Source organism: Calidris pugnax, unplaced genomic scaffold, assembly GCF_001431845.1.
Source record: "Calidris pugnax isolate Ruff unplaced genomic scaffold, ASM143184v1 scaffold34, whole genome shotgun sequence".
Classification (NCBI taxonomy): domain Eukaryota; kingdom Metazoa; phylum Chordata; class Aves; order Charadriiformes; family Scolopacidae; genus Calidris; species Calidris pugnax.
Window position 1 is genome coordinate 1,583,905 of NW_015090771.1, and position 144,179 is coordinate 1,728,083.

The following is a 144,179-nucleotide window of genomic DNA, read 5'->3' on the forward strand; positions in this document are numbered from 1 at the left end:
TTGTGATTTATTGGGCACATGCAAGGAAAAGAGTCTATAAGAGAGAAATAAAATCTGGGCATTCTCTCCAATAACAATAGCTTCTTTCCACAGTTTGCAAAAACTGCTGTGCAGGTAAAGGTCTTACCTGTGCATTTTCTTCTTCCGCAGATTGTGGTAACCCCTGTTTTTTATATATATATAGTAGATTCAGTCCTCTTGCTAGAAATGGTTGCTACAGTTTCAAAGCTGTGTGATTGATACATACAGGGAGACGAGATGCCTGTAGAATGGAAGAGAATTAGTCCTATGTTAGCAAAAAAAATGAAGAGAGGAATATGAGATGGAGGTGGGTGAGGAAAGTATAAGAGAAAGTGGAGTGCACAATGTTAAACTGTAGTACTGGGTCTGGCCATTGGGTACCCTGCACCTGCGTCTTTTGACAAATTCCACTGATATTTCCTGAGTAATTTATTTAAGCAATGAGATTTTACAGTGCATGTTCAGCTCTACTGTTGGCTAAGTGTCATTCAATAAATGTGCTTCAGTAAGCCTGCTAGACAGTAACCTAAGTCAGTACAAGGGAAAATTATAAATCTGGTTTGTGTTTTTTTTTCCACGGTAGCTTGATCAGGTGGTGTCAGTTCAACCTAGCAAGGAGAGGTGGTAGGGGGGCAGGTCTGAGATCTCCAGGGACACAACCAAGTAGAGCTGCCCCAAAGGCTTTAACAGAGTTGCCTGCATGCCGCTGGCTCTCTGCATTTAGGGGTAATGGGCTTCCCAGCTATAGTGTACCTGAGAGCATGTACTTTACTGAATAGACAAACTAACTGCCTGATAAACTATTTCATGACAAGTTTCTTACCTAGATACTGAGCACTTCAAAAACGAAGCATCTTACCTCTGTCTGTGTAGGATATTGAGCTACAAAAGCATATGCTAATAAAAAAATGGAGGTGGGGCAAAAGCCACAGCTTTGTCTGAGAAGCAGAGCATCTCCAGGAGGAATGAGATTCCACCTTCTTCGTGGGATGCCTGCTGTGTCTCCACTGTGCTGCCAGTGCCTTAAGGACAAATAAATGTAGCATAAAGAGCAGTTCTTGCCATGCCTTCTTTCCTTTGCACCATCCCATATGTGGGCAAGTGAAGAGGAGGCAAAGCACGGCAGTTGCCAACTCGCCTAGGAAGGGGGCTTCCTACACCGTTGTGAAGCTTTAAGGCAGCACTGGCTGCCTTTCAGACCCAGAAGATGCCAGTGATGCATTGCAAAGGAGCTGTACCTACGGTTCTGTAGGGCTTGGGTCAAGGCTTTTTGATTAGTCACTGGAGAACAGGAGACAGCTAGACATTATTTAATATTATTTGTTTTGAGTAACTCTTTCTGCTTACTGACAGAGTTGGCATGGAAACTGAATCAGCACTCATTTTTTAAAAGGGTAGTCCATTCAGAGTGAGGTTAGTCATCAGTGGGCAAACCAAAGAGACTCAGGCTGCTGCTGCTAATGCTTACACCTTGCTCATGAATAGACAGAATACTCAAAATAGTATAATTCATATTAACCCAACCTTTATGGGAATAAACGTGCATCTATTGAGAATTATGTTAAGAGGTTTGGATGGTGGTTTGGGGTTTTTTTTGTTGTTTTTTTTAAAGAGCAAAGGGTTAGTATCCAAAATCCACAAGAGAACTTCCTTATTTCTAGAAGATGCCTTATGTTTTTGCAGATCAGTTGAATTTAAGGAGTTAACACAGTTCATATAAACGGTGGTGCTTGTGGTGGTAAATGGCATAATACTTAAAAGGCTATAAGCTTAGCACTAGGGATCTGTGAATGTATAGCCAAAATGGAAGCCTACACAGCATGAAGAAAATGGCATTTTCAATTACTTTCCCTTTATTGACGAAAAAAGTTCAAGATTTCCTTATTTCCATCATATTTTTTTCCCCACATGCAAGGACAGAAGCAAAGAAACGGCTGCTGGTTTTCTGTACCACCTAGGCTGAGAAAATATTGATGGCTAAATTGCTGTTCAGTGGCATTTCATAAAGTGCCTGCTGGCATTCTATTCTCAGAGGCAGAATGATAAATGTATATTTAAATTTGAAAAGTTTAAGTTCATCTATAACCTTGACTCCTGGCTTTTTGTATACTCAGAATACAGACCATACATGCCTTTTCATTGACACAGGATCTTGTTTACTTTACAGTAACTATTTACATTCAAGACTATAATGCTGTTACTACATTGATGAGGACACTGATTTCTCTTTTCTTTGTGTTTACCAAGCAGATAATTTAAGTGACGCCCTGAAAAAGCTGAAGATAACAACAACTGACAGCACAGCAGATAGCTTGGAGGGATGCTTGGACTGTCTGCTTCAAGCTCTGGCACAAAACAGTAAGTTGTATGGACCTTTCAAATTTTAAATCATATAATGAGATCAGTGAATTAAAATGGAGGTAGGAAAATGTGGCAGAAAGACTGACTCAAGCAAGTAGGCTGCTGGATTGGCTGTTTTTTTAACCCATGTATCTGTAGCATTCAGGTAGCAGTGAAGACAGTGACAGGTAACTATCTGGATATTTGGAACAGCTGTAGTCCAGTCCTTTTTCCAGTTTGAAGTAGCACAATTATTTTTCCAATTGATCACTCAAGAAACAAAGAACAGGGATGGACAAGTAAGCCTGATAGGATGGGGAGAGAGATATGGAAGCTGTTTGCTTATTCTGATAAAAAGAGCATAGTTTCCTATTTGTAATGCATTTTTCCTTATTCTTCTGTTCACATATTTCTTATTTCCAGTAGTTTCAATTATCAGAAATAGGCTGGGTATCCAAAGATAATCCAAATTTAACATGTGGTATGGTGATAAAAATATCTTAAGAATGGAACAAGATGTCTTTTTTACCAAAAGCTGTAGAGAATGTGTGTCCTCACTTGCAGTAGGCAAAAAGGTATGGTAAATGAAGATGACAGCTTACAAGACTTTTCCAAGTTTAACTTTCCTAGCGCTTCAGATGGTGGCAGAAGAAAAATCTGTGTACAATTTCAGGTTGAAAAACTTGTCAAGATAGATACAAGCCATGGTTAGAAATTATTTAAAAGAAAATGTTAGTCATTTCTAATATCAATACACTCAAAAGTACATACTATTAATAAGTCTTGTTTCTTTCCCATTATGGTATTCTATAGATCACAGCCTTTGGGCTTGGTTGGTGTAAAATACTTCATGAGGTTTTTCACAAAAGAACATAAGCACCACCCATATCAAATCAAATAAGGGTTATAACAGTTTGTGTTTAATGGTAGTGGGTTTTTGATTCTGATTATTTTGCAAGATGTCAGCCAGGAAATAACAAAATACTTGTTTTTTAGATCAACCTATTTTTTGAAGGGGCTGAATCATTGTTCTTATGGGCTTATTTATAAGGTATATCCAATCATTTAATCCAATTTCCAGTTGGAACTGGAACTTCCAGCTTCCAGTTGGATTTGGTATTTCCAGTACTTTTAAGTTTAATACTTAAATGATAAGTACTAAAAAGAAGATGGTATGAAAAGTGACAAAGTACTTAGTGTAAACAACAGAGTTTACCATTTTGCCTATGAAGGTCACATATCTGTGTCACAGAACAGGTTTGGCAGATGCAAAATAATTTTGACTAATTTACAGCAAACTCACCAATGCTTCCTTGCAACCATCTGACTCTCTTCCATCTCAGTATAGGTCTTTGCTCTTCCCTTCCAAAATCTTTTCTAGTCTTATAGCTGCCAGATGAGATAAGAAGATTATTAGGATTTTGACATCTCTCTTTCGGGTGGTTTTACAAAATTTAGCTAAAATCCCTTCACCATTTACCATGTTCTTTGCATGTAAGTCAGTAACATGAATGAGCTTCCATACGATGTACATCTCCACATATTTTCAGTTTCCCAAGATTGAAGGCAACTAAAATAACTCTGCTGAAAATTAGATGGGTTAAATGGGACTTTTTTTTTTTAACAGCAAGTTGGTGATTTAGGAGCCTGTATATCAAATCCCTTTCAAGTGAATTAGACATTTCAATACCTAGATTTTGCTGAGTCTCTTTGGACAACAAGTTTTAGTTCTCAAGACAGTCTGATGATTTTGAGAAAAAAATCCTCATAGAAGACATTTCTGTTTGGAGTAAATTTGTGAGAACAGCAGTAGATTCAAAAGACTTCCAAGATTATGAGGTAAATTGCATATAATAGATGCATTCATTTGCACTCAACAAATAGATATAGAATCAGCTTTCTAAACGCTACAGTCTCTGAGTTATTATTGGGCTACCAATATATTATGACTGCCCTTCCTTTGACTAAACAACCAACGAATGGCCTTTCTCATAGTTCTCATCCATCCAGTTAATATTTAATATGGATTTGATTGATTGATTTGTTTTAGTTACAGTGTGAAATCATATAGATTATGTATATATGATATCATATAGATATGGGATACACGCTGCACCTCAGTATGCAAATTATATAATAATTATCATATAAAAATAATCAGATTGTTTATATAAACCAGCATGTTTATTGTAATACAGAAATAATTTAAATAAGATTTCTCAAATAATTACTCTGTTCTCCTTTAGCATATTCCCATGTGTATGATTATCTTAATGAAGTATGCATTATGATTATAGTTTGGTAAATCATAAAATTCGAGTAACACTAGAAAAAATAAGCCATGCAAGGAATAGAGTTTAAGGAAATTTGATAGAACTATGATTTCAGTGGGAGTTCATGCTGGTATTTTAAGTCACAGGACTTTGTTTTATTCACTTCATTAAGACTTGGAGATAAAAATTATTTCATTTTATATAAAATTTAGTCTATTAGTAATATACTAATGCAACCCACTCCTATTTACTGCCAGCCAAAAAAGGCAGTTAAACCCAGTGTTAACACAACACGGAGATTTTTAACAAAGGAAATAATCATTTCCACAACTTCAATTTGGGCATATTACATGTACATATGAATGTTTCAGAGATCATTACACTGCTTTTAATTGATAACTGCATGCATGCAGCATAGGGTTGTGGTTACTGCAGAACCATAAGTTAAATTCCTCAGTCTCTAACAGTACACTGACAATTATAGTTCCATTTACTTTGCATACAATCTTTTACTTTGCATACAATCTTTTTAATTTTTATTATGTTAAAATATGACAAGCTATTTTCTTCCTGTATTGTCTGCAATATAGAAGGGGATAGCAAAGTTATGATTGATATTGTAGCTTTTAATTTCTTTTCAGTAATCCACGGGTTTTTCTTTTTTTTTCCACCCTCTTTCTGACAGCTGATCTTTTGATAATCCCAGACAGGCTGTAGTGCCCTGGAACATGATACCTCCTGTCTGGCTTTATGAGCTACTCAGCCATTTGTCACACCAATCAAATTAAGGTGTGTGCACTACACAGGGGTGAATCAAATAGTTTGCTGAATGTGATAACTGCTGGTAAATATTTGGCAAGTCAAATACAAATGGTTTTAGCTACTTATCTAGGGAGACAGTTGTATAGCCCTTCACATCTGAGACCCAGGTCTGAAAATCCTGCACAGATGGTTTCTTTAAGAGACATTGTTTGGAGAGGCATGTATTCCTATTTAGGCTCATATTTTTTTTCTTATCTGTCACCAGCACTTCTGGCTGAGGCCAGTCATATGTGGACTAGCTTGAGGCACTAGATAAAACTGAGGACTTTAGGATGACAGACAGCAATGACAGTGGAATAAGAGATAAACATGTATTAGAAATGTTTTAGAATATTAAGCACATACCTCATTTTGTTTGGACTTTCTTCAGCATTCCCAGTGAAGTCAACTGGCATAGCTGGGGACCTTTGCATCAGGCCTGCTGTAATGAAGACATGCAATAAAATTAGTTTAGAGTCCCAGCTAATATAAGTCGGCACAGCTCCTTTTACCTCTGTGCATCTACCTCACCCACAGAAGCTGAGACTCTCTCCACCTTACTTCCGAAAGGAAAACATGAATGCTTGATCTCTCCCCAGCTGCCAGCATTCATTATCTCTAGATCACTAAGTTTTCCATACCATAGTCTTCTAAAGCAAGACTGTGGTGCATGATCCATAAGCAATGTTAGCAGCGAAGAATAGTCCGCTGTGCACTGAATTAAATACTGGCTTCTACTGAATCAGGAGGTGAAATTCATATAACACGTTTACTTTTAAAAACTGTATATTAAACAAATGCCTCCATTGTCTGCTCTGTAGAATTTGGATCATTCTATGTAGACGTGGTTTGGTATGTTACTGTCAAGACAGAATTTTGCTGATCTGGAAGCAGACTTTTTACGGTAATATGGAGTGTAGAATGATCTTAAAAATCAGAAAAGGCAAAACCCAAGAAATTTCTTTGTCAGAGAATATGATTCTGAGTTTCTGTAGCTTTTTTTATTATTATTATTCAGCTTTAAAAAAAGGCCTCTGAGATTAACTGTGCGTTGCAAAATGAAATTTAATTCTGTGTTTAATATGTCAGAAGTCCATACATTATAATTTGAGACTTTGTACAAACAGGGGTCATTTTCTTCCCCCCTGAAATGGACTAGAGTAATAAACAGCTTATCTTGTACCTGCTTTATAATAATGTGTGTAAAGAAGAAAAGCATTGAAGTTTGTAGAAAAATCCACGGGGCGAAATTGGGGGAAGGAGAGCTCTGGTAGGTGAATCTGGATGCATTTTTCTCGGAGAAGTGCAGTTGTGTCACTTCCCCGTACTCACTGGAGAAGGATGAGTGAGTATCTCCCCCCTGGGCTTCAGGCTGCTCTCTGAGGAAGATACAAATGTCACATACTTGTCTGCAGCCCACAGCTGTCTATCACGAGGTCTTAGCCATAGTTATGAAAGCTGAATATTTGCTGTCATATTTTTGCTTAGTTTCTGTCATATTTAGCAATTTTGAAATTCAAGAGTATTCTGTGGTTTGGGTATTTTTTTAATTACAACTTATAAGGGAACATTCCCTGAAATCTCATTCTTCCCCTACATGCAAATGGTACTAAAAGTGACACTGAAGATGCAAGGGGGATATATTTGCTTTCCTGACTAACAGAAATTATCAGTGCAAATACTGTAGAAAATTGATGGTATTAAACACCAGCTCCAGTGGCATCATTAGACTTGGTATAGTACTGAATTTTATTATTTTTTTGAATAATGAGAAACAGCTGATTGTCTCAAGCTCAAGTTATTTTCTATTTTGGAACCAAAACCTATCTTGCAAAAAAGAAAACAATTATTAGTTTCAAGAGTTTGGTTCTAAAGGCACAATGTTATGTGTTTTACTGCAATAATTCAAAGAACATGGTAGTTAGAACCGAACTGGTTATATGTAGAAAAAGATCTGTGAGACAATAGATATATACATCAATTTATTGACTCAGATATTTTCAATTTAAGCCTTAATCAATGGCAGGCTAAACTAAAAGAGAAAAATAGGATAGCTTAACATATACTTTGCAGCTTGGAATCTATTTTGTCAAAAAAAACCCCAAAACCTTATCAAAAGAACAGGTAAAGCAGTTATACTCTGGAAAAAAGTATTTGAAAGATTGTACACTTGCATTTCTGGAAAGAGATAGTAAATGCTGTATCTTTTATCTCAAATCCAAAGAAAAACAGTGATATATACTATTGGATTTTGGGAACAACAGGTTAATGAAATTGTATAGGGAAATACGTCAGAGAACAATATTGGCCATCATTTTATATCAACATATACAGATTTATACCTATTAAGAGTAATCTCATAAATATTGTACCTATCAAAAAGTGCAGTTATCCTTGAATCCTCAAATGCAGGTCCACAAGAAAGGACTGCCTGACAAAAAGAAAACAAGAAGGAAATAGTTTTTCTTTTAAACCACGGGCCTTCTGGGACATAATTATTGCAGTAACAACAACAAAAAAAATGTTATTGCTAGTCCGGACATGCTGCATTTCAGATACAAGAGGTTATAGCAGACATAAATAACCCAGTTTTGACATATGAGAAATCTGAAAATCTACTGAGAATGTTATTTTTGGCTCCGCTATAGTCAATGTAAGAGGCTGAAGAAGCCCACTAATCCCAGCTTTCAACACCAGGCACTAAAAAATGTCTGACGTAATTGAAGTGGAAAGGCTAGTACATGCATCTGAAACATTTTTTTACATATACTTTTGGGGAGATTAAGCGTATGAGTTTACAAGTTTGTGTTAAAATTGTTAAGCAAAATCATACCCATAAAGATAAGCTGCAGCAAGAGGGCAGGGCCCCAGTTTTGAAAGGAGTTTAGAAATTTTGGAAAGCTCTTAAGTTCAAAGAAGAAAGTTTAAAATAATGCACTTCACCCTGAAGATGCGGTTGTTTTCTATTTGTTGAGCTATGCTGATACCTGGTAACTCAGGGAGCCATCAAATGACATGAAAATTTTAAATTCATGCTTGAAACTGGAAGTTTCAGCATTATTCTGAGGCTTCTCTGACATGTCATTTTTCTCCCCATAATGAAGTCAGTTTCTTTATGCTATTTTGGTTTGTCTCAAAACATATTTTGTCTACATACTGCTTTGATTTGTTTTGTTTTGAATATACTTACTGTGCCATATCAGAGAAAATCACATTGTTACAAACTTCTGGGTAACTGCTGCCAAGCCTTTGCCATCACGTCCTGCTGTTTCAGCTTTATGGTGTTGAGATCATGAGCTCAGCCCTCCTACTTAAAGCTTCTGTTCAGGTTTTTTCTTGAAAGTCACCAGTAGGTTTTTGGAAGCACGTTGGTTCTTACTTGGTGGCATCACAGAGGAGGATGTGTTAGCATCTGGAGTTCTAAAAAAAATGTTGAATTTCTGCAAAGACTGCAGATTTCTCACATTCCTTCATCAGTGATGAAATTTTCCATCCAATGCCCTGAATCTTCTGTAGGCACTTGCTTTCAAAGGCATCTAGTCTCCCATCTTTAATGTTTTGGTGGATTTCCAGTTCTCACAACCATATGTTAACACAGAGGTTATATTTGAGTTGGAAATTCTTCATTTTATTCTGTTCTTTATAGTTGTTACTTCCATATGTTGTTGAATTTAGTTAGTAGGCATGCTCTTCCTATACTTGATGTTCCTTTTTCTGATCTTCATTGGCCACAAAAGATGGAACAGTTCCCCTAATGGAGGAGAAAAATCATGAAGGATTTAGAGATAATGTTTTGTAATTGTTAAATTTAGGGCTCAACTAAAAAAAAATCTGCTTCTCTCAAATTTTTAAATGTATTATTGCCCCTATTAATGCCTTTGATTTATGGGGGAAAAAATGAGTGCTTTACCTATTTTTATTTATTTCCTTTTGGGACAATTTTGACAGTTCAGTGTACATACCCTTATATATTAATTTCAGAATCAGGTAAGCAGCTATCAGCCTAACTTTTAGCACGAGTGCCATCTGATTTCAGTAAAATCTTGTACCTTTGTAGTGCACACAGAATTAAACAATAGTAATTTCATCTTTTGTTTCTATGATCTTCTCACATATTATTGTGGAAGTAAACGGTGTGCTACCCTCCCATCCCAAACAGAAAAAAATAAGTTGCAGAACCTTTTGTCCTAGCAGAGTTATTCTAAGGTATAAACATTACCTGAAATCACTTTCATTTTTTCCCATTGGCTAAGTGTTTTATGATTACTCCTTTCCCCTTCTGAAGCATGGAGAAAAGAGGTCATTTTCACAGTTTGCTCAAGAAAACTTGTCCTTAAACATCACCAAACTAACTTTTCTCTGTTTTGAAGAGACTGTTTGAGCAGAGTAAAACGAGGTGACAGTCATTTAATGCGGATTGTGACCACATAACAATGCTTTCATGACTGTGAATGCTTGCACAGCATCATGGCTTAAAACAAAACAATAACCGTCTGTAGGCACTATTGTGACCCTCACATGTAGGATTAATTTTTAGCTACTGTTGTTTCATACAAATAAAAAAGAGCACTCAGCATTCCCACAGATTTAACACACATAACTAACAAGTGAGCTGTAACAACACAAGCCAGTGCACAAGCACATCAGGATAGCATAGCACAAGCAAGTGGGTAGACAATGGTACCAGTTGGATCGGTGGCCTTTTAAGCCAACTGATAACTAGTAGAATTAAGTCCAATGACAAATAGCATTTCCCTGCTCTCTTATTCCTCTTCTATCTTCAGCATCTCCCTTTCTTCTTAGCAGCAGTGTCTCTTCCAGGTGGATTTCTGATCCTTCTCAGGTCTACCTTCCAATGATCCCTTGTATATGTCACCCACCTGTGATCTTGGAAGGAGAAGGAGGCCACCTGTGGATGCATACTCAGAAACAGCAGACACGTGCCTGCATGTTAGTCCTGATATGTTGGTGTCCCAGCCTGAACATTCCAACAAGCAACAGAATTTATGGTGTATATCCACGAAAAGGAAATATGCAGCTGAAAGCTAGAATATCCTCCTCCAAAAAGACAAAACCAAACTTTTATTATTTTTGTAGCTTTTGGCAGTATAGCTGCATCAGCAGTAAGGGTTTGCTGGTGGGAAGCTGTCAAACCAAAACCCCGTATCTTAGACCAGTGTACTCATACAGGCAAGAATTTCTAGTCTGTCTCTGACGCAATCTCTTGTAGTAGAACCAGAGGTTCAAATTGGATTGGGCCGGCTCAGCCAATTAAGCTCCTCACAGTCCATAAATTTGCCTGGGAAGATTTCTAGTCAAATGCCTTTCTGAAAGGTGGGGATCCTGATGGATATTTTGTAAGAGGGAGTTTTGGCTCAAATACTGTGTTATAAAGCATTCCTTCTTTTTGCTGAAGAAGGATGTTTTTTGCATCTTAGCTCATGAAGCTGATGCCTTTTCATAGCACTGTATACACATGATCCAGAAATGTTTCATCGTAAGTGCTGTATATAATATATTATTACAGTATACCTATTTAATTGGAACATAGTAAATCAAGGTGACTGCTTTTTATTGGACTGTCTCCCAGTAAACTGGCATACCCTAATGATACTGAATGATAATCACTGCTGCTTAGTGAGATTATATTTTACACAAATTCCTCTTAATAGTGATGTATTTAGTTAGTGCCAGATAGTTAAATGATGTTTATCCGAGTGTTAAATTCCAACTGCTATTCATTGAATACACAATGTGCCAAATAAAGATTAAATATTATATATTTTTTCTTTGCAGAAGGCATCAGTGAATAGCAGTTCCAGATAATAGAATTGACAAATTTCTTTTTAGATTGCATTTTTGAAATGCAATACAGAAGCAAAGGAGAAGGCCTGCCTTATGAAACGCAATACAGAAGCAAAGGAAAAAGGCCTGCTTTTTACAAAAAATTGTATTTAGACATCATGTAATTCACAATTTCAGATCTGAAATTTCATTCTTAGTTTTGTCCCAGTCCCTTGTGACGTTCAAACGTGATCTTTTTAAGATTAGCTTTTCCTTAAGCTACTTTGGCAGCAAAACTTTTTAAAAACATCAGTAGTTAACAAATTCCTTTGTATGTAGATGTGCTCTTTCAGTAAGCGCTGGGCGGAATTTTACAGCAGGCATTTGGGCTTGCTTGACAGCGCTCTTAAGAGATTGCTTAAAAGGAATGTGAAACATTTCCCGCATATATAATGCACAGCTTTCAAATCTGATTTGATTTTTTAAACTAAATCAAATTTGGAAAAAGGATTTTACACTATGGGCCTAGTATTTCTGTTATATGGATTGAAAAACTAAAGCATGGCATATTTAAGCTTTACCCAGGGTCTTGTACTAAGTCCAGTTAGTACAAGTAACAGAAGAGGCAGATTAAAATGTCCACACAGACTGAGTATAAACCAAGAAGATGCTAGTGGATGACATTTGTACTAAGATGCCAGACAACAAACTTGGCAGCTGAGGCACTAGTATCAAACTCTTTCAGCAACTGTGCTACCAAAGTGGTTACCTCCTGCAGAGGGTGAGTCAGAAAGGGGGACCAGAGAAACTAACAGCTCAGATAAATCCACTGAACTACGCGTCAGGGCTCTAAACTAGATTTAGGAACTCAGGGGTTCCGAGCTGCCTAACTTTAATATTCTGCCTTGTGCTGTGACATATGCATGGAGATATTACATGCATATTTCTTCATTGAAGGCACAGCTGGCATGTATTTTTATTAAATTACTTCATTGGTACCTGCAACAGGCTATTCAAGGGGTGGGTTTCATCCTGAAATTTACTTTTATTCTGGATATAGCTTTTGTAGAATTTAATCAGTGGGAATCACGTAGCTGGTGGTTGGTGAATCTGTATCTCCATCTGTCTTTCCTTCCTTGTTAGAGCTGAGATTTTAATTAGAAACATCTGTGCACTATCCCCATTTCTTCATTAAAAATAGGAATTAAAGTTTCCCTGTTGCTGCTGGCAGAGACAGAACAGAGCAAACACCATGATGGAAACATTAATACAGCTAAGGGAGAATCTTCCCTCCCTGCCTTCTAGGGGTCTAGTTTGAGGGATAGGTGAGCAAGCAGATTGTATTTGTGGGAATTTCCCCATGTGAGGAGGAACATGCCAAAAGGAAGTTACATTTATACATTTATTTCTATATATCAGTTATTATTAGAGAATTTTTATTTCTGTAAAAACAGCTTGATAATTGGAACAGTCTTTTTGGCTAAGGTATGTTAAGCAAAAGCCTCCTTTATCAGTGGTGCATTTTTTGTTGCGTGAAAACACATCATTTGTTTCATTGAGGTTCTTTACAACCCACTTTTTGTGCTTCTGTAGTCAGATTAAAATCTCCATTTTGTGGTTTGGAAAATACAGTAGGAGGCTATGGAGAGAGGGACAATGCTTCTTGAGGGAGGCCGCATCAATACTTGCTCGTGGTCTGCTGAAGCTTTTTTACTGTGGTGGTTAGGAGGGTGTGCCAGTTAGAATGATATCCCTGGCTACCTTCATTCTGCTCCCTTCTGCCTTCTGAAAGAGCAGATGGAAGGTTCCTTTCATGATATACGTGGCTCATCATTATTTATTCATGTGTTCATCTTTCTGATGAGAGTACATGTAGGAGGGACATCATAAAGCCAAGGTAATTTTCTGCAATAGTTTCAGAAGGTTTATAAAACATCTTTGCAGCTAGAAATACACACATTTTTCAAAACACTACATTGCAAACACAGTTCGCTTAATAAAGAGGACACTAACGAAGCTGCTTATTTACAATTCTGTGGTGTGCCTGTTTCTCACATAAAGCTCCACAACATGGGAATTAGTTGCAGTGCTAGAATTAACTATTGTTGGGTTACATCTAATAGTGTAACTTCAACTCATTGTTCATAAAGAACAGGAACCATGAACCTGTTTTCTTCTGCTAGTAAGGGCAAAATAGTAGCACTTCTGACAGAGATGGCTTGCCTGTCTCTTCCCTTCCCCCTCCCTGCCTGTCTTTCACCTGAAGGTGGACGAAATGATGCAGAGAGGAAAAGGGAGTGAAATAGAGAGGAGTGAAATTTCACAGGAAATAGACCTGAGAGGGGGGAGAGTGTAGAATTTAATTTGAGGCACTCATTGGATTTTTTTCCTTTAGTGATTTCTGCTACTTAATTAAGCAGTCTGATAGCCAGGGTTCTCAGCGCTCTAGCTCTGATGTATGGCATTAAAGAATTTCCTGCCCACACCCTTTATTATTCTGACTCTAGGCACTGCAAAAACCATGAAAAGCAAGGATATTGACATTTTAATCACCCAGCTATGACATTAATAAGATTTTGGCACTATGTGATCTAACATACTCTTTGACTTGATATCTAGTGATATAAAGAGACATCTAAAGCTGCAGGTTTAACCTTAGAGGTTTTTTCCCCCAATTATGCTGCCGTGGCACATCACTGTATTATATTCTATGCAAAAGGGCTGTTTCTAAAGCAGCATTATTACAGTCCTACAGTTTCTTTGCTTTAAGATAGGGGGCAGTGGGTGCTCTATGGGTGGGTTGGTGCCTACAGACTGAAAATCAGACTTTAAAAGAAAGCGTTTGAAATCTGGACATTGCATATAGCAAAAGGATTTTGAGGTATAGCACTGACATCAGGCTACCTAGATTGCGTGGTTTCCTTAGGAGATAAATGGAACAGATTTGAAAGGGGATGCAATTCTGCTACAGGAATTAAAAGGATAAGGGTAAGCCAACTTTTTAGCGTGTGATTAACGTCAGCTATAATTTCCTTTTTGTCCATTATAGAAAAGAGGAGATTATGTTGCAGAGATTTTGCCTAGATATTCTTGCTCCTAGGGAAACATTTGGTTTTACTTGCTGCAACTACAATCGACAATACGTTGAAATAACAATTCAAAAGATGACAACTGAAATAAGTTTTCTAAATAATTTAGCCTCCAATAATTTACTAGGAAGCCCAGAATGAAACAAGCAGCAGATTAATATACTTAAGAAACAGTACCCCTTTCATGAATATAGATGCAGACAGGAAGCCAGGCAGGCCTTCTCCAGCCTCTGAGGAGAACAAATAAAGGCAAGAATTAAGGGTTACCTGTGCTAAATGAGCAATTTCTAATTCTCAGCAAACGCCAAACTATTCCTCCTAGGCCCAGACAGTGGTATGGATACCTTCGGCAACACTGGTGTGTGATCTTCCAGTCTTAGGCTCTGCAGAAGGAAAACCAAATTGTGGTTTTTACAGTCACAATTAAAATACTGCTACATAACCACGACCTTTTGTTGTCGTCTCCAAAAGAATAACGCCACATACGCTTTTTCCTTCATTTCTGTCCCTATCTACGTCCCTTTGCCTTTTATGCTTTTATACAGGACTCGCATTATATGAAGCTGAGCAAAAAGAGAGAGGTGTGTGGGCCTTAGTGGGCAGGCAGTCTAAATATCCATGCATCCTAAAGCCCCTGCCCTAGGCACCATGCCGCTCTAGTTGCAAGAGGCAAAAACAAAGGAGAAGAAAACCTTGGCTTGTTTTAGGGCAGTTATTTGATTTTCAATGTTGCCTGCAGCTCCAGTCCTTTATTACCACAGTAACACCTTCAGTGCATCCTGCAGAAGAGGATCTAGAACTGCACACACGTTATGTGCACAGTCACACCCAGGACTCTTAGCTCCTGTTTTGCAAGTAGCCGTGAAGTAATTGTCACATTTGGGCACTTCTAAGAAACATCCAGACTGCTTATATACCTACAGCTGTGCTGAAATAATCTTCAAAGACTCCAACTTGGTATTTTCTTCTACATCTGCGTATTTCAACACTGAGCGTACAGTTAACTCCTTAGACAAGTGAAGGGTGGTTGAAGATCTTTGTTTTAACTTCACAGTTTCCACAGGGCAGCCCTATGCATCATTTGCCTGTTAAGCCCTCCTCCTAGAAAAGAATATAAAAAAACTGAGAAAAAATGCTAGATTTAGCATTTTTTTAACATAAGACATCTTGTTCCAATTAAAATACCCTTCCTTGTGTCAGCATTTCAAAAGCCTACCAAAAAATTGATTTTTCTGTAAATAAAATGTCTGCCAATTATATATCTTAGGAAATTAATTTGTATATTTTAGCAGATTCTTTTTTTTCCCCACCTTCTTTATTAGAACTTTAATGTGATGAACATAAAATCCCTGAGAAAAATGGATTTTTTCTGCAGGTACAAACCAGGAAAATTTAGAGTAATGTACACAGGGCTGTTACAGTAATTTTATTGGCACATTCCTTTATGATGCCTTATATGGAGTATATATTATAAACTACCAGCAAGGATTTAATGTCATACTGTCATATCTCTATTTTGGCACTGGATTAATTTGGATATTACACCAGTGTAATTGTAAGTGCTCTGCAGACGAAGAGCAGGGCCCAGGTAAACTCAGAGCAGAAGAGCTGAAGTGTCTTATGGCATTTTTTACGCCCAAGGCAATTACTGGCAAAAATGCCTGAGGGAACACTGTGGGCTGCATAGTTAGTAGCTGTCCTTCTGCCTGATACCAGAGTAATATGCTTTTCCCTCAAACAATTATGCTTGAGCACCCACTCAGGGTAGAGAGGAAGTTGGGTTGTCCCTGCCTGGTGATAGAAGAGCTACACTCGCAGCTGATCAAATTAATCAGTCTTCCCTCTTTTGTGACTGGCAAAAGTTTGATATTGGTACTCAGCCTGGGTAACAAGAACCAGTGAAATGTTGGTTTGAAGGGGAGAGTATATGCACAGGTGTGCCTCCTGTGCTGCTTACGTCTAAGAAAAAAAGTCAACAGTCTGTTTTCATCTACGTGGTCCAAGCTAGATGATTTCCCTCTTTCTGACAGGTCTCTTAAGCCCTCTGCTTTTATTGGTGCTTACTTGCTCATCTTAACGAAATAAATCAGTGCATATCTGCTACACACAACTGGCCTGGAGAAGCATTTAATTTTATTTTCCTACTTCTTGTGGGATATATTTTTTTCTATTTATGTAATTTATGCTTTGCACAGTAATGAGTCGATCAAACTACAGATCATAAAAACAGGACTGGATACTATATATCTCAGCAGTGTGGCAGGAGAAAACGCATTAATGTCTGCTGCCTAGTAATACAGGTTCATAGATACCTACATTTTCAATTTTGATTTCTGTACTTTCAAGTTTTGAACATAAGGGAGAAGGAGGATCTCCTCTTTAATAGACAGCTAAGATGTCTGGACCAGTCTTTAGTCCTGAGGTGATTTTCTCGGAATTCAGACTTTTCTTTCATCTGTATATATCCATGGGAGAATATATCTACTAAGTATATGCTATAAGTCAGAACTTATAAAAGCTTCTGAATAAACCATAAGCTCTAAGCTTAATTACAGTTAACTAGGCTGTAAACAGATTAATAATAATTAGCACTTATATTATGCATGGTAAGTTGAAATTAATCGATCTTCATTTTATACCTCATCTGTTTGTAATCAGATGCCATCACTGACATATTGTAGATGAGTAGTCCTAGCCAAAGACCAACATACCAAGCTGGAATTGAATACAGATATAGAGAGGCATAACTACAATCCAGACTTGAAATTCTCTCCTTTTAGTCCATTTCCTGTCACCTACACATCACTGGGTCCCAGCCACTGAAGCATGTGCGAGTCACAAAACCCACCTGAGTCACCTCTGCGAGGCTTGTGCTGGCTGCTGGTCAGGGTCAGCTTGGGTGGATCTCTCCGGTGCTCAGAGGCAGCAGGGGTTGTCCTGGAGCTGCAACAAGTCAAAAATCAGTTGCAGCCCTGAGAATGGGGAAAAGGAGGAGGAGAGAGGTGATGAGCCCAGTGAGATGTCGCTACCAATTCTCAGGTGACACCCAGCTAAAGAGCGGTTGCAAACTGCTGCTTTAGACTAACTAACTAGTTGTGGTGCACAAAATATGCATTAAACCAAAATCCATTGGTTACTATTATTGCTGCCCAGCCTGACTGTCCTGATAGCTCTTACACCAGAGCAAGAGTGCTTCTTAGAAACTGCAGAAAGTGGTGCTCAGGGGCCTGTCTTCTCAACTCTGAAACGTCTACGTCTGTTTCTCACCGTTACTGGCAAGCTCTAGCAATTATTTTGGTTTCAACTTGCACTTACTGTAAAGCTTTTATTTTAAATGACGTGAGGCGGTTTGTGCATGTTGTAGTGTTCAAAATGCCCCTGTGAGACAGAGTTGTTGAACAACAGACTTGCATTCAGATAGGTTTGTTTTGCTTTGCAAAAGTCATCAGAGTATCCCACAGCCATCTTTGGAGAATGCAAGTAACTTCCATTATGAATGGCTTAAGGAGTCATGCTGGAGTGATAGCTACCATCTAATCATATTGTATGGCACACTAATATTTGTTTCAAATATGCCATTATTTGAAAGCATTAGCAAAATATGTTTTAGCATCTAGTACCTTATCTGTAATCGCTGTTGAATCAATGTTAATTTTCAGTTTGTTACAGAGCTGTTGGCCAGCAGTGCTAGGGGGGCCCTGTTATGGAGCAGCTGCACAATTCCTCTCTACTGCAGGCAGAAAGAGGAAAAGTTTTGTCCCGAATCTTTGATCTCTACTACAAAAAACTCAAGTGTTATTTTTCTCATCCCCTTCTACTAAGACTATACTGGAGCTACTGTAGCTTAGCAAAGTAACACAGAAGATATTCAAGCTGAGCCTGAGGGGTCTAGACCACAATTTGCTTAGCTCTCCCTCTTCTCCAGTTTCTGACTCCTGCACTGCATTAAGTTGTGCCCTCGGCTGTAAGAACTTCCCCCCATCATTCCTTGAACATTTCTGGTAATACATCTCTTCAGAGTACCATTCCTTTACTCTTACATAGTATCTTAGGATGCTGCGTATCACTCCATGATCTCTAGTCTTCCTACCAGTCTCTCCAGTAGTTTCCCTATATATGCATGAGTATGTACCTGTATTTACTTATATAGCAGAGAGTCACCTTACAAAGATCAATACATTAGGAATGGCAAAATATTAAGTTCTGTGAGCATATCATATAAATACAATCACTGAAATAGCAGTTGGCTTCTTATATGGGAAAATAAGTACTTTAAGAATTACCTTTTAGAAGACTTAACTTTCTGCTTTTCTTTCTTTCTTCCCCAAAGCAAGCTGATGCATAAGTCATTGTTGTGTGATGTGTTTTTCAGATATGGAGACAAGTGAAAAAATCCAGAAAAGTGGAGTTCTTCAGGTGTTCGCAAGTCTGTTGACGCCACAATCTTCCTGCACAGCAAAAGTAGCTAACATCATAGCAGAAGTAGCCAGAAATGGTGAGGTTTTCTACAAGAACTTTTCTGCTGGAACATCTTCAGTTTTTCACCTCACTTGTCAGTATGTTTTACTTCATTTATGTTTTCATTTTGTAGATTAGACACCTTTCATATCCCTCCCTTTCACTCTTTTTGTTTTTATTTTCTCAAATGCTGTTTTTCTACTTTTTGATATAATCAGTGCAGCATTTGGCTGCTGGAATCTTTTTTAGTCCTTACTTTCATGCTATTTGTTTTTTAAGACAAGCAATAGTATAATTTACTGAGCAGAAGTAACGCGCCACTGGCTTTATAAAATGCATACAGAAAAAAAGGTACGTGTCATTTGTGCCTCTGGTCACACAGCGCATGTAGGTACAACAGCAGTACATGTACAGGTGGGTAAGGGACAGTAGGTTGTTTCTTTGGTCTGAGATTTGTGAGGCCTTTGATACACAAACCAGTGACACACCAAAACCAAATCAAAGTGACACACCAAAACCAGTTACTACTACCTAAAGAGCATTATATGTATTAGACTAGGAGCCCAAGATCCCAAATGAGAATCAGGGGTCCATTTTGGTATGTATTATATACATATAGTCATATAATATAGGAGATACTCTAAAATATATCTTTTTTTTTTCATTAGAAAGAATTAGCTTAAAGATCACCCAATACCTTGCATACACTGAGCTCAAAAAAATGGCCTCATATCTGCAGGTAGATGCTACTGGCAGACCCTGTGACGAGGGTAGAGGAGACTTGTGGCTGACTTTTCTCACTCCTTGACTTTCACAAGTTAAAGAGGCACAGATTACATTCTGCACTTTCCTTTCCCAGAGGCCAGGCACAGAAAAGTAGGATGCATCTTAACTCTGGTGTCCACCTGCAGGCCTGCCAGCCACATCTCTCTCCCTCTGTGAACTCTCATGCTGATGCCTCTTCAGAGAAGGGGCTTCATTATTGCTGTTTCCACATTCCCTTTACACCTTTTCTTTGGAATAACAATGCTACAGCTTCTTACTGATAGCCCAGCGTGACCTCCTCCACCCAATGCACTGATTGTGAGACAATGCTATATATGGATATTCAAAAACAACATTAACAAGAAAAGAAGATATACATGGTTAGTTCTAAAATTATTTAGATAAATAGCCAGTAAAAAATGTAAACATAGAAGTTTAAACTTAGAAATGTTTCAGTATGATAGAGGTTTGTGCAACTGCATCAAATGCTTTTTCTGTACTAAATAAATTAATAATAAGTATATTTAGAATATTGTGTATCTTCACAGTCCTTTTAGCTCCTGCCTCAGAAGGGGGAAAATTAAGAATAAAATGTTCACAATAGCATAACTGATTACTATGCATTGTTTCTGCAAGATTCTCTTACAGACCATTTTAGACAGTATCTTTCAAATCTGAATTAATACATGAAATCTCTGAATAGCTTCTAATGTATCTTTTTCCCTGCCAGTTTTAAATTGCTGTTCTGAGTATACTCTTCAGAAGAGATGGCTTTTTACCTGGTTCATCATACAAAATAGCTTTTGTCTTTATCTTAGAGTTATTAGCAGGTGCAAGTGGGACCTCTGGCAGCCAAGGTTAAAGTGAAGGTATTAATAAATTATTTAAGGTGCCCAGTGCTTTCAAGACTTAGATGAGCTGGGTGTTTGTCTTTGGATCCCAACTCTGTTGAAATAGTTGCTTAAGCTGGACAGCAGGGGACACATCATTTGATTTCTTTTGTTTTCTTTGTCATCTTACATAACAATACAAGTGTTTGATGCTTATATTGCACCTTTTTTCAACAAGCTTGAGGGCACTTCGAGAATTTTTTTTTATCAACATCCTACAGATAGTAGGCATTAAGCCCAGGCAATTGAACTGATTTCCCTATAGTCATGCCATGCAGCACTAGCAGAGCTGGGAGTAGTGCCTCTGACTGAAACTGGGCTGTACTGATAAAAGAGCATCTTTTCTCTTCCACAGTTCTTATTTTCCTTTCCTGTTCCCCTCATCTGGTCCTACACACATATATATCAAATCCCTCTATTTGACTCACTGGTTTTGTCATGTTTCATCTCATGCTTTTCACCTCTGTGCTCTTGCTCTGTTTCACCTCTCCAGGTCACATCATTCTTCCTCCTCCCAACATGAGCTTGTGTTAGTCTCTCCTATTTCAAATACCCAAACACAGAAAACTCCCTTTAGTTGATTTAGCTCTCCAGCTACAGCCATTTCCTTTTCAACTGTGAGTATACTGAAGGCTCAGATGCGCTTGCTACATGAAAGTTTATCTTCCCAGTTTAGACCTTTTAAACCCTCTGTCCGAACTTTAGTCTCCTCTTCTTTGGCGGGTGTAGGAATGAGAACAACAACTTCACGATCTGTATTACTTCAACACAATTACATTTCTCTTTTGAAATCTTGTCCTCCTTTGGTTTATGTTACTCTGTCCTCAGTGGTTCTCCTCCTAACTTCTTAAGTGATTCTTCACTGTTTCCTTCAAAGGATCTGCTTCATTTCCCAACCAGTTTAGTGGAAATCTTCTAAATGACTCTCTTCTTGATTACTTTATGACATTTGTTGTTACCACGTTTCTGTTGCTATCTCACAGATCTGTTTTGCTATGTATAGCACCATTCTTTTTACTTCTTACCCTTATATGACCAAATACAACTTTGCTCAGCATATTGCCTAATTATTTTGTTGCTGAATGGAAGACTGAAAGCTCCTGCTCGCTCTAAATAGGGGGAAGGTGGAAGAAGGGTTTCTTTCTTCTTTTCACCACATGAGCAAGAACCCAAACATAAAACAAAGCAGACTGAGACTGCTCAGTCTTTCAGGAGAGAACAAGTTCTGTTTCCTGTCACGGACTAGGAGAAAAAAAAAAGAAATAAATCTGGCTTTGATGATGTAGAGGCTATGGTAAATTAGTGGTTGTAAAAGAAAGTGATGCAGGGAGAAGCTGAGGAACAGACAAGAGTTTTTATATGCAATTAAGAAAGGAAGAAGCTGAAGGGACAGAGAAGACAGAGGGAGGAACATAACATGTTTAGTGAACAAACATTGAGATGAAGATGAAAGTGGGAGATAAAGAAATAGATAAAAAGTTACAGGGATGTGGCAAGACCAGTTTTAAAGAAGAGATGTATCTGATATTTTTTCTGTTCATTACAATGGATACCGTCACCATTTATCACAGTATAGCATCTATCTAGAGTCCTAAAAAGTTACAGTATCTTAGGAAGGTGGGTTCATTGCACTGACTACTATCTTCTGTTGAACCTGTGCAATTGTATAGATACTGCTGATTCTACTTCATCTACTTGTTGATATGTCAAAGTTAATCATTATTTGAGGTTTGCTTAGTTCTATGACAATTACATCTTTAGCTAAAATAACACTGCAAGGTTAACTACAAAAGATACAAGATTTTGTAGCAACAGAAACACCGAAGAACATTGTAATAGGTGCAACAGAGGGAGTATTTAAGAAGATGCATTTGTACTTTAAGCATTGTATAAAATCTTTGAGTTATTGGTGAGAAGGGTTCTGTTGATCCAGAATCAGAAAAACTTTCTCATTCTTTTTATAGGGATTGTATACCATGGTTCATTCTGTCTCACAAGTGACTAACACAAAAGTAAATTGATTTTGGAGGATCATTTTGGAAGAGAGATAATTTGCCATTCACAACAAATCAAAAACATATTGTCATTTTGCCTGTTACAATACTACATCTCTGAAGGGTGCTCTGTAGTAAACTATTAAGTAACACCATTGGCATATCAGGTGGCTGCTTCTGTAAACATCCCTTGTAAAATGTGCAGCACAGTGCCTGCATAACTATGGTTCCTTCTGGAGACCAGTCCTTTATCTCCCTGACACCAGGATAATTCTTTATCTATGACTTGCACAGATGTGAAATAATACTTTGGTTCTCTTTGAGCGGGGAACATAGCAGGAAGGGACAGGAAGGCAGAGAGCTTTCCAGTGCATGGGTCCTCTAGCTTTCCTCCCATGGTGGGCACCAGTTAGACTGTGGGAAGGCGCAGGCCTTTAGCCTCACATAATCTCTCTTTTATTTCTCATTCTTTCCTGTTCTTTTCCTTTCCCTACCTTCTAAGTAATGAGCCTGTTACTTAGCTTTAATTCCTTTCTTATATTTTTTTTTAAAGCAAAAGCTTTTCAGGAGTTCTAATTAACGGAATAGAGAGTAAAAAGTGCTGTTCATTTTGGAGTATGAATACTAGCTTTAAGTCATCTTTTGTGTTATTTAGTAATTTCAATTTATGTTGAATTTGTTGGGGTGGAGAAGAAGGTTGTGAATTCACTGTTCTTTTCAGCAGCTCTTTATGATGCTAAAAACATGCTCAGCCTGAGCTATGTTAAATTAGTTTCCATGGAAGTCAATTAAATACACTTAATTCCTTCTAAATTAACGAATAATGGAAAGAATGTAAGCCCAAATCCTGTCTTGGGCTTATTTCTAGAAACTTGCAGGAGAACTTACATTGTTTGTCTATGCATATGTTTATTCTCACAAAAGGCCCAGTTGCAACACCAAGGTAACTGGAATGGATGAAAGTGAAAACAGCCAGTTTGCTTTAACAGGCTTTGCATTATTTGCAGAATTTATGCGGAACCCATGTGTGGATGCTGGGTTGATCCCTCCTTTGGTGCAGCTGTTAAACTGCAAAGACCAGGAAATATTGCTTCAAACAGGACGTGCCCTGGGCAATATATGCTACGATAGCCGTGAGTGTTTCAATATGCCATATTATGTAGATGCTGTTGTAGGAGGGAGGGTAATGGTCTGGTGTTCTGTAAATTGTATACTGAGGGGTCGTTTTCCTCTTTTCTTGATGTTTTTTGTACCACACAACTCTTCTGATTATATGGGACAATTGAATGTCACACTTGCATTATGCCTCTGTGACAGAAGGATTTAAAAAAACTGTTTCAATATTGTGATACAACTGGATATAAGAATAGAAAAGATTCGTGATCCTGGGTTTGTGGGTTGTGTTTTTTTAAACACAATGAGCTACGTTTTCAAAGAGCAGGTGCTACAACATACTCAGAGGTCTGAATAGTTCATTTTTCCTCAAGCAGAATGTCTCAGAAGGGAATGTTCTGCCAGTCTCAAAGCTGTGCAGAGCTATATATGTGAAATGCTGAAATGCTGACTGAGCTGTGTTGCTGATTTTCAGATCTGTTATGCAGCCAATCAGTTGCTCCAAGGTTACATGTTGATATTTTTGATAGTCAGAGGTTATGGGGAGGTGGAAATTGGGTACGTTTTTTTAGGATTTGGGGGCACAAGAAATTTTGCACTGCCAAGCAATTGAGTTTTGAAATGCAATTGTCTATATGCCATGTGCTGATTACATTCATGGATATGTTATTTGCAAAATCAAACCAGTGGCTGCAGTGTTTGGAAAATGCAGCTTCATTATCCCTTACTTTAAATATTTTGATAAAAGACAATGCATGATAAATATGATACAGAAGCAGAGACATTAGAAACATCTTTCTATGTACATGAGGAATTCAGAAGCCTATGGATGTCTGCAGATGGGAATGGAGGTGAAATTGTAAAAGCACTTTGTTATCTTGAGATTTAGTGCCTTATTTCATGTGGCAAGAAATTTTCTGTGTGTTGCATTTACTAAAAGTTTTGCTGTTCTGAATACTGTCTGTTGAAAAAATGGAATTATTAGTATCCTAGTTTGGAAATTTACATTTTATATTGTTTTAAATTACCTTGCCTTTGATCTCAGGAAAGTTAATCAGATTTTCCATGCTGGCATTTCCATTTACAGAAAACTACTGCTTGAGGATGTTAATGTATAATTCTTTCATTTAGGATTTTCTTTAAGGTGACCAATGAACTGAACAGCTGCTTCCACATGGAGACTTCAAGTAGAAGCTTTTGAGCTTTCTATAACATCATTTTTTTACTATATTTTATTTCAGGGTCATATGTGATATAAAGCTCATTAACAGGTGGCACTGGTTTATTTCATATAAGTAAAATCTACTTAACTATTCATGTCATTGTTGTTCTGTCCACATTTTTTTCATGAAATATAATCAGGACAAGCAAAAATGGTTTTGTGGTATCATGTGTTGTGAACTACTGCTGGCTTTTACAGTGCAGGATTTATCCAGTACAGAAAAGCTGTATTACATACCTTGTGTTGCCCTTCTGTGGAGCCAAGCTGGCACTGATAAAATCTACAGCAGGCAGTGATGTGTTCTCTATGCCATGTGTTGCTGTGCTCCTGTGGGAGGACAGTCACTACTTTCCCTGTGTATTTGAATAAGATAAATGAATAAAGCGTAAGAAATGTCACAAAAATCAAGATTAACATCTCAGATTTGAGTGAAAGAGGCTATTTACAGTGCTTATTTATTACATCCATCCTATCTGACATTGGCTTTGTATGTTATCTTAATGTGTAATGATTATGTAGTTACGTACCCTATCCTAAATTCTTATTTAGGACAAGTACTTTCAACAAGCTTACTACTATAAAATTTAATATATTTTCATTTATTACTATTATTTTTTCACTAATTTAAAGAGAGCTTTAAAGCATAACAAAGACAAGGTGTGGAGTCCAATAGTTCTAATAAAAAGTGTTGTTATGTATTGATAGTTTTTTTCTTTTCAATTGAGACAAAAGCAGCTGTTACCCTTCTGATAATTGGGACTCATATAGGAACTTGAAATACATCAGTAACTATATTTTACCATATATGTGAGCATTTTTTCACTTCTACCCATGTAATTATAACATGCAGTAATGAGGAAGGTCTTTAAGTCCTAAATCAAAATTATGCTGAAATTATGAAATCAAGCTCATATTGAATGGTTCATAGCAACATTTCTATTTACCGAAAGCCCCAGTCCTGTATTTTATCCCAACAAGCATGCATCACTTTGTTTATTGACATTTTATGCCTAAAGGAGTTAATCAGATCTCTATTTTTGAGAGAAGTCTGCATGGCACAGGATGAAAATTGTGGGACAAATGGCTTTTCTTACAGGGAAGGCCCCTTAAAAGAGGACTTGCAGAGAAGGATTGCCTGAAATTTTTTCTTGATTAAATGAAAATGACAGTGGTTTTTCAGAGTTCACAGATCCCAGAGTTGATCCAAGACCATTTCCATGTAATTCCAGGAGGGGCTACTCCTGGAACACAGTTGCTGTGGAAAGGTAATTCATTGCTAAGTCCCAGTGCTGGATGAAGTTTAGTACCTTCTACAAGCTAAAAGGGGAATTACACACTTGCTGGCCAGACACGTTACTGAACAGATTTTTCTCCTCACAGAAAACATGAAACGAAAACCTGTAGACTTAATGATAGAATTTCTTCTCTGTTAAGTTTGGGGTACACGTGCACAGCATTATTGTCTGGGTGCTCAGTGTTAGCCCCCTAAAATAATACCAAATCACCTGTTTGAGCATGGAAGAAAATACAGAGAATTAAATGCATTTCATAAACAGTTAAAGAGGAAAAAATAGGTCAAATTTATCCCAAGCATCCTTTTTAAAGTATTTATGTTGTGAAGCAATCTGCTTTACGCAAGTCTCTGAACATCAAGAATACAGGCAAACATAATTGCAAATCAGAGTAGAAGGAAGCTTTGTTAGTACTGATGGGGCTTCTAGTCTCCCAGTCTTCCTCTTGTATGCAGAGATGAAAGAAACAACTGAGGCAGCCAAAAAGATTTTAAGTCAGAAGCAATGAATTTAACTAATCACAGTATGCAGACTGTTCAGTGCTGTCCTACAATTTAAGAACGGATACATTACTGCATGTTCTTGTACAGCCTGTAATTGTTCTACATGCTTTATCTAGTAAATTCCACATACACCTCAGCCCCCAATTTTTTTATCAGAGCAGAAAGTACAAAACAAAGGAATGGAGACGTGGTCTCTCCTCCTCTCCCTCCTGCATTTTCCCTCACTATATCTACAGCTTGTACCAAGTACAGCTTCTGGTGCTTCCGTATCCCCAGACAACGGATTCCTCAGCCTCACTTAGGGACAGAATTTTGTCTGAACTATAGTACTAGATGCAAAGCTCATAGCCCACTCATTCCTTTTAACCACCAATTATGTTTTTTCACTTATAATCAAAGCAAAATTCTTAGGCATTTCCCAGTCAAAGCATAAGACCTATACTTCTAGCTGCTTCACCATTCTTTATCTATGAATCAAACTATAGCTACTTTCCTACTGTCTTTCCAGTCCCCCCATCATTCTCCCCAGTGCTCTTTCTTTAGCAAGTGTGTTCATTTAGGGCTGTTACAGACTAATAGGGCATACCTCCATAGTGCTTCTAAGTTCCCCTTGCACCTTGGTTTCACCTGCAACATGAAAATCTAATCTCCATTGTTTGGGAAAGGTTGTGTTTAACATAACATGGTTCTTGCTACAAGAAGCAATGTCTTAAGTCAGAGCAGAATAGTTAATTCTGCTGTATATAAAGCCTAAAAATTATTTGCTACCATCAGTTCTGGCAGTTGGGTGATTAAGTTAAAGAACAGCATTATCCAAATTGCAGCTTGTGATCATTTCGTGAGCAACCTGATGGCTAGTACACGCATCAGCTCTCACTGCTGGCTTCTTTCCCAATAGACTGGGAAGACTGTGGTGACTTGAATCATGTAGCAGATTGAGTGCTTGGGGAACAGGGAGGCTGAGACCACAGTTTTCAAGTTAGATTTGCCTTCTTGCAAGATCCCCATGAAAATACCAGGAGAAAAACAAAAACCTGTCTGTGGCCAGATCTCTGTCTTGCTTTGACACCTCACCAATGCAGTTTGTATAGATGAAAGATCAGGCCAACCAGGTATATTTTAGTCAAGAATTTTAATGGAAGATGATGCTATATTAAAATAGTAGCATTTTCTTAGCAGATAATAGCCTCACAATATTTTTTATCATTGTTTGCGATGCACATACTATCTTAATCTTGGTGTTCTTTCCACAGGTAGTTTGTTATAAACTTCAGTTTTGAATTGATTGACAAACTATTTTCCTGTGGTTTTATGTTGAGCACCTTACAGAAGCTAGCGTAATTATACTATAAAAGTGATAATTATAAGAGGAAGTGAAAGGCTAGGATATTTAGAGCCTGATTCAGCAGCCATACAGACTAGAGGAAGTCATTCTGATTGACTTCAGTTGAAATTAGATTAGGCTCTTACTCATTAGAAAATAATTCCTTCTCGCTGTTTAGAGCATCCACGTGTTCTGAAAGCTGTCAAAGGGAAAGAAGCTCTCCATATGTCTCGTAAGGGAAATGAAAAATTTCCCATTCTGCAATTCCATAATATTCATATTAATGGTAGTGCTTAGAGACCTCCTCGGGGAATCTCAAAGCTATTTGCACCCATCCACAACCTTGTTTCCTCATGAAAGGCTGGGTACATGTTCTCACCCACCATACTTCATGATATAAGCAACCATATAGAATTGGAAAAAAAATGAAAACGCCAACTCATTCTATAAAGACTCTCCCCTGACAGCTGCTTATCTACCTTTTTCTGCAGGAAATACACTGAATCCTTGTCGCATTTCCCAAGCTGTGCATTTCTTTGTTATCTACCTAGTCCTACTTGTATTGACAGCAAGACTCCTGGCTGAATTTCAGCAATGTGGCCTCTCACATATACCCAGGTCTCTCTTGATACCAGCCTTAACACCAGACCATGAACATTATACCACTTCTTGTTAAAAAGATCTTACACAGGTTATAATTCTATCTACTCAGCTGCCCGTCCGTAATGATGTACTTGCAGGGATCTGCTAAGAAAAGCTAAGTACAAAAATAAGAAATTACTCAATTGTACAGTTTCATACATCTCCTCTCAGGAGATGAGGTTAATTTCAGGATCTAAAAAAATTATTAAATTTCTTTTAAAAATTACACAGCCTTTTTTCAGTACCATATGGAAAACCAGCAGAGTCCTAGAACACAACTGGTGTTGATAATGGCAAACTACTGGCTAATCATTTTTATGAAGGTCACCCTGATTCATGCAGCCAGGCAGCATCTTACCACCATCTTTCACTTTTCATTGTACTAGATCCTACCAAATGCAAATGCCACCTACTGAACTGTTTCCCAAGTAATATCATGAAATTGAGACCAGAGGCTTTAACTTGTTGCTTGAAAACTGATTGTTTAGGACAGCTTACAGAGAATTAAAATTATGTTTTTAATTGTACAGTAATAGCATTTTACCTTTAGATCTGTCCTCTCCAAGGCACGTCAGTCGTAGAAAACGAAAGCATTTTTAAGTTAGAAGTCCTTGATAATGCAGTACTTTTTCCAAGCTTCTGCAGCACAAGTATTGCATCAGCTAGAAACTAAGTGTACCATATGCATGCCAACACATACTTTCACAGTAATATTTAGTACTTATCAGCAATTAATCATGAATGTTCTTAAGCAGCTATTAAACAATATTATCCTAATTTACTGATTTTATAGCTGGCCTAAATGGGATCAGAATGCTGAGGAAATCTTCGTAGAGTGTCAGAAAGAGCCATTCAAGAGATGATATGATATTTGATATTGTGATATGAAAAACATGAATTCTCATTCTCAGGCTATTACTCTTTTTAAAATTTACATTCTAAATTTTAACTCTACTGAAACAAGTGGCAAAATTCTCATTACTTAAGCCAAAACTCAACAGAAGCCCACAAGGGGGAAAAAAAAATAATTTAAAAACCCAACAAAACTAAATTGCCATAGATTTGCAACTTTTTCCTTCTTTAAGATAAAGGTATGAGGCCTGATTTTCTGTTTGTTTTAAAGAGCATAGGTATGATAGGCCCTGCTTATTTTCTGCAGTGCAAATATTTTTCCTTTTCATGTTTTTTCCAGGGAGATTATTTGAATAAGCAGAAAAAGCAAGTTAAGGATTCAGACTTTGGTTAAGGACTGAGCTATTTCTTCATACTTTAAAGCTAAACAAAATAGGAGGCAAACTTTGGGATTCCCCTAATATTGATGAAGACTAAAAAAATGTCTTTATCAGGAAGAAAAGCTTTTAGAATTTCAGTAACAATAAGTGAACAACACAAGATATGTAACTCACTCTTCTCCTTTCAATTCAACTTCTTTTTTTATGTCTTTTTTCACTTTGCCTTTTAAGATATTTGAAATAGTTCATATTTATAGATAACTGCACAGTCACATGTTGCTGTTTTCAAGCCCCTCAGAAAACAAAGCTTGTTAGTTGAGTGCCTGGACATAGCCAAAGTATCTGGCTTATTCTACTTTATTTAGAAAAGTAGGAATTACACAACTAGAAATATCAATTGTCACTAAATCAGGAATTGTAGAAAACATCAACTGACTTACCATGGAAAACAGGAGAAAGAATCTGTTAGCATCTTGCTAAGCATTGCTTATGTACAATTGGGAAGTAATTTTTTTTGTTATGCTTGCAGCCGTCATTCTTCTCCTTTCAACTTTGTGTTTTAATACAGTCCAGTTATATAATCATAGCTTCTTGAATAATAATGTATAATACAATTTTGTTTTAGTCTCAGATCCACTTCTGCATATTTTTGCAACACCCTGTGCACTAGGCATATATTGCCCAGGCCTTTTCGTTGCTTACGTGGTAGCTTCACAGGCATCTGGTTTTATACAGTATCTCATAGAGTGTAATTACCATACAACATGCAAACCACCTAATTCAGTTACATTTGTTGCATATACTGTGCAACTCTCAGAAACAGAAATTGGACATTATTGGCAAAGAACTGTATTAGTAAAATCTATCCCTTAGTGCGGTGAAGCTCTTGAGTGTCTCAGCCAGGGGACAAGGACTGTTTAGTTAGAAGGTTGGTACACATTGTTATCAAGAGCCAGTGCCCACCAGAGGAAGCTGCAGCCTAAGTATTTGATGAAAGAGGGTGAGGAAAGAGTTAGGTAAAACTACAGATAGTGGCAAAACAGTTAGCATTAGCAATAACAAAGCAGTGTTCCTGTTACATTAGGTGTCAGTGCGTATGAACAAAGTTGGCCTTTGAGCACCCTTGATCCTGAGACTGCTGTGTGTTTTGTTAGTTGTCCAGCCAGCAGAATGGCCTGAGGAGTCAGGGTGGATACCTTGAATACCTTATCTACCAAAAGCATTCATGTTTTGCTGAAAAAAGAGTCACTTACCTGAGTCAGTGTCCAGTTTATCAACCACAGCTTGGTACCACCTGGCCTCTTGAGTGTGGGCTGTTCTGCAGTTGTGCATTGCTGGTTGCCCTCCAGTTGAATGAGTGGGCTGCCTTCTGCTGAGGAGGTAAAAAGATTTCTTAAAACAAAACACTTTGCTGGTCTGTCTCAGACTGTATCCTACAACCTCTCAGATACAAGAATCTTCTACAGGTGGCTCCTCCGTGCAGGCTGCACACTAACAAGCCACAGCCTGCACACTGCTGCTTGGAATTGCTTTAGAAGGCCAGGTCCTCTCACTCTCCCTAGGCTTCGTGATTTGGGGTAACGATAGCACTGACCCCAAACCCAAGACTCATCCCAGCTTTTCTTAGATCTCAGGGACACTTGTTACTTTCTCTATTCTCTGAATAATTGTCTTTCTTCCCAGGGCATAATAGAATCCGTAAATATGCTTTATAGCAGGGGTTCTTTGGTTTGGTTTTGATTTTTGATTCTCAGTTCACACCCTTGTTCTTGGAGAGTTTGAAGCTGAAAGAGATAACATTGCACTCAAGGCCTGGGAGTAAAAATTCTAAATTAATTGCCGTGTGCAGGTTTAGTCTGTTAGTAGCATGAGATGTTATAAATGCCTACTTACCAGAGTAGAAAAACTGCTTGATGTTTTACTCTATAATTGGATTCTATGATTTATTTCATGCCGTATGAAATAATAAGCATAGGCTGGCTTCAGCTCTGACTTATGCTCTCATAAACTTATAGTAATTTGTTTAACTGCAATGGAATTGCTAAGGAGTTGCATGGAGTTAAAAAAAATCAACTGAAGAATCTGCTGTAAGAGTATTGCATATGAAAAGGAAGGCAGAGAGAAGTGCTGTGTTCAACTTTGAAGGCATTTAACTGACTTTTGTGTATCTAGTAGAACATTTTACTGCTGGTTGGCTTCTTTATTTTCAAATAGAATTCAGTAGTTGAAATTACTACAGTTTAAAACTAAAATCTCCTTGGAATCCAGAACAAATCACCTGCCAATACTAAGACTAGTAGTATTTTATGTCTTGTTGCTGATAAAAACATTTCTGCTATTACATTGAAATCTCAGGTGCGTTGGTAGAATTTGACTGGAAGTGAAGTATTAAAAAGTCTTGAACAGGAAACTCATCACTGTTCTTTTGTCTAAAAACCAGAAACACATGATTTTTCTCATATGCATCTGACATATGACATGAGGAATATGAAAAATAAGGAAATTTTATTGGAATTAAATTGAGGAGTTGAATCTGGCTTGCAATTGTGGAGTTGAGTCTGAGGCTCGCTGCCTCAGCATAGCATTAGGGAGACTGGGATACTGGCACATTCACCCGGCCCTTCAAATGTTCTATCAAACTCCTGACTCTGTGGACAAAAGAAATCCCTTGATATTCATGAGAGAGATTAGGATTTGTTGGCATTGATATCCTATGGTCCACAGATTAAACATATTATAAGGAGTCTATCAAAAATACCCCTGGATCTCCATTTGGATACATTTTAAAATTGTATATGTTAGAATAAACCAGCTGCATAAGAGGGCCAGTACACTGCTGCATCAGTTGTCACTAGCAAGCAAATATGCTGTCAACTGTTTTACCCGAAAAGATCAATGCTACATATTTTCAGTGCTTGAAGGCACTATACTAAGAGAGAGCGTTCTGTTAGCATTTCTAGTTTACTGTTTACATATTTACTGTTTTACCAATAATTTCTAAAAGAATAATTTATGATACATTACCCTCAATGCAGCTGGAGTTAGGGCTCAAGGTAGTTGCCAGCGATTTAAGATGAGCTGATCACAAGGCTGTTCTGTATCCCTGAAACAAGCATGACTAATTTAAAATTATTTTTTCTTCATAAAGCAAAAAATTTAAGGCTATATTGATTGATTTTAATTAATAAGCAAATGAAGCAAAACTGTACTTCTGGTGATCAGAGTCTTGTAATTCCTGAAGGAATTAAATAAAGGGAAAGGAAATTTCAGTACAAGATGGACAGAGCAATTCCAAAAAATACCCGTCAAATTATTAAACAGGGATCTCATATAGTATTGCTGTGTCCTGTCCCTTGTAGACAAGTGCACAGAAGACATGGGAAAAGCAGCAAACAATAATAATTCAATATAATTACGTGAAGCTTACTTTCCTTGAAAAAATAAAATTAATGCAATGCTGCTTTGTGTTCTGTAACAGGGTTGTAGTCTGTAGGCTTGCAGTCAAAGAATTGACAAGGTCCAGAATCCAGTGGTTTAAAAGCATACACAAACAGATTCAAGATTAAAAAGTAGGGTCAAATGTTTAAACTGAATGACAGCATTGCATTAAAAGTTTTAACTTTACAGTGTTCAGACAGAAAAAAAAAAAAAAGGTCAACTCCCAGTTTATATAAGTGACAATGTTTTTCCTAATGTCTATGTAGGTGACATGGTTTACACTAGCTAAGATTTTTCCCCTAACGGTGTTTTTTAATATTTTTTCTTTCTATTTTCTTAACAAGAAGAGAGAAAACATGTTAGCAGGACCTTTCTTCCTGTGGAGTTTTACTCCTGCTGTTTTTTCCCCACGCACAGCCATAATTTTCTGTATGTCACATCATAATTTCCTCTGCAGCAGCCAGTTTGATATCACAGAAGATTAAGACTGCAGGAGGAAGAATGAGCAGCAGGAGTAGATGAATGCCTCAGTGCAAAAATCATGCAAAGAGCACCAAATTAAAAAATAGAGGAAAATAAAAATAGAACCTGTAGAAAGAACTCTTTCCCCCTCCCACCTTGGGCTACTGTAGATTAGTTCACCCTTTAAAAAATAATAATAAAAAAAAGTTATGAATAAAGCACTGGTCTAACCTAAGCAGTATTTTGGCCAAAAAAGAATGCAGGATTGGAGCCAAACGCAATAAAGATTAATTCAATGGCAGTAAAAGTAAAATGGCAGTATGTCGTTTAAATTATTTGATCATTACACCCAATCGCAGCATAAAAGAATTTTAAAGGAAATATTATATTTTTTTTGATGTAACCAAAAGCTGCTGTCTTGGCACCTTGGTTTATGCAAATTAGGGACCTTGATCATCCAAATCATCCTTTCCCTCACTGACTTGCACCATTTATACCAGTGCAACTATTTACACCAATAAACTTTTGTAGAACATCAATTGCAGAAAGGAGAATTCAGGTTTCCAGTTGCAAGACAAAACCAGAACATTTCAAAGTACAAATCTTAAATTTGAAGCCGGAAAGATCAATCTTAAGAAAAGCTGTCAAATAGTTTTCTAGCTGATTATCTGATAAATTGGATATATTTTTGAAGCCTACATATATAATAAACGTAACAACTTGTGATTTCTGGTGCTTTTTAAAGATTATATCTATTTTATGGGCTGAACACCCATATAGGGCCCCTACTGAAAAATACCATTACATATGACATTGTGAAACACAAAGTTCACATTTCAGAATCATACAGTAACAAAGACATTTCAGAATCATGTAGTACCAAAGGCTTGCCAAAGAACTGTTTGGAAAGCGGTGGCACTGTGGCCGTCGTGATGTAAAGATACGATAGGCAAAGATAATATGGAGTGTTCATACCTTACCTTTTTGTGAGAAAAAAAAAAAATGGACAAGCTTTCAAACAAACATTCAGTACATTTCTATACTGAACATAATTTTCTGTGGTTTTACTTGGTCATTATTTAACTAGCTATGATGCCATCATCACCAGAATTGCAGACACCTGCCTAATTTTTACCAGCCCATGGATTTACTGACCATATGCACACTTAAATAACAGTGTGCATCTTTGCAGGACCAGGATAATTTCTAAAGTGCAAATGACTTCTAAACCATAGTTTAAATATTAGAGACGATGAAAAAAAAGTTTGGAATAATGGAGGAACTGGACCAATATATTTTAAAACTTAATTAAAAATTGGGTAAAACACGAGTTTTTGGAACTGTCTTAAATTGCTGTTTTTTTCTGGTGATGGCACAGCTCTGTATCCTAATAGAATATTAGTAAGAAATGCTTTTGTCCCAATCTGTATGAGATACATCTGCTTCTTTAATGTCTTCACTTGGCTTAGCAGAGCTTGAACTTTTTTTTAAAGAGGGCCCAGTATGAGTACAACAAAGCTAATTTAAGGTTTAGATTAAAGAGGGCTACCTGAGCTATTTGCAAAAATATTTTCTGGTATCTGCCTATAGGATGGCACAGCCTGATGTACTATATTTCCAGAAATAATAACCTTACAGTGGTGACAAAAATCAAAGTACTGCTGCATGTATTTTAGAAATAATTCATTGACTGTATGTAGCTTATGCTTTACATTGTTTTCATACTTCAAGCTGTAACTTTAATTCTTTTTTTCCTGTTAACCTTTTATGAGTTAGTGGTTTGTTTCAGGGTTTAGGGAACTGGGGATGAAAACTCAAGGGAAAATTATGCAAACACATCTTGGGAAAAGCAAACTGAAACTACTCCAAGTGCTGCATTTTAAAGACCTACCGATCATATGCACTAAAAAAATTCTAGTCTTTGACTTGGGCATCCATTTGAGCAGACATGGCTGAGCCACAGGGAAACTTGACAGGACTCTCTTCATAGGGGGAATGTGAGCAGTCACAGTAATTTCATAATCCACATGGAAACCCAGTTTTGCATAGAAGTCCTGTGAGCAACTCAAGATAGAAAAAGAGACTGTACTAGTTCTTAGAGATAGTTGCGTTGCATCAGGCTAAAAAACATTATGGAAGTAATAGCTCATTCTGTAATAAATCTTCCTGTACATTTTGTAGGGAAAAAAAAAAAATCCCTCTAGTCTCCTGGGCTGTTATCGTTCCAACATCTTTAAACAGTATTACTTCAAAAAAAAAAGCTATACAACTGCATTGCCCTTTGTGAGCTGTAGTGAAGCATTTTTCAGCAGAAATATGAGTGCTCTCATTAAACTGTTCAATGATGGATCTCTTAGGAATAGCAAATGTTTATTTAAAAAGGTCACAGGAAAAATTTCAACACAGCTTCTGGGAGGCTGGAAGCACGTTAAGTGTGGGAGTTCATAGAGCTGCTGAACTGCAAGGTAGTAGTTGGATTGAGAACAAGACACGGCAACATGCTGTGGTCTTGTTTTGACTGCAAATGATTTGGAGTTGGGTGAGTATTCTTGTGTGCAAAATCTGTTTCTTAGCGACGGAGCAGGGAGAAGCGAGTCAGTAATAAGTACATGGAGCATTCTGAGTCAGAAATATGCTTTTTGCTTGGGCACACAACGTGGTGTCATAGCCTCAGCTTGGAGTGGGTTGTCAGGACCTTCAGAATTTTCCTCCTACATCTGGTACAGGATTCTTTCTGGCCTTGCACTAATGAGCTGAGTTAATCCTCTTGGGAATAAGAAGGCAGCACCAGGAGATCCTAATTATAGCATCAGCCCAGGTCTGTTCTTGACCCAGCTGCCCAGGGCAGAGAAGCAGGGTGAGCTCTATCATAGGGAAGAGGTGGAGCAACAAATTCAATTAAGGCATCTTTTTAATGAACATACCAGCCTATGTTGTCATATCAAGGTCTAGCACTTATAGCCTGCTGCCTACATCCTGAAGTTCATTTTACCCTAACTTTTTGAGTATACTAGAGCTATCAAGAGACATTCTCTGGAGTGAGTTTTGTTTCTGAATCTTTCTGCCTTGCTTTTGCTGTCTGTACAGCCGAAGCTGATTATCTATCTACTTAACAAAAATATTGTGTTCATAAGAATTTTGTCATGTATTTGAAGTGAGAAACGATTCTGTACTTAAAAATACAGCAGGTTTGAGAGAATGGAAGTAAAAGGGTACATGAGTTAGATTTTCATTTGTTGTAAGTATACTATCACACAATTATTTTCAGTGGAGTTGTGCCAGACTCCATCTGGTTAAGGAAGCTGGCTTTTGGGTGTTTAACTCTTGCTTCCAAACCCTTGCCCAATTTTACCTATTATTTTTTGCTTACATATTTTATATGCAGTTCCATGTGGAGACATGGGAACAGGCTTGAAACCTGGTTCTTATCTCAAGCTTAATTTTATCATGGTTTTAGTTTGTCGATTTCAGTTGCACTATAGTAATTTGAGAACCACATTAAGTCCATCTGATCCAGAATGAGTGATTCAGTTTTGTTTTGCATACCTGTTTTGACTCAGAAAACAGGTGAGTCAAATACAAAGTCATGCATTTGCATAACTTTCATAATAAAAAATACAAGGGGAGGGTACATAAAACAGCACGGTGGAATATTCCCACCAAGTTCGGGGGTTTTTTTGCTGATAGTTTGGTAAATGTAAGCACTGAATCTGAACAACTGACTACATTGTTTCACTATATTTTGATGCAGGACATACTTTCATTTCAGCATTATGCCTACGTTTGTCACTGCATCAAGGATGTGAGAAATTTCTTTTGTATTTCTCCTTTTTTTATAGTCCTTCCTTGACACAGAATCTTATCTTGCTTTTGTTTGACTGTAAACAGATTCCTTTTTTTTTTAAACAGTTTCTCCTTTTTCAAAATGGAATATACATACCTGCCGTGAAACACAGTCCCCTGGTGTCCTGATCATGTCCAAGGTGGAGACAGTCATGGCAGTGACATTTTTCCTCTGTTGCACATATCTCGGTCATTCTGTGAAACAATTATTAGTTTGGTAATAAATTTAATAGTTAAGATCCACCAAGAATTATCCTTGCTTCTTCAGCTCCACTCAGCAAATCATCTGAAGTCCCTGTATATACCCCTTATATATATATATATATGTTTAGTTATGAATATATATATTGTAGCTGTGTATACAATACATATAATCCTGTTTTTATAGATATAGTATATATGCCTCCAATAGTATTAACAGGTACTGTAAGATTTAGAAACTTCTTTTTGCAGAGCTCTGGAATACTTTATAGTGGAAGATCATCATTTAAATATGGACAACCTTGGTTTTCATACTTTGCACATTGCAGAGTGAGGAAAACTTGGTAGCTTGACCTCCACGTATGATGGGGAGAGAGAGAATGATGACAGAGTGGTGAATAACAAGGGAAAGATGAGAATTGCTTTGAGGCCATTAAGAAATTGAGGAGGTGGGGGGGGAGGGGGTTGGCTTATTTTGCAAAACTTTTTGCTTTAGTGATTTTTGCCCCAAGGTTTTGTTTTTATCTAGATTTTCCAATTGATTCCGACTGTAACTCACTTGGAAGTATCTCTTTTTGGAAGCCCCGGAATTCAGGTTATTGATGGTTGATCATTGCTGATTACCTGCTGGGAAAGGAAGTGATATTGTTGATTACTGTAATAGAAGGTCAATTCTTCCTTTATTCCCACACTGATACATCAAATCTGATTTGTTATACAGAAAGATTTCCTTAAAAAGATTATGGTGTTTTTATGGTTATTTATCAAATCTCAGAACATTAGAGCCTATTGTAGATGCAGAGCGAATTTTTGTTTTAGCCATACAAAAAGAATCTGATAGCGGTATTAAATTTCAGGTGTAGAAGTACATGCAACATGGTGTGGCATGACCAGAGTTTGTGACTGGGAACTAGTACCTCTGTCTGCTTTGTCCATTTTATTCCCCATTTTGTTTTTAAGTAACCTAAGCAATTTATTTTCTCTGTTTCAATTTCTCGACCTGCATAACCAGCAAGAGTAATTTCCCTCGTCCACAAGGGCATATGGACTGGGCTTTGTAAAATGCTCAGAACTTGCCTCTGGCAAAATCCAGTGTATCTTCAGAATATTATTTATCAGCTGCAGCAGCTCTGCCTCAAACACTGAACTTCTTTACAAAGGTATTAGTGCCAGGTGGTTAATCCCTTTTGTTGTAGGTGTTTTCACTTTCCTAGCTCTGTTGCACTAAAAGCTGGCCCTCAAGCAGCTCTCTAGATGAATTTGACAACACTGGACAAATGACTTCTGTTTAAAAACTTCGTTTTGTATGATTACTGTTATGTTTGGGACTCTACGGTGGGTTTTGGTTTCATTTTTTTTTTAATGTAACTCTTTGTTTTACAGATGAGGGCAGGAACGCAGTTGACCGTGCAGGTGGTGCACATATTGTAGTAGACCATATAAGGTCACTGTGCAGTAAAACAGATCCAGCCAGTGAGAAGCTCTTGACTGTCTTTTGTGGCATGCTGATGAACTATAGCAATGAGAATGGTAAACAACACCGAAAATTTGCTTTATGTCTACCAGGAGAACAACCCCATCAAAAAAAGGAAAAAAGATAAAAGTTAAAATGAACTGTAGGTTTACATTGTGGATACTAACACTAAGTTATTCTGAAAAGGTCAAGTACCTCGATTCACATATGCAATTTTCAGTAAAGTTATGTTCCCCAAAATACTAGATATCTTCCTAATGCAATTCCTTGTAGCATCATCTAGATTTTACTTCTTTGTCTAAAAGTAATACATGGAGATATATCATACACCTTAGGAAAAAAATAGATTTACAGAAGTGAACTAGAAGTCCTCTCTTTTTCATTTAGTATCGAACAACACCATAAGACTAATTTGTTGCAGGCATGCAGTGTTGTCTTGTTGATGATTTGGGGGCATATATGCCAAGCAGTTTTCCTTAATCATTTTTCTCTTTGCAAAATGTATATAAAACCACATATTACTTTCTTCTAAGATAAACGGGGAATGATTTATGTGTATGTTCAACACACTTCTGAATCTACAAATTATAAGTTTATGTTCTTTATCCCATTAAATGGAGATGTTTAGGGGCTGGGACAAAGACACAAGATAGTGTCTTAAATGAGAAATGCTTGATCCCTGAGGGTAAGAAAATTGTGTTCTACATTAGTTGTACAAATGTGCAGTTCTGCACGCAAGTGTGCCATATTTTACAGCATTCACACATTTCCAAGTTTTTCAAAATTTCAGTCTCTAGGAAAAGGGGGAGAAATGAGGAAAGCTAAATAGAGGCTATTCTCCTGACTTGTAATGGCACAGATTGCAAATGTAGTTAGCTAATCACATTATTTCTTCAATCATGCCCATTTCCTGAATTGTAGTGTTTTATCTTAGGAAGAAATAGCTTCTTTATTAGCTACTGATCATTTCCTTAGAGTTATCACTTGCTGTAACTCACTTTCTAAACCTGTGTCCCTGAAACTCTTCTACTTTTCAGGATGGTCCATAGGCTTAATTTATTTTATTTTTTACCTTTAATGTATAAATTTTTCATCTGCTTTATCATATCTTCTAGCATAGTTCCCTTATGTGTTTTCTGTGCCATCTCTCTGGAACTCTCACCCTAAGTGTTACTTATCCACCTCCAAATATCACTGTTGTATGTGTCTCATCTCTTTCTCTTGTTCTTGCATTCTTTTTTCCTCCTCTTTTCCTAATATTCTCTAAGAATAAGTCTTTACTTCTTCCTCCTTCTCCATATAGCAACTTTCTAGTTCCTTTATTTCATATATTTTTCAGGAACTGTTTTGCTTGATGTCTTCATGAGGGTCACATTTTATTGCATTCCATATGGTTAACTCTGTGTTTTCTTTATTTGTTAAAATATTTGGATCAAATACATATTCTCACTTCTAAGATACCAGAATTCTCTGGATTAATTAAACTAATGAGCATCCACTACATTTGATAGCTCAAGACAGAGCAGTCCAAAAGCACCACGTAGAGGTACTGTGTCAGTTTTGCTTCAGTGACCAAGCTCCCAGCAGGTGTTGCCTAGGAAAATTAATTATGAGATAAATCTCTCAAACAAGCAGCTTCTGAACAGTGTAACTGTAACGAACATTGAATAAATGACTCATTCCATCCAGTAAGATAGCTTATTCTGATGCAATCAATAAAGCAGTTGTGTAGTTCAGTGACAACTAGGAGGATTCACTAGCTCCTCTCTGCTAAATGACATCTTGCATCTCACACAAACTAACAATATTCACAGGAGCCACTGAAGCAGTGTCAGAAGTGAGAAATACAGGAGTATTCCCAGCTCCTGGATCTGGGTGGACACCACCATTCTGTCCTACCACCTCATCAGGGAGGATTGCTGGGAGCTTACCAAACCCTCACCTTACCCCACATACTGGTGGTCTCCATGAGCATGCTGTGTAAAACTCGTGCCCTGTAGTTCCATTGTGAATTTGGCTGCTGGCTGGGGCAACCACTGAATTAAAACCCAAATAATCTACCAAATCAATATTAAAAAAAATAAGGATTAAATTTTTAGAAGACAACTCAGTTACTATACCTGCAGAATGTGCTTGGAGAGACAGGTAGTTGGCCTGTTTTGCCAGTTTTGTTTTAAGAGCCACAAGTATATTTGGACCATAGTTGTGAACTACTCTAAAAATATCACCTGCAGACCATCATAAATTTTCACAACAACAGTCAATGTCAGATATGAGCCCAAGACAACCACTTATTTCCACACATTGCAGCATTAGCTAGGTAATATTCTGAGTAAATGCAATTCTATGCTGACCTGTTGTAAAACATGAAAACTCAGATTGTCCTGACAGTTAATTGTGCTCACAAGTTAGCAGATACCACTTGCAGGATTTACTTGCAAAGGTTTGATCCCACCTTACTTATGGAGAAGAAAAACACTGCATCGGTTTTGCTGAAGGATGAGGAGTATGGGATTGCAGCCTAGAGTCCCAGATTGCTTTGTCAGTAGTTATGGAAACAAATTGGACAAAAATAAAAGAAAAATATTGGAAATGTTAGAAGGAAGTGTTTCAGTCTTTGAAGCAGCACTTCTGTCTTCTCTTTTCTTGCTTCTGTAATCTTTTCCTGTTTAGCATGCTATGTTACAAAAATTACAGGTGGGGACTTTGAAGATTTCTTTACAGCTTTTAATGACTTGCACTCTTTTAAGTTGCACTAGCTATCCAGATAAGGATGATTACAGCACATTTGGTTCTTAGCTGCATCTAATTATCTGTGAACACCTTAATATTTTCTAATCTTTAGCATTTTATGAACAAGGAGTATATAAATTGTTTTATTTGATTCTAAGCAGTCATCATTCCCAGTCAACTAATTGCCCTCTTTTTCCAGTAGCCACTATTTTATTTTTAATAGCTATCAACTACCTTAATTTTTTAATGAGAAACTCATTCTTGAGTACTTCAAGTTTTTGAATTAGCATTACCACACATGAATTTTACAAAAATGGCAACTAAAGAGCAGCTACGAGTAATATTTTCTGCTCCTAAACAGAGCAAATTAGTGGAGCATTCTTGTATCTAATCCTGATTCTGGACATTGAGCTTGCAATTGTAACTCCATTCATAACATCATTGTCTAAGCTTTAAGATTCCCTTTACAAGGTTCTTGTGCCATCTGCTTCTGTTCAGGAATTATTTTTGCCTGCTGTCTCTCAATTCTTCATTTGCCTCCTTGTTATCTTATCATTTCATTAGTCACTACAATGTTAACAGAACAAACACAGCTTTGGCATCTCTTGCAATTCTTTTAAGCAAAAAAAAAAAAAAAAGAAAATTTTAAATTGCATTGCAAGAAACAAGAAAGTACTTCAAGTTTTTGAATTAGCATTACCACACATGAATTTTACAAAAATGGCAACTAAAGAGCAGCTACGAGTAATATTTTCTGCTCCTAAACAGAGCAAATTAGTGGAGCATTCTTGTATCTAATCCTGATTCTGGACATTGAGCTTGCAATTGTAACTCCATTCATAACATCATTGTCTAAGCTTTAAGATTCCCTTTACAAGGTTCTTGTGCCATCTGCTTCTGTTCAGGAATTATTTTTGCCTGCTGTCTCTCAATTCTTCATTTGCCTCCTTGTTATCTTATCATTTCATTAGTCACTACAATGTTAACAGAACAAACACAGCTTTGGCATCTCTTGCAATTCTTTTAAGCAAAAAAAAAAAAAAAAGTCAACTTCTAATTGCATTGCTAGAAACCAGAGGGTTTCTCTGATGGGACACAGTCCTTTGCCTTCAGCCCAGCCCTTATCTTGACTCTCTGTCGTAATCCTATTTTACTACCCAAATTCAATCAAAAACAAGTAGCTTTCCCATGCTTTCCCCTGTTAGTTCTTAAAATGCAAAGCTGCAGGTATGGCTAAGAATGATACAAACGTTTCACTCACGTTTGGGAATATTTGTGCTCAGAGCTTAATCCCAGAAGAAGCATGACTTGACAAAAACCTATAATCTTTCTTTGTCGAGCTCTGCAAACTTCATTTGGGGTACGGAGCACTTGTGCTTAAAGCTGCTGTTTGGGCACCTTTCAGTAAATTCAGTGTGGTGTGCTTCTCCCATTCTGAGGACTGCTATCATCACATACATAGTCTGTGCATTGCTATGAATCTGCTTAAGAGCAAGAGGCGAAGCAGTCTTGGATAAAGAGTGAAAAACTAATAACTAATCTAATAAAACTAATAATCATATGCAAACGCTCATGTAAAAGAGTTAGTGACATGAGTAGTTATTTTGTAGGTCTCATAATCCTGTGAGTGAAGACTATTTACAAAGTAATGAGATCGGTCTACAAGGCAGATAATTTTCTCTTGAGATTTATAAAACAAACCATTAAAGCATTTTTAAAGAAATGCAGAAATGATGGGAGAACTAGGCCAATTAGCTCGTTAGGCTGTCAAATTGGAGATCAGAAGCTAACTGAATACAGTATGCATGTGTGGCTTTATACATATGTTTATATATGGGCATATAGATGAAGATAAAAATAATTACGTTTATCAGTTGCTTCCTCATCTCATTTCATATTAAACTTCAGTCTGTCAAGGTTGTCTTTCCTTCATTGCCTTTGTAAAATGTAACATTCTGATGTTAAAGCATACAACTGCTAAGCCTTTCTTATTCTCACAAAACTCTTAGCGACTGGAGTGAATGTTGGGGACTGATTTGCACTGTTTACCATCTGCAGAAGCTATGTAAATATGCAAGAAAATAAAGGGAGATATATGGCACCATTATTATGGCCTAACAGCAGTATTTCAGTAATGCTTCCTTTTAAGACTTACCATTGTTAATTTTCATGCTTGCATTTTACATCACAGCTAAAGATGTCTAGCATGCTTTCAAGACCTAAATATACAAGTGCAAAGTAATCTAAAGCATGTAAAAGCAGATTAAAAGTATGTTTCCTATGGTAGTGAGATAATCAATAAAATCACTTATATGTTTTATGGTGATTTAATAGAGATGTGGGGTTTGCAAGCAGGTTTTTCTAGGGTACGAAAACATGCCACCAATTTGTACAAAACGAATTTTCCTTTAGCATTATGATGAAACACAAAATGACCAGTTGTTTTCTGAAATTCTGTCCAAAATCATGAACTAGCCTAAATCAGCATTTTAAACTCAAATGCCCCCAATAAAGTTCTCAATTTGGGATATTCTCCCCAGATCTTACTCTTTGGAGTTTCCATGTGTGTCACCGAAGGACATGGAGCCATTGAAATTCAAGTTTTAGGTAGGTGATTCTTTGTGCTGGCGCATGTATTGATTGCCTTTTATCTACCTGTATACGCATCTGTACAGCATCACTGTCAGTGCTTTTCACCCCAAGAGAACACAGAGGCATCTTACTAGTGCAACACGTGATGGCAGTGTAAAATCCGAGACAATTTCTTTTGTGGCTTTGAGTCATAAATCCAGAAGAGGCATTCAGTTTTTCATGCTTCCTGCTCACTATGTGTAAAGTTCTGCTTAGGAAGCTGATAGAAACGCTGGTTCATCCTGAGACACGATGTTGCCTGGCTTCATGGCTCACTTTAGTCCTGTGTCAGGCAACTGCTTGTAGGATAGATGCATGTGTCCCCTGAATTTGTCTCCTGCTCTAGTAGGGCCTTAACAAACATCTGCTGCAATGAAAGGCTGATAGGCAGTTACCCAGTCTGCAGTCTTTCATAGGAAAGCCTGAGAATTGCTGGCAGTCCTTCAGCTAAGACTCAACCATTTTGATGTTTTTAATTTCTCTGAACTAAAAAGTGCTGTAAGTCTCCATACAAATGAGAAGCCTAATACTTTTCTCTTAAACTTCTCCTTAATAAACTTTGCCCTTGTATTTACTAGAGAAAGAGTCTCCTATTGGTGGTAATGCAAATGTAAATGACAAGTTCAGAATTTGTATGACAAGCTCAGGCTTATGTATAAACACAGCAAATAGCTGCTGGAAGCCTCTTATTTTCAAAGTTTTTGCCTCCTATGCAGCTTTGTGACTCACAAGGTTGTCCTGTCTTTGGCAGAGGAGAAAATTTACCCTTTTGCTTTCTGCGGTTAAGGCAGCAATATTTACCTTATTGACAATTCTCTTAAATCCATTCCTACCACTGTAGACCATTCCTGTGCTTAGGTGCCATCCTTCTAATCCTGGGAAATGTGACTGGTATGGAATCAAGTAAAATACCTGACATTTGACCCAGTGCAATTGTTCTTTCTTGGTATATTTTCTTTTGCCTTTTTTCCTACATGGGAATTCTGGAGGCCCTTTAATCAGCGTGCTCCATGCTCTCTTGAACAACATATCCTTCTACTTCGCTCTTAAGATTCCTATTACCTTTCAATGATGGATATGGTTTCCCTTTTTCCACTCTTCTCCTCCACACTTTTTATATATTTTGTATTAAGAAAGAAACAGCAGAAAAAAAAAACCCTGCTCAAAATAGAGAGTTTGTTTTTCTGATGTCAGAATGCTTTGCCAAATGAAGCCCATAGAGATTAATTGTCTTTTTGTCCATTACAGTTGGATAAAGTGATCTTAGAGTCACTAAAGGCATAGTCTAGTAACAAAGCAATTTCTTTCCACATAATTTTCTATGGCATTTGTGGTTTGTGTCTTTGTTCTCCTACTCTCCATGGCTACCATTTTTCCTTCAGAATTTTTAAGTGTCTGCAGGGGACAATCACAAACCAAGGACAAAACCAGATTATTTACCAGTAACTTGAGTTCTCCTACACAATCATTTTCTCCACAGAACCATTCTAGCTCCCCCCTCCCTGATTTTCCTATTCAGAGTTAGATTTTTGCAGTCAGTTTGGAATGAAGTAGGAGGGTACGGTAGTGACTCACACATCTGCCGGAGGTAAAATGGCATTCAATGCATGCGCTAGTGCAATTTGTACTTACCTGAAATTTGACAACTTCAACAGCTCTTTGATGTCTGACATGGCGTTATCATAAATTTCTCTAAAGACCACGAATCTGTGGAAGAGGTAACACACAACACCCTCCCAAAAAAAAAAAAAAAAAAAAAAGTTTGTTTTTCTGATGTCAGAATGCTTTGCCAAATGAAGCCCATAGAGATTAATTGTCTTTTTGTCCATTACAGTTGGATAAAGTGATCTTAGAGTCACTAAAGGCATAGTCTAGTAACAAAGCAATTTCTTTCCACATAATTTTCTATGGCATTTGTGGTTTGTGTCTTTGTTCTCCTACTCTCCATGGCTACCATTTTTCCTTCAGAATTTTTAAGTGTCTGCAGGGGACAATCACAAACCAAGGACAAAACCAGATTATTTACCAGTAACTTGAGTTCTCCTACACAATCATTTTCTCCACAGAACCATTCTAGCTCCCCCCTCCCTGATTTTCCTATTCAGAGTTAGATTTTTGCAGTCAGTTTGGAATGAAGTAGGAGGGTACGGTAGTGACTCACACATCTGCCGGAGGTAAAATGGCATTCAATGCATGCGCTAGTGCAATTTGTACTTACCTGAAATTTGACAACTTCAACAGCTCTTTGATGTCTGACATGGCGTTATCATAAATTTCTCTAAAGACCACGAATCTGTGGAAGAGGTAACACACACCACCCTCCCAAAAAAAAAAAAAAAAAAAAGGAAATTCAGTTACTGGTAAGTAATACAGTTTTACTAAAGATGTCAAGCCATAAGGATTCCTGCTTATCCCCAATAATCTTTAATAACTGTGCCACCATTTACTTAGTGTACCAAATTGATAAATATTACAAAAGTATTTTACAATGAACATAAATGAACTAAATATTCCAGAATCTTTTCATAGGTTTTATGACATGAAAATTTCAAACACCCTCGGCAGAATCTTGAAGGCAAAGAGTTTTCCAACAGCACGATATGATACTAAATTTGCTAGACTTAAGTTGTAATGTGTTTTTATCTCCCAGTAAAAATCTGCAAATTTTATGACTCTGATTCAACAGACGTAAAAACTCCAACTGATTTCAGTTGCTCAGAATAAGTTCCTTAAAAAAAACAACCAAACTCCCTGGTAGGTCTTGACCCAAAGCTAAATGAAGTAATAACAATTCTCTTGAATTTACTGGGCTTTGGATCCTTGTCTTTTGAATCTGTAGCATTTAAACGTAGTTAAAGCTCTTAAAAACAAAGGAAAAAAAGATTCTTAGGAAAATTACTAAACAACATCTGGTGTGTTCATGTCTGCTTCATTCTATTCAACTGTGAAACAATGTTTTTCTTCTTTGCTATGTTATAGGTAAAATGTGTAAGAGAAAATATCGTTATAAATAATCCTTTAAAACAATCATGTTTCTGCCTAACCATCAAAGCATCTTTCTATTTGCAGACATCTAGGAGCAATAACTTTCTTACTTGTAAATACTATAAACTTTCATCCTATGCAAGAAATTATCAGAATGGCTTCTAAGGACTTTTCTTAAATCTTCCATTTTTTTGTCTTTATTAAACTTTCTTTTTTCTCAAGCTCTTCATAATCTACATTGTGACTTCCTGTGTTTATAAAACTTTTCATGTTTATTTCAGTGCCAGTTTATATTCATTCTAATTTTAATTTTCCAGTTTTGATCCTTAAGGGAAAAGAGTATATAGGAACATGCTGTCAGATAAAGAATTATTTCACTGACATAGTTTTGTTTGATTTCAGACAGCTAGTCTCAGTGAGCTCAGAATCAAACCCAACATGTACTAGGAACCTGATAACCACAAAATTATGAGTAGTTGCGTAATTCACTATACCCTGTGACCATATCAGGAGGGAGTACTTCTGGGAATATGTCCCATTGCCAGGGGCAGGGGGAATTATGAGTCAGTATCTCAAGTCTGGCCCAGATCCTAGTGTAGAAGAGTAGAGGAGACAGATATTTTAATGCTGCTTAGCCTAGAATTTGCTTTCTGTGAAAAATGCTTTTTTGCTTTAAAGAGTAGTACTACAAACCGAAATGCTAACTCACTGTTGCACTTTCTTTTTATGTAGATACCCTGCAGTCACAGCTTATCAATATGGGTGTTATTCCTACATTAGTGAAATTGTTGGGCATTCATTGCCAAAATGCAGCTCTGACAGAGATGTGCCTTGTTGCATTTGGCAATTTAGCAGAACTTGGTAAGTTCACAATATTATTCTCCAATTTACATCCAGTTTCTGCAAAGTTAAATCTTAAAACTAACAAAAGCCTTGCACTGAGGCTTGTTCCATTCCTTTTGGTACATTTAAAATTTAAAGCAAGCAATTTCTGCTGATTGTCTTTAAAATCTATAGCTGTCTCTTTTTTTTTTTTTTCCTTTCAGAAACTGAAATTTATTTGGGTACTTAGTACAACCTTATGTTTTATGTTAACATTCTTCAATGCAACTAAGCCTATTTTCAATCATCTAAACAGTATTTCCTGAGTGCTGCTACTTACTGTGAATTATTTATTAATAATATAAATAATGTGTCCTGGTGTAGATCCACAAAGTTATATCGGGATTAAATTTGGCTCATGGAAATTACTGAATGAAACTGAGACAGGCACAGTTCATAAATCTGCCTGTACAACTCTACAACTCTATTCTTTTAGGTGTAGAGTTTTGACGTGTTCTAGACTAAATACTTGCATATATAAATCATAAATACTACTAAGCTATAGATGTTATTTTTAGCAAGTTTCGTTACAACTTCATTTAAATTGAAGTTTGTGGTCCTGCTTTGATCCCTGGTCTTTGTATGTCAACTAGTTGTCAATGGAATTCCACAAAGTGTAAACCAACACCTTGTTAGGACTCATGGTTACATTGCTGTCCTTTTGCTAACCTGTTCAGTGAAATTTTAGTCTTAGGAGGTTTTTTGCACTGGACTACAATAATATAGCAGTTATGGTATCATCCTGTATTTTTAAGAAGATTCAGCAGTTCAAAATATGAAAAATATATCTATGAGTTTGTACTATTTGGTGGCCTGAAGTTATTCACAACTGTCCTAAATTCGTAGATTTTAAAGCTAGAGAGAGTATCACGTTATATAGTACAGTCTGATTACTCACAATACCTTAGCTTATAGCAGACAAGTCTACTTAACAAAACAACAGAAAGAGCCATCAAAACAGCACTAAAGAAATGAATAGATCAGAGTATGTATTGTTTCTGCATGGGAGAAAGTATAATATGAGTCGAATACCAGAAATTCTAGTGCAAAAATCCAACTTAAACCACAAGGATATTAAATATAATAAATGGTATCTCCACTGAGAACTGCATTTCCTTCCCTCCTTGGAAATATCCAGCTTTGTCCACTTGAGAAATAATAACCATGGGAAAGAAGCTTAACAGCAGCTGCTTCCCTTCCTGTTCCCATAGGTTGAAAAGATGCTCGTTCTTTAAGATTGGCACAAAATTAATTTAGCTTGTAATACTTTAATCTCCCTTAAGCAATAGCTTAGTCAATCACATTGTAACTGTAATATTTTATTTTTGCCTGGTAACTTCAGGGAATTTTATTGTCAGATTGTCATTTTTCATCACTTAAAGACAACTGCATTCCACAGATCCCTTGAGAAGCATTATATGAAACTCTTATTCTATTTCAAAGCAGGGCAAAAACCCAATACAGAGTGTAATGGTTCTGCTTTTAAAAATACTGGAAAGGTCAATAATCCACTTAGGATATGCGATACAGCCATGCATATTGAGAGAAAACAATAATAAGATGTGCACAAAAGGGTCTTGGTCTGCAATTTATGCTTTTGCCCAGTCCTTGGGGTCATTTCTACATTAAAATAATCCCTAACCGTCCATTAAAGCAGTAGCAAAGGTGCTGGAAGATTTTCTAGCTACAGATGGCCCTCAGGAGGTGGCAACTGGAGAATGGAGAACACCAGCCCTACCACCTGCGTCCCTGTAATACTGCCAGTGAGGAGGGGTAAGATACAGGCAATGGAGTTAAAGATGCTTTTGTTTAATCTATATTTTAGATTGCTAACCTCCTGGTAGCAAGCTAGCCCATATAAAATAAAGCAAGCTGCTTTATATTATCTGTGCAGTATGAAGTGGCCCTGCAACAGCCACGCACAGATCTGTAAAACTGCTTTATATTATCTGTGCAGTGTGAAGTGGCCCTGCAACAGCCACGCACAGATTTCAAGGAGATGTCACCATCGTAAACCCATGTAAATACTAAAGCATTCAGTACAACTCTTCATCTCTCCCATAGAAAATGCAATATGTATTCTGTTAGTCTTCCTGTTATGCTGAGGGAAATCCAATATTTAATATATATTTTTTTGTAATGTTACTGTTTCTATAGCTACCTTTACATTCTGTTGGGCAGAAAAAGCCCCAACAGCCTTGATCATATATTTATATATTTTTAACAGCCTTAATCATAATTAATTCAGGTTAGTACATTTATCTTAAAGTGTCAGACATTTTTCTTTTCCTTTAGTGACAAGCACGAGTCTGTTGTTCTTGTGTGTGAAGAGCACTATTAGTCACCTTACTGAATAAACCTGGTAATAAAGAGAAAAAAAAATCATCCTACCTTTTGATGTGGCTTGTTTACTTGATACTGAATTTTCCCTTTTGCTTCACAGAGTCAAGTAAAGAGCAGTTTGCCTACACAAACATTGCCGAAGAGCTTGTGAAACTGTTCAAGAAACAAATAGAGCATGATAAAAAGGAGATGATTTTTGAAGTTTTGGCTCCCCTGGCAGAAAATGGTGAGAATAGAATTTTTTTGCTTACCCTATTTTTTATTCATTCCTTTATACGTACTTGGGTATATCAGTGTCTGTTTCAGGGACTAACTGGCTGCCTCGTTCAGAAGCTGTCATGATTGATCCTTGTGATGACAGTGTCATATGAGTTGAATTGGTCTTAATTGTCTGAGCATAGGACAGGAGCCAACAAACAGGTGATGCCAATTCCACCTCTGATTCAGTCTGTATACGATTCTGTTATATTTTATTTCCCTGTACCTGCAGTGGGAATATCAAAAGCTGCTTTTTAGAGCTCTGTACAACATTTGTCTGCAAAACACTGGCTCAGGAGTTCATAGCCCGTTACAGCACCAGGACATCAGTCATTATGTCATTTACTGGGATCCCAGAACCACTGGCAGTTGCATTTCCTATGGACATCTTTTTGCAAGGGGCATGTTAATTGCAGAGCTAAGAGCAGGACGCTCTCCCCCTACTGTCCACGGAGAGATGGTGTTAATTTAATTTGAGTGTTTGTAGCATATATCATGGTAGCACCAAGCAGCCCCAGGAGACTTGAGTTTCATTCACTGCTCAAGCCAATGTGGGAGGTGATGTGTGCCCGATCACTGCTCCAGGATATTCCTCCCAAGTGAGTTCTTGGTGGTTTGTATAATCTACCGTCTGCCCGTAAGGGAAAGGAAGAAATGAGTTAGCAGGTGGAGCTGGACTGAAGTGGGGAGCAGTTCTAAGTATGGAAGACATCACAGTATTTGATGGTTCTATAACCTTGTTTTAATCACTTCAGCATTAAAGTTTGTTTGAATGGAATAAGTTATTAGGTAGATTGTAAACTAACGATTTAGGTTTTATCCTAACTCTATACACACTCTCTGTGTCTGTTTTACACAGTATAAATCAAGATAAATTTTTACCTCAATTTAAAAAGTTATTTTGCCTATTAGTGGTATGTAAAAACAGGATTCCTATTTTCAGTTCTGAAAATGCACATTTTGCCAAAATATATTCATTTACCACATAATAACTAACAAGTTTCTCTAAGATAGTTCCATCCTTGGAGACCGACACAGAATTAGGTCCAAGCTTTTGTGAGTTTGACATGTTTCAGTTCAAATGTTTCATTTTTCTTAGATTATGTTTTATAGTCGCGATAAAATTTTATAAGTTTACTGCTGCTGAACATAACTTAGGTGCTTACATGTTATGAGGTAATCAGCTGAACTCTTCCCCTGTGGGTTCAAGGCATACTTAAATGAGGTCACTGTGCTGGTACTGTTTAGGTGCTTTTGATTGTAGGTAATTAGCAAGAGGTCAGCAGGCAAAAACATCTAAATGAAGTATTTGCAGAGTCTGGATTTAGGGGGTTGGGTTTTTTTGTTTTTTGGTTTGTTTTGTTGTTAAGAAACACTGGTGTAGCAATTGATATTTCAAATCTGGTTGGGTTTTTTTGAGTTTTTTGGTTTGTTTTGTTGTTAAGGAACACTGGTGTAGCAATTGATATTTCAAATCATAGCACACCTGCACTCGGTATTCTGTAACTAAGGGAAATCTATATTTTTTTTAAAGTACCTCAGTGCAAAAGTACCTATTTTAAAAAATCCTGTCTAGATATTTTGCTTTCCCTAACCAAGTTCATGAGAAGGTCAGCCACTCTTAGAGGAACAATAAATTCCACTCAGGCAAAAAGTCTGGGGACAACAGCATACTAAGAGTCAGTCACGTCCTTCAGCAGAGGTAGAACACTTCTCACCCAACTGCCACTTGTAAACTATATGAAAAAATATTTCCAAAGCTTTGGCCTTTAAAAATATTTTAACTCAGGTTAAACTCCTTATTGTTAAAACACCATTTGATGCAGAAAGCTAAGAGAAATCCATTTGTTTGCACATTTCTGCAGAGGTTTGTAACTGCTTTCTAAAATCAGCATGCAAGAACTACCAGAGTCTCTTTGACATAACAAAAAAACCATAACGCAGCATTAGATGACCTGCCATTCCTGCTGAACAGAACGGGAGGTTTTGGCATGTAAAGAAGATTCCCAGATCCAAGTTTACAGGGAAAAATCTTTTAAAGATTGTGTTGTAGATAGAATAGAAAAAAATATTGCTCCCAAGTCCCATTTCACCCCCTGAAAAACATCTTTATGACCTCCTTTGTTGAGCCTTGTTGACAATAACTAAGAAATGAGTTTACCTCATCATTTTCCAGTTACCTGAAAAACACGTTTATGACCTTCTTTGTTGAGCCTTGTTGCCAATAACTAAGAAATGAGTTTACCTCATCATTTTCCAGTTTTTCTTCAATCATAACAAATTCTGTTCCCAACCCAGCCTTTTAGATTTGACCTTACTGTATTCCTCCTGCAGCCCTTTCAACGAATGGCAGGAATCTTGGCTCAGCTAAAAGAAATGGGTGATTACTTGCTCTGAGATTTCACCTAAAAGTTCTGTATTTTATACTTCCATGTCTTAGTGAAGTCAGGAGCTCTTCTGTACGTGAAATAGAAGAAAAAACCCAAAGTTTGTTCTGCAGCACAATTGAAAGTCTTTGGAAAGCCCAAACATGCCACAGTCCTTATGAGTCTGCTGCCTGATGACTGAGACACCAAAAGTTTGCTGTAGAGAAATATCCTCATTTTTGAGAAGCAAAGAGCAGCTCCATACAGCTTCAGCGTTTAGTTGTGCTTTAGGCACGGGCCTGATAGATAGATACTAACACAAGTTGGCCCTGAGGATTTAAAATAATGAAGTTGCTGTTTTATCTACACAAGCTGTCAGTGAAAGTATTGACGTCACTACTTTTCAGAATGTCCTGCGTGTACGTACAAAAGATGTATTTAAAATCATGATTCTGACTCCTATTATCCATGCTATTCTTCAGATGTCATTAAACTGCAGCTGGTTGAAGCAGGCTTGGTGGAGTGCTTACTTGAGATCGTCCAGAAGACTGTGGACAGTGACAAAGAGGATGATATTGCAGAGCTTAAAACAGCTTCTGATCTTATGGTTTTATTATTGCTTGGAGGTAAGTACAGCGTGTCACTCGCTACCTTCTGCAAAGCAACAGCAGATGCCTGTAATGCCGTTTGGCTGCTGAATTTTACTATTTATTGATTTTCTAAATAACATAGAGAACCTGCTACCTATACATTAACATTTAATGGGTCAGATTTTGTCTCCCATCACATTGCAGGACTGGATTCATTGTAGTGGAGGCAGCAGAGCTTCTCAGATATAAAGAGAAGAAGTTTCCCTAACAAATGTTTCTTTGTCTTGCTAACTCTCTATGCTTTTTTCCCCAGATGAATCCATGCAAAAGTTGTTTGAAGGAGGAAAAGGCAGTGTGTTCCAAAGAGTACTTTCATGGATTCCGTCCAACAGCCATCAGCTACAGCTTGCAGGAGCATTGGCTATTGCAAACTTTGCCAGAAATGGTAATAATATGCCATAATAGCTTATGTTAATTTATCTGTACCCTTCTATCATGCTCTGTCTGTACAGCTACAAACAAAAGCTGCGTGTCATGGTAAAGCTCTTGTTGGGCTAAACAGCAACATCAGTAATTTTATACTTTACAATCCTGAAAAGTATTAAGCCTACTTTAAAAATACTGTTTCACATTTGTAGAGAAGTATAGGGGATTTCTGCCTTCTTCAGAGATTCTTATGTCACTCTTCTAAATTTTTCATGAGTGCTGCAACTCCCACTGATGACGGTGGTCAAATTCTCAACAATAAAATGTAGAAAGTAACAAGGAAATAACCCTTCTATTTTGCCTCCCATCACATTGCAGGACTGGATTCATTGTAGTGGAGGCAGCAGAGCTTCTCAGATATAAAGAGAAGAAGTTTCCCTAACAAATGTTTCTTTGTCTTGCTAACTCTCTATGCTTTTTTCCCCAGATGAATCCATGCAAAAGTTGTTTGAAGGAGGAAAAGGCAGTGTGTTCCAAAGAGTACTTTCATGGATTCCGTCCAACAGCCATCAGCTACAGCTTGCAGGAGCATTGGCTATTGCAAACTTTGCCAGAAATGGTAATAATATGCCATAATAGCTTATGTTAATTTATCTGTACCCTTCTATCATGCTCTGTCTGTACAGCTACAAACAAAAGCTGCATGTCATGGTAAAGCTCCTGTTGGGCTAAACAGCAACATCTGTAATTTTATACTTTACAATCCTGGAAAGCATTAAGCCTACTTTAAAAATACTGTTTCACATTTGAGAGAAGTATAGGGGATTTCTGTCTTCTTCAGAGATTCTTATGTCACTCTTCTAAATTTTTCATGAGTGCTCCAACTCCCACTGATGACGGTGGTCAAATTCTCAACAATAAAATGTAGAAAGTAACAAGGAAATAACCCTTCTTTTACATTTGTAGAGAAGTATAGGGGATTTCTGCCTTCTTCAGAGATTCTTATGTCACTCTTCTAAATTTTTCATGAGTGCTGCAACTCCCACTGATGACGGTGGTCAAATTCTCAACAATAAAATGTAGAAAGTAACAAGGAAATAACCCTTCTTTTCTTAAAAAGCTCTTGTAAAAATCTTAGTAAATCTTCCATTCACAAGTGACTTGTCTCATCTTGCACAGACGGAAACTGCATCCATATGGTGGATAATGGCATAATCTTCCATTCACAAGTGACTTGTCTCCTCTTGCACAGATGGAAACTGCATCCATATGGTGGATAATGGCATAGTTCAAAAGCTGATGGATCTGCTAGACAGACACGTGGAAGATGGAAATGTAACCGTGCAGCACGCTGCACTGAGCGCTCTCAGAAACCTGGCTATTCCTGGTAAGCCTCACTTTGCATTGCTAATTACCCAAAGGTGAAATTCTCTTCTCCCACTGCACCCCCCCAGGGATGAGGGTGGGAGCACTGACTGACAGGCCTGGAGCCAGGTCAGACTGCTGCTTTTCGTTCAGGCCCATCCTCACTTTTATGTCTCTTGCACAGCAGTTGTGACCAGCATTTTTAAAAACATCACAGGCCTTTTGACCATCCTTTGCCACTTTGATCCCACAGTACCATCCCCCACCAAGGAAAGGGCAGCTTTGTAACAGGCAGGGAGCTGAGGAGGCCTCAGATACGATTTCTCAATCCTTTCTGTCCAGACCACTGCTTTTTTTTGTTTCTTTGCTTCATTTGAGATGTCCCTCACAGCTGAGGGTCCACACCAGAGAGCAGTGCCCACTTTGTGGAAACTCCATCTCACTGTGCTTCCTCAGGCTTTAACAATTCCCAAATTAGAGCTGGAGATAGACTCTTAGAGTAGCCAGTCTCTTGCCATGAGTTATTGTTTGTAGACAATGAACTGAATGCTAATTTTGTCATTTTTAATCAATTAATTTGTATGAGTTTTGATTACCCAAGCATAACAGGCAGAGCACATGCACATAAAAACAAAGCAAGTCTGTAATAATTGTGTGTGCTTTCTTGTGCCAAGCCAAAAATAAGTCTTTTGTCCATTTAACCTTATTTTACTATTTTCAGATTTGACAAATAATAACTTGCTAAAAATTATCTTGCATACATAACTAAACCCATGCAGCTTTAGTGGTGTGCCATTTGCTTACCTTTCTCAGGGGAGTAATTCTATTTAAACTTCCATCAGTCAGCAAGCTTCCCTGTAACCTGTGCTCAAGGATGTCTGCCAGAGACCTGCATAAGTTTTAATGCATATTGTTATAGAAAAATAAGCAAGTATTAACTGGCTTCAGTGACTTGTTAAACACTACTTTGAATATGAATTGAGTACTTTTTTCTAAGTACAATATTGGACCAAGTTTGCACCTTACAAATATTTCAGAGAGCTCCATAAAAGTGGAGAACACAGGCTAGTGGAGGGGATGAAAGAAGGTTTCGAGGGGGCAATACAAGGACTACAGGCTCCAGACATGTCAGGCCACAGAGTTGTTTGTATAAAGTATTGGAACTGGGTAAGAGATTACTATGCTACTTAGACACTTTAGATCCTTTACCTATGTAAAATAGAAGAGCATTGTTGGGAATCAGAGAAGTTTCCTCATATTTGGGGGTGCAAGCACCAGCCTGGGCTTCTGCTTGATGCATTTTGTGGAAGGCACCTTTCCTACACCACGGGGAAAAAGTCTAGCCTTCAGTTTGCGTTCAGGCTGAACACTGGAAATTAGATGTGCATGCTAGGAAAATGCACTTAATTTCACACCTGTGTCTTAGCAACCTTGACATCTGCCCGCAATGCACTATTGTCAGTGCACACTCATGTTCATTAAACCTGAGTTCACAAGCTATTTTTCAAATTGTGTCTGAAAATTTGCTTCAAGACTGTCTTGGAAATAAACTGCATCTTCCAGAAACATTCTTGAGATCATTCCTGTTCTTTATTCATGCAGTTGTAAATAAGGCTAAGATGCTATCAGCTGGTGTTGCAGAAGCTGTATTGAAATTCCTCAGATCGGAGATGCCCCCTGTTCAGTTCAAGCTGCTGGGAACATTAAGAATGTTAATAGATGCACAAGGTAAAAATAAACTGTTCTCTATGTTAAGTGATTCTCTTTGGTTCAGTCTGTGATGTGCTGCCAAGGCTCTTATAAGAGGAAAGCAGAGGGTTTTTAAAAATTTTATTCCAGTCTTGGAATAAATCTAATACATATGCAATAAAATTTTATTCCTGCAGTCTTGGAATAAATCTAATACATATGCAAAGGGAGAGGAACGTCGTTGCTTTTTTTTTCCAGAACTCCTAAATTGACTACCAGGGACCCTCAGAATAGGTGTCAAATGCTTATTTACTCTTGTACTTCAGAACTTGTCTACACTGTCACATTACAAGTATGTATTGAGGCGTGAGTGTTTCAAGCTACCACTCCTGTTTTGCTGTTCACTTACTGCATTTTCTGGCTGTACCCAGCTCCTTGGAACAGACTAATGCACTTGTTAATTGATAAACTCCAATTTCAAAATGAACAGACACCTTTTAGTTTAACAGCATGTTTCAGGGTGAGGATTTATAAAATCAGAAGTCTGCAAAAAGCCCAAAGTAGTTAATGAGATAAATTAGCCAAGTAGGTATTTTTGATCCAGTCTTCCAGATTTTTTTCCCAAAAGATCCATTGTAATTCTAGCACAGCTATTAGATGCGAAATAGAAATTCATTGAAGAAATTTACATGATTTATAATCCATGAAGCCTACTTTAGCTGACCACAATGCTCCCTTTTGGCAGCAGTCCCTTCTAGTTTTTCATTTTTTGAGCTAGCTCACCTGGGAATGTGACATTGCCTGTATTTTTCCTACTGTTAATCAAAGCACAAGCAACATTAACTGGGATGATAAATTGTTTTCAGAAACTGGATTATGAATGTTTTTCTGTATTTTGTTTCCCTTCTGACTGGCTTTACTTGCTTCTGTGCAACCTAGATTTTTCCCACTGTTAGTGCAAGCTAGTGAAGTTCTACTTAAACTCCTCCTAGTTAGTAACTGTCAGCATATTTTTCTAGCACTTGCTTTAAAAAGTGACAACTTTTTTGTTGTGTTATTGGCTCTGGCATCATGTAGCAGAAGCAGCTGAACAGCTGGGCAAAAACGTAAAACTGGTGGAACGATTGGTGGAGTGGTGTGAAGCCAAGGATCATGCAGGTGTGATGGGAGAGTCCAACAGACTACTTTCTGCACTTATACGACACAGCAAATCAAAAGTAAGTTAGTGGTGAAAAAAAAAATCAGTTTGTAAGAACTAAGAGTTACCTCTGCACTTGGTATCGGTACATGTGTTACATCTCCTCTGGCTCTGGATGCCAGCGGCAGGTTTAAATGCTCACTGGAACTACATAGTTAAAAAAGATGACATGACACAAAGCAAAACCATTTCAGAGTGGCAAGGCACTTGAAGGAACATGGTTAGGATTCACATGCCTAAATCTTGACTCATTTTTATTTGTATTGTATCCTGTAGAAGTTCAGCATGCTAGTTTTTCTACGTTTTAGTGATGCTATGTATGAAGAATCATTGCACTCAGTTGTTATGATCTTGCTATATATTTATATAAAAACAAGATCCAGAAATAGTCTGTCCCCTGACTCTTTATATAGCATATTTCAGAGTTTTAAGATTCCAACAGATCATTCCAAATGATCATTTATTCTAAATTCTAACAGAGGCTTGTTTGTACATGGCAAAAGGTATGACATTAAGAGAAACTGTGGGACAGATGAGTTCCGTCCCTCCCATCACCTTTGCATCAACCAAGTACCTTTACTTACTAAGCAGCCCGAGTCCACAGTCCTTGCTCAGGAGAGTATCAGGCAAAACAGAGCCCCAGAAGGAACAAAAGCATCTCATCTGGAAACAAATTATTTCTGGCTCAGACTTCATTTAGTGTGTTCACTGATACAAACACAGAGCTGCATGACTGAGTTTAGATGGTGAATGTGCTTTGGACAACTCAGACTTTAACAGAGACCTCTCCATTCATGCATGGCGTTTGCAAAGTGAAAAACATACTGTGGACCTGATCTACACTGAGCCTCTCCAAAGACTAATCTACAGGACTTACAGAGATTTAAATCTTTGCTGATTTCAAATATTACTGCCTCTTTCAGATGCCTATTCTCCATTTTATGTTCAACCTCTAAAAGCAATCAGGTTTCATTTTTTCTACACCCCACATACACAGTCCACAAAACACATGTGTGGATGGCATATGCCACCACAGTTGTGAGTTTTTATCAATACTCTCTACAGGAAAACAGAATTCAATCCTAAATACAGAGATGTTTTTGATGGCATCAAATAGATATCAGTACAGAAGTTAACAGAATTATCCCAGATGAACTTTTGTGTGGCTTCTGTACTCATAGAGGAAACAACTGGGAAACAGAGCTGAGAGGCTGGGTTTTTTTAATGCTTTTACTGCCCTCTAGGTTTGAATATGAGTACAACTGGATAGTTCTTTAGAGCACCTTAGATTTGAGTGTGATTTTTAATTTGAAAGGATTTGGGGTAATATTTACAAAAGTAATAGTAGTTTAGAAAACTTACATCTCATTCTAAAAAATGGAGTAGGTACTTGTGAGTTAAGCCACAGCAGCACCAAACCTCACTGCTCTCATCTCTGCTTTGTTTGGTACTGCCTTGTAAAGGGTGATGTTCATCAAAACAAAAATTATGATGTTAAAGGTGCTGATTGATTCCCAAGGCTTATATAGCCAGTTCCACACCAATTCAAAAAGCAATTAGCAACTCCCAGATTATTCCACAAGGTCTCAAAACTACTTTGGCAGAAAAAATGGCAAATAATAAAACTCATCAGTGCAAATAAGAAAAATATAAAAATACTTACTTGCCTGCATACATTATGACATTCAGGAAAAACGGGTTTTCAACATGAAATTCTAGAGTCATTAGGCTCTGACTTGTGACACTAGCATCATGAGTATAATTAGCTAAAAACATAGCAGTTTTCAAGGATTATGATCATATTGTGTCTGTTTCCTTGCATAAGAAATGTCACTGCACAGCCTGTGCAAGCACTGGAACATAAATCATTTTAAGTGCATGTATCAGTTAATGAGTTTTGACTCGTGGCTGGAGTTAGAAAGAAATCTGGGCTTTAAATGGAAATTCAACACAGTGATTAAAAATATAAATAAAATTCTTATTTCAAGAAATAACTACTATTTTAAAACTTTGTGCACCCACAGAACAAATAAAATACTATAAAAAACAAACCACATTTCCTTGAAGGGTTTCCCTTCAGCATGCCAAGTTACCTGATTTTTTCAGGCAAACATTTTGCAAGTGATTTTGGGATGTATAATGGTAAAAACAATAGGTGCAGTAATCAAAGACATGTGAACACCAGAAATCTATATTCATCCTTTTTACATATTAAGTTGGATCAAATTTTAAACTTGAAAACAGAATCCCAGTTGCATATTTTTAAACTGCTTTAAAGCCATTTAACATTTTCATTTCTAGTACACCATATCTATTACATAGTAAAGTGTATTATTTATGATCTCACCTCTGTGAACATTTTGAAGAAACTCTGGAAATCCATGGAGAAGCATTTGATAACTTTATTAAAAATATATTCTTGTGTCTCCTTATCCCAAATATATGGTTTGTTGGGCATTTTTGATAAGCTGCTCTGTACATCACAACATAAAGAAGGGAGAACTAATCATCTTTAAACACCAGCTGAGTTCAAACGTAACGGAGTGGACTCCCTCAGGTGACTGACGGCGTTACGCAGTATAACCTGGAAAAGAGTTAGTTACGTGTGTCTTACTTTAATCATGTGGTTAACTGGCTTGGTTTAACATGTTGTATCTTGTAATTGCAGAGTAAGAGTAGATAATTTAGAGGCCCACATGTATATACATTTATGTATGAGTTGCATAAAGTACATACGTGCGTAAAGCCAGTAAGTGTCCTTACCCAAAGGTAACATAACATCCATGAGAATTTTGTTACTTACTACAGTGTGTATGCAATGCAGAATTTTTTCATTTCTATGTTCTTTATTTTAGGATGTAATTAGGACCATTGTACAGAGTGGTGGCATCAAGCATTTAGTAACCATGGCAACCAGTGAACACGTAATAATGCAAAACGAAGCTCTTGTTGCGCTGGCATTAATAGCGGCTTTAGAGTTAGGTGAGTATCCCAGCAGTTAACTCTACCTGTTTTCTTTCCAGTCTGTGCCCACGAGAAGTCATAAAGGGAGAGTTGTGCAAGTTTCCTTTGCAATGTAGAAAAGCCTCCTCCTTCCATCTGCCTTTCAGTCGCACGGAAATACATGACAGCTCATGCAGACGTAAGCAGGCAGTGAGGTTACACAGCAAACTGGAGTTTGCCGGTAATAACAGTGTCTGCTCCATCACTCTGGTAGGTGATCACATGATCTAGAAAGGCCCTTGAAGATAACTTTCAGATTTGGGGTAAAACCCAAAAGGCTAACGGTTAGGAAAATCATAGTTTGGAGTGGAGACTATATGACCTGACTACATTCCAACACCGGAATGGTTAATCTCATTTTGAGAGGGCTTATCGAAGTAAAGCTTTCACTTACCTAATTAGCGAGAGCTAGAGAAAACATGCACAAAGATGGGTGACGCCCCCAAAATGTCTTTTATTACTAAATTCCACAGAAATAGGTGCAAGAGTTGTAATCATCTCAGCCTTCATATGACATGTCTTGACCTGCCTCTGTAGTACCTCAGTTTACCAAACAAAAAGGTAAATGCCCAACAGATTTTTTTTTTTTTTGTCCAATTGCTTGCTTACTAACCTAAACTAACAAGCAGCACTACATATTTTTGCTCTTCATTTCTTCTCTTGCCATCGTGTACTAGAGGAATGCTATGTTCAGCTTCCAAATTGCTGCCAACACATCAGGGAATTGTTCTAATTAATAAGAAAAAGCATTGCTATTCACAAGAATCATCTAACCCTGAATTCAGTATAAGTTTCTTGGAAAACTACAGGGGAAGTAACTCACACTGATCTTGAAAAGTTTTTCCTAGCCTTTACAATGGACCCTGAGCTCCCTCTACCATGGAATGAAGAACTACACCATCTGCATTTATTTAAATATTATTTCCAAAAGTGAATTCAGGCAATGGAAGTCTTGAAAGCTGAAACATTGCAAGTGTTGGCCTCAATCGCTAGAAACCCTGGTGGCTTCTCCATCAGCTCACTGCACATTTAAGATTGGATTTTATCATTAAACCCTGCGATTGTTGTTTCAAGCAGTTAGGCTACTTTACGTTTTTATAGCAAGATGTGTGATTCCTGTCATTGTACCATCTGATACGTGCTTTGGATTTATGCCAGTGAGTTATGTATCACAGCACCACTTTCACTACGTTAAGAGATCCACGTTTCAATAATCAGCTAATGCACAGAAACACCAAAAAAAGCAGCAGTTCCAGATTTACGAATTTTCACTTGTCTTTCAGTCACTGCCGAAAAGGATCTCGAAAATGCTCAGCTTGTTCAGATTCTACACAGGTTGCTCTCAGACGACAGGAGTGCTCCAGAAATAAAATACAACTCCATGGTGCTGATCTGTGCCCTTATAGGATCTGGTGAGTATTCAGGAGGGGCTGCTTTCCTAAGAGATTTGTGGATTTAACCTTAGCGCTCTCTTTTAGCCTGAATGTAGAATGTGTGCAAACACACTCAGACTGGTTCTCTGTTCACAATGAAGGTACATAGAAGGATTCAATTTACTATCACACTTCATTTATAGTGTTTATTTATAGTGTCAAGAAAGAGGCTGTTAACTCACTTTTGGATATTAACTGCCAAAACTGGACTCTGGATCTGCAGGATGCAGCTCACTCAAACTTCAACTGACAGGAGAGAAATGAAAGGCATTTAAAACTGTACAGTATCAGACTGTCTTTCCAAATATGCAGATAACAAGAAATTTATTTTCAACTTGAGCTGCCGTGATGTGTGATTGGCTTTTTCTAATCGGTAAACTTAGTCAAGTAAGGCACACAGCCTCCTCACTTACAGTTTTAAATTACTACAAGAACTGGAGGAAACAAAGATAGAGGTAATATTTGTAAAGACACACGCACACCCAAATGAGTACTTCGTACAGCAGTTAGGCTATAATCCTGCTTGAGGAGGGATCCTCACACTTAGCCCACTAGGAAGAGTCCTTCCCTTAGCAGCCCTCACATGACAAGACAAGGAGGACACGCTCTAACACATGCCAATGCTGGACACTGAAGTCTAATCTTTCTGAGCTAACCCTCTGCTAAAGGTCAGACTGTTCTGAGGATGGTGGAGCAGGCTATGATTTGATATCACAACTTCCCACCTCTGTGTGTGCAAGCAAAAAAACCCCAAACAAATAAATGAAAAAAAAAGAGGAAGGTATCATGGGCAAATTGGATTTCCAGCTGAGGTTTTAAGAAGTGTCTATGTTTCTTTCATTCAGTTCTTTAAAAAGTATTTACTCTGTAAAAGGAGAGCAAATTTCATTCCATAAAGGTTTCAGAATTTACAGACAACCAAGATGGCAAAGAACTGGATTAAGTACAGAAAGGTGGAAACTCAGAGCCTGTCTGCACACAACTTGCCAAGTGTGAAACATTTGAAGGTTCTCCACAGTTGAGTTTGCAGCAATTCAATTGAATTGATTAAAAGATACCATAGTTGAGTGTGTGCTGCCTCTGTAAACAAAGCTGCATTTTTCCTTGTTGTTTTTAAACAGAGTTCTAAACTAAGTGTAATACTGGTGACCTGTACATCTATGCAAGTGAACGCTGCATTACTGTCATCTTAAGGGAACAAATACTTGTTTCTAGAGCAGTATAGATTCATCAAATGGTTTGTGTTGAAAGGGGCCATAGAGATCTAGTTCCAACCCCCCTGCCATGGGCAGGGACACCTCCCACTAGACCAGGTTCCTTAAAGCCCCATCCCGCCTGGCCTTGAACATCACCCACAAATTCTCTGGGCAACAAGTTCCAGTGTCTCACCACCCTCATGGTAAAGAATTTCTTCTTAATGCCTAATCTAAATTTCCCCTATTTCAATTTAAAACCATTACCCCTCATCCTATCACTCTACTCCCTGACAAAGAGTCCCTCCCCAGCTCTCCTGTAGGACCCCTTCAGGTACTGGAAGGCTGCTATAAGGTCTCTCCGGAGCCTTCTCTTCTCCAGGCTGAAGAACCCCAGCTCTCTCAGCCTGTCCTCATAGCAGAGGTGCTCCAGCCCTCTCATCATCCCCATGGCCCTCCTCCTCTGGATCCTCTCCAACTGGTCCATGTCTTTCTTATGTTGGGGCCTCCAGAGCTGGACACAGTACTCCAGGTGGGGTCTCACGAGACCAGAATAGTATATACTGTTATATTGTATATACATATCAATATACAAAGATTTTGCTCAAAATTTGCTAGCAAGCCTTAGCTTCCATTAATGATTCACTTAATGTTAAGGCATAATTTAGATTTTACTCACAACCTTATTGAGCCATTTTGTGCTTGGGATTACCCATCCATTTTAGAGCAGCAGCCTCTCTCCTCAGCCTCACTGTGATGTCCTTTCGTGTGTTCCCACTGCTTCGGCCTAAAATAATCATCCTCCGAAATTCTGCCTGACACTTGCCTTTCTCCTTCCCCGAGTCTTGTCACCTGCAGGATTGACAGAGTTATTTAAAGTCAAATACCTCGCTCTCTATTCCACCAGAGTAAGGAGTGGTCTTGTTTTAGGGGATTTTTTAGGGTTTAACCAAGGTTGGGGGGGGAAATCAAAGAGCCAAGTCTGCTCTTTACACATGAAAATAATAATAGACATGTCCCTCCCAGCTCTGCCTCTTACTTTCACCACTGTCTCCAAACAGTGAGTATTTATATTTGCATGTTTCTGTATTCTGCTGTAAACAGCCCTGTGTAGCCATTTTAAAGTAATTGATCCCAGTATAGTTCCATAAAGCCTAGAAGTGATTTAATTACAGGAAAGTTTAATTCTCCAGTGACCGCTGTTGTTACTGTCCTTTGTTACAGGGCATCTGGCATCACATTTAACTTGATGTTGCCAACAGCTGTGTGTTAAGTAGTAAATAGATATATATATTTGTCATTTTTGCCATCTGGAAGTTGCTTTTGCAACAAACGAATGGAAAGAGGGAAGAATGAGAACATTTGAAAATGGGAACATGTAAGAAAGAATCAGCAAAGGCAGAGCATTCATAGCCAGCACAGTCCTGTCTGTGTGCGAGGGTCTCCAGGCCCACAGGAATCTGGACGTTAAACAGAAGTTTTCAGCCACTGTAAGGCACAGTGAATTCCTGATATTCAGTTCAGTAACTCCTGCTGAAACATGATGATATTTCAGAAATCTGAGAAAGAGAGCAGGGAGCGCATATGCAGCATAACCACCCCAACAGCTTCACTGGTATCACTCTGTAGATAGAGGTTCCCAGGTGCACAGCAGAGTGAGAGCTCCCAGCTCTTACACAGTAGGGGTTAAACTGCAAGAAACTGAAAACATGTGAACAAGAAAGTAGACAGGAAAGGAAACGAATGTCAAATTTGCTATTAAAAAAAAAGTAAATGTGCATAGCATACAGCATAGCTAATCTGAAACAGATGGTTGGTATTTCTCCTGGGAAGCTCAGGGATTAGGCCCCCAGCAGCACCTGGGAAGCAAAAAGAAAAAAAAAAGTATGTAGGTGTCTGTTGCTGAGTAGGAGTTCGCTAGAGTGGCCTGAAACAAGACCGACTGCTTTGGATCTCAACTGTGAGATATCTAGTACACAGCTTTGAGAAAACTCTTCAAATTTTCTTTAAAAATTCCTCAATCTTATGGGTTGTTCCCAACCTTTCCTTGTTAATACAAAGTACAGTGCAATCGAGGATCACAATTGTAAAAGTGTCTGGCAGTTTTGAGTAAAACAAGCGCTGCATGTACGTACGCAGCATTGGGCAACGCACCGTGTGTTGTGTTTGTATGAACTTCAGAGCTGAACTGTAAACGGGGAGCCAACGGTGACCCAGTGGTGACACGGCCACTGAAGAACTGTGTCACTCCCCTCACACCTCTACACAAACAACAAGAGCTGATTTGATACAGACAAACACCACAGTGAACTTTTCAAGGCAAGTTAGTTTAAGGAATAAAGCAGAAAAATATTTTCACTAAAATGACTTCCTAAGCATCTGTTTTGGAAGGCAGTCCAGGTGGAATTTCTTAAGCAGCTGCTTCATCCTTCACCTCTATCTCAAATCTGTGGAGTCTGAGCATGCCCCCAGGTGCTGGACAGTTTTCTCTCCATCCTCAAAAGCAATTCAAAAAAGTAAATAAAAAGATGATGTGTACACACACATTTGTGTGCTTACGCGTCTCGGGGTTCAGTAGAGAAGTTTCTCACGCGCACGGAGCTTGTCTGTTCTCTTGCCTGTCTCATACAAAGCACCTTTTCTTTTACTGTTCCTTTTTCCAGAACCTCTTCAAAAGGAAGTGCAGAGCATGGCATTTCTAGAAGTCGTGTCAAAACTCCGCAGCCATGAGAACAAAACTGTTGCCCAGCAGGCCTCGCTAACAGAGCAGAGACTTGCTGTAGAAAGCTGAGGAAGGTCTTGTTTCCAAGTGCATCCCATCACAGATTTCACCTTTGTCCTCCGTCCTGCTGCCGCTCCCGCTATGTTTTCCACTGTATCACTCGTGCATGCGTGTAATGTCCCCACACAAATTGATGAACTGCTGTAGGTACCCGTCCAAAAAGGTTTCTACAAATTCATAGGTGGTGTTAACATGAACCTGTCTCCACCCGTAACTGTTCTACTTGTATTCTTGTTGCTTGGGCCACATAGTAGAATGTGCATGTTGTAGTCCTATGATGACGTAGAAGTGGTACTACACGATGACTCTTTCCTCACGCCCCCTAACTGCATAACGATGTACTACTAAATTAGGGACAATACAAGACGCAGCAAGTCCAGACTAGTGTGCTGACTGTAGGATTAAGAAGTAAATCTAGCTCCATTTTTGGTGCTTTGGAGATTCAGGTTTGAATGCAATGTACTGCTGCTCATTCACTGGTCTTGCCTATTAATGTCAAACTCGTGGTACCTAGAGGTAACAAATAAAAATTTCAGTGCTCTCACTTTATCCTGTGGTTTGTCCTTTTCTGTAGTCACATGCAGGAGCCGCGACTGCACCACCACGCACTGGTGAGGAGCCCTCTTTGTTCCTGGCTGTGGCCCCAGCGCAATCACTGCCTTTCAGTTGAGCCATTACAAAGGAAACAATTCCAGCCACTTTCACTGTGTTCGCTCACACAGAGGCACTCTGTGGTTTAACAATCGTGCATTCTAACAAGAATACACTATACAATCCTTACCCCATAAAGCCACGGGGCTCAGAGTGCTCTAGGTCTTGCTTGGGATTGGCCTTTTGTTTGCTGGGGTTTGTTTGTAGATGGATTTTTAAAGGCGTATCTTGCAACAACTTTTCAATGGTTTCATTTTCAACTCCCATGGAGCAAGACATGCAGGATGCAAAAGTCTTCCTTTTTCTCCTTTCCTAGGAAAAGGAGTTGGGAAATTGCCAGTTTCAGTATCTTATCTCATAGCTCCTGTTTTTGTAGGTTTGTAACATGCCAGCAAGCAAACTCCAGACAACCCTGGCAAAGAGGCAGCAGTTGGGATAGCAGTTTCCAGCAAACCAGCACGTTATCTTTGACTGTGCAATACCATTGTCCAGCTTGATCGAGCCCGCAATGCACAAAGATCACAAGGCCTGTAGCATTTTAAAGTGAATTCAGCACTCCCAGTGCTGAAGCGTCAGCACCACAAGTTTCTGGCTCCTTCTTTCAGCAGAGGCAGCAAACCCAGAGGTCAAGCCCCCACGCGGTCACATGCCACATGGTTGCAAAAATACTGCTTTTGACCTTCCCAAATTAACTTCCCAGTTCCATGAAACCATTGGCTGTCCCGCAGACACAGTGATGAGAAGATGCCAGTCGTGATGGGGAAAGGGTATGAAAGGGTATGAAAAGAAACCTGCCTCAAATAGTCAGTTTAAGCTCCAAGACTGTACCAAAACACAGTGGACACTACAGAGTATTCGCACAGCAGAGACTCCACGTCCATTTAATCCAGGGGATTTAACACACAGAAAAAGCCTCTAATACTAAACTGCACAACAGCCTCTTATTTTTTAAAAAAAAAAAAAAACAACAAACATTCCAAAGACATTTGCTAGCAATAGTGCAATAAAGCCACAAACAGAGGCTAGAGCTGTGAACACAGACCAGCACCCCAGCACTTCAGGCTCCGTGTAGCACAGACCCTCTGCACTGCTGAGCACAACCAGCACACTTACAGTCACAGCTCGCTGCGACCCCACCAGAGCCCAGGTTTCCTCAGGCATGGAAATAATTCCCATGGATTTAAACAGATCCCAAAATACATTTGAAAGACCAGTTACCAATGACTTACCTGGCTCTATAAAGAGACTATTCCTTTTGACATCAGTATAAACTGCAAATGCTCACATGAGGCGATCGTAACCGACAAAGTTGCGATGCTGACAAAATTCCCATTCCCCTGGTTGTCTAACTGGATCTCAGGTTAAGCATTAGCCACATCCTTATCACCAAATTATTTTTAGGGATACTACTGTCACAGCAAGCACAAACAAAGGCCAATGCTGATATCCTTCTACTTTCAGACGGTTTCCTTGGATGAAACATCAAGTGCCTTACATTTCTAGATAAAACCTGTGCTAAGCCTGTCCACAGAAGGAAAATCTGTGCAAGGGCAAAGAGGGGTGCATGTTGCGGTGGAAGGAGGTAATTGAAGAGGCTGCATCTCTCCACACAAACGCCGTGGTGCTCTGAGGCGTGCTGCAGCCTGCAGGTCATCTCTATGGAGCTGGTCAATCAGTTATGCTCCCAGCCTCTTGTAGTAAGAGAAACTGTCGTGCATTTCACCACTCAACTCAAATCACCTAAACTGAATTGCTGACAATAGCTCTGATTACTAGACAGGTCAGACATTTAGTAGATAGGTTAAGCAAAGCTCAACAGCTGCTGCTCAGACTATTTTGACAGTGATGCCAAACATCACGCCACTCAGGAAGATAAAAAGCACACACACATTTTCACATTTCATGGTGTGGAAATACAAGGAAAAGTTCCACTTTGGGTAAGGCAGAAGCCCCAACAATATGGGCCTTGGATCCAGAGGACCCATTGGTCAAACAAAACCACAAGATCCAGAAAAGGTCATTTGTTTCAGAAGTCCTAGAAGCGGTAACTAGGCTCAACTTCAAGAATTGGTAAGCAAGTCTGCTAAGAATTTGACAGAACGCAGGTAGCCACTCCGAGCCTCCCCCTCCATTGTGAAAATGGCTTATCCAAGTGTGTCACACCTATTGCACATTACGAAGTCACAGACAATCCCCTCGACTTTGCTGCTTTTTGGTTGATTTTTGCCCTTCCCTCTCCCCACAAGGCCTCCACATTTGCATTCTTATATGCTAAGTCATTTCCATACATTCAGATAAATGTATATGCCTGAAACATGCAAAAAATACTGGACTTCAGTTTGGATATAGAGGTGTGCTTTTAAATCATTCATGCTGGTGTTTTGTGGACAAAACCATAGGTTTGAGACATTGAATGGGATTAGCTTGCTCTACAGTTTTTGAAATACTAAAAAAATGGTGGTTGTCTTCTGCTGTCTAAACAAGCACAAGGCATCATTACCTGATTTTACCTGCACCATGAGACAAGCCAGCTCTCACCACTTGTTTAAGGACACGTTGCACTTAGAAAAGGGAAATTCCCACCTCCCTTTACAAAAGTTTAATTAAGTCATGACAAATCCCCTTTGTGCTGCTCCCTGCAAAGCAGCAATTTCTGAACACGTCAGGGTCACTGAAGTGATGATGGGGAAAGCGCCAAGCGTTGCACTAACCAGCAGCCCGGGCGGTCTGAGGAACACCGACGACCTGTCAAAAAGAAGCAGAGCACGTTCATTAGCCAGAGACTTCAACAGCAGTTGACAGTAGATGTGGGATCTCCTCATGTAGGGATGTGCTCTTCACCAATTAACCTTATTATTCAAGGGCAACCACTGGCAGCACGATATTTTTTGTGACTTAAGTAGATCACAATATTTTACACTGTATATGAGAGACTTGGGGATTTATTTCCCCGTGTTACTTTGGGGGAGAGCAGGCAGGGGGTCTTCCCCTGGAGGAATTTTGCATGCGTGTATCTTTGTACTGTTAGTGTTAAGTGCTACAGCAAGAGTACACATTCACAACATCATATTTCACGCAATTTTATTTATAAAATTGTAATTATCTAACAAATTGCATATAAAATGATTTACTTCAAGTAAATACAGAATACTGCACAACTATTAAAACTATTGTATTGTCCATCATAAGTGTATTAAAACATTCCTAAAAAATGCCTCTATTAAAAAACAAAAACCCAAGAACACAAGTAGCATGATCAAGACCACTTTCAATAGCTTAAAATGAATTACCAGGAAGTTGCATTAACTTCCCAAGTAGACTCCAGTTACATCCATTGAGATCAGCATGTGATACAATACCACAGTCTAATGCTAAAGATGACAAGTAATACATTATGCACCTGATCTATGCTTTTCTCCTAGACCGAAGGTAACCAGTCTGAAATTGGAAAACTAAAGCTCAAGTCAAACTCTACCGGGCATGCAGTTCTGTTATAGCAATACTTTCCATCGGTAAGTGTAGTTGGCTTTTACAATCAATTTTACAACCGATAAAAAAAAAAAAAAACAGGAACACAAGAGAATACATTCGTATAAAAAGGAATGATACACAAAGGGTAAATACCGACACCTCGCCGTACACCCCAGATGAACCAGAGAGAGAGATTCAGTCAGAACTAACCTGGAATACACGTATCAGAGACAGGCCTGAGTCATAAAACCCAAATCTCAGTCTCCCCAGAGCTCAAGATAGTACCAGGTCCATCTCTACTATGTACACAGCCTGAACATGAACACACATACGGATGGAGCTTTTTATTAACACATTTATATTGCCGAAACACAGAAGAGAGTCAGCAGTGCTGCCTGGTTCACACTAGTAGTCACAACACTTATTTTTATAACCATATGTTAAGGGACACAGATGGGGGTTTTTTTTCTTTTCTTCAAGTGGCAAAATTTGGTAGCTAATGGATCCAACAGGGTAGTTTTATTTTGTTTGCTTTAGACAGTTTCATGACCAATTACAGATATCTGAAAAAGCTTCAGAGAGAAATCAAAAAATGGGAGGGAGGAACTGGAACCTTCAACAGTGCTTGACACCTGTTAAGATCTAATCTCCTTCCTAGGTATTTGCAGAACTGCCCTTTCAATGCACCCAAAAGGCACACACAGAAAGAAAGGAAATGGAACCAAAGATTCACGTGAGAGTTTCTCTTGCAACCAACACTGTTAATCAGGATCAATTTCACCAAGAGCATCACTAAAGCAGTACAAACACAGGGTAACGTCCAGGACGGTTCTTATAGCACCATGTTTAGTCCTGACGCGAGCGATGCCAACCTCCTGTAACCGGTAGCGGGTGCCAAGTCCCACCCTCTGCTTTGCTGACTAATGCTTTTCTAATGCCAAGAGGGCAAGGGGGAAAGGCAAGGGAGGTCCTGCTGCCAACCAGAGCCCCAACCTGGCCAGGGTTTCCCCCCGCCATGGCCGCTGCCGGTCCGCCGGTCCGCCGCTAGAGGGCAGGCGATGCGAGCGCTCCCGCCCCGCCGTTCCCATCAGCAAACTCTCACCCTGGACACCTTTCATACATCTATAATAAACACTTTTAGGTTGAAAAGCAGTCATGTGCAAGAATCATTTCATCCGCATGCTACTATTTACATTTCAAACACTATTTACACACCAGGACTACGATTAGCATCTCTCTCAAAGGGGAGAGAAGAAGGCTTTCGGGACAGAGTACACTTGAGCAAGCATCTCCACAGCTTCAAATTCTAAGGGGCACAATCAAAATTAAGGGTTTTGAAGCAAAGAGATCCTACTGCTACTGAAACAGACACACAGAGAAAAATCAAACCTTTGTCCATTAGGTTATTAATTAAAAAAAAATTTAAAAAATCAAACAACAGAAAGGCTTGTGAACATGGAGAGTACTTAGAAAGCAGAGGAGCAAGGATCGTGATGCCCTTTGGCAGGGCTCAGCGGGGAAGCTGGAAATGGCTTTAAAGCCAGGGCTACTGCTGAAGCTACCAGACCTCTCATTAGCAACACCACCAACCCATACGAATCACCCAAACAGAGCTGCTTCCACAAGGGCCGTAAGCCTGCCAAAAAGTTTCTGAAGGACCACTGCACATTAAAGATAATTAGACTGACCTCTGAACTCACATCTACCCCACCACCACACCAGGCAGGCCAGAAATTGCCAGGAAGTCAAACCACCTACCATATCTTATTGCTTTAGGAAATGAGCCTGTGTAGCCAGCAGTTGTGCTCCAGCTGCAGCTCACCTGAAGTTTTCACAAAGTTTTCTGGAAGAAAGCTTGTTTGCATTTAGCAGGCTCTGGCAATAATAGACTGATTTCCAAGGCCTCCCATAAGCTTTCCAAACTGGACACCTAAGCTGCTGATGGGGCATTTCTAGGACATCTTACCCAATCTGTAGACAAAAAAAAAAAATTGTGGGATTTAAATGTGCAATATAGACAGCTAATCCTGAACATTCAGTATTCACCCATCAAACAACTGCAAAAACGAGGAAAATAAGAGCTTCTCTTGGGAGTGGGGAATGGGGGAGGATCAGCATCTGCAGCAATAGACAAGCTCTAGAAAAATAAGTTATTTAGTGGTTTTTTAAGAACAGTCAGTCATTCTGGGACTCAGCAGAAGTGTTGCACATTTGTGTGTACACGTGCAAGTAGTGAGAACAAGATTGGCTCACTCAGAGCATTTACCTTCCTATCACTGCCAACAGCAGGTCCAGCAGACTGGGACTCAGCAGTGAGACAAGACTGAAGACCAATACAGTACAACCGCAGAAATTCAAGTAGAAGAATGAAGTTGTCTTCAAAAGCCCACAGCAGCAACAGCAGTGTTCTAGATCAGTGGTAACAAGGAATCTTTCTGTAATGTAGGATTTTTTTTTTCTTCTTCTCCAAACCAAAGCGCTGGGTCACAATCAAGGCTCTTGGGTGGAGGGGTTACTTCCTCAACCACCCTTCCCTGATTTCTCCCTGCCCCCTTTTGTCTCAGTGCAGCAACACTGGTGCCGATGATCTGTCTGTCCTGCTGCTATCAGGCAAATCGGTGTGTCCCTCTGGGGGGAAACAAACACCAGGAACTCCTCAAGTTGAGAAGTGGCCAAGAAAAACGTAACACTGTGGTGAGGTGGAACCAACTTTATTAAGGACAGTGAATTATAATTGCTTTCAAAGGCTTTAAAAAAAATAATTACTGAGTCACGGCTGGCCTTTAACAGCAGATACCAAAGGATATGGAGGCTGCCTGATTCAGAGCCAGTCAGTGGGAGTTAACAAGAAGAGGATGAGGTAATGCTCAAAGACAGGAGGACAACAGGACTGTCTGCAGCATCTACATGCGCCGGTGTGCCTACCACCAGCCTTCAGAGGGGAAAAAAACATGGCCACCTAAAGCAGAGAAAGGCAAAATATGGAAGGGTCCATATACTGACATGTTTAAGAGTCGTAAGACCAGAAAGGATTTTAATTGGTCATCAGACCAGCCTTCTATCCAGAAGCTTTGGGAAGCTTTGAAAGCAATGCATTCATCTCTTCAACTCCACGCACTTCATCTCAGAAGCTCATCTCAGAAAAATGCTAAGTTCTTACAAGAGGTGCCACTGTCTGACCAGTGAGCCGAGAGTTCACAGCTTTCAGGACTGGTTCTGCAGATACTGAGAAGGATCATACAACACACTGAATTTATACAAAGTGCAATAAAACTACCCAAGCCATGGTCAGGTCTATAAGTTCACTATTATTAGTGAAGAAGAATGAACCAAAAACTCGAAGCTGGATGGAGTCTGATCTAATTCTTCTTCCACTATTTGTGCTTTGTTCCAAATTCTACTCTCTTTTGTCCAATTCAGAAGAGTCTGTCTTGGTTGATCCTAACACGCGCTAGTATTTTAAAACTTTTATTCCATTGCTTCAAGAAAGCTTTTTGTTGCAGTTAGAGCAACAAAGGGAGACACATCTCCATAACAAGGATTTGTTCCCTGTAGGTAAGCATTTACTGTGGTAAAAGCTGTTCTCTCCAGCTTCCATGGGAATGGGATATGATCTTTCCATAATCACATGCATTTACCAATAAATAAGTTTGGATTAGACTGTATTAAAACATATGCACAGATTTAAAGCACTGGAGTGTCATAGATTCTTACTCCACAGCTCATGCAAGTAAAAAGAATTTAAGAAAAAAGGGAAAAAAAACCGAAGCGTCAGCTAAGAACAGACCAATCTTAAAAGAAGTTTTGTACAAGTATATCAAAGCACTAATATTAGTGAGATCCCTAAATGCATTAGGTTACACTAAATTCCAGAGAAACAAAAGATGTTGCCATATCAGATACATGGTTTGATTTTTTTAAGTTAATATATAATTCATTCTTTGAATAACATTATTAACTTGGACCCAACATCCACACTGCTTTCATACATTTATACAGTTATATCCCATCCTTGCCTTAAGAGGCTGACGTCCTAAGGTATGGCAGCAACCAAAGGCTCTACAACCCTTGTTCAAATATAAAACTCCTTTCCCTTCATACAAGGGTGGAGAAAGGAAGAAAGATGTTGATAAAATTAGGCAATTCTCCCTGTGAGCTTGCTGATTCCAACCTCAAAGTACTACAGGGAGATGCTTGGAAGCTTGCGTAAAAAATTTTCCCTTGTTTTAAAAACAATTTCTTTGACTGTACAATAGATGCATAGAAAGTTGCTTCCTGCTTGGCGGGTTTAGGCCTGTAGCTATGTTTAGCTGTGAAAAGAAGATCGTTCCTTTACAGAGTGGTGAGGAGAGAGACCATCTCAGGAATATTTGGCAGCTATCGAAGACCTCATGACACGAAGAATAAACAGCATACCCACAGACTACAACGATGCAACTCTGTCCCACTGAATACACCAATTTTAAAAAAGTGTCCACTTGTTACTCAGGATCAAGAATACAGTAGAGATTCACGGCTCAACAGCTTTCAAACTGGTGGTTTTAAAACAAACAAAAAAAATTGTCAGTGAGCAGCAGATTTTAAATAGCCCACTCTTCTCTCCCCCACTCCAAAGAAACACGAGTTCACTGCAATATCAGGAACTTAGACTTGAGACTACTTGGGAGAGAAGGCTTCCCTGTCACCCATGTCCGTACAGCTTGGTGTCGGAGCGACACACTGGAGGTTTCAGAGGGTTTCGGTTGTCCAGTGTCTTGTTGTGGTTACTTCAGCAGTTTTACCAGCTGGCTCTGACAGCCTCAATGTCACTAACCAAATTCTGGGCTAAGCATATCCCAAATATCTGGAAGAGACAACAGTTTATTCATTTGGAGCATCAGACAACTCTTCACACAGGCAAACTCCTTAGGTTATACAGAACTGACATGAAAGTAAGCAACAGAAAGTTAAAAATCAAATGAACAGTAAGTGTTGGAAGAAGGAAGGATATTAAAAGACTCCTGTAACTCCAGTATTTTTGAAGTGTCACTGAGTTCCAAGAAATTGAATTGTTCTAGACTTGTTTCACAAAAACAACTGCAAAAGTTTTTCGCTACCTATTTAAGCGCCATCAGAAATGGTAGGTCCATACAGGCTTAAAAATCTCTACCTAATCTTTACTTAATACAGTGTTAGTTTTGACCTGCACAGAGTTGAAAAGAAAAAAAAAATGCATCCCGACAGACAAAAATTAAACACTCCTTAATACAAATAAAGCCTCATGCATTTAGCTCCCCTCACTAAAACCTACAGACATTTTAAGTGCAACTGACACTATCTCCAGTTCTCATATACAGTTCCCCCCTCATGTTTTCTATTTGTCTGTTGTTGTTCTGCATAACTTATTACAGGGAAAGTGATGTTTACCTGCAGTAATGCTATCCCAATGAATATACCGGCAACTATGGTAAGATTGTCCTGCAACCATTTCTCAAACTGAGGGACACAGCCTTTAGTGTAGATAACAATCTGCTGATCAACTTCCTGCCAAGGAGAAGAGGGAAGAAAACAGAGATAATTACATTCAACTATCCCATCAGTAGAACAACCTGCTGTTGCGAGAGGTTCATATCCTTAAGATACCACATTAATAAATAAAAAAATTCTTACTGGTTTTTGCCTTGCGTCATAGCCACACTGAGTATTAATAACATCTTCCTAGGAGAGAGAGACAGAAGAGAGGAAATCAGTGAAGTGTCTCCCAAACATTCGCTCCCAGCTCCCCTGAGGTGGTCCCCTACATAATAAGTCACCCAAACTTCAGTTACAACATTGCTTCTTTAAATCCCTTTCCTCTTCCATTCAGTGCTATTAATTATTTGCAACAAACAAAAGCATATGGTCAAAAAATACTCTCAGCTCTCAGGGCAGCCAGCTGTGACAACTGGCCCTCCACCTGGGTGAGCTCCATGTTCCAGCTGTAAGCATTCAGAAGTCAAAGTGTAGGGAGAGGGAACATCTATTTTAAGTGAAAGAACCTCTCCTGAAAAGGTTTTGTCTAGACTAAAAAATATGCCAAGACTACTGTTAACATTTCCAGGATTCAGTCTGTGCAGCATGAAGAGATGAGAAGGGGCAGTTCTGTTGCAGTTTCTTACCAAGGATGGCTGTAGAAATATAAACAGTACCTAGTTCCTTTCCAAAAACTAGGGAGGAAAAAGAAGAGATGGGGTCATGTGTTCTTACTATCTATTCTTTCTTACAGGACCTTGATATCAATGAGAACAAAGGGCTTTTTTTCTTACTGCCGCTGCTTTAGTACTGCCAAAGCACAGGTAATATAAAATAGCCTATGGCAGACTTTTCCTAGTGAACAAGTGCTATCTATTGGAAGCTGAAGCTGCTTTTACTCTGTATGCACAGTTATTTCAGGGCAATACTTTGGTGTGTCACTACTTTGCCACTACTTTGGGTGTCAGCCACAATGGCAGCAAAACATGAAGTTAGTAGATCATATAATAACAATGAGCAGAAGAAGGGACTACTCAAGGAAGTGTGATTCTAGCCAATTCTAGCTAGGTGTACCGAACATCTCAATTTAAACAGATTCTGGGAAGTGAGAAAGGCAGCCAGCAGAGATACAAATTTTAAATAGCAGCCATACAGAAAAAGATATCTCCTATTACCAGTTAAAGCTCCTCTAAGTGTTTCCTCACTTTGTAGGAAGTACATCAAAAGGTCACATCCTGTCAGTCACCCAAGTTGGATTCCCTCAATGGACCTTTAAGATTTGAGCAATTTTTATCTTTTAATGACATGAATGCTTGTTTTCCAGGATGTAAAATAAAAGTGTCACGCACTTCAAGGCTGTAGAAGTAGTTGAGGGAGGGATTTTAAGCTTTATTCTCTGCACTGAATCCCTGCTTGCTTTATTATCAATATCTTCTGCCTTTAGCATTAGAATTCGTTAACCAAAACAAAGCATGAAGAATGAAATGGAAACAAATCAACTTTTCTTGGCCTTGCCTGTCCAGGAATTTGGAACATTTCAACCTGCTAAACTACACCAAGATGAACTATAAGAATTCAAATTCGTTTTAAAGGAGACATTTTGGCCTACTTTAAACTTACCTTTTCCCAATTCAAGCTAAACTAAAAGCTAAATTAAAAGTAAACCCTGTTCAATAAAGTATCCACATAACTTTTTGTTTTCTAATTCCAAAAAGGACAAATTTGCTTTCCTACAGAATAAACCTGTGTTTATCATGGCAATTGAACCAGTCACAGCTTGGTTACAATTATATCCATTATATGCATGACTTCTAATATTTTTAGAAATATTATTAGTCTTTATTTTAAAGTCAATTAAGCATGTTGCTTCCCCCTACAATGAATAAGAGTGAGACTTATCTTTAAATTACTGGTTGCTGCATCAGCCCCTAAGAAACAACTAAAATCTAAACTAAAAGTAAGCCCTGTTCAATAAAGTATCCACATAACTTTCTGTTTTCTAATTCCAAAAAGGACAAATTTGCTTTCCTACAGAATAAACCTGTGTTTATCATGGCAATTGAACCAGTCACAGCTTGGTTACAATTATATCCATTATATGCATGACTTCTAATATTTTTAGAAATATTATTAGTCTTTATTTTAAAGTCAATTAAGCATGTTGCTTCCCCCTACAATGAATAAGAGTGAGACTTATCTTTAAATTACTGGTTGCTGCATCACCGCTTAAGAAACTGCATAACCATATATACACAAAACGAGAGAGAGAACTTTAGCATGGATTATGTATTTATAGGATTACCTTGTACTGCTGTCACTGGTTTGGTTTTATAACAACTATATTTTTAAAACTGGGTTGCGATGACCTCTCTGTGTGGGTGGGTGGGCAGAGAGGCAAACAGTAGGGGGAATCCTAAGCATAATGTAACGCTCGAGCCTAACCTACATTTTGCTTTAATATTTCACTTAAAAAAATTCAGCTATGTTTGTGAGAAAGATTAAAAAGATTCAGGTTCCTCCTGAAGAGGAACCAGAATGCAGCTCGTGCAAGTGGCAGGGGCTTATCAGGGGAGGGGGAGAGCAGCAGCAGTGAGTGGATGCTGGGAGCAGGGACTGCACTGTATACTATTGTGAAAACACGTTCCCTGAAGAGGAACCAGAATGCAGCTCATGCAAGTGGCAGGGGCTTATCAGGAGAGGGGAGATTCAGGTTCCTCCTGAAGAGGAACCAGAATGCAGCTCGTGCAAGTGGCAGGGGCTTATCAGGGGAGGGGGAGAGCAGCAGCAGCGAGTGGATGCTGGGAGCAGGGACTGCACTGTATTAGCAAGTCAGGAAGCACCTGAGGTGCCTGTTGCCTAACTTTAGGCAGTGCTACAGACCCATACATTCAGGGAATTCTAAGTCACTCCAGGTGGAGAAAAAGCCACAGCTGAACTACTAGATAATACAAATGCTTCCAGGCTGCTTTCTTTTAAGCTATATGAATGTCACATGTATGCAGTGTTAGCCACATAACAGTTTCCGTGCACTCACCCATCCCTATTCCAAGCCTTTCACTGTCGGTGAAATGCTTCCTTACACTTTACCCTTCATTCTTGGTCATGTCTGTACTAGTAATGCATGGCTCTAACATTTTCTGCTCGATGATCCAGAACTATAACCACTTAAAGAGACATGGAGATTTACCCAATTTACCAAAAAGCTGTTCCCTCAAACCATTTCTGACCTTTCAAGTCTGATTTCAGGTGACTGTAGGACAAGCAGTAGTTTTTAAGTGGAAAAAAAGAAGCATGTAAAGATATCCATACCCAACTCATGATTCTAATGCAAACACATGTCAGTTTTTCAGGGCATTGACTGTCATTCAATCTAGCACAAACTGGGTCAAACCAGCTGCAATCTCTGGACACTGCATTAAGAGCACGTAAAGATGTCCGTACCCAACTCATGATTCTAATGCAAACACATGTCAGTTTTTCAGGGCATAGACTGTCATTCAGTCTAGCACAAACTGGGTCAAACCAGCTGCAATCTCTGGACACTGCATTAAATAATGAGTAATACCCACTTTAGAGTGTCTGAACTTAAGAGTTGCTGGTCTTTAAGGCAGCGAATGAAATATCCTGATGATATTCAATTGAATATCCTTCAACTCATTAAGAGCTTCTGCTTTTTATATTTGCTAAAATTATTATGTATGCCCAGCCAAGCCCATGGTTCTCTCATTCTAATGAAAAGCAGCAAAGAGCATAGGATGAAGACTTAAGCTAGCTCGGGATTTTTGCTGACTGCAGAAAAGTCAGTGGTTAAGCTGAGCTGCAAGAACAAAAAAAACTACAGGTTGTTGACAAGGTAATGATCATGCATGGCTTCCAGAAAAAAAATAAAATCTTAGAGCAATTAAAATTGGAACAGCAGAACCATCCTACCCTCAACTGTGACTTACGGCAGGATCTTTAGTGCAGCAAGAGAATGGCACTCCACAGCGCTCTCGACTTGCATTGGAATCTGTGCAATTGAAGTAAATATTAAGGTTCCAGTCATCAGCTCCAAAAGCCCCACAGCACTGCCACTAGAAGAAAGAAAGGAGAACTTCTTGACTTTCAGAACAAACATATCTCTGCCTTAGTAACATGCATCATTGCGGCTAGTTTTCCTCCAGCTTTCAAAACAAAACCTGGTATTTCCTCTGGTTTCATTAAAGCTGACTTGTTTGCGTTTTTGTGTTTTTTTTAAAAAAACAAAAGACCATTCCAAACCTCTAAGTTGTTCTACAATTATCATGTGATTAAAGTTATGTTCACACCCTGCAATGCTGCTCTCTAGAGAGAAACCCACGGAGTGAGCTGATAAGCCTACACAGCACCACAGAGTTGCACAGGTCTATGAGCTCAGGTCCTAGGGATAGTAGAGCCAAAGTAGGATATTCTCAATCCAATGTGCCCTGGGTTCTCAACAGAATTAATCAGCTCTGAGGGCTATACTGGTATAGTTATTTCTCTTCCAGTTTGGGGGAATCTTTGCCCGGCTGTACATCAGAGAGAATGAACATATTGTTTCCTGAGCATCACACATCGCACAAATAACATCTTTACTGAAGGCAGGCAGAATCCTTTAGAAAAGTAAATAAGGCAAATGGCTTAGCCTCTGACAAAACACGCTGAATGAATTGTTAAAACTTGCTGAACACACAAAGAATAGACTGGAGATCATTCGACAGTTTACAGCATTTAATGAGCTAGCTCAATGAATCCATCTAGGTCCATCTATATAAAATTTAAAAAAACCCAAACAAACCACATTTTCAAAAGTGTTGAAATGACAATTCTGTGTTTCTAGATGTAGCACAGTTCCCTCTGCAATGTCCACACAGTTCCCTGAAAATGTCTTCAAGCATTATCTCTACTAGCTGAAAAAGTAGCTTGCTCTCCAGTCTTGCTGTCCCTGACTTATCTGCTAGAATTGCTAATCCAGTCAGGAGAGCAAGTTTTATGTAGCGTCTGCAAAATCAGACTGTAGCCTTTCGGTTACTTACAAGCTGACAACCACTGTCAGACTGTGGTGATCTCTGACCTTCTCCCAACTAGATGAGATTCAAACCAGTGCAAGGATCCACATCCTGTTACTTACTCATCATTTCCCCCCACCCCAAGACACAGGGAAGCAAATCAATCAGTGAGAGAAATTATTTTAATTGCAGAACATCCAGAAATTAGTAAATGTGACTTCAACCAGCGCTTAACCATGTTAGGTACATAGGGCCAAATTTAAAGAGACACAGACCAGAACTGAAGCAAGAAGGTGCTGGCAAAATAAATTGTGTATGAAAGCCACCACAAGCCTCCTTTACACGTATTGATAAATTACAGAGTTTAACTTGCACAAGTGTGTGCATCTCTGGTTTCACCCTTCCCTCCCAAGTGCAGAAGTAGTCATTTAGAGATCTCCTATGAGAACTTTATGAGTTGCCCACTTTGTTCGCCTCATTGCATTAAGTCTACTTAAAAAGAAATAACATTGTATTTTCACTCAGACCAGCTAAACATCTGGTGCCACTCTGCAGTATGGTGTAGCACCCCTAACTTTGCTACAACTACACAAACGTTCATCTCAGAACCAAATCAAGCTTAGAGAAAGGATTATTTTGAAAGAGCTATTTAGAAAAGGATGTGATAGGTCCTACAATAAAATATTTTGAACACTCCACCCCCCAAAAACCCTAAAATATCTTCATAGGCATATGGAATATGCTCCAAAAAATGGAACACAAGACACTAATGGTTAACTGCTAGGTTTGACACAAGTCTTCAAGAATAAGTCACACCAACTCTCCCCCTTGTTTTGCTCAGTCATACATCAACAAATAAGCCACTTTTCACAGGTGCTCTGTATTTGTAGAAGTTCTGTGAAGAGAAATATACATATATATACATATTCAAAAATATTTTATGCTAAAATATTTCTGTTGTTCCTTGAAGAAACCAAACAGATGGGAAGTAAAAAAAATAGATTAGGTATTTCTTTAAAGTAAGCTTTTCAAAAAATAAACATAGGCCAACTTACATATTCCTGCGTGAAGTCTATAAGGTTTTGCAAATCAATGTCATCTCGGTATGCTCTGATGTTGTTGTTTATAAAGAAATGCAGCTGGTCCTTTATCCAGTCTTTGAAAACAAATGCTAGAACACCAGCAGTAAGCTCCAAGAAGAAAATAATTCCAAGAAACACAGAAAACTATGAAGAAAAAGAAAAAGGTTAAAATAATTTTGCTTTTTGATCAAAAACTCATTTTTCAAGGCCCACAAATATGTCCAGTGTTATGTTTTATCTGTTTCAGTGCAAGTTCAAGTTATTCTGGCACAGAAAAAAAATTTAAATTAAAAATACACTATGAATTAGGGCTGTAGTACAAGAATCTTAATTCTATTCTAGCAAATAATAGAAATACCAACAAATTCAAACTTCGGACATTTCAATGGCATTTTCAAAGAGGTCCAAGAGAATTCACTGTTAATTTCAACAGAGATGGCTACTCACCACCTATAGGGCCTTCTGAAAACTCATCTTTAATTTCCATGATGGCATTTACATTTTCAAGGCATAAAAAACCAATGCTGCCAGTGAAATGCTTTCTAAGTGACTTTTTCTTTAGACACCCTCATTGGTAAAGCTTTGCCTAAGCAGACAAAGCAAAAATTGGTAACAGCAGAAATTAATTAATGACTAAGTCGGAGCAGAATGTCTGTGGAATGACTCACATCCACATTAAAACCAAATGAGGCTCCTATGATTAATGCAAATGCAATGGATGCCAAAGGCATTACTAACGAGCTGCCACTTTCTCTAAGCATCTCCACCGAGTCTACGCCGTTTTAAAACGCACAGGGGTCCTCATATACTGGAAGCCCATCCCTTTTGCAACTGCGCCTTTGAGTTTCATTTTAATATGCTCTCTGTGTTTGTTCAGATGCATTTTTAATTTCTCCTGCAGCTGCTGTATAGGAAGCTATTTCTGGTACAGCAGATGGGTTCATTCTAGGCAAGCTAAGAGAAGCAGGGAAGAGGAAAAAAAAGTGAACTGTTACAATAGCTTCCCCCACCCTTTTTTTTATTTTTAAGCAAGACAAGCTAGAACTATTCCAAGTTGCTTTATGAATGCCTCAAGAACTGTAACTCTCAAGTGCCTCCTCCCCTTATACAACATGTCTGTAGAAGACAAATACGTCACTTGAAGGCAGTTGTTCCACTGAAAGCCTTTTCATGTACATATTAACAGTTAATGGTTATGATGCCACAATTACTATCCAGGCTGTGGCCACCTCTGGAAGTTGTGGTAGTGGAAGAAACAATCTTGAATTTTTATTATAAATCTTAAATTTATCTAAAATGTAACATGATATCCTCATCTTCAAAGCTCAGAGGAGGAACACTTGAGAAGAGAACCAGGCTACTTAGCTAAAGCAGTTTTGAATACTGAGATCTGTTTGTGTATCAGCAGCTCCTTCCCTAACTAACAGTCCAGCCCAGAGTTCACGTCATCAGCTTCTATTTTCTTTACCTATCCTCCCTTTCTCCCTCTCTGGCCCAGCACTGAAGTAATGAAGTAAGCAATGTAAGCAATGAAGCCTTTTCAAATCAGCTAAATGGCACAGAACTGAGAATTTCAGTAAGCAACCCCTCATAATATATCTCCTCTGCACCACGAAGGGCACTTGCACAGCAGAAATCACACGGGTCACAGTCAGTGCCGTATCTACATTCCTTATGAAATATCCTTATTCCACATGAAAAAGCAGTAGTTCCACATTATGATCTTACCATCAATAACTTCAATCCTTAAAAAAAAAAAAACAGTAAGCAACAGCGACTTAAGAGCTGTAAAGCGCTAACAGTTAGGCAAAAGCATTCACAGAACAGCACTCTCATATCTGGTAACACCTTTCGTTCCCCAAAAGACATTTTAAAATCTTTACACAGCTAAGCAGGAACAGAGAACATAGCTTATGCTATGGAGCTGATGAATGCCACAGCTGCAAAGCCTACTTACAAATTTGAGAAGAAAGGTATTTTCTCGCAAAGCTCCAATGCATCCTGCAAATCCCAAAATGAACATAACTCCTCCTACCACTAGGAAGAGCCAAACTGGATCAAAGCCTCCCAGGTCGGTGATGGAGGAGATATTAGACAGCACTCCCTGGAAAAGAAACAATGCCAAGGGATAACAAATAAGTTCAGCTTTCAGTCGTACAAATTCTGCTTGCATTTTTCCTTTTAAAAAGGTAGAAGACTACAGCAAAAAAGTGTTCTGCAGCACAGCAATAAAATACAATTAAGAAAATCTTTGCATTCAAAAAGAAATTAAAAAGGCTAAGTATGCACAATATTTTTGAATCAACATGTGGAATGAAAACAAAATGAGCTTCTAGCATCCTCCGCGAGAAGCCCAGAGGGCATTTTGCTGCCTCTGTAGCTATAAGAATTAGTCTGCCAGAAAGTCCAAACAGATATTTGAACAAAACTTAACTCAATCTTGTTACCCATTTTAGCTATCATATACATTGTTTATATAAGCAAACAGTTACACATGTTACGATAGAAAAAGAAAACAACAAGAACATCACTTTGAATTTAGCATTCTCGGTATTTACAACAGTTGATGGAAATTAGAAGTGAATTCCTAGGTTCCAGCATCTTGCAACACCTATGAAACATGAGAATTGACAAAATAGACACCTGGCCAATTCAACTTCAGGCATCTACAGTGCCAAGAACTCATTATACAAAGAAAGTTCAGTTACTGACTAATCAGTTAGCAGGAAAAATTTGAAAATAATGTTAAGACTCTTACTATGACATAAGGCACTTTAAGGACTTGCCTTGGGAGATGGTTTGCACTGACTTCGGTTATCATATGGTAAACCACATATGCTGTGTTTTCAATATGATAGTCAGCACAGTCTGGTTGTAATGCTATTGCCCCCTTAGAAGTAGAGCTTGGGTTGTGACGCCAGTAATCCCGAGGAGCTATGTTATTTTTTGGAACACATTTTAACCAGAGTTTGCCTGATGTTGAACAGATGGGTCGTATCAAGAAGCAAGTACAAAGTCTTCCTTATTCCAGTGAGTTCACAAAGGAACAGTTACAGTTTCCTAAATGCTTTTGGCAGCAAAAAAGCTGAAGTATCACTATTTCTTCATTCACCTCCCCAGTGCTGCAGGTCAATGAAAAGCTCACTGCTGTAGCAGCGATTTCTCCACGTTTCCTCAAAGAAGCCTAAACCCAGGCTGAGTGCTTTGGACTACTCTTCCCCTATTAACTTGTGAATGAAGCTGTGGCTTGAGAAGCAACAATATAGACCTTTACCTATATAGTTGCTTATTTGCAGAATTAATAAGTTCTTCATCCCTTTCCTTTTCCCAGTTCGCATCCTCTTTGCTTATTTGAAATAGAATCAAAACAGCGATAATTTTGAAGAAAGTTATCATAACCTCATTTCCAAAAGTTGTTAGTAACATTGTCCATAGATGACTGATCACAACTGTGGCTTTATACCTGTGATTTTTTATTTTTTTTTTACATCTATACTCAGTTTGGACCCAGAACATATAAATAGTCATGTAACCAGTATCTCTAGTATAGTACACCGCAGTCTGCAACCACCTCCACAGTTTCCTAAGCAAAACTGACATTGAGCAAATAGTAAATGAAGACAGTACTGAAAGCTTTTTAATTCTGCAGACAATGATAGACTGGATAAAATTAACATGTGAATTTCTCCAATACACGCAGCAAGGAGCCTTGGAAAAGGCCAGCATGCTAAAAGGAAAAGAAAAATCTGACTATAACCCAACCCTAAAGTACAAACAATAAGCCAAAAGAGCAAGAAAGACAAACCGGATTCCTCTCTCTCCTACTACAAAAGGCTGTTGCCTGACAGAGACAGATAAAAAAAATAAACATCACATTCATCGCTTTCATCCTACATTACATACAGCACTAGTTTTATTGTTACTAATAACAAAAATCGATGTAAGGCATGAGACAACACAACACTGCTCAGAGTCAGTGTTACTATCAAAGCAGAACAGTCAGCACATCCCTTTTTCTAACTGGTGATAAGATGGTACAAACCAGGCTGAAACAAGCACTTATTTGTCATTAACACTTACATCAACTTGTGCAAAACGTTTTACACTACTTTTGCTTCATTACATTTGTTGTAGAAAAGAAACCAAAGACAACTTTCTGGCTAAGACTGATAAGCAAAATAAACTGTATAATCCAGTAACACATAAACCTTTGAAAAAGTCATGGCCTTGGCCATACTCAGGAAACACGAGCTCTGCCCCAAGGGAAGATGGCTGCTAAAATGACTTCTTCACAAAGTTTTTAAATGTCTTCTATGTTTTCCCTCTGTGCCTATATAGTTATTGTAGGATGAGAAGAAATTTTGCCTTAAAGCAAACACTACAACTCATTTCTTAAATTTTAGCTGATTTTGGAATTAACAGACTATAGTGTAGTAGTGTGAGAAAACAGACACTGGAGAAAGAATGTTGCCTGTGTCTTATAATTATTTTACTTAAAAAAAATTCCAAGAAGGATGAACAGTCATTTAAGTCTCTTTTCATAAGACACTGTGTCTTTCTTTAAAATAAACAAAAAACCCTCAGCAAATTACTACGTTTAATCAAGTTCTTTCCATAGGAAAGTAGTAAAATTCAAATGAAAGAAGAAATCCAAGTGAAATTCAGCTCACGTTTGCAAACTTAGAGAAGCTAGTCATAATATAAAGTAGTGCTAGTAAGAAAAAATAAACTACTTTGCATGTTGTCACACTCCTATTAAAGTCAATGACAATAAAATGTAGTGAATCAGTTCTATATTGCCTTTCTGATGGAGCCCTTTCCCACCTTGCCTGATTTTCTAGCACTGCCAAATTCTTAGCACCCTGGCACGCCACATGTTGGCCAGTCACCCAGTAAAAGTCACTCCTGTAATCTTTGGTCTCCTCCAGGCTCCAAATCCTCAGGGTAGCTGTGACCAGAAACGTACTGAAAGGGAGCAACACAAGCTTTATCTGCCACTGTTTGCTGTCCTTGGAAAGTACCTTTATATGCATCTTTAGCTAGTCTACATATGGCAATCATAAGCCTAGCTTGGATAAACCCCAAATAATACATCCTGACAGCACAAAGCGCATACTGCATAATTCTCGTTTGTACTCTGTGTGCTCTCTGCATATGAGTCCCAAGTTATCAGTATTCTAGAGAGACATCTCAGGATATACAATCTTCAGAGAGGCTCTGGCAATAAAACAGTAGCTAGCAGCAGGAATGACAAACACAGGCAATGCTCTGCGGTTACAACTAGAGATGCACAGAAGTGGTCTGATAGAAGATTGCTCCTTACTGCTGAAATACAGTTTTCCAATCTTGTCTTTCCGGACATTTATAAATAAGCTCTCTGAAGAGACAGCAGTGCAATACTTTAAAGAAAAGCATATTTTGTTTCAAGCAGCTGGGCAATGATGGGGGAATATTATCTCACTTTATAGTGTGAAGAATTAAATGTAGAGTCCTATAGGCACATACTTTTCCTATACACTTCAAGTTTCTATAATGCCTACTACCACAGTATTCAGCATTTTTTGGCTGTAATGGCTACTTTTGGGGGAAAGTTTGGCGAGATGTACAAATGCCTGGTAGTGTCCAATTCTGCCTTCATCCCATCTTTAGCCAAAAGCAGAAGGGAATGTTTCTGAAGGTGCTTGAGCAGAGGACCAGGAATCTCATATTCTAACACCGTTTCCTTCAGTGACACAATCTGAATCCTCAGGCTGACCAGTCAGACATAGAATACATGGTGACTGTTTGCCGACTGATCTCTTGCATTAATGCAAGACCTAAACAAAGCACCTGCAAATCCTTTAAATTCAGGCTAAAAATGCATATTTTTCTTAGCAACACTCCAGCCTTTACTGTTAAATAGTACCAAGTACTACTGATGCTTTAGCATTTGAAAGGAGGAAACCAGTATTTTTCCTAAACCCATATTCTTATTTTGGAAGTATTTTTCTGGTGTACACATGCACATCACTTTCTTAGTAGTTTAGGCATGTGCGTAATCTTTATTTGGCAGTAAACACTTCATTTGTGCAAAGCTACATCCTCTAATAGTTTTCTTCTCACAATGGCGTCAATCCAGGGCTCTGGTGTAGTCCCCCAAGGAGAGCCAGTAGGACGTGTTCCCTGGCTGATCTCCAGCTCATCTGTTTGCTCTGTTCCCCCACCCTTGCCTGCTGTACATTATAGTGCCTGGGTTATTATTTGACCTTTAAAGCCACCAATAGTCAAAATTTGTTTAGGGTAGTGAAGCAACAAAAGTATCATCTATACTTGAACTAAAATCAATAATGGTGAAGTTATGAAAAAATTTATTTGTGAATTGTACTTCACTTCAATCACTAAGATACAATGATGTAGGCATGGAACAGGACAGACTGACCTCATATTCCTACCCCACCCCAAATTCAGCAGAGGAAGTCAAGTGGAACAGTAGGACTTGTCCTTCTCTCCAACAAAAGGGTAGGGGAATGAGTGTTACTGCCTTCTGCCACATCAAGAAACATGAGACAACCAAGCCAGGCCTGCCAGAAGCTCCTGCAAAACTGGAGTCTTCTCCTTATGATACACGAACCCAGGCAGAATAATAGTCTGAGAGCTTCCTGAAGCCAGTGACAGATCCTCTTTTGTCATGCTGGTTTTTTCCCAAGGCCAGAGCCCTCCACCCTACAAGCTGGACCTTATGCACAGCTCAAGGGAGAAAACAGCAAAGAAAAAACACCGCTTTTGGAGACAGTAACTCAAGAAGGCCCATCCTGATATTACAGCTGTACAATTGTTTGCCTTTATCCCATCAACAAAGAATAAGGAAACAACATTCACTTCAAAAACCAATAAGGACACACCCCTCACCCCTTCTCCAACTTGTACTCTTTAAGATCATCAGGACAATTTGTACTACTTTCCAGAGACAGATTTCTGATCCCAGGTCCCACCTTCGGTGCACATCTACATTAGCATTTCAGGTCAGACCCGGGAGTCCATTTAAAGGGTCCATTTCCTCTCCTATTGGTCCACACTACTTGCATTTGGCAGACATAACCTTTGCATTCTAAACATAGAAAGTTACTTAAATTTCCCCAGAATGTATGGATGCCAACACAGACATACTGGTTGGAGCAGTGCCCCAGTGTCAGCACACCTAGACAATCTGATTGTGGTCCCGGTTCCTAATGAGGAGTTGCAAGTGCATTAACAAGCAAGATTTCCAGTTCGTCTGTGGTTGCAGTTAGTGTAGAGAATCCATTGCCACATTCAGGTCTCATAAATGTTCCCAGGAGTTTGTTAGACCACTGCTTCCCTCTGGAACAAGCTGATTTCACATGTACAGTAGCATAATGCAGGGCAAGAGAGAATGGCTCCAAGTGAAAACACTCTAGACAGCAGCAATTTTGAAAAGCTGAACATTCAAGGCACCTGGAGTCAGAGAAAACTTAGGAAAATCATCATCCTCATGAATAAAGAAGCCATACACTTTGAAAGCATAGGGAATCTGCTGCATGGGAATGCAGGTAAAAGAAAAGGACTCAACACAACAGTCCCCATGACAAACAACATCCCAGAGGGCCATTAAAAAGTAAAAAGAAGAAACCAACACCAGAAGGATAGGGAGAAATATGCTGGTTTTTTCCCCCATTTCATCCAAGGTGGGAAAAAATCCTCTCTGCAGCAGAATCCCATTACTGGGAGAACAAAAAAAAAAAACCCAGATGGTCAGAAAAAGATTCAGCAATACAAGATCTTCTGAAACATTTCTTCTTTGCAAATGGAGGATTAGCCTTTCCACAACCTTGTCTGCAGGACTTAAAAATCACTGGAAAACAGGAACATATGGGGGTGATGGGAAATAAAAGTATTTCCAAATGCATGATTTTAAAATGGAAAAATGTCTCTACTTTGTTAGTCATAAAATCCATGCAGTTTCTCCATGCTGTGCATCTGAATGAGCATGGGAAAGAGAACAATAGTCATTGAAACATGCCAAATTAATTCCATTCCAGAATTTTGTCTCTGCAAGCAAGAAACTAGGCGGGGGATGTTTACAAATCTTATTTCCTTGATTTTTGTTGGTTTTGCATTTCCCACAGCAAACAGCAATAGCAGCAGAACTTTATTTTCCAAGTGTTTAGTGAAGAACTAGGCTAGCTTTCTTGTCATGACAAAGCAGAGTTCAATAGGTGAATAATTGGCATAAATACATGCAAGATACAGATTTTTTACATTTTTCAGGATTAATGGTTACCAGGTGTTGGAACGCTAGTAAATTGACTTAAGAGCCTGTTTATATAATGCATCTTTACATACTGAAATTTAAATTAAAGATAATAGCACATATTAGTATCCCTCTGTCTCCTACCCAGTCCTGTAAAATCCACACACAGAGTCGTGGCTTAGAAGATACGTGCTTTGGGTATAAGGACCCTCAAGATACACGCAAATTTCTTAGTCAGCAATTGTCTTTAGAAGAACTGCATTATAGACATGTATGCACAACTATTATGGAGTGACCAGTGTATCACTCCCTCTTGATGTCTGCCACTCACTGGGACAGTAAGTGAGATTTTCTCCTGAAAACCACTGCAATTTTCATTTCAGGGCAGGGTGAGACATACTCGGTCTGACAAATTGTGACTGTTTCCATGTTGGGAGTTTAGCCTGTCCCAGAGCACCAAGGCAGGCTTAAATCACCTTATATCAACATGTAAAAGTCTAGCTTAAAACTTGGGATCCAGATTTAGAGTTTCTGCTCGTTAAGAATACTACCACTTCAGTATCTCTACCTTTGCAACCTCCTACTTAAAATGTACCCCAAAGCCTCAATGCTTTCCTTCCACAAACTACCTCTCCACAGTCTTATATGGTCCAAGAAGACATAACAGCAGTTCATCACTTAGTCTCCCTACCATTTAACATATCTCCTGCAGCTAATGAAAGAACCAGGAAGCTTATTTTCCCAAGTACTTAGTGACATCATACCATGAACACTTCCAATGAGCCTTAAGACCATGGTATATATACACAACCAAGGAGAGAAATAAACTAGACTTGTACAAAATGTAATAATAGAAGAAGTGGCTTGAAATGGTTAAAAAAAGTCAGTGAAATATAAAGGTTTTTCCCCTGCTGCTCAGTAAAGGTCACTTAAGTTGCTTTCTCTTCATACAGGTTCTTTATGTGTTAACAATGTTCATGTCACTGTTGCAGAGGGGTGGGGGGTGAAATCAGCTGCCATGGATGAACTTTTTTATGGTACAAGCCCAAGTCCAGCATGCCTGAAAACACTGAGAGATTGTGAGCTATATAGTGCATCCATGTATAGATAGCTTTATTCACCCTCTGCGTTTATTGCCCCCACCCTGTCCCCCAGCTCTCTTTCAGGTTCATGACTCAGAATGCTAATTGCCCAGTTTTTGTTTCGGGCTGGCTGACTGGCTGTCAAGCCAATTCTATTGCCTATTTGACAAATGAGCTCTTTTGCCTCCCTGCAAAGCCTGTAAGGAAGGTCACGAGACTCTGTAGTGTGCTTTTTTTCTTCTTTAAAACAAAGTTTAAAAGGGAAAATTAAAGCCAACTTAGCCAAAAAAGATAAACTAGCCATCAAACCCACAAATCCACCCCAAACTGTTTTCCTGTGACAGCTAACAGGATTTCTGTAAAATGTAGATTATTCCTTTACATCCTACATTTTTAATGTGGCCTGGCATGAGATCTTTTTAACTTCAAAAGATTCTGTGAAGCAGCAAAAGTATATACAAGTTGATGGCTGGGTTATAAAACAACACAGCTGGCTATAAAGCCACACAATGCAAGGCAGAAGTAAATCAAAATCTTCCCCACCACCAAATCAGTTTACAGTAGAGGAGTCCTTCTGAAGATCCAACCCTGCAAAAAAACCTTACAAATTTATGTTTACGCATTATACAATAGCAGCACCAAGTTCAACTTTGACAAAGACTTCGTTCATTAGGACAACAGCATTTTTCACAGAATGGCTGAAGTTGGAAGGGACCTCAGGATGTCATTTGGCCACGTAGAGCTGGCTGCCTAGGACCACGTCCAGACTGCTTTTGAATATCTCCAAAAGGGGAGAACACCACATCATCTCTTGGCAAACTGTGCCAGTGCTCGGTCACCCTCACAGTAAAGAAAGTGTTTCCTGATGTTCAGAGGGAACTTCTGCGCTTCAGTTTGTGCTCATTCCCTTTGTCACTGGGCAGCACTGAAAAGAGCCTGGCTCCATCCTCTTCACATCACCCTTCATGTATTTATAAACAAAAAATTCCCCCAAGCATGCTCTTTTCTGCTTTCTCAGCCCTTGCTTGTAGGGGAGATGCTCCAGTCCCTTAATCATCCAGACAGCCCTTTGCTGGACTCTCCAGTATATCAGTGTCTCTCTTGTACTGGGGAGAACTGGCCTAGCTGTGGCCTCACCAGTGGGCAGAGGGGAAGAATCCCCTCCCTCAACCTGCTGGCGACACTCTTAGTACAGCCCAGGACAGTTAGCCTTCTTTGTTGCAGGGGCATAGTGCTGGCTCACGTTGACTTTGTGTACACCAGGACCCCATGTCCTCCTCTGCAAAGCTGTTTTGCTGTCTTACAATACACCATTATAACAGCCCATAATGCCTACAAGATATCCAGGCCAGCCTTAGGCACAAAGCAGTCTAGCTGGAGAAGCGCTTTTCAGTTAAGTTACAGCTCTCTCAAGTCTTTGGCTTCACTTACATGGCCTTCCCCTCCAACGCTCCAGATGTAGAGAGAATAACACTGCCTGGGATGTAACTGATCTGCCCCCCACTAAGTTGCATGGGATCTATTGAATATTTGGAGCTTGATCTTCCTGACTGCAGGTTCTGGCCATTGCCAGTCCTCTAGAGAGCTGAGTGAAAGAAAGGTCTCAAATTGGCTTGAAACAAATCCATTTTTCCATAATTCCTGGTACAAAAATCAAGCTGCCTGTGCTCAAGAGCTCTGCAATTCAGCCATACCTATACTACCTTTTAGTTGATACAACCATGATGAAACAGTCCACACTAAGCACTGCAGGACACAACAGATAGAGAAGCTGGGGAGATGCTTATTTTCAAGGACAGACCCATGCTCTAAAACAATATTTATTAATTTCTACAGAAAAACCTACTATATATGGAGCCTGAGCTAATGCATATTAAACTGCTCAAGGTGGTTTTGTTTCCTTGTCTTAAAAACAACACAGCGTTTTCTCCCACTTTCAGGCACTGGTTAAAAATGGTTTAAGATGACTTTATAACAGATGTTCAAATCTCAAGTGAAAACATGAGCTTTGGCTTCTAACTATTAGCAATTATGAATTGAATGCATTTTTTCCTAGGAAGGGGAAGGTGCGCTTTCCCATATAGAAAATATGTAAAACCTAACAAACCATTATTCTGCCAGAACACCCTCTAGCTGTAGAGCTGGTACGCTTTAGATTTCAAACACTGGACTATTGCTGTCTTCCCTTTACCTGCTCATTCATTCTAAAGAGGAATCATTTGTATTATCTACTGAAATGATGAAAAAAAAGTTAAAATCTCTTCTAGAGAGCTACTCCAAAGTAAAGTTCATCTCTAGGGCTTAGATATAGGTATAAGTTCTGCACATACGCTCAGCATATTAAATAAAACTTTTTTACATCTTTGCTGAATGGAAAAAAAAAAATCACAGCACCTCTTTCCAAGTCTATTCGAGGCATCCAACATAGTATGTAAGTATATATATGAGTGTATGCAGTGTGAGTTAAATAATATCCCATTACAATTTGTAATTATCTATATCCAAGGCACATGCACAGAGTAATAAGAATCTAAAAGTTAACAACTCACTTCTGAACCAGCAAAATTTGTCCTGAATTTTTAAGTAGCAAGACTCAAATGCTTCCAATGTGTTATTTGTTCTGCCGCAAGCAGCAATTATGCCTCAAGTGAACATCAATTTGTAACTTAATGTTTTCCATTAAAAGAAGAAAAAAAAAAATCATTATGTAACTGAATACCATACCACCATTGTTATCAGCCAGGTTGTATTATTTTCAGTCTTTTAAACAAAGAAAAGGAAACTCTGGATTTAATTTTAGCTGTTGTCTTTTAGCAAGCCAAACTCTTAAACCAGTAACCCAACACATACTGATTTGTTTTGTTTATTATGGCTCGGTATTTTACATTCTTCCTAAATTTTGCAGCAAGCAAACTGAAAATTAGACTCTGGTTCACAAATGTTTTCTCTTTCCCCATCCCCCTTTTTCTTCCCTTTTCCAAGTTTTTATAGTCTTGCAACAGCGAGTTCCAACGAACAGTTTTATTTGCACAAGAAAAAACAATAGTTATTCTGTGTCTGATTTGGCTTGGGTTTGGGGGTTCATTTTGTTTTGGTTGTTCTTTTTTTTTTTCCTGTTGTTGTTTAAGAAGAACAGCAATTAGCAATTAAGGCTACAAAGCTGAGGAGTCTTATTTTCAGGAAGCTGCCCTCTGAGACACGTAGACTCCCTGTCCATTCCTAGGGACACATAGAGCAGAGACACACTGCCAATACTGCCTTCAGTGGACTGTTCTAGTGTCTTGAGCTGCAGTTTGAGCACACATGGATTGAAATGGTTATTTTATGTGCAAGTGTCAGCCATGATTTCTTGCCAAGGCACTCTTGGGAAAGATGCCAAGGATCTTCCTCTAGGTGAGCTGAGCCAAGGTTTTATTTGACAGAGAAGCATGATTTTGTTTCAGTAGAAACTGTGTGGACACAAAGTGTGCAGCATGTTACTATTGCAATATTTCATTAGAAAAAGAGAAAAAGGAAAAACATGAGTTTGGTGCTATGTTCAACTTACCTTTTCATTCCATGCCCACAATCCAATCCCAAGAAATGCTATGCCAAGGAACTAAAGGGAAGAAAAAAAAAATATATCAGAGCAGGAACTGTAAAGTTTATGGACTTTTTTTTTAAAAAAAAACTTGCATTTTGACTTATCCTCTCTGTTGGATAATCAATTTTAATCAGGACTTTAGGGGCTTACCAAGAGTTTTAAAATATGTATTTGTTTATTTTACAAATCAACCACTATAACTGGAAGAATTTAAAAATTGCACAGCTCATTCAGGGATGTTCCTCATAGAAATACTAGGTGCAATAAGTGTCACTTTCTCAGCATCAAGCAAATAAGGTTCTTTTTGAGCTTGTCAGACTCAAAGAAAACTCCACAGCCAAGCAACACATTATTTTACTGTTGTATTAGCACCACCTGCACAAAACAACTGTCCTCACAGCTTTCTCCCAGTGAGAGAAAGTGATTAAAAGAAAGTTCTACATAGACACATACTATCTGTTTTATCAATGTTGTCCACAGAAACATAGAAAACTGTTTGAACATAATATAACCCATGAATTCAGGAAGAGAGGGAGGGGAGAATAAAAACAATACTGGTCTAAAAGAGTAAGAATTGTTAACAACCCTCAAGACAACATGTTAAAATTTTTCTGAGACTGGATATTTCTGTTTTGTAAAGGAAATAACAGCCCCTTTCTCCTCCAAGGGGCTTAAAACACCCAACTCAAAGGACAGTGTCTCTCCCCCATGACAGAACAAGCAACAGCACCTATGATTTTGTTATGTCCCTGTATTCTCTGCTCCACTAAATAATTTAGAGGGCATCATTTCCCTCCAAATACTACAGGGTTTCCATAAGAACTCCATGCTATAGGTCGGTGAAACAAGCAGAACAGGAACAATAACCACTCAATTTCCCAACATCACTGCATATTTGGCTTGATACAGTATCAATTCATGTAGAATGTTTAAAAAACATTAGTTGGTGCCTGAGCACATCTCTAAATGTCCATCTCTCCAACTTCAATCTCTAGTTTTTTTAACATCTAACACTAGCTGCAAAGAAAACTATGTCCACTCTAGTTTCAGTGCATGTAATGGAATATTGCTTGAACATCAAACTCTGGTTTCCTTTGTGGTTTTTCCACAACACAGTGTACAGATTATTTTTGGCACATTGTATGCTTTCTCTTAAGTTTTGTGTAAACATTTAAGTATCCTAATGATTTTTGTTTTGCAAAACAGGACAAAAGTGTTTTTCTGTTAAGAAGTGGGAGGGGGCAGGAATATCAACTTAAGCTTTCCCAGAAATTACTTCAACAGCTTGAAAGCAAGATTCCTTCTTCTTTATACACACTTTTTTTAAGTGGCAATTTTAACTTTATACTATAAGAATATCTGTGAAGCATAACTCAACGCTCACTGGAATACCCTGAAGTTCCCTAACATCCTTCACATCTCTGTGACTTTCTCCTCCAATAGTGCTTTGCCAGCTGAGCAAAGGACCATGCATACTACACCCACCCGGCTCACCCAGAAGCCCATCTATACTAACTGGTGGGAATGAAACTCTCTTTTTTGAAGAGTCATGACTGTAAATTTAAACGATAGTATAAGACAGCATTCTTCAAAGGGAACTGTCATAGGCTTGGCTATACTAAATACAAGATAAATGGAAATTTTTCCTAGGTGGAAAAACACAACCACAGGTCAAGAAAGTCTGTTTGAGCAGCCTTAATTGCCTATAAAGTACAAGAAATGGACTTGAGAATGTCAAACTCTCAAGCCTCCTGAGAGGCTTCACGTGAGCCAAAAAACATCATCTTACCTGTATCAAGACTGCTCTTTCTATGGTTATAAAGCTTGCCTAAAGAGTGTGTGTAATCCTTCTGACTGCAGGAAACAAGATAAACCTGTATGAGTTTCCAAATCGCTTTCAGACAAATGCAGTTAAGTTCTTTTTTTTGCAGTAACAGGCTCCTTTCCTTTCTTCTTACACAGCCAAAGGCATCAAGGTTGAAAGAAAAAGAGTGAGGGAAAAAAAAAGCTATATTATTATAAAAATCCATAATCTGCATTTGGAAGCAGCAAATTGTTATTTGTAGAGAGGTACACAACATTATGTTCTGTGAATAGCTCAATATGATTTTGAACAGAATAAGTGTGGAAAACTAGAATGAAAGAATTTGATCAGTGCCTACAGATGTAATTTAACAGTCATACGCATCAGCTGCAAGTCTGGCTCAGGTAGTAGACTAAACAGGTCTCTGACCAACCTCAACTCAATTTACAGATTGGGTAATGAGACTGTACTATACCAAGCTGAACCACCTAAAAAACTGAGAGTATCAAACTTCTGGCAAGCTTGTCAAGAAAAACCAGGAAAGCGAGTTCTTAGAGTTTTCAAGAGGATCAAAGAATGACATGCTGCTCAGTGCTCTCCCCATCTCAAAACAGAAATCTCTGTCCTTTTGAGCAGCTGATGAAACAAGAACAATGGACAAGATCCATTAGGAGAAAGGTTCAGGATGGAATCACAAAGTCTTTATCACGGAATGCTGTGGAAGTCAAAAGCTTAATGGCATTCAGAAACAAGATTAGATAAATGAATGGAGGGTCCATAACTACTGAAAAGTGATTTTGATACAGCTTCTGGCTCAGGAAGTTTTTACACTGTTGCTCATTAGACTATAATCAGGAAAAGATTACTGCATGCACGTTTTGTTGCTTAACTGCCTTTTTCCTTGGGCAAACTCCACTTGCATTACTTGAGACAAAATACAGAGGTAGGCAGACCACAGACCCAACCCCTACAGTCAAGGCCCACCCTTGCACGAACACAGCCTGCTACAGGGATGAAACACACAGGAACGTCTTCAGTAATCCCCACTGGCAGAAGACAGATGTTCATGAGGAGATTTACACCTCTCACCAGGATTAATTTTGGATTTGCTTGACAGTTATGAAAGAAACTTCTGCATATCCTTAAAAAAAAAAGTTGGAAGCGCTTAGCAAAAATCCCTCTGTATTTTTGCTGTTAGAGCCAGAAGTTAAACAGGACACATATCCTGCTTATCTTGCAGCCCTTTTGCGGGTGTCTCCAAGACAGTCTTGTTCTGCTTTTGCTTGAAACCAGAAAGCAAATCTCTTCACATCAGAAGCACACGAAGAGAGGGTGAGACGGCATACACATCATCTCAGTTAAGACTGGAAAATTTAATTTACATCCATTAGATTATTCCAATGAGTAATAAAAAGGTGGAAGTTTGCCTCATTATCTACAAAACACTCTACAGAGAAAAGCAGTCTCAATTCTCCACAGACATCCAGAAAGACCATTTAGCCTAACTATAAATGGTCACCGGATCTGGGGCACAGCTTGTAAAATCTTCATACTTTTCTTTTTTAAACCATAATTCGCAGGAGAATATTAAAATATTCCTCTGGAGTGTTACAGCCTTACAAAACTTGCATAGTAATACTTTCTCAGCCATAGGTTTTCTATTCATAAGCATCAAATGTGTTCAAATTTCTATAAGAGAAGTATCTTACTCAGGCACATATCTTACTCCCAGTCTTGCCTGCATGGAGGAAAAGGATTCTTTGTTGCTAGGGAAACAGCATCATACAGCACAGCATTTCATTTAAAGGCTGCTGGGGTAAATACTAATGTAAATGCTAGATAAAATTTGAGAGAGAGGGGAGCTTAATTGTAGAGCGATCAGATGTTACTTGACATACCGGATTTTTCATCTCAGCTGATAACTTGGCACCAGTTTTCAACAAAAAGTACAACAGCCGCAGGCCAAGCAGTAAAAGGTTGGTTAATGGACCACGTGCATCAACGTGTTTGTCCACGTGTGGGTACATTAAAGACTTGTGCGAGAAGGAACCATAGTGCAGCCACCCAATTTCACCTTCACCACAACAATATGAATGTATAAGCAGAAGCATGTCAAAATTGTCAGAGTTTAGAAGCAGGGCTTCCTCACAAGAGCCTTTTTTTTTTTTCTTTTTGAGCTCTGTATTCAGGCAGTGTGAAAACCTCCCACCTGCCCTTGCTTTGAGCTGCCACAAGAACTCTATGCACAGTGTTAGCAAGGAGACTATGAGGATTCCTATGGGCACTTCAGTGTTTCTTACACAGCAATACACTGTAGGTTATTCACAAAGCAAGGTTTCCTTCTGTGCGATTCAAGCCAGCACAGCACAGAAACGCAAGGTACAGTATTTTACTGACAAGCACAGCAGCGATTAGGACAACATGAAGTGTAGTATTTCACATCCTGAAATACAATCAGGAAAACACAGGACTTCTGGGCTTTGTACAAATATAAAGTAACACCGACTAGTTCCTGACTCCTCTGCAGTACTTTGAAATCTCTCTGAGTCTGAGCACAAAGTCAGAATAGTCACTTTCTTTGAAGTGTTTTATGCCAGATCAGTTTTTTGTTTTTTTAAGCCTGGGCAAAAAGGAGCTTAACGTCTGTCAGAGGATTCTGTTGCTGGTTTTGTTGATTGTTTTTTAGTAGCCCTGGCAGAGAAAGGGCACCAAAACAGAAATTAAAATGAAGTTTCACAGTTTCCTTCTTCCCTTCATGCCAAGGATGTATACGACGCTTTGAATACATCAGTTAGCATTCTTTCAAACAAAACAAATAGAACATCCTCTCAACTCTCCAGCTTTCACCTGGACCAGTATCACAAGGAAGGAAGGTACCAGTCTGCCCTGTTCCTTCTTCCATTCATTCTAGTTCTAATAACTTTCCCATTCTCAACACAAACTGTTAGAGCATTTCATTTTCATGTGGATAATCACACGTGGTGACCATGGAAAAGGCTCAAAGCAAAAATTGCTCAAAGCATACATACACAACTACATATTTATCCTAATGCTTACAAAGAATGCCTTCCCCTAAAGCCCCTTTTTTGTTTGCCTTGAGACATTATCAGCAGGAAAACTCCATGTACTACCGCCAGTGAATGAAGATGTTGCGTAGGTGACTAATTACCATTTTGGTTCACAGCAACATCTGGATATAGACTAGAAGACGTCAAATCTATATCCATTTTATGTGCAGCTTTTAAAAAAACATTAAACTATATTCCACAGATAACTGTCTCGGTAATACCTTTTCCCTCCCAATACAACACACACACAGAAGAAAGATCTCAGTTTCCACACATTTTGCTCAACTGAATCAGAGACGTGACTTGATTTTATAGAATCACCCAAATTAGAAAAACAGACAGAAGAACACAATGAGAAAAGGTGCGTGTTCCATCTTGCAGGACTCTTAGCATAATGTTTTCCAATAAAAAATTAAGCCCCTATGACCCCAAATTTTCAAAGCAAGGTACTGTGGCTGTTACGGTATATTTCATTTTCACCAACTTGGTGTTTTCCATTTTGTCTGACAACTAAGCAACAGATACATATATACACATCCCCAAATTAAAGCTTTCTCCAGTTCTTTAATTGCAAAAGCAAGACATCTGCTTTCTGTTACTGTTGTTCTATGTATTTATTTTATTGCTTTTTGGTGGTGCAATTGTAAGCACTGCCAATCAGCTTGGAACAAGAGTCGCTAAAGAGTGAAGCCCCTCTCCTTTCGTCCACAGAAATTGATATACTGGAAAACAGAAAAAGGAGGATGAATTAGACCCTATTTCCCCTGTTCCAACTTTTGAACAACTCCCCTCAAGCCTGGAGAAAATAAATTTAACTCTTTCCAAGTTCACAGTGAGACTCTCTACACTCAGCTCCCGCTGTCTAAACAAAATACTTTCTTTGGAGCGGATTTTTTTAAAGCACACAAAACTTAGACATAGCAATCACTTTGTAAGATTCTTCAATAAAAGCTTTTGGGAGTTTGAAGTTTTTGTTTCTTTGAGATCTAGCTAATTTCCTAAAACCAGTACCTTTTTCCCCCATACAAAAAAAAAATAAATCAAAGACCTTTAAGGCAAATACTCTCCACCACTGCTACACAGAAACATTAAAAAAAGCCTACAGAATTGAAGTAACAGCATCATCATTCTCTGTAACTTTGGTACACTCATCTTGCTCAGATCCTTTCCGTTCTCTTCTACTCTTCTTTACACTATCTCTTGGTCATTGTTTCACTGTTACCTCTTTCTCTGCTCTCCCTGAGCCCAAAAGACTAGGTGGGAAGACTGAGAAATCCTGCTGCACACGTATCTCCATGGCTTCTTCCCTGCCTTCATTCCTGAACTACATTAAGTGTTCCATGTCCCTCTACTTTTCCTATCCAGCCTTGCTCCTTTCATCAATACCATTCCATCTCTGGTTCAGCCCTCTCCACTGCAGCTTCTCTGTCTAATGTCAGTTTCTATTTTTAAAACCATCCAAAAATTATGTAAGTGGTGCTGCAGCAGTGTATGAAAACAGTACAGGCTTAAAACTCAACCACAAGCAGCAGAAAAGTGCAAAATGAAAAGATGATATCTGAAAAAAATCCAAACCTGAATTTCACATCCTATATCAGTAGGCTAATAATTTCTCTTAGCCAATTTGACAACTTGGAGAAATAAGGCTTCTCATTCTGAACCACAGGTAAGAAAAAGTATAAAGGCAAAGAAAACATATTCTGCTGGGGTGAAGTGCCTGAAAGCAGTATTGCAAATGGGTCATTCTCCAGGTCTGTCTTGCTGCCTAGGGCTAGCAGCTTCCTACCCCAGAGGGCAGCAAGACTCCTCCAGCTCTCCTCTTCCTGCCACTGCGATGATCTCATTTGTCCCAAACCACCCTACCTGAGCTTCAGGCTATTTAGGCACAGCCCCACCATGACACTTTTTCATATTCTTTTTCTGAAGCTACTGCTCCATTAAAAAAAATAAATTAAAAAAAACTACAACCACACTACACACAAGAAAAATCCCATAAACAGAGCATACATGAAATTCTTATTATGAAACTGATATACAAATGCTCATTTATTTCACCTACAAGCAATTAAGTTGTAACATCTAATTCAGGCATTTGATACAGCAAACAGAAAGGATCTGAGCTAGTCTTTTTCCTTACTAACAAATGGGCAATTACATTGCCTACACAATTGATTGAAGTACACGAGAACATAAAGAGTGCAGAGTCAGGAAACACAAACAGGTAGGCTTGTCAGCACAGCATGATACTCTGAATGCTCAGCATGTGCTTTTCAGAAAGTAGTCTCAGCTCCCAGCTGTGCCTGTAGCTTGCAGAGAGGGAGTCCCAAAAACCTTCTACCCCAGCTACACAAGCTGCTACATCCCAGGCCTTTTCAATGGACTATACTCAGAGATCCATTCTCTGCTTAGCAGAGAAGGGAATGCATGTGGAGGATGAGGGAGGCATGAAAAGACTGAATCACTGTAAGTGAACATCACCAGATTTACAAACTTGTACCAAACAGTTTAATCTTGCTTTCCTACTTAAAAAAAACCAACAAAGAAAGAAAGAAAACCCACCAAACAACCAACCAACCATGACAGCAAAGACAGTGAACACAGGGCAAACAGTGAACGCACACCCAACCTACAGGCATACATAGAACTTTTTCCAGCAAATTCTACAACAGCTTTATTGCCTCTTACCTTCACCAAATTCCTGGTTCGTTTTTTGGGGTCCCCCACAGTAAGATGTTCAAAGCCACTTACAAAGTAACCGGCACCATACATGAAGAAATCATAACTTGAAAAGGTATGAAGTGATTCACTACAATTTCATAACATGCCAGAAGCTGATCTCAGGTATCCAAAATCATAACCTCAATACGATGTGACTGTATAGCCTATCACACCTCTCCCCAGATTAAATCTGACTCAGAACTATAAATTCTGTAATGGCAAATACACATATTTATGGCACATGTTGATATTAAAATAAATCTACTTCTAACAGTCATTGCACCAAGCACTGGGGGGGGATGGAGCAAAGAAGAGGACACAGAGGGGGCTGTGGCAGGTTTATGAAAAGTTATTTGACAGCTTAGGAATGCTTCGCTTTACAAAGATGCAGCCAAGAGCACACAGAGACCAGTAATAGTTTGTCAACGTAAGCAAAAGCATAACCCCAAAAGTCATACCAACTGTGTGTATGTGTGCCTGTGCAGACCTTGGTTTTTCAGGGATGTGAGGAAAAGAAAAAGCCAAAACACTAATTAGGCAGGTATCAAAATTATTTTCCAATAACCATTCACAATTATTATCAGCAATCCAGATGCACAAAGTCAAATAAGACACCTTCTGTAAATACTGAACAAAATTCTTTATGGGTTTGCACCTTGTAAGCCTTGCAGAAGAGGGAAATGTCTCTAAACATTTTAGCCCCGTCAACCCTCGATGTTTTCTGTATACTACACTGTAACTGCCCAGAACTAAAAAAAATCAGATTGTATTAGAAATGCTTGTGTAGACCTTCCAGAGGCACCAGGTCATCTGTGGACCTGAAAAAATGTCTGTTCCAGATAAGGTCATTCAGCTTTGCATTTTGTCTTGCAGTACACGTTGCTTTTCACTAACTCTAGAAGCTACTGCATATGTCCCAGTGTAGACTATACAAGGTTATTCACAAAATTAAGCCACATTTTTACTTATGTCAAAATTAACCAATGCTTTATTAGCTATTTTTATACTACAAGATACCTAACTTCCAATAAAATTAGAATTTGCAGGAGTTGACATCAATTTGTCATTTCTTCATTAACACTACTCGGCAGGGAGCAAAGCAAACAAAACCGTGACTTCAATTTCTTTTCAAGCAAAAGCAACATGGAACAAACCTGAGGCAACTAACAATGTTATTTACCTGAAGCTTTTACTCATAGACAGAAGTTCCACAGTTTGGTAGTGGAAAAAAGAGAGCAGCTATAAAACAGCTGCTTGTCCAAATGAAACAGACCACTGACCCTTTGTCTTGTTTTCTGACAAATAATAGAGGTGCTTTTGATGCTGTCTTTCTCAAAAGAGGCATCAGGGGCTTGACTAAACATGTAGGCAAAAAGCTCTTCACTTCTGTAAAGGTGTCCCTTCAAATCACAGTTGCTTAATGTGACATGGCAGCCTGGGGAGGTTTTACTGGTGATACCTTTGCTGGAGATATATACAGTGCTATTGCTGCAATTTAATTTGAGGGTGTTAAACTTGCTTTAAGAATAAATGTGTTGAAGAAACCAAACTATATTGTAAGATTTCCAGTTCACTGTGACAGAGCCTAATGTTCTCGCATAATTTCAGCTTGACCAACAGGATGAGCAATACCAAAAATGCTCATAGGCTAACTACAAACTTTTATTCACAATTTATTGAACTACATTCTTTCCATAAACTATAGTTCCTGATGAGTCCTTTACTTTTGCCTACTGTTACACTTCTCTGGTTTGCACAAACACGAATAGCTGATCCCTCCTGTCAACACATATCAGGAAAACAAGGATTAGAAAATTTCTTTGAGAGATGTGGAAATGTAGTTGTAGTACATACAGATGGCTCCCTAAGAGAAAAAGCTATAAAAAGCAACTGACGCTGCCTCACTAAGATCCTTCTGCTGCATAGCTGTGCTCTTGCAGTCAGTCAGCCTTTGCCTACCCCCTCCCTTCCAGGATGAAGGAGGTATTCTGGTATTATGAAGATGACTTGCAAGAGAGAGTGCATGTGCCAACCAGATAATCTCATTTTCTTCCTTATCCGTAAAAGCCCAGCGGCTCTTTTAAGGTCCCACCTTATTTACTTGTAGATGGTCATTACCAAGGAGGACAGTAGCTCAAGGCTGTGGAAGCTTTGGAAACACTAGAATGATCTTAAAAGTCTTCATGTCACAGCTCAGTTGCTAAACAGGGTCCCACATTAAAAAACAAAAAAAAACCCCACAAACAAAACCAAAACAAAAAAACCCACACACACAACACCAAGGAAAACCACCATCCAGCAACAAACACAATAAAAAACCCCAGCAACCATGCACAGAGAACTGGATTTGGTTTGACTTCCTGCATTCACCCATAATTTTAACTTGGTTCAGCAACTACAACTTCTCAGGTAGGAAAAGTATCTTGTTACTTCTTGCTCAACCCCAGAAGAGTTTCAAGGCACAAGGTATATGAGCAGCACAAAGCAACCATTTAAATCATAAAAATATGAATACTGGGTAAGTTTCCATGCCCAGCTGGACATTGTTACAAAAGAGAAGAAAAGCAAGCATTTAGCTTTTACTGCTTACAATCAGCAGTAAAACTGATTTAAACAACTTTAGCTGTTTCCCATGGAACAGTTGCCTTACACAGAATCTCAAAAGGAAGCTCTGCAACCCACAGACTCAACTCCAGCCTTCCAGGCAAAACCCGCTACACTTGGCTTGATCAACTGGAAGATAACACAACTATGGAAAGCTCTGCATTTAAGAGCCCCACAAGATCTTGTCAGAGCACTGTTGCTTTGGGCACGTTTCACAATAGCAACGAGTTATGGCACAAACTGAATAAAGCAGACCTCTGTCAGACTGAGAGGCTCAGAAAGCCTCCTGACCACCCCTGATAGCAGACTTCTCATCACAATAATTAAAGTCAAGGATAGAAGGAGACCAAATAATGTGTGTTCTAACAAACCTGTAATGGAAACAAAGGCAAAAGCACAAAAAAGGAAGTTTTCTCAACATTGGTTAAATGGCTTCACCTTCTAAAGGAGTAACTCTACAGCAAAGAAAGTGTGTCTCGGCTGTTAACCAGAGGTGATTAATTCCTGCTAAAACCATCAATGTGACCAATCCAAGCGAGCAGAGAAAAACATTTTGCAGCACAAAAGCACAAGCATAGGTTATTTTTTCTATGTAGCACTATCTGGAAAACATTGCTCAAGTTTCACAGAAAGGCAATAGTGTCAGAGTTTCACTTACCAGCCACTAACTGTGACAAACACACAGGCAACAGGAGGGAAGACAACTTGAAAGGCAATGGTATGCTTTCCCAAAGAAGGATTTGGAAAGGAAACCACATAGCTTCTCTAGCTTTCAGCCCTACTTTTGTTTAAGAGCAAGTATATTTGGAAGCCACTTCTAAACTCTCAAGTAGTAAATGTAAACAAAAAAAAAGCCCCCAAAAATTAACTGAGCAAGGAAAAACAATGTCAAACATCTTTTTCCTGTTAGTCAATTATTTCATCTACTGACCTCTTTTTGAAACAACTGAAGTTATTTGTATCTTGACTAACATGCCCAGGAAAATCCAGAATGCTCTGCTTGCCTTCTCTTCAACTTCAAAACACTTCAGCCTGGGAAACTTCCCCATTAACTTGTGCTGTAGTTCATCCACTACAAGCACATAAGAAACCTTTTACAGCATAAATCATTTTCCTTTAATTGCATTTGCATACTTTTAGATATTTCTTCATTTGAGCTGAAACATCAGGAGACAGGAAGAGATCTTTAAATTTGGTCCTCCCCTGCTGCATGAACACTGCAATTAATCCTGCACTGGGCTACCCAAAGAATGAGAGAAAAGGTCTTCTAGAGCACACAGCCGTACAAACTGTCACCATGACTGTGGAGCTATCAGCAAGGATCCTTCACTAGTATCTCATGTCCTTTCCTCCACATAGCGAAGAAAGATGACCACAAACAAACTCTAACAGTAGGAGGACTAAACATATGGGACAACCAGATGGAATGGAATTTAACACTCCAAACACAGTATCATATACTTAAGGACTAAGAAAATATCAGTAATAAACTGAAAATTTATTCACTGGAAACACAGAAGACGACAGCCTTGGAATTGTATGCATCAGTCTGCGAGCTAGCAAGTTGATGGAATATGCAGAAAGGCAAAACAAGGTTCTGTGACATTTAATAAAATGTTCTCAGAAAGAATGCAGTTGCTTTCTATAAATTTCCCTCAATTCTGTATCTCTATAAATGTCTAAAATGGCCAGCACAACTAGTATGGATGTAGCCTACTAAGTGACTGCAGGCTTTTCTTTCAAATGTCACATCAACACTGGCAGTGTCTAAGTTAGAGCATGCAGTACAACTCCTGCATGAGGTCCTGCTGCACCCCATAAATACTCATCAATGAAACAGGGTTCTCAGGGGTTTTATACATGGACCCATAACACCTAGTACGTAGCTGGGTCTGTTAGCATAAAACTGCAGGTTCATTAACTATACTTCAACCTAAACAATGCTAGGGAGAAGGGATGAGGCAGCCCAGAGAGTATAAACTGAGTGCAAAACCACAAACAGAAATATACAAGATGACATCCTCAACTCTTTAGGGTGTTGGTTTTTTTTTTATTAGGGAACATGCCTTCAACAGCTCCTTGTATGACTGCTAAACTTAGGTGTTGCTGGTAGATCACCTGGCTTGTGTCATACAAGCAATAGGTGCAGGGTTTTCTTGGATTGGGCCCATAATTGCTTTGCCTTGAACAAAGTCATTCTTACCAATACTCTTTCATTTGAACCTTCATTCAACCATCTGTGGTCAGCCCTTCCCACCTGCCCTGAAAGCACACCACACTGTGTCTCCAGGTTCAGGTGGGGTTCCTCAATGTACGCCATTTAGATGCGCCTCCATAAAAATCACAAATTAATTCCATGACATTTGGTACAGCGTTGACCCCTATTCACACAGGAGGCATGAAAGGAGCCCAGTGTAATGTAACTGGGTTCCCGGCGCTGCCGTGCTCTTCTGGCTGCCCTCACATGACCTCAGCTTGGGTTCTGTCACTGCCAAATGGGCAGAGAACAAACAAGCGCAGGGTGGCACGTCAGATCCTCTCTCTACACGCACCAAATCAAGAAATTATACTCTACAGATGTCACCCTCAGGGCATTAAAAAGAGAGAGAGAAAAGGGAACTGTGTGCATGAAGACCGAGACACATCACCAATAGCTTTCCGTCTTTCTTTCAGTTAATACAGTAATTAGCACTACCAGCTCTTGCCTCAGGCGGTGCAGAAGGAAAAAGTATGTACGATTGAAGCGATATGCCCCAAATTAAGGAAGGGGTTTGCTTCCCTGCCCTGCCGTTACAGTCAATATGTATGATTTTTATATAACAATGAAGGACAACAAATCTTTCTCCCATAGCTTTCTACATTGTCAGTGTAGTCTATCACCAACTTGTTCAGTGCTCCTACTCTTGCCTCTCCTACACAGCTCCTGACAAGACATGGATCTCTGAGGATGTGCTACAGGAACTTAACAAGCCCCATTTTGTAAAATGAGCCCCTGCACTCTCAACCAACATAATCACATATATGCACAAACAAAGAGCTTCTGATCAGGCATGAGGCCATGTGGAGGCTGGAGCTGTGAAAGAAGCAGCAGAAGGAGAAAGCCCACACTCCACAATGTTTCCAGTGACTAAGAGAGATTGGTTTTGGCTGCTGGCTGAACCAACTGTCTGTCCCCATAAGACGCTGCATCTATTATCAAACTAGATGTATAAAATAGGACTGAAAAAAAATGTTTTAATGTATTTTTTTAATGTTGGAAAAAAACAGGAAAAAATTAGGAATCCTTAGTCCTCCAGACAGAGGATGTACAAGAATCAGAAAATACAGATGTGGTAACTGTGGTACAGTTCTCTGATTCCTTTTTGACTTTAATGGTAGCTGAGAACTACTGGAAGCTTTTTAAAGTTCTTCCCATGATGTCCATAGTATCTGATTTAAGATAACCAATTTATTACCATATATGTAGTTAAACTGAGAAGTAGAAAAATAAAAAACACAATAATGGTAAATTGGTAAGCTTTCCTTAATTCAGATGCCATCCATTTAACAGAATCAGTAGGGTAAAAATAGTACCACTATTTGAAGCCACCTGCTGCATCTCCTCTTGAAAAATAATTTTTATTTAGAAAGGCAAATTTTAATGAGAACACCTAGCAGCCTGACCTGATTATCATCTTTGTCACTTTAAAATATAAGCAATCAGGTTTGCAGCAGAAATTGTTTCACCTCTCCATCTGAGAATAGCTACCTGTATTTTTATATTCTTTCATTGAGTGTGTAAGTCTTGCTTACTTTTTAAAATGGTTGTCCCCCTTACAAAATTAACGAGTCTTACAGATCCCAGTTTTTCTGGAAAAAAAAAAAAGAATGTATCATCTATACAGATTGCTTCAGTTCTTGGCTCCCAGTAAATAAAATAATTTGATCCAATTTGAGCCAGAAATTAATGTATTTAATAAGTATTTTCTTATTTCTCAACAACTTCACCAATCAATATAACACATACTTAAACAGCAACCCTAGTGGTCTTCCTACTTCTACCATATGAATCACCAATAACAGGGGGAGCAAAATCAAAAGATCCTAACCTCCCCAATAGCAAGTCCTATACACTATAGCAAGCAATAAAGAGAAACAGGGTTGGTTTTTTTCTCACTACTTCACTATATTGCTATGCAAACTTTCCATAAGTCAGGACTGAAAACACTGGAAATTTGCAAAGTAAGAGAAGAGCTACTCTATGAGTCAATCCCAACTGACAGAAGCAATATAATTAAGAGCTCAGCTTAAGCTCTGGCATATACTTTCTACTTAATTCACTCTTCCAAATCCTGTCACCAAGGACTTTATGAAAATCCAGCCATCCCATTACTCCAGAAAGGCAATAATGCAGATTATAAAATCATCACACACGTATATATGTATTTACTGACCACATGCATGCACTTAGCACTCTGTACAAAAGTTTTCCTCCCTGATACACAGTCTTCTAAGTTAATGAGAGATATCAGCACATGCAAAATCAGAACACTGGTACATTTTAGTAGGAATATAATTTTTCATAATGATCAGAATATTTCCCTGGCTTGAAAGAACAAAACATAATCAGACACTAATAAAAAAATACTTCCTGTACCTCAGACTTCTCTCCCCCACTCCCTTTTTTTCCTTCCTTTCTTTAGAGTTTGTAGCTCTGAGTCCTTCCTGATATTTACACTGTAGTTAAACTCAACAAACTGGAGTTTTTCTTACTGTGTTCAATGAACTTGAAAATTGCCTATGTGAAGAAATCCCCTTGGAACAACACTAAACTACTGCTATTCTTAGCACTTACAACACAGCACGATAAGCATCCAGGTAAGTTCTCATTAGCAAGATACCTCATTTCATAACAAAAGTTAACACACTACCCTGTCAAACTTGCAAAATGAAATTAATAAAACCACTGAAAAAGTTAGTATCTGTTTTTAAAAGTTGAAGAGGTAAGCTGTGCTCCATGAGTGACTTCTACACTGAGCAAGACCCTGCGCTTGGCCCTGTTCCTCAAGAAATGATGCGCTTCTGTTTTTCCACATCTAAGGTTGCCAGTGTGTAGGCCCCTGATGATCATGACCAGCATGATCTGCCACATGTCCTACATGACATCTGCAAGTCCCAAAGCAGGATCTTGGATGCCCTTCATTTTCTGAGATGGTGCATTTTAGTACTTTGCATAAGCAATCAATGCCTTCCTGACTTCATGTGCAGCAAGGTCCATCTCATGACTTAGAAATAAGTTGTTGTTGTTTGGTTTTTTTAAAATGCATCCTTGTTGTGCCACAATTTTTGCTTTCAGACTTTTATTCTAGAGTTTTCACTCCAGAAACTTCTTTCACTCATTCCCTGAAAGAATAAAAATCCAGTAACATTGTCATGTTATCAAACCTGATACAGTTTAACCAGTAATCCCTCATCTATCCCTTCCACACATTTAAGAAAGTGTGCTGAGGAACATCTTATAACCAAACTATATAAATTGTTACCATTCAAATTGTAGAAAGACAGCTATTTTTAACACTTTTGAATAAGGCTATTGCTATTCATTTTGCATAGAAAAAAAAATTCTTACAGAAGTAAGCTTTTTTCGCCCCAAGAGCCATCATCATCTTGGTTCTTCTGAAAAAACCGCCAAGAAAAAGTTTATACAGAAACAACGTCATGTTCCCGTCACCTCTCTGTTTATACAAAAGCAAGAGTTTTGCCAGAAGCATATGTATGAGCTCAAAGCCACCAATATTTTTTTGCACAAGTCAAATTATCCCTGATCCCCTTTCCAGTGACCACTCTTTGAACAAGCTGTGTGTCATGCAGCACAGAAGCTCATTTCCGTTGACATTTCCTAACAATTGCTCAATTCCATTCCACAAAAGGAAGGCTGCAACTTGGACAATCATTAATAATGATCAAGAAGTGTTTATCAAATTACCAAGGGGAATTCTTCACTGAATTATTATTGAATGAGTACACCACATCCTTACTACAAAGTACCAAAAAAATAGGACATACTTCATTGACACTGTATAGTATGGGGTTTTTTTTAATCTCATAGATTTTCCACAAAGAGGGATTAGGAGCAATAGATTGGTCCCATTATAAAGGAAAAAAAGAAAAAAAGAGCTTATGGTAACCAGATCTTTTACTATGTTTTAGAAATCACAGAAAAACACCTAATAAGTGTAATATTTCTCCTGAAAAGTTAAAATGTAACACCTAACATGCAATATATATTTCATTATATATCATTTCTTTATTCTATCACTGAAATTATAAGAGTTAGTAAAGTTACAGCTAAGGTTCTGGTAAAATTAATGTGAAAGAGAAAACCACTATAAGACAAGGAGTATAGTATCTAATCAATTTGTGTTTGGCTGAATGAAGAACAGAACTAAAAATAAGCCTATTTAATATTCCCATGTTCCATTTAACATGTAGAATGCTTTATGCAATATTAAATAGTATTATCTATCGGTATTAATTTGTAATCCTTTTCATTATGAAAGTTTTATCTGTGTACCAAATTCAGTTAACTGGGGATTAGGCCAATAAATTGTAAACATATTTCCCTTCAAAATAAGAGTAGCACAGGAAACTCGGCACTTGCAACAAGTTGAAATAACATGAGAAAAAAAATGAACTTCAAGCTATGATTAATGTCATCTTCTGTAAATCTTAAGTAGATAATTTATTTAACACAAAGGGGCACAGTCAGTTCTGTTGGGTTTTCTTCTTTTTATGGTCAGCTACAGACATCCAGGACAAAGGCTGTAGCTGTTCCTGTTTGAGAGTTGCTGTTTCCAAACATTTGTTTTAATTTTCACTGTGGTATGAAACACAGATGACTGCAACCACATAAGGACAAGACACTGCTGTTGAAATTCCAGGGGAGCTATAGTAACTGCGGCCACCTATAGCTGTATTCTGTACCCAAGCTCCTACACCTCACACACAATCCAGGAGCTCCTTTCAGTTCTGGGTTGTGTATCACGACCTATCTCCATCCCAAGGCACTGAGCTAAATAAGGAACAGCAGTTTTTAGAGAAGGGCTCCTAAGTTTCTCCAGTTTCAATGTTCTCATGCCTTTAATTGTGAGAGGGTTGATGAGCAAAATGCATTTTGTTTTGATGTATAGATGAGAATCCTCTATTTTTATCAAAGACCATCTAACACATTACAAAGTGTGAGCTACTTGGTTTTACACATGCAAATATGCATGCAGTTAAAATGCAACTTCTGTACACTGCTTGTACTGTACATTTAGAAAGTGTAAGAGCTCACTACCGTTAAACAAACAAATACTTAAAACTACACTATACCATTTAAACCCTTATTATGTCAAGGGACCTTGAAACAACTTTGCAAGATGAAATCGTCAAACGGAGGATTACAGCCTAGAGAAACTGTTGCATGCTTAGCAAAACTGAAAATTGCCAGCAGTGCAATGCTACAGCTGCTGAGAAAGAGCCTCGGGCCTGAACTACAAGGTACTTACTGTTTTCTTCACCTTTCACTGACCTTACAAGAAAAACACATATAAACCTTTTCTCTTTTTTAGCAGTAGCAACCCGAATCAGGAACTTTTATTAGTGCTTCCTAAGGTCATGAACTTCTATTGAAATACTAGACTGTTTGCCATGTAGTGTCAATAATCTGCTGATTAAAGGTCTCTCAAGTCCCATAGACATGATAGACCGTGACAGCTTAATGACCAGCTTATTATTATCTGGTGTAACATACTTCAACAAATTAACACTTTCTCATTCCAAATTAGTCTTCAAATTTATGACGACGATAAGAAACAAGACCAAAAGACCTGAAGCTATATATTAGATGATGAACTGAAAGAATAGAGACAACAGTATCACCACCATGAAGTCAATGAGAAGCACGACCTTCAGTACAATTCCCAAGTTGATTATCAAGAGCTCCTGGGAAGTAGCAGCCCGCAGCGAGCGTTGGCTGACCGGGCAGTAAGACAGCAGATACAACACCCAAGTTCTCACCATGGTTTTGCCACTGACCTGCAACAAGACCCCGCAACAGGTCATGCCCCTTCTGTGCCTCAGTTTTTCCTATCATCTTTTGTCTTGTCTAAATAGACTGAATTCTTCAGAACAAGGCCTGTCTCAAAGCTGATGGTCGAGTACAATGCCATCCCTATTGTATGAGCAGGGGGAAAAAAAAAAAAAGAGCAGTTTCTCAGGCTCAGCAAGGGTAAAAGCATTGATGAAACACTAGTTTCTTATTGTTCAATTAAACAAAACTGAATTTTGGGGTTTACAACAGATTATTGCTAGTTCACTTCCACTTTAACATACTGAAGGGAGAACAGCATGTGAAAAAGCATTTAGCAAAGATTTTGTTTTAGCAATACTCCTAACACACATTTGGTTTTAGCTATACACAATTACAACAGGTTACGGACCCACTGCTTGATAGATTTTAAGACAACTAAAAGACAATACCGAAGGAGGGAAAAGGGAGATAAATGCAGCTGTAATGGAGTGGCACCATTGTCATATGATAAAAATACCTAGGAAAAAACCCAGCAGAGACACAAGAGAGATGCAGAGGGCCATCTTTTCTAGTGGCCTGTCTTAAATGCCACTAGAAAATAAACCTAGCAGCAGCCTTATCAACCATTCACACCTGACAAACTTTCATCAGCATCAGGATATTAAAGGCTGTTTTGATACCTTTTAGTCACAGCAGACAGCTATACTTTAAAAGATGCAATTACCTTGTCTGGCAAAGCTAGATTATTTTTTTTTTCCTTAATGAAAACCTGAGAGTCAAAGGACAAAAAAAAAAAGAACATAGAAAGTAGGATAGAAGGTGTTCACGTGACTCATGCTGTCTAGTTCCTTTTCTCCTTGCCTGTCCTAATTAAAGTGCATTCGGGATCAACATAATTAAGTCTAATAATGCCACAGAGGATCCTAAGAGAGTGAGGACACTAAGCTTGTTTGCTACAAGCTGCATGTCCCTGCCTCTGCCTGAGTAGTCTGAAGTGCTGACTAGACTGAGAACTGACCCTTCTGGTATTTTTGCCACCCTCCAACATCATAAATAAAAACCAGGGAATTCCAAGCAGGTACAAGCTGAGATCACAGACAGAACCCACACAAATCAGTGAAGAGATACTAGCAACAATGTGAAAACAAAAGAAAAGAAAACTCCAAAATTGTGCAGAAGCTCCTGTTAACATTTCTCTCTGTGGCAGTACTAGCTACCCGTTATCTTGTCTGTTCCAGATTTCCTCATCTGTTCTGCATGTCCACCCAGTTCTCAGAAGAGGAGAAATTCCACTATGAAATGAGGCTTGGAAAACAAGTCACACCCCTTCTGTGCCTCAGTTTTTCCTATCATCTTTTGTCTTGTCTAAATAGACTGAATTCTTCAGAACAAGGCCTGTCTCAAAGCTGATGGTCGAGTACAATGCCATCCCTATTGTATGAGCAGGGGGAAAAAAAAAAAGAGCAGTTTCTCAGGCTCAGCAAGGGTAAAAGCATTGATGAAACACTAGTTTCTTATTGTTCAATTAAACAAAACTGAATTTTGGGGTTTACAACAGATTATTGCTAGTTCACTTCCACTTTAACATACTGAAGGGAGAACAGCATGTGAAAAAGCATTTAGCAAAGATTTTGTTTTAGCAATACTCCTAACACACATTTGGTTTTAGCTATACACAATTACAACAGGTTACGAACCCACTGCTTGATAGATTTTAAGACAACTAAAAGACAATACCGAAGGAGGGAAAAGGGAGATAAATGCAGCTGTAATGGAGTGGCACCATTGTCATATGATAAAAATACCTAGGAAAAAACCCAGCAGAGACACAAGAGAGATGCAGAGGGCCATCTTTTCTAGTGGCCTGTCTTAAATGCCACTAGAAAATAAACCTAGCAGCAGCCTTATCAACCATTCACACCTGACAAACTTTCATCAGCATCAGGATATTAAAGGCTGTTTTGATACCTTTTAGTCACAGCAGACAGCTATACTTTAAAAGATGCAATTACCTTGTCTGGCAAAGCTAGATTATTTTTTTTTTCCTTAATGAAAACCTGAGAGTCAAAGGACAAAAAAAAAAAGAACATAGAAAGTAGGATAGAAGGTGTTCACGTGACTCATGCTGTCTAGTTCCTTTTCTCCTTGCCTGTCCTAATTAAAGTGCATTCGGGATCAACATAATTAAGTCTAATAATGCCACAGAGGATCCTAAGAGAGTGAGGACACTAAGCTTGTTTGCTACAAGCTGCATGTCCCTGCCTCTGCCTGAGTAGTCTGAAGTGCTGACTAGACTGAGAACTGACCCTTCTGGTATTTTTGCCACCCTCCAACATCATAAATAAAAACCAGGGAATTCCAAGCAGGTACAAGCTGAGATCACAGACAGAACCCACACAAATCAGTGAAGAGATACTAGCAACAATGTGAAAACAAAAGAAAAGAAAACTCCAAAATTGTGCAGAAGCTCCTGTTAACATTTCTCTCTGTGGCAGTACTAGCTACCCGTTATCTTGTCTGTTCCAGATTTCCTCATCTGTTCTGCATGTCCACCCAGTTCTCAGAAGAGGAGAAATTCCACTATGAAATGAGGCTTGGAACAAAATCCCTGTCCCAGGACAGCATTTTTCTTCCATTTCGTTTCCACTGCAGATTGCATTCACAGCCTCAGATTTTAAAACAAACAAACAAAAAAGAACAGTAACTTGTTCCATTGTGCCCTTAGGCAGCAACTGGCTGTAATTGGCTCCTCCAGAGAAACCAAAAAAAAACATTTAATGACCATCCCATCCCCTGCAACCTGACATCCTATGAATTTAGCGTTCAGTGACAAAATGCTCATTCTTTAATGTTCTGACAACATTAGCAATGAAGACCGCAAAACAAATCTACCCAGAGCTTTCCATATGAATGATCAACTTTAGGCAGCTACTACTAATTTCATATAATTTTAACTGACCATTTACTGTGCAGTCCCAATGGTTACTATGTTTAAAGGATAATTTCAAATTAGAATATTCTTGGTCTCTCTATTTTTATGGCTGGAGTTTCAGGGGTAGTTTTGGTGTTATATTTATTAAGAGGTTACACTTACAAACAGGAGGATTTTTAGAAGTTTCACTTTTCTTTCCAAAATATTGACTCTGCTCATTCAAACGCTTTTACTGATTCCCATAGATTGTCAGTAATCACCAGACATCAAAGTAACTTTTACATCAAAATTGGCAGGGTAGTTAAAGTGTATTAGATACATGAAATAACACTCAATTTTGAAAAGCTTGAAAGCTTTATATCATTAGATATTCTTACTCTTTTTTTTTTTTGAAGGTACGGTCTCATTAGATATTCTTACTCTTTTTTTTTTTTTCCCTTTACAGCCCTTTAAAGCATTTTTGGGAATCAGTAGGAGAAGGAAAATAAAATAATGAAAACACAGGCTTCTCTATTATGTTTACCGTATACCAAGGCAATCCTCTGCCAAGTCTTGCTCCACTTTAAAATGCAACAGAGTAACTATTAACTCAGATATTTACCAAATTTCCAAATCAATAATGGCTGTGAAGCAAAACAAATAATGAATAGTGGCTTCTTTTCCTCCTTTCAGAGGAGGACCAAGACAACTAGCCAAAAAAAAAAAAACCAAACCTGACAGCTGCCTTTGTATTCTTGATAAAATAAAACCTGGCAGATGTTAGGAAGATTACTCTTATTATTTCATGCCCCAAGACTGCACTTCCATTGTGCACTTCAGGTGCTCTTACAAGACACCCACTGCATTTTGATCAAAAAAGATTCCCCGAGGACACAGACACTGCAGCTGTGCAACGTGCAGTTGAAACTATTTTGATTAATGTCAACATACAAAGTAAAAGCCCTATTCTTACAGCAATATTCACCCACAAGTTCTCTCGTACCTATTCTGGGCCTCATTACTTCCAGCAAGACTAACTAGTCTTGAGCATTTTGCAGGAATTCAAATTAAGACACTCTTATAATTAAGTTTGGAGAAAGTAGTTTTAGTGAATCTACTAGGACAACAGTGGGAATGAGGAAAAAAAGGTAATTAAGCAACTAATTACCAATACCTTACTGCCAAAATGGAAGGTGGTGACACAATTTCCCAGGTGTCTGTCCCCGTCCAGTATCATTCAATTTTTTTGTCAATGACCAGGATAAAGGAAAACAGCATGTTTATTAAGTTTTCCTATAGCACTTAGAATGAAACTTCAAGTTTATTTTAACAGAGATCTAGACTGAATGAAATCATCCATTTAGTGGAAACAGCATACAAGGAGCTGTAGGCCGACACAGTCAAGTGCAGAAGCGCAGTGCAGGAACAACGGAGCACGTGGCAATTCCTCCCAGAAAAGGACCTAATATGGGATTACTCAGATGGCTGATGCTTGTTAAGACTCTTCATTGCAAGTAAATTCTGCCCAGACTTCAAGGCCCCAGTTATACTATATACACACACACAGAGCACTTACACATTTCTGAGGAGGATCCCCCACTTCCCATAGTTTTCCTCAATCCAGGACAGCAACAGCAGAGCACTCCTGCAATTTCCACCACAGTAACAATATGCCTCTCTGGCAAATCCAGAATCATATGCTACATCCTTACTGAGAAGGCGTAATTAAAAAAAAAAAAAGATTAAAAACAATAACAAGCATTTGAAAGACCTGTGGTAAATTGTATGCTGAATGAGTCAAAAACTAAAAAGCCTCTACACAAAAAACACAAGCTTCATTCATGAGCCTAAAAATGAAGCAATACAGCCTATAAAATATAGAGAGTAGTCCTTATCCTATATTTAGTCCCTGTAAGGTTTAGCTGGATGTTACATCTAGTTTTAGGCACTTAATTTCTACAAGACACTGATTATTTAGAGTATCTGAGAAAGCAAAGGCATGACTGCTGGCCTAAAAAGATGAACTGGCTTAGGATCTTCATTTACAACCACAAAGGACAGCAGACTGGTAATACCCTTTAACCATTGCATAGAGAAAAAGGAATAACCTGTGGTCTGTGTTCACAACAAAAACAGCAATTGGCTGATATATAATCAAGCAGGATTCAGATGAGGTATCAAATACAGCTTTCTAATAGTAGGACAGTAAAACATTTCAGCTTCTCTGATAAATCCCTGTCCTACTGCTTTCCTGAGGCAAAAAACACACCAAGTAATTCAGCCTTCCCGGTATGATCCATTACTAATTTGCCTCCCTGTTCAACAACAGGCCTGTGCTTTCACTGAACCTTCTTTTGCTACTGCTACAGAGGCCTTTCTTGTTAACCTTTATGTCCCTAACCAGTTTGCATGGCAGCTAGGCTTTGGCCTTCTTGATACCTCCCCTAGTGCCCAAAGGATGCTTTTATGCACTTTCTGTCTTACCTGTCCTTATTTCTATTTTCTTCTGTGCTCTCTTTTTACATTTCAGTTCACTAGAACTCCTTGCTTAAACATCCCTTCCCCTGAAATTCTTAAGTCTTTCTGCACAGTGGGATGATTTGCTGCTGACCACTCAATAAGCTTTCTTTAAAGGCCTCAATCAAATCAAACTATTAGCAGTTTTCCATTATCAACAAACGAGTAAGAGAGATTGATTTGGCTTCAGAATCTTTTCTGCATATTTCTGAGATTCAAGTTACAAGATGGGCTTAACTCTAGAAAGAAAAATGATGAAAAAAACCCAACCCAACTCATAAAAATAAGCTATAACTAAAGCTAATATAGACTAACTTATAAACTGTCATTGTAATTATTTTGCCATCTCTCATCCCATCTCCCACACCTTCAATGAACAGACATTCTTTGCTTTTGAGCTGAAAGCTTTTATTCTTGTGGCAAGAACCAGTTGAATGTATTGAAAGGTTTTGTGAGCGAGACAAAACAGTGCAAACTGAAGAGATTAAAGACCCCAAATGCAGCAGTAAACACTAAGGATCCTTTACACCTCAACACTCAGTATTATTGTTTAAGGTTGCATATGTTTTTCTCACTATAAAAGACTTAATAAATTTTTACCATGATCACTTCACAAAATATGACCGTCCTACTTTTGTGCGCAGGTTGAAAGGGAGCTAGTTCACTCCTCCAAACTAGCGTCTTCCAGAGGATGTAAGTGCCTCTCTCCTACAACTGTGACAGACAATAGATCCACTTAACATCATGGGCACTAAAGGTCTAACACTGTTAAATACGTTTTCATGGTGTGTACATTACATCCCAACTACCTGCCATTTATAAGCTTTTTCTCATGAACCTTGTACTTTCCACACAATACAATGGTCTAGAATACAAGAAATTAGAGCAGTTGGCACTGTAGCAGCAGAGATTTTTATTTAAAAAAAAAAAAGATCTGACGACTCTGGATAAAGAGGCAAAGAAGCTGCACAAATTGAAGAAATCTGAGAGAATACGCTATTGCAAAATGTTGGCAACTGTCACACTCATCACCATATTATCAACATCGTATATTCTAACTCTCTTCAGCCCTTGCCCCAGAAAGGATCAAGAGAATAGTCTCAATTTTTAAGAAGCACATAAGACACACAAATATTACCATTAAATTTTATTTGCAACATATCACTGCTTTATTGCCCAATTCCTTTCTTTTGCATGCAGTTCTCACTTCCCTTAGAAAAGTATCATTACAAGAAGTCATTTAAATTACCAGAAAGAAATAAAACAGAACTTGCAAACGTAACAGATGCCTGTTAGTTACATTTATAACAGAATAACCAGGATTTTTGCCTCACTTGAGTGAAAAAGACAATTTATAAAGAAAAAAACCAAACATTTCGTATCTTGGTCCAAGAGCAAAACAAAACAGGTCAAAAACATGCAAGAGTAAGTAGTAATGAAGAATTGTTGTGATATAAAGCAATTAAAAAAATGTGTGTATATGTATGTGTATACAAATACACATATAGATGCATGCATTATTTTAGCATAGGTGAGTTTATTCCAACATTTATTAATGAGAATTTGCAACAGTCTCTGAATAGTAAGTGGGAATAATAGTAGCACCTTTCCAGACAGGATTTAATGCTCAAGAACCATTTAAGAGGAAGAGCAGCAACATCTTCCCAGACTACTCCAGAAAAACAAACAGAAACTTCTATTAGTCTGCACTTTATCTGACTCCTATTCCTCATGCAAGAAACAAATGCATTTCCATCTGCTCAGTGGCAATGTCGGCAGGGTTTCCTACCTATTGAGAAAGAACCTGTTCCTTCAGGTCACCACTGTGCAACTCCTTTTGATTAACAAGGACCAATACTACTTAAAGACTTAAAGCCTTTCTTCAAGTCTCAGTACCAGAAAATGAAAATCCTCAAAATAGAGGCATCAACTCCTGAAGGTGTTTTATAGACCTCGTAATAATTATGTTTTTCCACAAAGTTCTAGCTACTCATTGTTAGCTCTAGCTAAGTTTTATTCATTACTTGAGATACTCAGTTTTGCTTGAAAACTGGTGAGCCACAGGCAAAGAAAAAAATTGGTAGTCCAAAATTCTCACAATGTTAGCTTAAATTATGACTAAAATTTAAATCTAGTATCTTGGAGCCTTGGTATTTTTCAAGGCTTGCACTAGCAATGACAGAAATCACCTTGCTGTGACTGTATTTTATTACTCCATCTTACTGGGCAGATGATGTTTTTATTAATAGGTAAGAAAGCAATCTTCCTATGTCTAAGAGATCAATCTTCTCTTGAACTTGTGCAGCACATCTTTAGAAGGGCAAACAATTGTCAGCATAAGTAATGCCTGTCTCAGCATCACAAAGCTCTTTATAGAACATGTACGGTAACTAAATAATTAATAAGCATGTGATTAGTATGCACAACATTAAGCAACAAGGGAAGATGTGCAATTTCCATTTTGTCTTAAAAGGTCATTGACACAAAAGCTTTCAGAGCAAGACAGCTCATGCCTAGAAGTTCTGGGAAGAGGTTCCTGGTTGCTGGATCCCTAGTGACCTTATTGCACTCCCAGGTCTTGCAGCAAGCTCTGTAAACTAACTCAGAACGGTAACAATTTCTGCTGATCAGAGGTGTCCTACACCCAGCCACAGGTCTCTCAGAGCAAATAAAACAAATTATGATGTTTGATGCTAATACACTGAACAGGCATACAATTCAACAGTAATTTGGGAATTCTTTAGGGTGAAAAAACAAAACAAGCGCTCCTCATTTCCAAAAACAAGTCAACAACCATTTATGTAGTCTCACAAATATAAACTATGTGTCTTTGTAACTTGATTTATACACAAACAGTACTGAAGTTACAGAATGACCAACTAATCAAATACAGAGCAAAATGCATCTCATTCCTAAACAGACTTCATATAAGATGCAAAAAAAAAAAAAGGCCATGAGATTTAATGCAAGATTTGTGTACTCATTTGTCCAAGCACGAGCCAGTTCTCCACATAAAGAGGGAGAAGATTGAGAACACTGGCATAATTTTAATAGGTCAAAATGAAATAGGACATGGAAAAAAGTTCAGGAGCAGCTCTCCATTATAAAGAGAATGCAGTTATTTATACCATTGGTTTAGAAATATTTATTTTGATCATCTTGGAATACTGAACAGATGTTCAATAAAAACCTATCAGTCTTGACAATAAATTGGGAAGGAAAAAAAAATAAATATTAAAACCCAGGAAAAAATGGCATACAAAATAATTTAGGCCCAAGACTCAAATCCCACTGCCTTTTCATAGAATACAATTTTAAGATTTCTAAATATGTATATTAAACACCGACTGTAAGTCATACTGCTTTAGCAGATGCAAATAAAAAAAAGTGAGACAACAAATCACATTGAGCACAGAGCGAGGAAAGAACTCAGGGGTTGACAAACAGAGAAGCCGAGAAACTGCAATGCTATGGCCAGAAACTCTGAAGCAAGAAGGAAGACCATGCCAACTAGCAAGCATCTGGAGGGCTTCAAGGGTAATCCATTGGTCAACTGCATTAGAAGCAGGTGAGGAAAGACAGCACTATCTTATAAGTAGCTAACACTGCTGCTTCAGAATGATTCTACAGTTAACATTCAGGTCCTACACTGTCAGACTGTTTAGAAATCAGCTAAAAATTCAAATAGATAACGTAAAAGAATATTTTAATATTTAAAAAACCCACATATTAGACCTGAAAAATAAGATATTTTTACTGTCCGGTAAGGGCCCTAGCAATTTAACAAAAGGTCTGCCATCCAGATCAAGAGATCAACAGGTTTCTTTGATGGATAACCATGAAAGCTATCAACATAGAGTAATCAAGAATCTAGTTGCTTGGAAACTTGCTTAGAGATCCTGTTCTGATTAATTTCTCAATTTGGCTGAGCCAGCAGCTGAATCTCTTCTGCAGACAGAGTGAGGAAACTAGACACATTACCAGCCAAACAAACAATTCCATATTGGAACAACAATAGGGGAATGCTTTCCCATAAAGATAAATAAAAGTGAAAATTAGACACTTTCTTGGCAAACGTTATCAAACTGGCATTTCTAAATTAATAGATTCTTGGTAAACTTGGTTGACCTTAAAGGGAAATTTTCCTTAATTTATTATTATTGAAATGGTTTAATTTGGTAACCTACAAAGGTTACCAAAGGGCCTTTCCCCCACACCACCACCCCAAAACCCCAGAATACTTTCCCCATCTATCTGTGCTTCCCCCAGGTGGATGCCTAGTTTCCGGGATCCTTGCCTGGACAGGCACAGCCCCAGCAAGCTTTTGATCAGCTTCCAGCTGACTGCTCAAGAGGATTAGTTTTGGGCTCACACTGCTCTACTGAAAGAAAGTTACTCTGTGCATAGGGTCACACAAGAGATTCTTGTTTTCAGAGAGTAACGACCTGTCTAACGTAAGCTCCCGTGTACTGCTTCACAGTCCTGAGCTTCTCTTGCTATTAGGAACTTTTTTGTAACTTAAGTAAAATTGTCAAGGGCCAGACTGACTCATCTACCACTGAAAATAAAGTGTGGTGTCCCAAAGGAACTCAATATTTAGTACTTCTCCAGGCTGAGAAACTGTAGTGGTTTTTACTGAAGTACTTTTGCTGCTGTACTTCCTATAATTACTTCTTCAAACCCTAATCTGTTTTGATTGGTATAGGTCCATGGCTAGCAAGGAAGCTATCAATGCTTCCTTTGGGGAGCTCAGGGATACAGCTTCACACAAAGAGGCCTTTAAATAAGAAGCACACTTTGCAGACAAATGGACCGGTGCTCAATATATGCTTCTATTTTTGGTTAGCATCACTGAAAATATCGTGTTAACAGAATTCTGTCCCTCTCCACTTTAACTGAGAAGTTAATCACAGCCAGCCTACTTAACATCACCTGTATCTGAATCCCTGCCCTGCATATTACCTTCACTAGAAAAAGTAAAAATCAGCATGAACATCATAGAAGAAACAAGCTAGAAAAAAAGCTTCTCTGTCCCTTCCCCTTAAGATCATGCCAGTCAAGGAGCAACCTGTGGCTTGTAGGGAGCTGGTAAATTGCCCTTAGAACACAGAAAGCAAATGGGTTATGAGCTATTAGACACCAAAAGGCTTAGACTTGGAGAGGGAAGAAAGAATATTGTTAGTTAAATCCACCCCTGAAAATCCTCAACAAAAGGCAAGTGTCTTCTCTAGCAGGCAGTTTATCTTGATGTCAGATCAATCGGGGTTACTGGTGGTTCAAAGGCTGCTGCACTGATGCCTCAGAAGGAGTTGTCCAGCTCATTCCCGGTCCTAAAAAACTCTCTTCCAGCAATCTGCAGAATTTCCCAGTCCACTCAAGAGTCATACAAGAAACAGCCAAGATGACAAAAGAAGAAATGAGGGTAAAAACTTGGATGAAAGCCAGCAGTTCCCAGAAAACATATCTTAATTCTGTCTTCCATTCCAAGGCAGACTACAGGGCAACACGCACTGACCAATTTCTTAGGGGAACGTTAATCCCTTCAAACAGAGGTTGGGAGAAGTAAAACACAGGGAGTCCATGGAGGCAAAGAAAATAACCCTGGAAGAGGAAGATGTAAGAGAGGTGACATTTTCAGCTTTATTTCACTTGATTGGACAGAAGCACACATCAGTTGGGCCTTTTGTCAAGAACAAGGGAAGACTAGAGACGACAAGGCAAGTGAAAAAAAATAACCTAGACTAAAGAACAAATTCACCCAAGAGTTTATGTGAGGCTAAACTAGATCGCTGTACTATTTATGAAACAGAAAAAGACTTAAATGACTGGCTACTTATGAGTAATTATCACAGCTATTATAAAAAGATTTGTGAAGAGAATTTTGGCTGTTATATAATTATCCTATGGGTCACCATCTGTCTTTAAGTCTTCATAAAATTAAACATATGTTGTTTTCACCAACTGTTGTAGTAGATTCACATTCTCATCCTGCTTACGTGCTGCAACATAAGAAGTCTATTCATATCTTTGGGAATACGTCAGAGCAAAAAATCAAATAGTGCTCTGCTGGCAGTTTCTTTTGAAAGCCAGACCACTTCCTCTCATGTTCAACTAATGACTCAAAGGTGTAGACCTATTGCTAACTCATCATACATAGCTTTGCCCACTGCTTTGCTGCAGCTTTCCTTTGGCAACAGAATTATAATCTGGAGGATTATGGGATGCTTTGGTTATTCATAGCTTTTTTTTCTTTTTTCCCCACCTCTCTCTCAAGTTCTGGAAGAGGTTTAACTCAGAGCTTTAACTGCTCAAAGAGTTCTTGTCTATAAAACAAGATCCTCTGAGCAGGTTCCTACACCCTCCCTTTGGGCAAGGAGTTACTCGTGAGAATTCCCAACATCACTCATAGTCAAAGATAAATATTTGTTTTCCTCCCAATAAGTATTGCAGATGTGGGCCAAAGGGTGTCCAAATCATTAGAGAGTAAGGAGGAGGGTGTAACACATTTGGCACCTTACTTCCTCTGTATTCCTGCCAGCAGGTCAGCAAAAGTTCGAAGATTACTCTTTGAGTGGTGGTACAAGAATGGTCACACAGAAATGCCATCTTTCAGCCCATTGGTGGGGGATAGTACATGACAAAGATTTTGCACAATTCAATATATCCCTCCACCCCCCAAAAAAAACCCAACAGTTTTCAGCAGTCAGAAGTTACGCTGGTTGTTTACATACGCCTTGTTATTTTGGCATACTGGTGCAAAAAACACAAGCCAAAACAAAATTAGTGGTTGAATCAAGAACTGCATGGAAGAGCTGGCTGAACTCTCCAGAAGCAAGATCACATACAATATAAAACATGATCCTTTACCCATACCTGCATGTAGCATTTAACTCAAGAGCCCTCTGAAACAGACTGTGCCTCAAAACATCAAGCTAACAGTTCTGCTGACAAGTGAAAGCTCAAACCAAACTGCATTTTATCAAATAAAGCCAGAGCTTTGTATCAAATCTATGTTTATATTTCATTTCTTTCATGTAAGTGCAGGAGAGTTGATATGATTTGTCATAGGCACTAGGACAGCTACAATGAAATTAGCTGAAGTGGGCTGTCCCATCTTTCCAAGTGCCTACAGAAGGAGCAATAACCTCAGAAATTGTACAACCAAAGTAATCGGATTTCATTTTTTTTTAAATTGCAGAATTATCATTCTTTAAAGTGATGACTGGCAATTAAAAAAACCTGCCAGATATAAAATAATCCTAATTAAAAATCAAATAAACTGTTGATTAGGCACTATACTTGAATCATTGCCATGTTAAAATTGATGACAAGTCCTCCAAATTTAAGCCTCATCTAGAAAACAGGCTATATGCCTTAAAACAAAACTGTGCAATGCAATGCACCAAAATTATATAAACAAGAAACAGTAACTTGGTTCCAACACTGGACCCTTTAAGCAAGAGCTATGAAATGTGTCTTACACAGAGCCACACAAGCTAACCCATCCTGGGCATAATTATCTTCATGAGCCACTAGCTTCAGGTCTGAGAATTACACAGTGCTTGCTTTGTGCACCCACATATGTGATCAATAGGTATTTTTAAAAGTAGCATTCCACTCAATTGAGAAGGAAAGACACAGTGTGTACGGCAACAGCACCCAGCCTGGTTTTGTTCTGCAGGAACAAAAAGAAATTACAAGTGCACAGCTCAAGGATGGAGCAGGAGCTGTCTGGGCACCAAGCCTGCAGCAGGTGGGTAAGCAAGGCACACTCAGGCCACCTGAAGTGCTTTTCATCCAACACTGAGCTACTAAAAATACCGGGTTTTGTTACTGGCACCAGGTGGCACAAGACGACACAGTACTCACCTCACCTTTCCTGCTGTAGGCCAGCAAGTCTTGCTGTGTCAAATACAGACCCGGGTGGCAAATGGAGGTACAGAGTGGCTCTTTTATCCTCCCCTGCCTCCAAGCTGTGGAGATGTGTTCCTTTATGGCAACCCCCAGACATCAGCCAAATTAAATCAGTCTGGGCTCAGCACTGGGATGTTTGGCTGCAAGTCACTCTTCATTTTATAGCATTGGGCAGCACGGCAGGGACCAACTGATCAGTCCGCTGTCAGGAAATCTAACCTATTAAGAGATATTTTGGGCAAACCTCCATCAATTCTTTCTCTCTTCCCAAACAAGCTTGCAATTGTTTTGCATTTCACCACTCCAAGAGTAAGTAGAGAGGAATGCAGAAGTTATGAAGGAAGTTTTTCAAATCCTCTCCAACCTTCAGCATCCCTGGGTTAGAGCTCTTCAACATTTAACAGCAAAGTAGCCAGAGAAAAGATCATCTGCAAATTGACACGCTCTCTTCAAACACCCTTGCTAGTAATGCTAAGTTTCCCCATCTCAATCCCTTTCTGAAAATGCATCATTTCTAAGATATTTTAAGTTAGCCTCCCTTTTGGCTACTAGCTGAATTAAGAACCACAGCAGTAGACAGACCACCCAGAGCGACAGCCATCTCTACTTAGGGTATAATATGCAGTATAAAAACATTTGAAAAAGTTTTTCATTTAATGAATAATCATCATAAACTAGCTGAACTTCATGGCAATAAGGAAATTGAAGCTGCATGACCTTTGTATAAAAAGCTCGATCTTCATTGCTGATACATACACTCTAACTTAATCAATAAGCACAAGACTGGAGCACAGCAATAATTCCAATATATGAATAAAATCTCCTCAAGTAAATGAATACCAAGGCACGATACTCAGATTCAGCAACAAATCCAGCGTTAGAAAAAGATTTTCTTTATTACTAGCCCCTTAAATGTATTTTGATCAGCACCTGTTTGCTGATCTTCAAATGACTTTGCTTCTCTACAGATTATTCAAAGAAGGTGGAAAACAATTTCTTTGAAACACAACCCAAGAAAAAATTACAGTGCTGAATCTCAGTTCTTGTGAAAGGTTTTAAAAGCATTCACCTAAAATTACTATTATGCTGTCATGTAAAATAGGCTTTAATAGCCTCAGTGCAAGTATGTCTCCAACAATAAAGCAATTTCTAGCAGACTCAAAAATACAGCTCCTGGGAGAAAATATTAAGGTAAGGTGGTCTGACTCCATCTGATTAGAATAATCTATTCACTATAAAAGCAAGAGTACTGGCCTTTTCACATGCCGGTAGTTCTAATGCTCTTGTATATAAAAAATAAGTTCCACCACATCACTCTTCCCAGCAGTGCTGCTTCTTTTCCTTGAGGTCTGTTGAAAGCACAAGCAGCTAAGAGTAGTTAGCGAGAATGACAGGAGAGCTTGACAGGTAAAGAAAAGTACACCTAACCATATCTGAAGAGGAACTCAAGATCATGGATGAACTAGCAACAAAAGAACCTTTGCAACAAGAAGTCTGCTTCTTCAAGAGTATAGGGTCATATTTTATTCAAAGTCCTTGCAGGAAGAGCACATCCCTAAGAACAGGGTAGGAATGTAGTGTTTGAAGCTAAGGGGAGCTGGAAGGGAGTGATTCATGAGTGAGCACAGACAAACGTCAACCACCCTACACTAAGTACACAGGCAGAACACAAAGATCATACATCATCATCAGTAGGTTTGTGTGCCCCGTTCCATTCGAAGAGCTAATAGAAGTGAAAAGGCTGCACACCAGCTATGTAGAATTTCTCTTGGCAATGTTCATGCATTTAATTCACATATTACATGCTTTATCAGAATAGGTGATGAGGTAAACATTGGTACTGCTCAAGAACCAGCATTAGCCTTCCAAGTTTCTAGCAGTCAAAAACTGTGCCAGCTAAACACTGTATAGATGCATCTAGATCTCCAAGCCCATCTCCTATTTACTTCTTTCAGGGTGTGTTATTTCACATTTTCCATGAGAATGCAGGACACTTCTTACTATCACATAAGAACGCAGGGCACTTCTTACTATGATGAAAGCTATCATTCATCATTAAGGGAAGCTGTGGATGTCCCATCATTGGGAGATGTCCCTGCTTATGGTGGGGTGGGGTAGGACCAGATGATCTTTAAAGGTCTCTTCCAACCCAAACCATTCTATGATCTATGATCATGACTACATGTCAATAACGTCATCTACCCAGCAGTAAATTCAAAACGTCAATTCTCTCTTCCTGTAATGCTGCTAAGGATGACCTGGTATAGAGGTAGGAGGAGCTTCCTGCCCTATTCAATTAAGTATACCTGCACTAGTCACTGTGCAAGCAAAAGAAAAAAAACCCAACAAAATCAAGCACTAATGCAACCCTAGAAAAAATTCCCCAGAAATTTCTGGTCAAAATAACCCAGACCACACATGTTACTCTGAAGGTCAATCACTAAGCTCTATTTCAAGGTATAAAGCAAAAATGCAGGTCACATTTTAAAAAAAGCTCAAAGTCAGTTGCTAAACAATGCTGAAGTGCAGAGATTTTCATGGTATGGAGAACTGCTGATCTACTGAAACAAAGCAAGAAACAAAATAAAAGCTCATTATATAATTATACTAATACAAAGCAACCTACTCGAGAGAAAAAAGGATTATGTAGTCCTGCAGCAAACAACTCGCACTAAATAGAAAAAAAAAACAACTGGGGACAAGCAGGAAATACAGATAGCTAAAAAGCAACTGAAGCAAAATAGATTCAATCTTCAATAAAGTTGCCAAACATCCACCAATTATCACATCTGCATAGAAAAGAAGTCTTTTTATGTTTCTACTATTTCAAATTCACTGCCCCATTGCACCTAGCTTGCAAGCAAAAACCGCGACAACACCACAGAGCAGCTCTACTACATTCTCTTACAGTTGATCCTGAATTTTCCTTTCAAAGGTCACATGCCTGCAAATATTGATGTCCTCTCTGCACAGGGTTTAGTCTATGGTTATGCAAATAATTTTTCCATCAGTAACACTCTAAGACCTTCCCTCCCTTGCTTATTCCTGTCCTACCCTGGGACAGAGGCTGCTTCTTCCTCAAGGCACTAGCATTACTCTTTCCTCAGCTGTTTTCTAAATTGGAACTATGAATTATGTGGTTTTTAAAGAAAACAAAATAAGACACAAAACCAAAAAGTTTTATGTATGTTTGCAACCTACATCATTTCACCATTTCAGTTTAGAGAGCTGTCAAACCAAAATTTATGCCAATACAATTAACAGTGTCACAGACCAGCAGATGGTGAATCTCCTACCAAGACAGCCAGTCAGTTCATATTACACCTAGCTCAAACTCACTGAAATTTTTCTCAAAGTAAAGATGCTCCTCAGAAGAAACGATGCATCATTAAAAGGGGACAGGGTTTTCTATTTTGCTATGCAAGGAGTTACTGAATGCAACTAGAAGCACCGGAAAGAACGGTATTACTATATGACTATTTGCAACTTAAGAGTCCTAACCACCAAGTACTTTGAATTTAAGCAGCAGACATGTCATTCACACCTCACTGCTGTCTTATGGATCTGTTCAGCAAGGACTAGAACATAGTTGACAATGACCAAGATGCAACAAGTAAGCATTTATTTTGCACACACAGCACTTAAAAGTTTTGATCAACAGATCATAGTCATCAGTGCTGAAGAAAACAAAGAGAACCAGCACACTTCAGAAGAGTCCTTATTTTCTGCTTCTCATGCCTCCACCACACCCCAAAGCCCTTCAAAACTCTAGAGTGAGAAAAGTAATCTTTTCCAGTAGACACTGCCACATGCAATTCACTCCGTGCCATGGGGCCCCACTAGAGAATTGTTGTCAATTGTGAGAAGTCGTTTGTAAGAATATGTTCCCACATCATCAGTGCCAGTTTACATCAACTTGGGACAGCAGCAGCCACTGCTTGACATTAGTCTTTCAGCTGGCCACCAGTTTCACTTCCTCAGAGCAGCCGGTTTCCAAAACTGTAAAGAAAAGCTAATTTGAACAGTGGTGAGAAATCCTAACATTTTGGAAACTCCCTGTGATTATGTTTCAATATCATTTTCCACATTTCTAAACATCCAGTTGGCTTCTCTGTGGCTCCTATGGATATAGCCTAGGAATACTGTTCATGGAAATAGCCTTCAGAATTCCATTTTTGATTCTCCTCATCAAGCTACAGTAGGTAACAAACAGAAGGGGAAGTAAAGGGAAATCATGCTGCAATATAACCAAGGTGAAATGACATTTGGAGTTACCACTTCTTTATGTGCACATCTGCCCCTCCCTAATCAGAGATGTAGCCCAGATCTTCAAAGCTGAATTATTTTTTTTTTTAAAAAGGATAAAATTTCCTGTGCTCATGATGGAAAATACAGTAAAATTAAATTTAATTGTAGCTTTCATATAAGTGTAAAGTATCTTAATGCTGCATCAGAGCTGCTGTGAGATACACACTGCACTGTGGAACAGCTAGAATGACTCCAACATACATGGACAACTCCTCTGCAGGTTGAACTATTGAATTGTGAAGATACAAAGAAGCTATCTTCTTAAGCACCTGCACCCACACGGTGGTAAGATCACCGACTCACAGCAAGCCACAGACCCAGAGACCTACAAACCACACAGCTTGCAGCACAAAACTCAGGCATCAGTGACGTATGTACCCAGAGAGATTGAGAGATGCTCAGTTCAAGCAGTTCAGAAACAAGCGTAAGAGTCACAAGTATCAAGAGAGACAGTTTTACCTGCACCATGGATCATAAGTCCCTACATCACAGTTTCTGAAGTCTGTGTAGAAAGACCAAAGGGGAACTGCACAGCACTTTTAAAGCTAAGAAATGCCTGCCACACACTACCAAAAGCTCACAGATCCCCCTTATTCTTTCTCCTCCAATTTGCTCAGTATTCTCAAAACTCAGCATCACTCCCACCCACCATTCTCACTAGTTAACCAGCCAGTCCAACCAATGAGGCAGTTTCTGTTGAGTTTTCTTTCACCACTCCAGTAAGATTAAGCATTACCAAATCCAAAACCATTCCTACCATCAGTTTCAAAATAAATACTGCAACAATTACACCTATTTCTTTTAATGTTGCAACAATAAACATTGGGCTAAAAACACAAACACACACAGTGGCTTGACAAAGTGAAGACAATTTTTACAGTGAAAAATGGTTTCTTACCCCTCCCTTGACCCACGCCACAAATAAAAATATCATTTCCTGAAGTTCACTCTAACCCCAAGATCTGCATTATTGTTTCCATTCCAGATAATTAGAAATATGCATCTGCATGGTACTTAGCAAGGATGACAGAAACAACCATTTATTAGTTATTCATTCAGTTTCTTTTAGTATGTCTTGAATGGGAGCATATATACTAATTTTACTAGATAAGCCATTACAACACAGATACTCCTACTGAAGAGAATATAAATACATTGAGGAGTTGCACAGCAGTGCGAAACACATCCTTGTGCTATTTTAGTTAATAAAGATGTTTTTGAAAACTCCAGCTCTTTCCCCTTTAAAGCCCTCCACCTACAAAAGAACAATGCTTCAGACAGGCAGCAGTCTCCATACAATAGCTGTTCTCTACTATACCAGGGCATTTGTTTCCTAGGAAACAAGCAAAAAAAAAAGAAAAAGTATCCAGTATGCTAAATATGCAAATAAACTAGGTCACACCAGTCATATTTCACTCAATGAAGCGAAGAATCCACAACTCACTATATTTTGGAGTACAGAATCAGTTTTTCAGTAACTGCCCTGCACTGCTTTTTAGGAACAAATGCAAGACCAACAAGGAAAGGCTTTACTTAACTGCATGAAAATACATGTTGCTTTAATGCCAAAAAAAAAATATTCTTAATGCAAGTGTATTCTAACTAGCCAGCTATCTGCATAGCCTATCGAATTCTGAGCAAAGCATTGCCAACAGCAAGTCACACCAAACCAAAGCCTATTATTCCACTCCAAAACCTTACCAAATTCTAGGCAAGTTTCCACTGTGCTTGTCTATAGGCCATAAGAGAGCACCAGTCTTACAGTAATTGGCTTCTTAACACGCAGACCAGGCCAAGCCTCACTGCAGTAGGAAGTAGAGGAGACGGAACAGAGAAAACTACCCTTTTGAACAATACTTTTCAATGTCCTGAAGGTAATATATCAGCAGCTGTTTCCCAAGCTCCCATGAAAAAAAAATGGAGAGGGTCCAGGGAAGGGTGAGCAGGTCAGTCTCAAAAGAACAATAACAAAAAAACCAAAAAAAATCCCACAACAAAACCCATTAAAAAAAAAAAACAGCACACAGCACCAAAATCCCAACAGTTGCTCATTATTACATTTGGAATAACATTTCAAGAATATGTTTGGTCAGAAGGAAAAGCACAATTATTTATATTCTTACAGTACCTGCATTAGTACAGAAAAAATAAGCTAGTACCGTCAACCCAAGCCAAGCAATCTTATGATCAGCCTGTTTGAAAGCATGGCAATCACCTAGCACAATATTAAATGAACAAAGCATCTTATGTTGTGAAAGGGCCACGCCAGCAACCTTAAAAACTGTCAGCTGAATCATACCAGTATCAGTTCACAGAATAATGAATTCTACACTGTAGCTACGCATTCCCTCTCTGACACTGAGCTACTGCTAGAAGAGTCTCTGCAGCTCATATTAGACACAGACCTGTAACAAAAGTACACTGGTTGTAACTGAGGGTGGAAAGAATACTGCCTGAAGGAAAAAGAAAAATACACCAAAGCTATTTATATTGCCTCTACAGTATTTGCAAATCATGATGTGACATTAGACAATTACAGTCTACCAAGTCCTTTAGGTACTGTTCTTGTTGCTGATTTTCTAGCCTGCAGAAGAGACTAGCATGAACATCAAAGGTGCCCTCATGAACTCTTGACATCTGTTTTGTTAGTTATGGTATTAAATAGGAAGAGGATGCAGATATGCTGTTCAGTCGCCTTCCTCACCTTTAAAGGGTAACACAAACATAAAGGTATGCCAAAAGTTCAGGGAAGTGTTATTTATTTGATCAAGCAGGGAAGGACAAGGAGGAACTTTACACAAAAGCTGATCTTCTGAACCCACAAGAAAGCCAAGTAACAGCAGTTCACAAAAATGCATTTGAGGATGATACAATTTCAGAACCAAAAAAGAAGTGAGCACCGTCAGCTTACAGGAATGGTACAACTCCTGCAATTAAATTTATGAGTTCCTCAGCAATATTTTGGGTAACTCACCACACCCCTCACTCTTTCTACCAAAGTATTCTTGGGCTGATCAGAATTAAGCAGAAAATTACATTCCTCCACATCACCACAAACAGCAAATCAGTGCACAGAATTCTTCTCGTTCTCTCCATGGAGAAAGTTTGTTTAAAAGAAAAAGAAACAATAAAAAAAAAAAGTCAACACACTGTTACAACAGCAACTCTCCAGATGATCAGTTAAAGAAAAGAGCAATTTACTCAATCCAAGCACTTGCTGACAAGTCCACATCACAGACCTGCTATAGTTTGTACCAGTTGGGCTGGGCTTACCAGGAAAGAGCTACCAAGGGCTACAGAAGTACCCTGCCACTGCTCCTCAGCAAGGATGCTGCATGGAGACTTGCTTTCCCACTCATCCTGCTGTATGTGACATGGAAATACAGCTCACAGGACTATTCATCTGGCACCTGTTAGCAGCATTAAATTTACTGAAGAAAACAAATACATGCATTTTCCACCATGTGTACTTTTGCTTGCTTTCATGTAATAGTCGACTTGCACAATGTTGTCCTCTTGCCCAATCAGCATGATAAAAGGAGCAGCATGAGCAAATCCCAGTCTTACTACTTCCCTCTCTCCTGAACTGTGAAGTCAATTACATAAATCAAGACATTTTAATGTAACACAACTGTGGATAAAAAGGTTTAAGCTCCAGCATGTTTTGCTTTTAGGTTTTCACAATGCACAATATTATTAAGTATGACAAAATGAGATAACTCTCCTGAATAAATACATAGGGTATCTCTGCCACTTGTTCATTGCTTCCAGATTTGGGGAATTAGACAAAGAAACACAGTAACAGCTTGATCCTGAACACCATTCAGAACCCTTTAGTGAATCCTCCCTCTCCCCCTGTGGGCAAGGAGTCACCAGTTCCTTTACAGTCCTCCTCACCTAACCTAACAGCAGGGTAATTCTATTCTGACTGGTGGCTATTGAATATGAATATTAATTTCAATTACCATAATAAGTGAAATCTGTCATAAGAGTAATAATTTATTAAAAGTTAAAGAAGGTACAGCAAAAGAATTTCTTTTTTGTAGGGTGGGCCTTTTTTAATTTAAATTAGTAAGACAGTTCACTCAAGGGACTGGGAGAGGGGGGGAAAGGACACTTTTCCTACTGGTCTTGGAAGAATGTTCACCTGAGTAACAAGTTTAAAGAAAGGGACCTTTTAATCCTGTCTATCTGCCATTATAAGCACCACAAGTGAAAACTGCTATTAAAGATAGGGGGACATTAACCCTGTTCCTCTTGCATCTTATTACTGCATGCATCTGCATTAGGCATCACTAAAGATGCTCCAGATACCTAATCTGCCAGGAAAAAAAATACGAGCCCCAAGAAGCAGCTACCTCATTAGCAGGCAATCTGGCAAGGCCACTGTTTCATTAAGCAGCAAGGAAGCAGTTAAAGCACTCAGCAGTTGATTCCAGAGGTATTTTGTTCAAAGACATTAAAATAAATCTGATTATGAACGTAGTAATGGCATTTTGTTCTTGTTAAGTCCAATTGGTAGACAGAACAGCAATTCCATGGTTGGTCCCATGATTACTTCCAAACATTACTATATGCTTATACAATTTCCATAATTACTGTGATACTTTTAAGGAAAAAAATAAAACAGGGTAAGTTTTTAGAGAGCCCTTACATAATTTAGAAACCTCTGATTAACATTCAATATGGACTTCAGCGTGTTGTATTAGCAATGAGAAATTCTTACCAGCTTCCATCAGTCTGAAGCCACTTTTGATGGCAGCCACAGTTTACACTACTTTTGCAAGTTTTATCAAATTCTCTTTCTTCTAAACTAAGCCTTTGCAAATCAGAACTCTTTTTCCACAGTACACAAAGGCAGCGTCACTGATTTCAAGAAAGACCCTCCAAGTGCTTGAAGTCTACCCTTGCTCAGCTAAGGCCTACGTAACTCTTTACAAAAAATAATTTGATGGCCACACCTAGCTTCATGAAAAAGAGCTCTGGAAAAACATTGTCAAGACTGTTCCCTCCAGAATCCACTCAGAAGAAGCAGATAATCAGACCAACACTTTTAATAAATGTCTCAAATGGCCCAGTCAGAACTTAAAGTTCACAATTACATGCCAGAAGAGGACTGGGGCGGTGAAGGGAACTTGAAAAGACTTCAGTTTTGAAGAAAATGAAGCAGCTGGAAAAGCCTTCATGGCATAACATGCTTTCCTGAAAATTAAAAAGAGGACGTGAAAGTCACATACAGAGGTAATAATACATTTGCACTCAAATTATGGGTTTTCAAACTATTTTCCAAGAGGCAATCTGATTAAATCAGAAAGATGGTTACATTGCTGTGGAGGTTTGCATTTGAAGTCAAAACATACCTACATGAAAGAGAAACCATTGAGTCATTGCAGAAAATCACAGAGAGCCTCCATATCCATAATCTAGAGAGCAGTGGATCAGCTACGCAGGGAACCAGACTAACTCTGCATTGAGGACTAGCTGACATGTACATAAATGGAAATATAAAGGAACAGTTTCTCATGTCTTACATGATTTTCAGGGACTAAAGATGAACCATTTACTGAAATGTTTTTCCTTAGGCCTGGCTTCCAATTCTGACAATGCCCTGAAGAGAAATCTATCCTGACAGGAGCTACAACACAAGAGGATGCAAGTTTAACAACGGCTTTTCTGTTCCATGGGGAAAGGAGAAAGAAAAAGAAATTTCAAGGAGAGTTAAAAAAAAACCCACCCATAAACACTCAAAATATTAGTCAGTTTAATTTTTCTTCCACAAAGATGCTGGAATTCAAGCTCTGGCTGAAATAGATAAGACAGATAAGAGGACTAGCAAGAATGTGAGCAGCTGCCCTTACAAAAGAATATCCAATACCAGTGGCATGAGCCAAATGCTGGTCCCCAATGTAAGTCAAACTAGCCTGTGGGGCTAGAATAGAAAAAAAAGCAGAGAGACATTAGGCATAGTTACTGTAATTAAATGATTACTAATCACCATCATCCTCATCACCACCACATATCACCTACAAGGAAGTGGCTTCACATATAAGCATACTGACCCAAAGAAAATCTGCTATTTCAGAGACACACATGGTAAAATCAAAACAAACCACTCCAAAACACACATATGCAGTTGGGTCTGGAAATCTACATAGCCAATTTTGTGGCATTCCATCACCAAGTAGCTCTCTCTCTGCCCTCTGGGAGTTAAAGACCCCCTAATATGAACATTGTAAGACACCAGGCTTCAAGAAAATAACCCATTGGAGAAAACACTCCACTCACTGCTGTGCCCTCAGTCACACACACACACAATGACAACACAATGGTTCTGCTGTTTCTAACACTGCCTGCCTTCATGGGGAGACAAGAACAGGAATTAGCCCTGTATCTTCAGCAGCCATAAAAAGCACAAAAATAGTCCCTCTTCTCCAGGCAGTATAAAAAGGAAAAGACTTGAGCTTCTGATGAAACCCACATTGCTAATTCTTTTTTCCACAAACTGCTCCAGTCACTCAAGTACATAAAACATTTGGAGTGACTAGATTGCTGCTCCTATTCAGCCCAGTGGTAAAAGACTGTGACTGATACAAATGCAGAGGAAATTCTCAAGAAAAAGAAGAAAGTCAAGCGAAGATGATGTAGGAAGGTCTGATTTGCCATTGCAGTGTCAGCCAAGAGTGGCCACAGGAGACCTTTGTATTTTAATTTATGCTCTCTCAGTCTGTCTGAGGAGCAGCAGCTGCTGCAGCAAGAGCAGAGAAGGCATGGCTGTCAGCAGAGCAGACAGGAGGGCAGTCCTTATGCCGGCTACCCTGCGGAGAGAAGAAAGATAGGAAAAGATTTCCCCAGCAGGGACCCCTCACTGCAAAAACAGATTCTGGCTGGCAAGAGCAAAAGCTGTCCTCTTCAACATGCCTCAGCAGTATTGGTATGGAGCAGATGTGAAAAAACTGAACCTGGAAAAAAAATACAAATATACACACACAAACATACCTGTTCATAGAAAAAATAAACATCCTAACATACACTGCTTACATTGGATTTGTATTGTCTAGCAATTACACCTTTGGGATTATACCTAGTCTAAAGCATTAAAGGATGACTTTGTTTCTCATTCAGTAGAAGCTATCATACTGAAGATCAGGGCATGATGCAGAACACCATTATTCAGCAAGCACCAAATTGGGGGGTGAGGTGGGGAGGGGGGACAGACAGAGAGGAAATAACTCTTTGCTGCTGCCACAAAAACATGAATTAATCCAATTATTTCAAATACACATATATATATATAAACAAGAATAAAACAAAAACCCCCCACACCTGGGAACATAGACTTACAAAGGCATTCAGAAGCACTTGTTTATTATTTCTTAGTAAAACAACCTCTGAAAGCTTCTTTATTATTTTTTTTCCAAAGCCTAGTAAACTAGCTTAAGTCTGAAGTGTACCTTCTGCCTCTGGACAGTCAGCTAGCTTTAAAGCACCTGACATTTTTTGGCCAGAATCATGCTATCTTGCCTATCTCTTGTCTTCTCCTTGTCAGCTAGTAAACAGTAGTCAGTCACCCACGCCACTTACATTCTTCCTCCCTTACCATGACTATTATGCAAGTAAACAAGAGAAGTCTCAGATTTGATTTATCAGACATCAAATGCTATGGTATAACATAAGATGACCTCTATAAATTTCTTTTGATTAAATAATTTGCTTGGGCTACAATACAACCTTAGGGATTATGGGATGTCATGCTTATACAGCACTGACGACTCCACTGGATACTGACTTACTTTATGCAGCCCCTCAAGATCATACTCTTAACATGACATGTTTCTTCCTTTTAGGAGGCATGGGGGGAGAGGATGGAAAAGGACAGAACTGCAGACAATCACAATCCTACATAAAAACTATCATCTACATACCTAGCTGTTAAACACGGCCTGGACTGAAAATGGTTAATTCATTATAATTGGAGAAGCTGTGTAAAGATCCAACTAGGTCACCATCTGGAAACTTACAGCTCCCTCTTCCCAGCAGCAAGCTTTTTCGTCTGTGCCATCCAGCTGTAGTTGCCTTGGACTACTACACTTAATTGACTTCACATGCCTCCAACATTTGTAATTCAACCATCTGAACTACTGAAAAGGAAGGTACCCATAATTTGTTTCTTAATGGTATACTGTGGAAAAGGCAGTGGCAGGGTATGGCAGGGAGCAGAGAAAAGGTGTTTCAAACTACAGTCTTGAGATGCAGGATTTTCACTGTGGTTTCACAGAACCTAAGCAGATGAACATGAAAGTTAAGTGACTCCAAGCTACAGAATGCTTTATTACGTGCCTGTCTCCCAGAAGACAAAACTAATAGGCAAAAGGTACAACTAACAACTGGACATCACATACTTCAGAAAGTTAAGAGATTCAAGGACCAACCAAACAAACTGACAATGAAAAGTCCATCTAGGGATACCAACTACAAAGATTCTAATTCTGACTGAGAAGTTGAGGATTCAGAGCATATTCCCTAGAAATTATCACTGTCTACCTGCTTTGTTCTTACACTTTTCACCAGCTGTCTAGCATTGTCCACTGTTGTCTGGTCCAGTATGATCAATTGTATGTTCTCTTTGGTGCATTTCTAAAGAGGTTCTTTGAGGACCACCTTGACAGTGCTGCCTTATTTTAGTCCCTTTCTGTATCAGGAAATGCTTCAACCCCAATGTTATGTTAGACATCAGGGAGAGAAAAAGGGGAGCACAACACCTCACAGCACATGGCCCATAAAAGCTTCAGAACCTCTTTCTGTCCAGCCCTGTGCAAGTTTTTATCCTTGCACTGTCTCCAAATCCAAGGTGGCTCTTATTTTAAATGCAAAAGTCCCTTAAAGGCAAAACATTGATTTATTAGTGAAACTATTCTGAATTTAAATGAATGTTTTCATTCTTCTATGTATTCTAATTAAAGTAACATAATTTCTTGAAAATTTCATAGCCACCTTTAATAAAGCTCACAAAATTGCTTCCAATACTAGCTTTGAAACTTAAGAGTATTACTGCTTTTGCTCCTAGTTTCTTTACCAACGATTATATTTTGTTATGAACATTTCACAAACAACTGTTTCATAACCTCACCCTATTCTCATTCTGAACACTGAGAACTCATTTTGAAATTTCTTAAGTTTACAGAGACAATGAAGTCCAAACTGCTGACATTATATCCGATTAAGTCAGAACAAAGGATTTTCATTAGACACTTACACGTTCGCCCCAAAGCTCAAGGGAGAAAGAAAAGAGCACGCCTTTACCACCCTTCAGTAAAGCACAGTAGAAATACCATTCCAGGCAAACTCATACTGGATCATACCAGATATCGTTATCTGTAATTAATGGTTCAGCTTCCATAACTTCTGTAGTCACTGTAGCTCTGCATTTCAACATACCTTGCACTACTTGGGCTTTCCTAAATTGTCTGGGGCTGATCAAAGGTATTAGACCTTGAAAACAGGGCAACAACAACACATCCACAGACGTAAGAGCTAATTAAGATGAAATATTTCCAAGGGACAATACATCATTCAACCTACAGTGGCTTTTTTCAGATTTAGTCCGTCCATAGAAATGACTAATTAAATATTAATTGCAGGGTTGGTGTTTGACATGGACAGCACTCACAAAAAACAACACACAGCTTTAACTGAAGGCAGTTAAGCTTGTTAGGTGTTTCAGTAGCCAAATGGTCTATTGAGTTCCCCTGGTCACACCCTCACCTGAGTAGAATTCTTTTCCTCCCACATCACTCTACATCTGCCCCTCAGTTGGTTTATGAAGCCATATCCTACACCTCACATCAGCACACAAGCTGTTTTAAGCTGGTTTTGCTGGCAAGACACCATTAGATAAAGCCATCAAACCTCCAAACTGCCTTTGAATTGCATGGAAGTCCAGCTGAAAACCAAAGAATATTCAAAAGATGTCTTTATCACATCTTTCACACCATATAGAACACAGCCCAATAATTATTTTTTTTTTAAAAGAAGTGTTCCAGGTATTTACAAGTTGTCAACATGCACAAAGTTAACAAAAATCAAGACTACTCAACCTTCAAAGAAACATTTTTTCAATTCCTTATCATTAAAACTCATCTTCAACTGGTTTAGTAGACTTGTAGTTGCATTGATACATAGTTTCTTCACAAACTAGAGGCAAAAAAAAAAAGCAGGATTCTTTCCCTTAGGGATCTCCCTTGCACTGAATCTAGACAAAAGGCAAGGCTCAGCACATCTCCAAAACTTTGGAGTGATTTTCGGCTCTGTAAGTTTATGTTGCATTGAAGGTACATGATGATCTAGCAAATTAAGGATTCAGTGCAATAGCTCAAAGAAGTTCTTCATCTCCCTTGGTGGTATGAGGAGTCTCAAAGTAGGGAATATTAATCTTGCCTTTTTTTTAAAAAAAGAAAAGCCATCGATAAGAATCAGTTTTACATTTCTTTAAAGCCTTCCTTAAAGGCAGAAAGAAAGGTGGTTTGTGCTGTTAACTTTTAATAGTATTGAAAGCATTGGTATTAGCATGGACTACAACTATCTCCTCATATTGCGTTACAACAAACTGCTGGAACAATCTAACAGTAGAAAATAAATGCCATATTCATCAAGTTCTGCATTTAGACAGACTGTTTTTACCTTTTCGCTATTAATCACCAAAGCATAAACAGAACCAGTCCAAGATGTTCAGTTTCCATTCAGCTATAAACTGTTTTTCAGGCTTGATTTATATACATAGCTTCTTTTATGCTTTGTTTACAGAAATTCTTTTATCTGTCACACTAGCTTACTCGATAAGACACCATTAGCAGTAATGGAACATATTTCATGCAGGAGCCATTATCTTTATCCTAAAATGTTGTTAAAGTTCAGAAGCCATTAATAAAATGTGGTGATTTCTTATGTGGCTAATGGTAGACCACATAAGTAGTGGTACTTAACAGACGAGCATTAGGAGCTCCTGTGGACACAGATTTATCATTAAGTTGCTGCTATTCCATACGTGCCTGGCAAAAGCAGGATTCAGTACTCAATACATTACCATGCGTTGCCAGTTATAGAAAACGACAGTGGTGCCCAGCTTGCTGCCCAGATGGGTGGCAATGCACACAGCCTGCAGAAACCACTGTTAAGTGATATTTCAGCACATGAAAAGCTATTTCATACAGGTACACACCTCTACTCTGCAACTCGAGAGAACCCAGCCACAATTGTCTGTGGATGAACTCAGTGTGCTTCAACAGCTAAATTCTCTCAGCGCTACGAGTCTCTGAGTCACGTATCGCTCCTATTATTGACGGAAGTTTTCATTTAAGCAATCAAAATAGTCAGACAGGATACTTTGAGACGGAAACTAGCAGAAACTGCCTGATAGGCTCCACTGTTCTCTGCCAGAGTTTTTTGGTTAGACTAGCCTATGGCCCTTTTTGTCACCCCTTAACTACTCAGGCAACTGGAGTAATTGCTCTAGCTCTTCTGAAAGTCTTTTCAATGTTTTGTTTGGGCTTCCCTACCCCCACGGCCCACTATTTTATTTATTTATTTTTTAAAAAAAAAGGAGAAAAAAAAAAGACATCACATGAAAACCAATTACGCAGCTGCCACCAAGTGATTCCCATTGAAGTCAACAGGAGCTGCTCTTATGCAGAGGCCTGTAACAAGGGCCCGAGCATTTAGAGGGCTGAAAGCCTTTGTGCTCTATACCCTAAGTGGATGAAGGCAAGCTATGCAGGGGGCTCATTCAAAATTAATACTACATCAGGAAGTGGATGAGGGAGAGGGAAGGCACTTAATTATTGATCCACAGTTTGTTTTCTGTGAATTCTAAAATGTCTTTATGTCCATGTTTGTTTTGGCTTGCCTTTTTGTGTTTGTTTTCTTTCAAGCTAGAGAGTTTTTAAACTAAAGTTCCATTACCAAAACAGGGTCAAATAATGACGAGAGCTCCCAAAGTGGCACTTTGATAAAAATAGCTGCAGAAAAATATCCACCCAGAAGGCAACATGGAGATGGAACAGAATACTAGGCAGGTTTTATTCCGACAAAATATGACTATCTTCTCACTTCTAGATTACCTTCTCAAAGCTATCTTCTGCTTTATGAACAACTGGTGTATTCCAGTGCTGCTCTTTCTGTGAAGTTACAGGATTCTCTTTTCTCCACCATTTATACCAAAGTCCAATCCCACCCCACAATGCAGACAAAGTCCATCCTCCCAACTTATCAAGGTCTTCAGATTCCTCAAGCTAGGAGTCTAATCCTGCTCACATGAACAATTTGGCAACACAGCTACACCAAAATTGTTCTACTATGCTCTATAAGAGTTATCTGCAATTATTTCCAATTTGCCACTGTAACCTGTCCTTGAACAATGTAGCTTTCTAGAGTAAGTGAAAATCTGACCTTAGTACACCAATGAGATTTTAACCAACAGCAGTACTCACTGAAGTCCCGATAGGTCTCCAAAGATATAAAAAAAAAACGAGTCCCACCAAATCTGAACTCAAAATATGTATGACTTAACAGCATGCTTCTAATTAGTATAGCAGCAGCAACCATCAGCAGCTTCTTTAAATTTCAGCCCTGTACT

At 38.6% G+C, this 144,179-nt stretch overlaps 2 protein-coding genes and 1 long non-coding RNA gene across 3 annotated transcripts; 1 reads left to right on the top strand and 2 right to left on the bottom strand.

The window, feature by feature from the left end:
* Window positions 1–2,261: 2,261 nt before the first annotated feature.
* Window positions 2,262–67,587, top strand: RAP1GDS1 (RAP1, GTP-GDP dissociation stimulator 1). Its single transcript, XM_014940762.1, has 13 exons — window positions 2,262–2,379; window positions 18,681–18,803; window positions 23,423–23,548; window positions 48,243–48,371; window positions 50,836–50,961; window positions 53,842–53,985; window positions 54,263–54,394; window positions 55,628–55,762; window positions 57,343–57,468; window positions 58,507–58,646; window positions 61,483–61,609; window positions 62,914–63,042; window positions 66,920–67,587. The coding sequence occupies exons 2-13, from the start codon at window positions 18,683–18,685 to the stop codon at window positions 67,045–67,047; spliced, it is 1,563 nt and encodes a 520-aa protein (XP_014796248.1). The 5' UTR covers window positions 2,262–2,379; window positions 18,681–18,682; the 3' UTR covers window positions 67,048–67,587.
* Window positions 15,284–18,724, bottom strand: LOC106887310. Its single transcript, XR_001411856.1, has 3 exons — window positions 18,592–18,724; window positions 17,157–17,251; window positions 15,284–15,409 (listed from the first exon to the last, which is right to left on the bottom strand). It is a non-coding gene; the product is annotated as an uncharacterized LOC106887310 (long non-coding RNA).
* A 3,166-nt stretch (window positions 67,588–70,753) lies between the features above and the next one.
* Window positions 70,754–100,685, bottom strand: LOC106887010 (tetraspanin-5). Its single transcript, XM_014940352.1, has 9 exons — window positions 100,628–100,685; window positions 99,357–99,532; window positions 95,619–95,669; window positions 84,699–84,845; window positions 82,715–82,885; window positions 80,598–80,723; window positions 76,810–76,857; window positions 76,567–76,683; window positions 70,754–76,003 (listed from the first exon to the last, which is right to left on the bottom strand). Exons 1-9 carry the CDS (start codon window positions 100,683–100,685, stop codon window positions 75,938–75,940), a joined length of 960 nt encoding a protein of 319 aa, XP_014795838.1. The 3' UTR covers window positions 70,754–75,937.
* Between the last annotated feature and the right edge of the window lie 43,494 nt (window positions 100,686–144,179).

Excerpts from the sequence above, each read along its gene's own strand:
- RAP1GDS1 (XM_014940762.1), top strand. The coding sequence starts at position 18,683 with ATGGAGACAAGTGAAAAAATCCAGAAAAGTGGAGTTCTTCAGGTGTTC. Across the intron at positions 48,372-50,835 it reads TGGCAATTTAGCAGAACTTG|AGTCAAGTAAAGAGCAGTTT; the intron begins GTAAGTTCACAA and ends TTTGCTTCACAG. Across the intron at positions 50,962-53,841 it reads GGCTCCCCTGGCAGAAAATG|ATGTCATTAAACTGCAGCTG; the intron begins GTGAGAATAGAA and ends GCTATTCTTCAG.
- LOC106887010 (XM_014940352.1), bottom strand. The coding sequence starts at position 100,685 with ATGGATATAGATTTGACGTCTTCTAGTCTATATCCAGATGTTGCTGTG. Across the intron at positions 76,858-80,597 it reads GCTGCACTAAAGATCCTGCC|GAAGATGTTATTAATACTCA; the intron begins GTAAGTCACAGT and ends TCTCTCTCCTAG. Across the intron at positions 76,684-76,809 it reads ATGACGCAAGGCAAAAACCA|GAAGTTGATCAGCAGATTGT; the intron begins GTAAGAATTTTT and ends TCTCCTTGGCAG.